Source organism: Schistocerca americana, chromosome 4, assembly GCF_021461395.2.
Source record: "Schistocerca americana isolate TAMUIC-IGC-003095 chromosome 4, iqSchAmer2.1, whole genome shotgun sequence".
Lineage (NCBI taxonomy): Eukaryota > Metazoa > Arthropoda > Insecta > Orthoptera > Acrididae > Schistocerca > Schistocerca americana.
Window position 1 is genome coordinate 331837971 of NC_060122.1, and position 144179 is coordinate 331982149.

General features: G+C 39.6%; 1 protein-coding gene across 1 annotated transcript; it reads right to left on the minus strand.

Annotated features, from left to right (window-relative positions):
- Positions 1-5816: 5816 nt before the first annotated feature.
- On the minus strand, positions 5817-95685 carry LOC124612305 (exosome RNA helicase MTR4). Its single transcript, XM_047140421.1, has 16 exons — positions 95498-95685; positions 91197-91322; positions 77815-78057; positions 58954-59128; positions 57721-58035; positions 57407-57641; positions 54380-54511; positions 54134-54294; positions 51801-52077; positions 39330-39502; positions 28239-28556; positions 27840-28028; positions 23989-24152; positions 19295-19457; positions 15464-15626; positions 5817-6086 (listed from the first exon to the last, which is right to left on the minus strand). The coding sequence occupies exons 1-16, from the start codon at positions 95623-95625 to the stop codon at positions 5929-5931; spliced, it is 3120 nt and encodes a 1039-aa protein (XP_046996377.1). The 5' UTR covers positions 95626-95685; the 3' UTR covers positions 5817-5928.
- Between the last annotated feature and the right edge of the window lie 48494 nt (positions 95686-144179).

The following is a 144179-nucleotide window of genomic DNA, read 5'->3' on the forward strand; positions in this document are numbered from 1 at the left end:
ATACTTTGAGAATAGAGCTGGATTATTGCAAATTTATTGGAGCAGGGATGGCTTGGCCTCCGTATTCACCCAACCTGCCTCCTTATGACTACTTTATGAGGGCACATTGAAATACACCTTCTATCAGAACCACCCCGCCATACTGGAAGAGACTGAATCAGCGATCTGTGTGGCACTGGAATCCATTTTCATTGACACACAACAGGATTCACATTTCATTGTTTGTTTGCATCACCTCTGTACTGTGAGTGGTGGACATTTCACAAAGATTGTGAAGTGAATGCAAAGACTGGTTGCAGAGCACATGTTTAATTATACACACTAATACTGTATGAGCTGCACAGCATACAGCGCCATGTGTTAGCAGCCTTTCAAACAATTTCGAAACCTCTTTATCACCTCTGTGTAAAATAGTTACAGCTTTCACAATAAACATACCTTCTTTTGTGCACTCATCTATAGATCTTAGTTTTCAAGATATTTAATTCTGAAATCAAAGAATCCTTTGCTGGACACCCTGTGACTGGTCACTAAATTTTACAGTTAACATCTGACCATCATAGTCAGAGAAGCCGATGACTAATCGTTTTATAGTTAAATCATGGCAGGTTGTTGGGTCCAAAAATAAACTACCAATAGCTGTAGTCCTGTATGTTTCAATCCTCGTGGGGAAATTCACAGCGAAAAATTATCCAAAGTTGAACATTAACATTACTAGGTGCATCTGTCAGTAATGCCTGACAGAAAATCAATGTTAAAGTTTCCACAAACACTGATTCTCTAGTCAAGTCTGCATAACCTTATTAAAACTGAGTCTACTTGCTTTAGGATGCTTAAGACAGTTCCTGCTGGTGGTCTGGAAACAGTACTATAAGCTTGTGTGTTTCCTGGTCTATTATTGTTGCATAGCATTCAGAGAGCTGTTCAACGGAATATTTATTGACCTGAAGGCCTTGCAACTTAATTTTATTCTATGAATACATATAGCCTGTCCCCCTTTCTCTGTTATTGGTTCTCAAGTAACACAATCAAGAACAACCTATTCAATTTCAGTGATTTTTATGTGACCCATAGCAAGTCTGTCAAAATTCCACCTACCTTTTCATTTTTCTGAATGGAAATGAGAAGTTCACCTTTTTGATTTAAAATGCTTCTTATATCTTGATGGAAGAAAATAAATGCATTTTCTTTAACCTCCTAACGTACCTATTCCTGTCACAAAACTTTCGAAAACTTACCCTTTTTTCTATGTAATTTTACACTTTTTTAAAAAATATATTGCTTTGGCAACTCAATCCTACGTTTACCTTGAAAATCTAAGGAGATATTGTAGGGGGAAATGGATAAAAGGTATTATCCAGAGATATCTTGGACTCATCACAAATCTCTGCAAATAATCGTTACAACACAGAGTTTATTACAAAGATGAAAATTTTTTATTTAGAGATACAAATCAGAATGCAGATAATGTATAAGTATGAGAACCACACCAGAATGGTATTTGAAATCTGTTTTTGTATGGTGTAATGCACAAGGGGACCTGGCACTGGGGACAGTAGTATCGTGTTTCTCTCTGAAAGTGTTTCCCACATGCATCCTGCTTCTTGGAGTAAACTGTAAACACTCATATCAGATCGCTGTTCTTCTCTGTTGGCTCGATGACTCCTGGGAAATGTCTTCCTGTCAACTGAAGAGGGTGGGGTGTTTGTTTTGGTCAGGCTGGCTTAGGAGAAATGACGCTCCCTATGCATTTTCCAATTATTTTTTCTGGGGGAGGGGGGGGGTCAACCTAAACTCCAGGGGGTCCTTTTCCCTCAATATTTTCCATACAAAATAAAAGAATTCCATACAGAAATTTAAAACAAATGGAAGAACGATTTTCTTTTAGGATTTCTTGCCTTGCTTTCTGGGTGTTGGAAATGATGCCATTCTCTGATCAGCTCGATCCACTCTTCCCAGCTGATCCACTCTTCCCATCGTGCTGTCGTAGTCACGCAAAAGCTTTGGATTCATTATTTTCTTTGACTTTCCCTCAGTCTTCACCATATCCACAGTGTGGATTGTTGAAAGAAGTACTATGTCTCTCTTACCTTTCCAACATAATGCTAGAACTTTTTTCCTCGCTTTTCACCTGCAATTTCCCCCTTTTGTAATTTTTTTATTTTGGAGCGCTTGTGGCACCTATTTCCGGGTCATTTTTACTGTTCCGTAACTATCAGTGGACTTCAAAATTAGGAAATCTGCTACTGTGGGCATGTGCCGTTAGACAGTAACCTTGCTTCAGGAGTGGTTTTACGAGTATCAAAACAACTTGTGACGACATTGGAAAATCAATAAAGTTTGCACCCAGTTTTGTCCCGTTTCCCACGTAAATAATCAGGGATCACATATCTGCTAGATGATTCACACGCCATGTAGAATTTTATTCCAAATTTTGCTATTTTCATCGGGATATGACGTGCCCTTGTACTAAAGCAGACTTTCATCCACTGTAATGTCCAGTTCAGAAAAATAAGAAGTTTTTAATTTATTTTCATGGTGCTGGTGAACTGGTCAAGTTTTGTTCAGCTTAGGAATTGTGTGATTTGCAGAATCATTCACTTCGTTATCAGAAAAATGAAGATACTTTTTGATTTCGCAGAACCTCCCGACATTATGTCATTGAAAAATGGAGTTGATACGCTGGCTCGCCCTGTGCGGTACCTCTGCAATTCAGGTTTCTGAACAACACTTTTCAAAATGGTTTGAGAAAGGAAAATTCAAAGTTCTTCACTTGGTGGCAAAACATTACATTCAGTGGTCGAAACACCATTGGCTCTTCCCACATGTATCATTTCCATTAAATCCCTATCAAAAAAGTGTTCAAATATTTCAAGTTCATAACTGGCAAAAGGAACTGTGTAGCTGGGACTAGTAGTAAACGGAAACCTTGATGGAGCACAATCAGTATTTTGATCAAAAACATGCCAGATACTCTCTTGAGACCAATGTATGTCAGTGTCTTCCTAACCTTCTTCCTCACTTGAAGAAAGTTCAAAGAAGTGATAACCAGATTCAGAAACAAGGAGGTCTTCCCACTGCTCTTCATCACTGGAATAATCACTATTCATTTAAGAAGACTGCAAGTACAGGAATAATGCAACAATTGCAACAAAATGCAATGAAACAACATGGTAATGTTGCAACAACTTCACGAGCAAAAGCCAACAGCAATACACTGTAACAAAACGCGAAACTGCAAAAATCACTAACTAGTACAGCACAAGTAACAACAATGATTATAATCTGGATACTGGTGCTAACTAGCAGCAGTGAAAGAAACTAAAACATTCGTAATTGTGATATTTGTGCAGAGATGTGTAAAATTTGAGGCCTCAGTTATCTTGGGATAATATTTCTCAGCAAAACAGTTTAATCTGAGGTACCCTGGGATAATCAGTTCAGAGGTTAATATCCTTGGTTTTATTGGAATTGCCATATTTTGTAGTAATAATAGCAGTTTCAAGTGCAGCTATATTTCTTTTGTGGCCCTGTCTTTCAGATGAGTTTATTCTACAGAAGAATTACTGAATTAGTGAAAAATCACTGGGATACAGTGATACTGGTTTGCCGAGATGGGCAAATGGCTGACATGCAGCTAGTTTTGCAGCAGTGCTGTGGCATACCTGATCAAATTCCAAAGCTTCCTCACTTCGGGAAGGAGTGGCTAAGCAACTTACACAGGTGCAGAACATATGCAGTAAGGATATCTGTCAGATAGCCTACATTACCTGTGCTTGCCTGCAAGCATGATGAGGGCTGGGCACAGGTGCCTTTGCCCGGTGGGGTAGTGTTGGAACAGCTCGTCTAAGGAGATTGCACACAGACGATTCTGTATACAACCATACAGCCCAAATTTGTCGTCATGTGACATCTCTCTCTCTCTCAAATGCACCAAGCAGTCTAAGTGAGCAATATTTTTAGTACTCAAGGCTAGCTGGTATGCCTACAATGCCGTACTACAAAGCTGTTTGAAGGAGACATACTATAGTGTTTTGAAGACCTAGTTGATTCATAGTTTATACAGCTTTCTTGGGACACTTTCTGTAGCCACTAATAACAAATGTAAGGTCAATAAATGTTGCATTGGGTTTCTATCGATATAAAAATAAAGGAAGGTTAAGGTTTAATGTGCAACTGCTGATGAGGTCATTTGTGACAGAGGGCAACATTGGATTGGAGAAAGAGGGGAAGGAAATGCACTTCATAGAAATGTTGTTCTTATTTGCCTTAATGATGTAAGGTAACTTTGGAAAACTTACTCAGGAAGGAGAGGTATGGGTTTGAATCATCCTTTTCCCAAATGTGGGTCTAGTGTGCTAACCACTGCCCCAGCTGCTTCTAACATTTGAAAAAATACTATCTACAAACCAGAATACCTCCACTCTCCAATCAGATAGATGCTGAAGGAAATGTGAGATTTAAAAAAAAAAAAAATAATAAATAAAGCACAATGGTAATTATCTGTAAAATCTTTTATTTTCTCATTCATTGAATGAAATTTTGTTTGTTGAAAAGCAACAAACTAAATTGAAATTGTCATTGTGTTCATTGTATATAATCCAAAAACAAATCAAATATTTAAAAAAGTTTATCATATACATTTAAGTCAAAATAATGATGGGATTGCTCAATTTAAAGACAGATCATTGTATGTCATTAACATTTTCCATTATCAAATAAAATCTGCCATTTAAGTCTAAATATAAAAACCGAACAAAATATTAAATTTACTGTACATGACTGTGGAGAAAAGTCAAGCCAACAGGAAGACAGATAAAAAAATATTCTTCAGTTTCCAGATATATATATTTAATTGCACTTGTATAATGGATAATTGGAGAAATGAGGCAATAATTTTTTTGTAAAACAGGATACTATATATGGCGTAACCCACTCCACGGGAGGTAGTTCTGATCATTACCAGCAGTACCTACGCCACATCATATGAAAACTGAAAACATTATAAATAAAAGGGAGAACATGGACAGAGACTCCAGAGAACACTATCAATCATAACAAGATATGAGAGTGTAGGAGAGCAAGATAATGATGAACAGAGAAGAAACCTGTTTAAGAAACTACATAATTGTATAGAATTAGGCAACAAAGAAGGAAAAAACAGATCCTAAGATGTCATCCATAACATATGTTACTGATGTAACGTAGTTACCTATTACTGATTTCTATATATATCATGCAATGGTAATTCTTTCCTTCTGCATTACGACAGACTTTTTTTTTTCTTTTTGCATCTGACTTTTAATATTCTTTGTTCTGCATTCGATAACCCTCTCACTTTTTGCTAGGTTTGGGTTACCACAACTATCTCTAAGCATTTTTATACTACAAATACTTGTTCTTTGACAAAACATAACCAGTCAGTTTTTAATATTATTATCAACATCTCACAGTCTTGTCACAAATAGCTGACAAAGTTCTGCTCTGAATTATTTGTTATGTTGCCAATAAATAACTTTGTTCTGATCCCTTTCAATTGTGTGCTGAAAAAAAAATTTACTTCCACAGGCTAGAGGTGTGTTTTCCTGTTAGCTTAGTTCATTCCATTTCTCAGCCAGCACAGCCTCCTGGTCTAATCACTTTTGTCAGTTACAGAAAAGAGAATTTTTCTGCTGTAAAGTCACTAAAATTTTTTACACAAAATCACCCAGCTCCAGGAAACATTACTTTCGCTCTTACAAAAGCTAAAATATATAATAAAATGCAAATCACAACATGTCTCCCATAATATTTTCAGCAAATAAGTGAGTCTCTTCAAATATATTTGCATGTATTTCACACATGTTAATTTTCGTATCAACAAAATATACAAAAATATGTTCTTGTCACTGTACACTTCTAAAATATTCACATAGAAGTCATTCCTGGTTACAGATATAAGCTAGCAGCAAATACTATATCTCTTTTCATCAACTTGATACCCTCACTAAACTTGTTTTCTAAATCAGTATTACCGATATTCTTTGCCGCTTGACACAGCTGCCGAAGAATTTCCTCAAGGCGCCTCATGCATCTGATTATACTTCCTGTAGACATTATAAACATATCACTATTATAGCTGTAAGCAATCACACTATCATACTAAAATCTAATTTCAGTCTAAATAATGATGCCAATTCATAAAATCTGTTGAATATATGATACAATTTCAAAGAGATGTAGGGATTTCTAACTTGCTTTAAATGTTCATAAATGTAAATCTGTGCGCTTCACAAAAAAAGATTGGTACCGTGGGACTACAGTATCAAAGAGTCACAGCTGGAATCGGTAAACTTATACTAATACATGGGTGTAACAGTTTGTAGGGGGCATGAAATGGAGTGATCACAAAGGCACAGTCGTGGGTAAAGCAGGTCATATAGGTCGTGCAGAATACAGTGGCCAATCCACAGTGACCAGTTTTCATCCGAACCTTGGGCCGAGCTCATTCTTCTGTTCATAAGGGGAGGCTGACAAGTGTTTTCCATCTTTTGGCTGGATGGCAATAAGAGAATCAACGTGCTTGCCCTGCAATCTTTCTCAAATGATTTTACAGAAACTACTCGGTAAAAAAAAAAATCATTTTTGTTTCACTTGTAGCTTGAATGTCAGGTTCACAATGATGTGCCCATCATTCTATTAATGGTCATAGTTATTGTGATACTTATATGGCAGTAAGAAACTATGCAAAATTCGAAAAAGTTTGCAGTGGAAAATAGTGATCACTACAATTCTCTGCGTTTGGGGCATTTCACATAATATGTTGGTGTGTATGAAACTGACTTAACATATTGAAATTTTCTTTAGATTTGGGTGAAGGTTTCACCGCTCTCGAAAAAATTTATCTATGTAGTGCACTCATTTATGATTGCTCCGCTCCAGCAATAAAGCCAGAGTGAAATACCCACACCATTCCTCATATTTCATGAACAGTTTGAGGTACTGAAATGAGATTTTGGCAAATAATCGCACACAAAGAAGAGAGCATTTTGCTGTATGATTATTATGCAAAACAACATTATCTACCTCATTATTCCACTAACTTCAGATTTCTCCGATGAAAGAAGTAATTTTTAAGGCCTGTCAATAGCTGGTGAAACAAGAAATGCTATGGGTCTTGGAGCAACATAAGTGATGTCATTACATGCTTATTTTGTACCGAGGATGTGCTTTTTCATAAGATACTGACCTTACTTTTCCTTAGTTTCTCACTTAATAAACCACTTTTTCAGAATTCTCTCACAATTGCGTCTCCACAAAATGATAGTAAGGTGAGACTGTGTAAACTCTGCAGCATTTTGGCAAAAGAAGCAAATTTTAACATGGCAACAAGAGGAATGTGTAGGTTCTACTCAAAATTCCCCACTTGTGACACTTCTCTGAAAGTTAAAAATGATAAACAAACCAGGCAAAAATAAAGTGCTGTATTTTCGGTGGTATTCTTTTTCGATACTAACTGAGAGGAGGTAACAGATCTTTCTGAATGGTCACCATGCAAGTGTGGGTGTGAAGTGGCCCCACTTAATATTTACAAAAAATGTAATTGTAGGCTATCAAACCTCCATCTAATTTTTCTGCTGGTTTACTATTTCTCTGACCCTCAGTTGTGTTTATGAATATTAATGTACCTGTCACTGAGGAATTCACTTTTCTCATTCTGTATGTGTTTCATTACATGTTTTCTATTACAGTTGCTTTAACTCGAGACATCTTGTTAACCTTCTACAGAAAAGAAAGCATTTTATTTCTATCTTCATTTCATGCTCCAGACCATTCCTCAAAATATGGAAGGGTCTCTTTCAATTTTCTATAATTCCTTCTCCCTTCATAACATAATTCTCTGCTGTATGGTAATGCAAATTTCTGAAAACAATGTGGCTCTGCAGCTGTTATATTTTCCCATGGACATCCAGCTCTACTGGATGGTTACTTCACTTCGGTATACTATTCTGGAGGTAAAATGGTCCCCATTTGAATCTAACGAAGATGGGGAACAACATATCCCCCCCCCCCCCCCCCTCTTCCACTTACTCAACATCAAGAGTCGGAACATGGAGTTTTAGACCCCTTAATTGGGCATGTTAGAGAACTTGAAAAAAGAAGTGAATACACTGAAATTAGTTATAGCGGAAATTAGTGAACTGCAACATAAAATCAAATAGGCATAATTCAGGAGTAGGTCTAATAACAAATCAGAAAGTAGGACTGCAGGTGAATTGCTATGAACAGCATACAGAGCACAATAGTACAAATAGTAGCACACAAGGGAGCATCAAGGGAGATGCGAATTTGACTGTGAGGGGAGACTGGAATTGATAGTAGGAAAAGAAATACGGAGAAAAATCATAGGCGAACACGAAAGTATGGAAAGGAGAAACTGCCTGGCAAGATACTACAAAGAACACAATTTAATTACAGCAAACACTTGGTTCAAGAATGACGAGAGAAGATCTAGATATACTGGAACATTTCAGGTAGACTACATCAGGTTGTTCCAACCTACAATTGGGCAGGGGTAGTAAAACAGCTGATGTGCACGGTCAGTCAGCTGGTCGTGGCATATGCAGTCTTACTACACTGGCTGAGTGTATGCAGGCAGGGGAGGCCAAATTGCTCATGCATGCAATAGGGCCGCCTGGCGGGTAGGCTACGCTACCTGTGCCAGCCTGCGCATGAGCTAAAGAGTGCCCAAGAGCACCACTGCATTATGGGGCACTATTAAAACAGCTTTGATTATGTAATTGTACAACCGAGACTTCAAACCCAGATTTTAAACTGCAAATTACTAGGGGCAGATAGGAACAGCAGATTAAAAGTGAAGAAACTGTAGAAAGGTGGGGAAATTAAGGGGGTGGGGCCTGGATAAATTGGAAAAACCAGTGGTGGTTGTGAATTTCAAAGGGAGCATTAGGCAACGACCTACCAGAAAAGGAAATGGAATACAACAGAAGACAAAAGGAAATTTTAGAGAGATGAAACAATGAAGCCAGCAGACGATCAAATAGGAAAAGGAAGAAGACCCAGTAAAAATCATTGAGTGCACACAAAATTTTGAATTTAATGATAAAAGAAGAAAATATAAAACTGCAGTGAATCATGTAAGCAAAAGGACATACATTCATCTAAAAATGAGAGTGGCAGGAAGAGAAAAATGAGAAATCAGGCATGGTTGTAAGAGAAATGCAAAGCTGTAGAAGCATGTATAACTAGATGTTGCCTATATCAAGATTAAAGAAACCTTCGGAGACAGAAAAAGCAGCAGTATGAATATCAAGAGCTTACACGGTAAACCAAGGCTATGCAAATAAAGGAAGCCTGAAGATGGAACAGATATATAGAAGAGCTGTACAGAGGAGAGAAACTTTAAACAATTTTATGGAAAGAGAACGAGAAGTAAATGAAAATGAGATAGGAGATGTGATACAGGAAGAAGAATTTGACACAACACTGTATGTTGCCAGGGGCAGATGTAGACTGTCCATTATTTACAAGGTGTACAACTTTACTTCCGCCATTTTTTCCCCAACATTTGAGGCCTTAATGAAACAAATTGGTTACATATGCATCATTCAAAGTATTTTACATAGCTGGCCACTACTATCTCCCATCTTTTGGGCATTGTATGAATTCCACGTCGAAAAAATCATCTTTTGAAGCGATCCATGAATTGATCCAAACTGTGACTTCTTCATGAGAGCGGAAGTGTTGGTCAGCCAGGCCATGCACCATTGATCTAAAGAGGTGATAGTCAGAGGGAGCAATGTCTGGAGAATATGGCGGATGGGGTAGGACTTCCCATTTTAACGTTTTGACCTCTTTTGCAATGTGGGGTCAAGTGTTGTCGTGCACCAAAATCACTTTATCGTGCCTCTTGCTGCATTGCGGCCGTTTGTCTTTTAATGCTCGGCTCACATGCATTAATTGTGTTTGATAATGAGCACCTTTGATTGTTTCACTTGGTTTTAACACCTCATAGCACATGACGCCGAGCTGGTCCCACCAAATGCAGAGCATGATCTTGGAGCCGTGAATATTCAGTTTGGCCGTTGACGTGGAAGCATGGCCGGGATATGATTTTTTGCATTTAGGGTTATCATAATGAACCCATTTTTCGTCCCCGGTCACAATGCAACATAGAAATCCCTTCTGTTTTTGACTCTGAAGCAACTGTTGACAAACACAGAAATGCCTTTCAACATCTCTTGGTTTCAGTTCACGCGGGACCCAAGTTCCTTCTTTCTGAATCATGCCCATAGCCTTGAGACATTCTGAAATGGCTTGCTGTGTCACTCCCATTAATTGTGCCAATTCTTCTTGAGTTTGATGTGAGTCTTTATTCAGCAATGTGTCAATCTTCCACCACTATGCCAGTGTGCAATGTTAAAATCACCATTCTTCAAGTGTTGAAACCACTCATGACACGTTCTTTCACTAATAGCATCCTTACCATATGTACTTGAGAGAATTCGACGAGACTCAGCCACTGTTTTCTTCATATTGAAACAAAACAGTAACACCTCCCACAAATGACAAGAATTAGGCTCATAAACTAACATTTTCTATCAAGAACAACTTTATGATGCAGACACAAATCAACTAATGTTTGAATGAGGTTATGTTGACCGAGGTCCAAGCTAACTGCCTGATGTCTATATGATCCGTTTTTTTTTACCGTTGTCGCCATCTATTGGCAAACGGTGGAAGCACAGTTGTACACCTGTTGTTGGATATGAACTGCAGAGTAAAAGTGAGGAAACTGCAGGAAGCTGGGAAATTAAATAAAGCTCCTGGAGTAGATGACATTCCCCCATAATTCTTGGGATCCCTGGGAGAACCACATAAAAGACAACTATTTTAGCTAGTATTCAAAATTTATGAGGCAGGTGAAATGCCCTCAGACCTCACCAAGAATATAACAATCCCAGTTCTTAACCAAAAGTCATGGCTGCAAAGTACTGACACAAAGAATGGAAAGACCAACAGAAGCCAACCTAGTGGAATACCAGTTTGGGTTTCAGAGAACTGTAGGAACATGTAATACAATATGTCCCTACAACTCATCTTAAAAGATAGACCAAAGGAAGGTAAACCGAAGCATTCGTAAATTTCGAGAAAGCCAAAACACACTCCTCGAAATTCTAAAGATAGCAGGAATAAAGTAGAGGGAGGTAAAGCTTTTCTTCATTTTGTGCAGCACCCTGACTGCAGCTGTATGAGACAAAGGACATGAAAGAAAGTGAGGATGGGCTGCAGGCTATTTGTTCAATGAGCAAGCAGTACAGGATACAAAAAGAAATCGGAAAAATAAACTAAACATCAGGGAGAGGGAACAAAAAATTCTGAGGGTTGTTAATGACATGTCAAAGACCACAAAGGACTTTTAAGAGCAGCTGAATAGAATGGATAGTGTCTTGGAAAGAAGTTTTAAATGAGCATCAACAAAAATAAAATGAGGATAAAACAATTTAGTTATATCAGGTGATGCTGAGGCAATTAAATTAGAAAATAAGACACTGAAAGTGGTAGATGAGCGTTGTAATTTGGAGAGTGAAATAACCTCCGATAGCCAAAGTAGAGGAGATAAATATGCAAACTGCCGATAGTTCCTGAAGAGGACAAATATTTTAACATTTAATATAAATATAAGTGTTACAAAGTGTTTTTTAAAAGTATATGCCAATACAGAAGTGGAAAATAAACAGTGCAGACAAGAAGAGAAAAGAAGCTTTTGAAATGTAATATTATAGAACAATGCTGAAGGTTAGATGGATAGATTGAATAAATAATATCCACAAACTGAATAAAACTGGAGAGAAATGAAATTTCTGGTGCAACTTAACTAAAAGTAGAGGTAGATTGACAGGAGATTTCTTGAACAATCACAGAGTACTTAATTTGATAATGGAAGGTAGTGCGGGGTTAAAATAGAAGGAGACCAAAGCTTGCTACAGTAAACAGGTTCACATGGATGTACATTGCAGTAGTTATGGAGAAATGAAGAGGTTTATGCAGGTTAGAGTAGCAGGGGAAGTTCCATTAAACCAGCCGTTGGGCTGAAGATGATGACGACGACATGTTTTTTGAAACACACTAATGAATAAATCTATTCACAGACAACTTTACTTGCTCCAGATTAGCTTACAACTTATCTTTACAAATGACAGGAAGCATAATTTGTATTTGGAGAGCCAAGGGAAATGAAGAGCAACTTTCTTTTCAACAGCAAGAGACATGAATGCTTCTTTTCTTCTTCTCTCTCCTTCCCCCCCCCCCCCAAGTTCCATTTCAGGATATCAATCAGTCCAATCCTGTCTTTCGTGTATTTTGCTGCCTCCATTAAGATGGCCTGTATAATAGACAAGCATAAACATCACTGCTTCTACTCATAGAGTGCTGAAATTCCATTTGTCACTTATCATCAAAGCAAATGTTGAAAAGATAATTGATGTCTATTCTTTTTCCAACTGAAGGGCATGGCAGAATAAAGAGCTAACCCATGAGAGCATAGTTTTGAGCTTTTGTGTGTCATATGTTTGATTAAATCTGTGAACTGCAAATCACAGTGAACCTAGAACTACATTTTCTAAGAACTGTTACACTATTCATTTAGCTATATAATCTGTTAAATGGTAAAAAATTGTTCATTAGTTCTACAAAATTGTTTACTCGTTGCATTGTCCCAACTATTGTGGGTTACATTTTTACAGTATTGCAGAATATTTTAATAATAATATTATGAAAAAAGATAGTTGCTACTCACCATAATGCAGAGATGCTGAGTCGCATATAGGCACAACAAAAAGACTGTCACAAAATAAGCTTTTGGCCAACAAGGCCTTTGTCAAAAATAGCACACACATACACACACACACACACACACACACACACACACACACACACACACACACACACACACACACACACACGTGATTTTTGACAAAGGCCTTGTTGGCCAAAAGCTTATTTTGTGACTGTCTTTTTGTTTTGTGTGTGTGTGTGTGTGTGTTTTCTATTTTTGACAAAGACCTTGTTGGCCAAAAGCTTATTTTGTGACAGTCTTTTTGTTGTATCTATCTGTGACTCAGTATCTCTGCTATATGGTGAGTAGCAACTATCCTTTTCTTAATATTGTTACATTCCATCCTGGATTTTCAGTTATTAGAATATTTTAATAAGTGTGGTATTTCCAGTCATGAAGTATAAATTTTACAATTACTGTGAGTTAACAATGTCTTCATCAAAATGTATTCTGAAAAGTTTTGGAAACAAATGAATGACTTTTACTACATTACATCAGAGAGTAGAAGTTGCTAAACATAAGAGAGAAAATAATTATTACCATAATAGCCTTACATTTCTGCAAGGTAACAATGTCAGTTTTCTTATAGTGATTAAATTAACGCACAAAGCATTTATGAACTTCTCTGTTCATTTTCTTTTGAATTAGAAAATAGGGTCAAAATTTCCCCCATAAATAAGCTACAACACAATATGTGTAGAAAAGTCATCAAGAAACAATAGGAGTTTCTTTTGTGTAGTCAAAACAATTTTGTATCTTCATTTTCTTTGTTATTCACTTGAAGATTTTCAAAATAAAAGAGTGATATGTTGGTGGTAACCGTTTTTTGTGTACTAGATGTGATCCATTACATTTTTTTGCTAACTCTGGGGTGGCACGGACTGCCCCTCTACCTTTCTAATGAAATATTTGAGAAGTCTGCATTCACTTGATGTTTGACAATCGCTGTCATGAGGCAGACATGTTTGAAGTTAATGTATTGGCCATCTTCACAGTTTCTGTTTGTTGCATTTAGATTCGTTTTCAATTGTTATGATGTAAAGCCAAACAGTGACTTAACAACCTTAAAGGCATTTATGGATACATATTAGATTAGATTTGTATACTACCAACATTAAATGATTCCTCGAAATTTTAAACAAATTCCGTGTGTAAAACTTTGAGGTTAGACCAGTGGTAATATAATGTCAAGTCACACTTAAGGTATCTTCATCATCAAATGATTTGCATCACTGTCATCAATGAACAAATCATTGTCTTCATTAACCTTCTCATCAAGCATCCATCTCTTTACTCACTACAAGATTTTGATGTCAGTACCATATTGATACTGTGGTATGACACTGTTTTCCAGCAGTTGTAATAGAACTATTTATTACAAACATACAGTTTAGATTAAACCAATACTGACAGTATGGTTAGACTAATTCTTACCAACTTGAGGGTTGGCACCTCCTTCCGCCGACCCTATTAATTCGGTGTTATGTATCACGTAAGCCATTATGCTTTCTTCACCTCTGAATATATTTTTCTCTCTTATTAATCTGCATACAACTTCAACTACATTTCCTTTTGGCAGTGAAATGTCTTTCGTTACATAACTTCTCTCACAGATGCTCAAAAAACACCATATCTTATGGACTTAAGAGACATTTTTTTCTTTGAAAAACTGCTTCCAAAATTCAGGTGTGTCTTATACTCAAAATTAAAATAAAAACGTCCAGTGTCTGATTTAAAAATCCCACCAGTCTTAAAAATGCCATAAATTCGATGCCACAGGAAACCTATCTCTACCTGGCAACTTTGGATTCAACAGACAGCAGCAGTGCTCCGATGCAACAAACATGAGTTGTGGAGATTCACAAGCTTGCTAACACTGCCTCCCTCCCGCTCCACTACCACAATGGAACAAATGGATGAAACTCAACAGCAATTCATGCCGAAGGGAGCTTTAAGATGACTTACAATCAAACAACTGTGTCAGTAAATAAAACAGCCATGGTCTAAAGTAAGAGAAGACATTATTGATAAATCTTTCAAGAAGTGTGTCATAAGTAATGCTCTCACTGTCAATGGAAACCATCTTACATATGAAGAGGATGATGATGAAGAAGAAGAAGAAGAAGAAGAAGAAGAAGAAGAAGATTATTATGATGATGATGATGATTCAGATGATTATTTTCAGGGATTTTAAAGCTCAGTTTGGTTTTATACAGTAAGAATTTTTTTAAGTCTGGTGTTGCAATCTAATAATAAAGATTTTTTTAACTGTTTAAAAATTAAGGTGTGTCTTATAGTTCACAGTGTCTTATAGTCCATAAAATATAGTACTTTTATTAGTTGGGTCTAACATTCCTTCCTGCTGCCACTAGCAGTAATTAATCACATTGAGTTTTAATTCTCATGTGAAGTTAATAGTAAACTTTAAGTTGTCCCAAAATGTCAGGCTTGGTTTTAAAGCTGAGACCCATGGACACCAGTGAAGTAGCACAGCATGCACTGAATTTTGCTAATCTATTGTAACGCAACAGAAGTGACACATCTTTGAATATATTGTTTATGTTAGATCAAAGGTATGTTACCTGACCTTCCAATGTACAACTGCAATTAAGTTTTTCAACTTACCTTCAAATATGTCTGTCATTTTACAGAGCTGCAAAAATGTAGCTCCCTTGCACCATGCATACAGAACATCCATAAGGAACGGTTTAAATTGATCTACATAATTATCTTCATTTACATCTAATTTTGCTTCTGCGCTGACTCTTGCTATCCTCCGTGCCAGATCCTATGCGGGAAAAAAAAGAAAGGAGAGAGAAAGAAGCCGGTTGCACAAAACATTAGTTTTGTAAACAGATACTAATGGCAACATTAAACCACTTTACAGAACTTAAAAAGGCCATTTCATAAAGCACATGCATTTCCTCATAATCACGTCTTGCATGTGTTGAAGCTATGTATGTCCTAAGGTAGGTATTACAACAAAGTTACTTACATGGATAAAGGAATGTGGCCAGATGACATCAGAAGTGGTTTCATGGGCCTCAACAAACACTTTACAGAAGTTCAAACAATGGAAAACACAGGATGGAGTAAGGACATATTTGCCATTTATTGGAGTCCAGACTGGCATAACAAAGAGACTGCTAAACAAATAAGCTTCCGGCCAAAAGGTATTCTTCTGGGTTAGACAAACAACATACACACACATTCAATGCAAAAACAAATCATGCATGCTCATACCCACACCCATGCGTGCGCGCACACACTCACTCACTCACACACACACACACACACACACACACACACACACACACACACACACACACTACCAAAGTCTCCGCCTGCCTATGCCAGGCTGCAAGCAACAGTGTACGGTGGGAGAAGCAATCTGGTTGGTGGGGGTAAGGAGGGGGGGCTGGGGCATACCATGCAATTTGAAAGCCTTGCCTCTCCTTAAAACTCTCTGTGATAGATGTGCTCAAATCTTTGATTAGGAAAAAGAACTGATTTCAAAGCTCAGTCATTACTAAAGTGACAGTTCCCGTACATCTAATGCTTCTGACTCTAAAAAAGAGCTGGATAGACTAACATGGAGACATTTTAATGCCTATTACCCTCAGTCAAACCGAGCAAGGCGGCACAGTGTTTAGCACACTGGACTCACATTCAGGATGACAATGGTTCAAATACCTGTCCAAGACATTAAGATTTAGGCTTTGCATAATTTCCCTAAGGGCACTTTCACTTGACAACACACATCTCTCGCATGTCTTTGGTAGTAGGAACTGATGAATTCCCAAGGTATCAGTGCCGTCCTTTACAGCAGATACTGCTACGCCAGTGACTGCCATGTCACATTTGCTTTCAAGACCTGATCCACATCTCATCTAAGTTATTCCTGAATAGAGCAGGAGGCCCTCACTATCATTTGTGCAGTTCAGAAATTTAAGTTATTGTTTTATGGACAGAAGTGTAATGTTTTTGCTGCTCATCATCCATTGCTCACTACCTTTGGCCCTATGCATCACTTTCCACATTTGACTACCCAATCACTTCCAGGGCTGGGCACTGTACTTGTACAACTTCCATTATTCTATCCACTATCGAGCAGCAAGATTACACACTAATTTGTTTGTGCCCCGATTCCCTATGGGAACTGACCCAGACTTAAGCCATAATGAACTGGTGTGTTTCCAGCTTGATTCAGATCTGAATTCAAACAATTCAACCTTTCCTTGGTCACCACAGACAACAACCCGATATTAAGCCACCTCGCTCACTTTGTAAAACAAAAGTTGCTGCACATACCTCCTGGATCCAAATTTCATCCCTAGTAGCCATGATGGCATCAATAACACTTAAACCAAGGGGTTCTGTTGGGGGTCTCAGATGAAGACCACTGCTGCATCCTGATTCCTCCCTTCCTTCAGCCACAAGTGCTTTGCTTCCTACACAACATCCACTGAGGCATGTCCCTAATGAAAACTGTGACCCAACAACACATATTTTGGACAAATTTTGACTCAGAGATTGCCGACCTGGTCCATGAATGTTCCACTTCTCAGGCTCATAATGCTGCACCTTCCCAATGATGCTCTCCCTTCCCAGACACTACGAACCTGTGGGAGCATCTTCACTTAAATTTTGCCATTTTTGGGCTCCATGTGACTTATTGTGATCAATAGCATATCTCACTTCCCTTTAGTGTTTCACATGTCCCAGGTCACTACTGCTGCAATTATTGCAGCATGGAAAAAATCTTTGCTCTTGAAAGCACACAACCCACCTTGGTTTCTAATTAAGGGACAGCATTTACCTCCCATGACCAAGAATTGTTTTAGCATCCATAATGAGATTCAACCCTAGCACTGTGCGTTTTTGCTATGTCTCACACAGCCATATGGACACTTTATCACACCTTCCAAAACCCAGCTCTGCGAGGTAATGATGTCTAACACTGCTGCTAATGCTGTCTGTAGTTTTCTAACACTTAGAGGACCATTTTGATCAAGAGACACAGCTCGGTGGAGTGGCTCCACGACAGACTTTGTCACACCCTCTTGGATATATTGCGCCTACTGTCAGCAAATGTCATTGCCAAGGCCTCTCCCTTATGTGTGGACCCATTTCTCCAGGCTTCACCCACCAGAACACACAGCACAATCTCTGTCTGCCACAGGTCTAAAAAGTATACTTGACTGTCACTGCTTGGCGGACACAGTGACACCACCAATTGCCGCTATGCAAACTGAACTAGTCACTCAACGTTATTACAGGCCAATAGTGATATTACCCTCCTCTGTCACTTTTATTTCGAGTTTCCAACACAAGATACTCCAATCCCATATCTATATCCAACACAAGATACTCTAATCCCATATCTATCACCACAGTGTAGGTTTTTATGTCATTATTTTATGTCCTTTCTAATCACTTTACTGAAAAAGGTGTTTTCCAACAACAACAAAAACCAACCATAGACATGTGAAATTTTACATTCAAGTTCCATTCACTACAAATTTAATCTACTCCACCTGTTATAAATTAGTTATCGCAGTCGATTGCTACAGCAGTATCTCAATATTGTACCACCAGATGTTTATAGCAACTAGCTATGCAGGAATCAATTCATTTGAAGTATCAATTATTTTGCTTGTTTTGAGATTTGTCTCCAAAGAAATTATCGATCGGATCTTATCAGAACCATCCACACTCACTGGAAAATTAATTACTGAAATAAAAGTGTATGATAGAATGTATTCCTAGAGCATTTTTCCTCTCACAAGCCTTCAGAAAATTTACAATGAAATAATTAGAAATCATTAACAGCTGCTTTCTGCCTAACAGCTTGCGTAACAAGGAATCGTGGTGTCTAACAAACTGCTCAAAAGTTTCATAGTGGGGATCTGTACATATTGAAAATTAAAATTTACTTATTATGAATCTCTCTCTCTCTCTCTCTCTCTCTCTCTCTCTCTCTCTCTCTCTCTCTCTCCCCCTTTCTCCCCCCCCCCCCCCCCCCTCCCCTCTCCATTTGTAGCACTCCAATATTTGAAACCAATCAGTGGTGTCACATTTCATTACTGAAACACACTTGTCTGTATCACAACTCGTGGGTTTTCTACTGGAGGTTTATTTAGCACATCAACTCACTGGGTGCAAATGAAACAGTTATCACGGAGAGGTTCATCTGGACAGCACAGTAGTTTATCCAACTCTGATACAGAGGAGTTGGTATGCACTTATCTTCCTTTGGCCCAAGAACTGACTCACTCGGCTTAATACAGAATCCAAAGCCTACAAAAGCTTGAGATTTTTCACAAAGACACAGTATTTACAAAGGTGAAAAGGCAATCATTACAACACAACAACAAGGAGTAAATCTTTCAGTCATCTAACCACATAATTTACTGAGAAGTATACAACAAAATGTTATAGGAATTATATTGATACCTGCATTTGTCTCAAGGGACCAGCTAACTCTTCTGACCTCTTTGGCATTTCCGAACTCTTCTCATCACACACAAAACAACTCAAAAGTGCAACAGACTGCGGTACTGAAAGGTCATTGAACATGCCATTGAATATCATTTCTGTCATAAGCAGTTCATCACCACTGAAAATGTAAAATAGATGGTTTAGAATGCCAATGAAATAGCAAGAACCAAATGATATTGTGTAAAGACTGAATTTCTAACTAAATAAAAAGAGTTAAAAGCAAAAGATGAAAATGTAACTGTCTTATCATAAGTTTTGACAAAGGATGTATTGCCTCTCACTGCAAATAGTAAATTCCAGAGAAGATTTCTTAGCCACTGCTAGACATGTTTCAGTTGTTCATTACAACTTTTTTGAAAATCCTACAATAGTGATACTACGAGGTGTATTCAATAAGTAATGCAAGGCTTTTTTACTCAGCAAATTTTCACTGAAAAATGCAGAATTTGTTGTGGGACATAGTGAAGTTCCGATAGATGGTGGTGCTATATGTTCCCTTAAAATGGCATCTGTAATGGAGGTGCATTCCAAGCAGAGGGCTGTAATTGAGTTTCTTTAGGCAGAAAACCAGAGCATCACAGATATTCATAGGCACTTGCAGGATATCTATGGAGACCTGCCAGTGAACAAAAGCATGGAAAGTCGTTGGGCGCGAGGTGTCTGTTTTCAACGCAACATCGCACAAACCTGTCCGATCTCCTGCCTGCAGGCCGGCCACATACAGTTGTAACTCCTGCAATGCTGGAATATGTGGCCACACTCATTCAAAGTGATAGACAGATCGCAGTCAAACACCTCAGTGCACAGCTGGGCGTTCCTGTTAGCACTGCATACACACTCATCCACCAGTTGGAGTACTCAAAGTGTGTGCCCAATGAGTTCCTCGTCGCCTAACAGAAGACTATAAAGAACAACAGAGGACCATCTATGCGGAATTGCTTGCACATTACAGGGCTGATCATGATAATCTTTTGACAAACATCATCACAGGTGATGAAACATGGGTTCATCGCTTTGAACTGGTAACAAAACGCCAATCCATGGAGCGCCACCACAGAACATCTCCTACAAAGAAAAAGTTCAAGGCTCCACCCTCAGCCAGTAAAGTCATGCCAATGGTCTTCTGGGACTCTTAAGAGTTTGATGTCCTCCATCTAGGTTTAACAAATATCTCTTAAGTGCACTGTGATATCCTCAGGAAATTGAAGAAATGACTTCACACCTTAGAGCTGCTCACAAAACGTCACTGGACTGCTCTTCTTTATCCTCCCCACAGCCCAATCTTGTGCCTTCTGACTTAAGTCTGTTTGGCCCAATGAAGGATGCACTCCACTGGAAGCAGAACATGGATGACAGTGAGGTTATTGATGCAGCAAAACACTGGCTGCGACCAGGGAGTGGTACTATGTAAGGCAGCACAAGCCCATCGCACTGAAGGGAGACCGTGTTGAGAAACAGGGCCGAGTAGCCAAAAAAGTGGGGAATAATATGGTGCATTGAAATCCTGAATAAAACCAACCGCCTTTCAGAAAAAAAAAGTGTTGCATTACTTACTGAAAACCCCTTTTACAAAACTAGTCAAGGAAGTCCATAGCCAAGAGCTCAAAAATGCTTTAGAAGCTCAAAATTTCCAAAAGCTTCATTACTGCGTTATCCTGTGATCCATAAGACTGAAATTGTTGCGGATCCCTACTGGAAGAGTGTTAAGGATTAAAGTCACACTGATAAAAAGGACGTAAGTTCGAATAGGAGATATTTAATGTGTTTCCAAAGGAGCCGGTCCAGCATTTGCTTTAAATCATTTATGGAGACCACAGAAAAGCTAAACCTGAATAACCAGATGGGGATTTAAATCCTCCAGTTTCAAAATTTGAATCCTGTGTCTCACCAATGTGTCACATGGCTCAGTAGAGGAATACCGCAGACTAGGTTCATCGAGAGCAATACATACTTCACAAGTCCTTAAAATCAAGGCTGCTGACCTACATATAAATGTGGTAAGGCGATGATCAGTGATATCCCGTGCACCGAAAGTATCTCTATGTAGCCCATGTTAATCGGTAATGTGAGACTGTTGTCATACGTGAACTGAAGTGCCACAGTTTATAAACATAGTGATAAAATGGGTACTGGTGAATCCTTTTCAGCAATGAAAGGCTTTTTAGTCCCAGATAACTTTTAACCTCATAACGACATGTCATATATTTCAAGTTTGAGACAGTATGTCCATACAGGTTTTAAGCTAACCATGATTTGGTAAAATTACTGGAAGGACTGGACAAAAATGTTGACAGCATTTCATTCTGTAGTAACAGCTTTAGCATGAAGTTCATCTACTCTACATTAAACGTTCAACAAATGTATTGAACAGCATATTCACTAGTAATTGTCCTTCTGGTGCATTTGGATTTAAACTGACTTTACAAAAATAGTGGTCTATGCTTTAAGAAATTATTTGCAAGATGAGGTATTGTCTGTCTGACACAATCTTTTGAAGAGAGACCTGGAACTCCCAACTTCACTCTTAAATGATCCAAACAATAAGTTATAAAAAAGACTTGACTAGGTGTGCAAATGATAGTGATTTGCAACAAAAGAAAATTAATATCAGAAAACTGTAAAATTACAGACACAATGGTTGAGCAATACTTGCCTTCAATAGGTGATATTCCAAGTATTGTTGACAGATACATTTACAAGTAGGAAAAAAAGTAAAAAATAGGTTTATTTTATCTTTATCTTTCCCCCTCTCTTTTTGGTTTCTGCATTTTCCACTTTCCTCCTAGTTCTTTACTGCACCTTCATTCCATCTCTTCTTTCTTCCTCTTATTTCAATCAATCATTACTTCTCTCTCTACCCCATCACCTCTGGACTAATGCTGGAAAAATGCTTACATATGTACTAAGTCTGACCTATTTTCTCCAACGCCTCCCTCTTCAGCTTCATCTTCCCTTGACCTCACAGCATATGGAGCCTCTCTCAAACCTGTGGCTGGACTAAATTGCTCCTCCTTTTCAACTTCCCTCAACTTATCAGTCTTCTCTCTCCTAAGTTTTATCTGCAGTGCATGGAATTTCGTTTAATAATGGAATGTACTGATTAATCATTTTGTCTCCTAGTAATAGGCAGTAATTTCAAACAGAGATGCAGAATTTTAGTGTATTACACATCCACGTAAATGACATTACTAGAATGTTACAACACATATCAAAATACTCCCTTTATCAGAAAAGTTCCAGGACAGTTTTCTTATTTCTGGGTAAGCCATACTAAATAAGAAAAAAAGTTCTTTTATGTTACCTGGTATGTGTGCATCCTTGAAATGACGTTGGCCATGTTTTTGGGCAAACTCACTTGGTGGGATAGCAGTGCTTAGAAACACACTGTTTGGGTTCTTGCCACATTAGTTATGGTGACACAACGGATGCTGACTGCAAGCAAAGAGCAAATAATAAAAGTGTAAAGTTTGGGAAAATCCCTAGTGAAACATGGATAATGGTTAAGCAAGTATTTGGAGGTGAAGCACTTTCAGGAAGTCATGCTTTCGAGTGACTCAAAAGTTTTCCTGAAGGCAGAGATTCAGTGTAAGACAATCCCAGACCTGGTCGCCCATCTACAGCACATACCGGTGCAAATTTAGAGCTTATAAGGCAGTTATTGCAAGAAGACAATCATGTAACTGTACGTGCACTATCAGAAGAACTAAATTTGAATCGAGATGTGTGTAGTAAGATTTTACGCGAAGATTTAGAGAAATGGGAAATTAATGGAAAACTTGTCCCTCGCATACTAACAGATAAACAGAACGAGGAAAGACAAAGAATTTCTGCTGAGCTACTGGATAGAGCCAGACTGATCTGGCATTTCTGTCAAAGGTTATAGCTGGTGTGAAAGTTGGTGCTACCAGTATGACCCTCACACAAAGTGTCAAAATGGTGAATGGTGGAGTCCTGGATCACCAGTCTCAAGAAAAGTCAAATGACACCTTTCGAGACCAAGTTCATTTTGATTGGCTCACCATGAGTATGTTCCTCCAGGTCAAACAGTGAACCAAACTACTTACATCTGTCTTGAAATGTTTGCAATACACTATTTGACATCACCACTCTGATTTGTGGCACTCTCACGGCTAGTTCTTACTGCATGGCAATGCTAGACTCCATACTGCTTTAACTGTTACTGAGTACCTGGTCAGATATTCTGTTTGTTATTACCATCCTACATCCGCCATATTCACCCGACCTCTCACCCTGTGGTTTTTTCTTGTTTCCGTGAGTGAAAAGGCGACAGAGAGAAAAGCTTTAAACATTTAGCAGACATCCAACGGGCATGATAAATGAGCTTCCCTGCATCACAGTTGAAAATTTCCCTGTTTGCTTCCAAGACCTCCAGAAATGCTGGCAACTGTGTGTAAATAGCCAAGAGGATTACTTTGATAGGACCTAGGATTATCACATGTTAAATGCAATCTTCTAATTTTTTTTTTAAATCCTTTCCTGGAACTTTTCTGACAAAGGGAATAGCCTGCCATCACGTCATCTGACAGAGAACTTCATGTGGCTCTGTATGGAGAGACAGCATATCAAACAAAATTGCTAACACCACTCCCAATCTATTGTCCTGGTATTCACTTCTTAGGAATTCTTACCTGCTCAGTTCACATGCAACTCTTCCCTTCATTTCAATTACATCAGCAGCTGTACAATAGCCTAACCTTCTTAAAACTCTTTTCCTACACTTAAGTTCATCCATCTGCAGTAATGATTTTGCTTGCTTCAATTCTTGTTTAACAGCCTTCAGCTCCTCAGCGACCTGGGAATACAAATTACTTTTAGATACAAAGCAATTTCAATTGGTGCACGACAATACTAGCTTTCTCTTTTAAGACAGTTAATTATTTTCCTGATTTCATCATTGCATATACTGCACTGCTTTTTCTTTAGAACTGACTGTATTGAATCTCTCAGTCATATTTAGAAAATGATTATTAAAGGGGTTTGCCGTATGCTTGGTGTCGTGGACAATTTGGTCATTATCTTTAATCCCCGATACGCTTTTCCCCTCTATTCTCCACTCTGATAAGATTTTATTTTTAGAATTACAAATATTTTTCATGACTTGAAAGCTTTTAGATTTTTTTATTCCTCTTCTCACTCAAACAATACCTATAAAATGAAAGAAGTTGTACATCTGTGTTTATCCTTATCTTTTTATAATATTATTAAATAAACAATACCGCATGAATGACTTATGAGATTCTGCAGACTTGCATATCTGACTCAGCACACTTGTTGTTACCGCACATGCATCAAATTTTCAATTCTTTATAGTGAAAATTAAGCTGAAATACTAATTACCATAAGAGGACCAAATTTGGTAGCACTAATATAAAGGACATGGGAAGAGAAATAATGCAGAATCAATTCAACTGAAACAATTTTAATGTGCTGCTATGGTACATCATAGAATTACATGCCTGTACCATTATTGCTACAAAATGGACTGAATATGGTGCTCATCAGTGTCCAGAAGAGCCCAAAAGTGCAGGATTGCATTCTGCACAGCAGAACAAAGCATGTCAGTAGGTATGCTGGCTACCTCTCTCGATAAGCTACGCTTCAGATCAGCACGTGTGAATGTTCCCCTTGCAAACCCTGTCCTTCAGGTAGCCCCACAAGCAGAAATCACAGGGCATGCGACTTAGGTGATCATCCGGTCAAGCATTTGGAAACGGCTGATTGATAATTTGATTGTTTCCAAATGTGTTTTGGAGAAGCAGGTGCACTTCACAAGTGATGTGCGGTTGAGTTCAAAGCATCTCTCTCCTGTAGGGCAGGTATGACATGCTGGCAAAGCATACCGCAGTAAGGCAGGCTAGTCACACTGCAAGTCTTTGGTCCTTAAGTGCCAACCTGTTCAAAAAAAGAATGGGCCAATGATGGACATAGCCATGAAGCCACACCATACAGTGACACATTCACCATACAGAGAAACTTTATGCATAGTGACTGGAGGTGGAGATCCCCACGCTCGGCAATTCTGTGTGGTCACCTCACCCGTCAGAGAAAAATGAGCTTCATCTGTCCATAGGATGGTCCCCTCATCAACTTCAATCCTTGCGAAAAAGTGGAGAGGGAAGTCAACATGTCGTCGTGCATCCTGTGGTGCAAGCTGCTGTACAATATGGATCTTGTACAGATACCATTTGAGAATGGTTCGAAGCACCTTCCGTACAGTGGACCACAGGATGTTAACTGTTATGACACAGCACACGCACTGCCTGATGATCAGGAATTTCACACAGCATTGTCTGCTATAGCAACAGGGATATCATCCACAATGTGCAGTGCAACCGGTCATCGGCCTCTTCCCAGAGCGACGCCCAGTTCTCCAGTTGATTCAAAATTCTTCATCAAGCTTCGCACAGCAGGTGGAGAAAGAGGATCCTTCTGTAATCCTTTCAGCCAGTGATATTCTCAAAGTACACCTGCAGCATTACTGTTGTGATAATAGAGCTCCACCAATAGTGCCCTGCTCCTTTTGTCCAAGCTCATGTTGACACGTCAACAAGTGCACTGAACCGGTCAGGTGTGTGAGCTTATGAAGCACAATGACCGATCACAGCACCCGGTGGCCATGGTTGGAACTGGTCAGTGGCACTGTGTTGCATAGAAATTATGCAACCCATACTCTGGACATTAATGTTACCAAGTTTGGTACTAGTACGGTAACTAGTTTCCATGTTATAATGTGTTAGACAGGGAAAGTTTAATTATAACCACCCAGTAATGTGTGAAAGGAGAGTGCAGAATAGTGAATGAACTTCATTATGCTAAACTTCCTTAAAATGTTAGAAATAAAAATTATGACATTGAAAAACAGATCATATTTAGCTGTATACATATCTAAAATTAACAAAATGTCAACAAATAGTAAGTTACAACCAAGAAAAGATTATTGCAGTAAAATCAAATACATACACTGTGAGATAATTTAAATAATAAGTAACAAAATAAGACCAGAGGGATTCCTTTTTTAATTTTAGAAAGAGGGGGGTGGAGAGAGTTGGGGGTAGGGGCGTGCAGGGGGAGAAAAGAAAATGTGTACATTAGAAAAAAACACAACGTATCTGAGAAACTGTGAGCATCAAAACTTCAAGAAGTACACTAACATCAGAACAGAGAAGAAACAGAGTACTACCAGCATTAACAGATGAAGATCATGACATATCCAACAACCATATGGAAGATCAAGCGACTTCCGCAACATTAATGAAATTGGGGCTCTAAAACCATCATCAAAATTTCTATTTTTTAATTGCACTCGTTCATTCAAAATGGATCTATCATTGTGAGAAAAATGTTAAAAATTTCTCATTCTTATAACAGGTCAAGCCTTATGGGGGTGAAATTTTACCGATGCCTTTCGACTATATTTTAAAATACCTCTGCTACAACATGTAACCTACTAAGTTCGAATAATGTTTGTATTTGTAATTAATTATTACAACAAGTTTAGGTTGTGACTATTTTCCACCTGAAAAGCAGCTTTTATAAACATTGAAACTATGGTCAAGAGGTTTAAATAAACTTTCTACTTTGCAGTTGATTGGCTGCTTATTATTATTATTATTATTATTATTATTATTCACAGAGATTTCATCCTACAGGTGCTGCTCCAGGCACGTACAATATTTATAATCTTAATTTTTTAATAGGTGATAGTTGAAATTTTCTGACTATCCGCTGTAAAGCATTTTAACTACCCTATTTTATACAATCAAGCCAAGACATATACAGAATGTAAATAAGCACAATACATAGAGACTACTTGTGTTTGTCAGGGTATAGTACCACATACTAGTGTGTGTTTCTTCCTACACATCTGTTTCAATGATATCCTGATACATATTATAGTCTAATGACAAGTACTCAACATAAAATAATCAAATAGATGACAGATATTAGGCATACTTGATGGTATCAATAAGAAGTATGTACACAGACCTTCCATATAACAAAACTAGCGAAACTACTTCTAATGCACCAACCCTCATGATTTATATTGTTCACAGTACAGAGTGTCTGAAAATAACATGGTGGGCTGTATTATTACTAAGTGCACTGTGAATTTTCAATTGTTGAAACAGCTACACAGACATTAGGCCTAAAACCAAGAAATAATATTTGGTGCAAAAAAATAACACACACAGAGAGTGAGAGAGAGAGAGAGAGAGAGAGAGAGAGAGAGAGAGAGAGAGAGAGTGTGTGTGTGTGTGTGTGTGTGTGTGCGCGCGCGCGCGCGCGCGGCGCGCGCACTTGCGCGCTCGGGGGGGGGGGGGGGGGGGGGTTAGAATAAGAAGTAAGATAAGCAGCAGAAGCAAATTTAATCTGGATACCACTCTTTTCGAAGTAATCAATGGTCAATTGCCTACAACAGGGAATGACACTTTGACAAGACAGCAATTCTGAATTATACATATCTCATAAATATTATTACCTGGTACTTCTTCTCATACATAGCATACAGTTCATCTAAATCTGGATCTTCATGCAATGGGTGAGCATACAGCCTTTCCTCAAACGCTGTAATCTTTTTAACAACATCTTCAAAAATGTTATCCTTTATGTGCATGTCTGTAATTGGATTCAAAAGTGGTATGCCTTTTGGAAACCGTCTCTTCACTTCCTATGAGGAAATTTGAATATGATAAATTAGTCATTGTGAAAGATGAGAATGAAAAAAATAAACAATTTAAAGTAAAAACTTGCTCTTCATCACTTTTAATTCTTTGATTGGAACTATATTCCTTATACTGAGCTGTAATTTATCATAAAATGGATGCTTTACATAAAAAACCTTTCAAGTTGAATTAAAACACTGACATAAAACATGTACCTGGATTGTTTTCAGAACAGATTTCCTATTATCTGGGGGTCGTAAATCTTTTGGATAATACAAACGGAGAGAACTTATTTTTGATATCAATGTGTGCAGAACTGGAACAACTTCAACCTCTCCAGCCTCTCCTTCTGGGCACGGCTTGGGCTGGCCTGAGGCTGCTCCACCAGTCCCTTCAGCTACATGAAGCAAAACATCCACAACTATGGTGGGTGCATTCATAGGATTGCCCTTCTTCTTTCCTGGAGTTGCCTCACCTTCCTTCTTGAAATTAATAATAATACCCCATTCAAATTCCTCATCTTCGTTTTTTACCTAAAATTAAAATACTGTGTTCAGATGACATTTTATTTTGTAAGAGTATAAAGTATTTGTATCCATTCTCAGGAACATCAATAGTTTATTACTACAAAATGTAAGTTCATTTGATTTACTAACAAAATTTGCAAAATATGATAAAAATCCTAAAGTCAAAGAGAAAACGAAAAACATAATAATCTTGAGATGATTTTTGTTTATGAAGGCTCATATGTTATCCAGAGCTCACCATTTGCAGCATCGTCGACAGGACCGACTGCGCCCCTTTGGTACAGAGCCAAGTGGAGGGTCTGAATCAGAGGCTCAGACAGTTCTGTGACAGTGTAGGCTGCAGATTCCTCGACTTGCACCATAGGGTGGTGGGGTTCCGCTAAATAGGTTAGGTGTCCTTACACACAGGAGGCGGCTACACTGGCAGCTGGGGCCGTGTGGCGTGTAGTGGACAGTTTTTTAGGTTAGACAGTCTTGGGAAAGATAAAAAAGGGCTCCAGTCTCAAAGGGTACAGGGAAAAGAACCGACAAGAATCGACCAAGCAATAGTCTTTATTCTAGTTGTAAATTATCGTAGCTGTGTTGGAAAAGTACCAGAGCTTCAAGTGCTGATAGAAAGCACTGAAGCTGAAATCATTATAGGAACACAAAGCTGGCTGAATCCGGAAATAAATTCTGCCAAAATTTTTAGAGGCGCAAACCATGTTCAGAAAGGATAGATTAAATAAAGTAGGTGGTGGTATGTGTGTCTGTTGGTAGTAGTTTATCTTGTAGTGTAGTTGAAATAGATAGTTCCTGCGAATTACTATGTGTAGAGGTTATACTCAACAGCTGTACCAAAATAATAATTAGCTCCTTCTACGGAACCCCCAACTCAGATGATATAATAGCTGAATGCTTCAAAGAAAACTTGAATCTCATTACAAATAAGTACCCCACTCATACAGTTATAATTGGTGGAGACTTCAATCTACCCTCGATTTGTTGACAAAAATACACATTCAAAGCCAGTGGTAGACAGAAAACATCTTCCGAAATTGTACTAATTGCTTTCTCTGAGAATTTCTTTGAACAATTATTTCATGAGCCACATGAACTGTAAATGGTTGGAAAAAAAAAAAAAAAAAAAAAAAAAAAAAACATGCCCTCTTAGCCACAAATAATCCTGATCTAATAGAGAGCGTCATGACGGATACAGGGATTAGTGAACACAAGGTCATTGTAGCGAGGCACAAAACCATATCAACCAAAACCATTAAAAATAAACGCAAAATATATATATTTAAAACAGAAGATAAAAATTCGCTTGATGCCTTCCGAAGAGAGAGTCTCCTTTCCTTCCAAGGTAATTATGTAAGTGTAGACCAGATACGGCTCAAATTCAAAGATACAGTATTGACAGCAACAGATAGATTCATACCGTATAAGTTAATAAGAGATGGGACTAATCCACCAAGGTACACAAAATACGTCAGAACACTGTTGCAGAAACAACGAAAAAAGCATGCCAAATTTAGAACAACGCAAAATCCCCAAGAGAGCTCGAAATTTAGTGCGGATGTCAATGTGAGATGCTTTTAATAGTTTCCACAATAAAACATTGTCTCAAAATATGGTAGAAACCCCAAAGAGATTCTGGTCGTATGTAATGTACACCAGTGACAAAAAACAGTCAATACCGTCACTGTGTGATAGCGATGGAAATGTTATTGATGATGGTGCCACTAAAGCGGAGTTAATAAATACAGTTTTCCGTAATTCCTTCACGAAAGAAGACGAAGTAAATATCCCAGAATTCGAAACCAGAACAGCTGTTAGCGTGAGTGACATAAAAGTAGGTATCTTAGACGTTGCGAAACAACTCAAATCGCTTAAGAAAGGCAAGTCTTCCGGTCCAGATGGTATACCAATCCGGTTCCTTTGACAGTATGCAGACACAATAGTGCCTTTCTTAGCAATCCTATACAACCGCTCACTTGACAAAAGGTCTATTCCTAAGGACTGGAAAGTAGCACAGGTCACACCAATATTCAAGAAAGGAAATAGGAGTAACCCATTGAATTACAGACCCATATCACTGACCTCAATTTGCAGCAGGATTTTGGAGCATATACTGTACTCGAACATTACAAACCACCATGAAGAAAGTGACTTATTGATACATAACAAACTCGGATTCAGAAAATATCGTTCTTGTGCAACACAGCTAGCCCTTTATTCCCATGAAGTAATGAGTGCTGTCGACAAGGGATCTCAGATCGATTCCATATTCCTAGATTTCCAGAAGGCTTTTCATACTGTTCCTCACAAGTGACTATTAATCAAATTGTACGCATATGGAGTATCGTCTCAGTTGTGTGACTAGATTCGTGATTTCCTCTCAGAGAGGTCACAGTTCGTAGTGATAGATGGTAAATCATCAAGTGGAACAGAAGTGATATCTGGCGTTCCGCAAGTTAGTGTCATAGGTCCTCTGCTGTTCTTGATTTATATAAATGATCTAGGTGCTAATCTGAGCAGCCCCCTCAGATTGGTTGCAGATGATGCTATAATTTACCATCTAGTAAAATCATCAGATGATCATTTCCAATTACAAAATGATCTAGAGAGAATTTCTGTATGGTGCGAAAAGTGGCAAGTAACACTGAACAAAGAAAAGTAAAAGGTCATCCACATGGGTACTAAAAGAAATCTGATAAATTTTGGGTATCGTACAAATCTAAGGGCTGTCAATTCGACTAATTACCTATGAATTACAATTATGAGAAACTTAAATTGAAAAGACCACATAGATAATATTGTGGGGAAAGCAAAACAAAAACTGCACTTTGTTGGCAGAACACTTAGAAGATGCAACAAACCTACTAAAGAGACAGTGTACATTACACTTGTCTGTCCTCTGCCGGAATATTGCTCGCGCAGTATGGTATCCTTACCAGGTAGGATTGATGGACGACATCGAAAAAGTGCATAGAAGGGCAGCCCGTTTCATGTTATTACGCAATAGGGGTGAGAGAGTCACTGATACGATATGCGAGTTGGGGTGGCAGTCACTGAAACAAAGGCGGTTTTCTTTGTGGTGAGATCTATTTATGAAATTTCAATCACCAACTTTCTCTTCCGAATGTGTAAATATTTTGTTGACACCCACCTATGTACGGAGAAATGATCCTCATAATAAAATACGAGAAATCAGAGCTCAAACGGAAGATTTAGGTTTTCCTTTTTCCCACTCGCCATTCGAGAGTGCAATGGTAGAGAAGTAGTATGAAAATGGTTCGATGAACCCTCTGCCAGGCACTTAAGTATGAATTGCAGAGTAACCATGTAGATGTAGATGTCACTTTCTACCTTTTACAGAACAGCTAATAATGTTTCAATGTAGTTTGTCATCTGCAATTCTTTTGTTCGTGGTTACAGACTCCACGTCACAAAAACTCTAGGAACTGTACTTGAAACTTACAGGGTACCTTGTTGTTGTTGTTGTTGTTGTTGTTGTGGCCTTCAGACCAGAGACTGATTTGATGCAGGTCTCCATGCTCCTCTATCCTGTGCAAGCTTCTTCATCTCCCAGTACCTACTGCAACCTACATCCCTCTTATGATTTTTACACTCCACGCTGCCCTCCAATACTAAATTGGTGATCCCTCGATGCCTCAGAAAACTGTCCTACCAACCGATCCCTTCTTCTAGTCAAGGCGTGTCACAAATTTCTCTTCTCCCTGATTCTACTCAATACCTCCTCATTACTTATGTGATCTACCCATCTAATCTTCAGCATTCTTCTGTAGCACCACATTTTGAAAGCTTCTATTCTCTTCTTGTCCTAACTATTTATCATCCACATTTCACTTCCATACATGGCCACACTCCATACAAATACCTTCAGAAATGACTTCCTGACACTTACATCTATACTCGATGTTAACAAATTGCTCTTCAGAAACGCTTTCCTTGCCATTGCCAGTCTACATTTTATATCCTCTCTACTTCGACCATCATCAGTTATTTTGCTCCCCAAATAGCAAAACTCATTTACTATAAGTGTCTCATTTCCTAATCTAATACTCTCAGCATCACCTGATTTAATTCGACTGCATTCCATTATCCTCATTTCGCTTTTGTTGATGTTCATCTTATATCCTCCTTTGAAGACACTGTCTACTCCGTTCAGTTGTCTTCCAGGTCCTTTGTTGTTCTGACAGAATTACAATATTTTTATTTCTTCTCTGTGGATTTTAATTCCTACTCTGAATTTTTCTTTTGTTTCCTTCACTGCTTGCCCAATATACAGACAATAACATCGGGGATAGGCTACAATCCTGTCTCACTCCCTTCCCAACCACTGCTTCCCTTTCATGCCCCTCGACTCTTATAGCTGCCATCTGGTTTCTGTACAAATTGTAAATAGCCTTTCACTCGCTGTATTTTACCCCTGCCACCTTCAGAATTTGAAAGAAAGTATTCCACTCAATGTTGTCAAAAGATTTCTCTAAGTCTACAAATGCTAGATCATCATTTCACGATGTTGCCAACAAAATCCTTCTCCTTGTTTGAATCTCAAAACTTAAAAATACCTGCTGCAATTACAATACAAAATACTGCAGCACATACTAGCATAGATGAACATGGCTTAGCCAAAAAAAAAAAGGTTATCTGAAATGGCTTCCCTCCTTAGTTTGGTTAACTGGGGTTGTGCCATATTTATTACTCTTTTCTGCACAGCTCTCTGCTGCTCAATGCCTCTTCCATTCAGTGAATAGTTATCTATTCTCATAAATCAATTAGGAGTAAAGGAGACCACACACTGAATAGTGATCAATAGGATAGGAACACACACACACACACACACACACACACACACACACACACACTCTGTCCCTCTCCTTCGCGTGCACATGCACACACACATGCATGCGCACGCACAGGCAGGTGGACTGTGGTGAGGGGTTGTGTCAGGAGGGATTTTTTTTTTTTTTTTTTTTTTGGGGGGGGGGGGGGGGAGAAAGAACTGGAAAGCAGAAGGAGAGAGGTTGGGGAGGGGTAGCTGGCAGCTTGGAGGGAGGCAGGATAAGAATGCGAATGGGGGAGACAGCAGATGTACGGGACAGGTAGGTGACACACAGGCCCCTTCCAGTTCCAACTCCACTACACCATTCCTCACTAAGAACTACTAATCCTTGGAGGGAAAGACATTCCAAGAAACCAGTATCACAACCATGGAACACACTTATGCCAGTCTGTTTACAAGCCATCAAGAGGAGATGACAAGAGGGGAGACTGCTGGGGAGATGTGGCTGGGAGGATTACAGGAGCTAAAGATGTATTGCAAGGATAACTACTGTCAGCATAGTTCAGAGAAGCTGGTGTTAAAAATCTAGATGGCACAGCTTGCAAAGCTGCCATTGAACTCGATGATGATGATGGTGACTGGTTTGTGGGGCACTCAACTGCCTGGTTATCAGTGCCCGTACATAGTCCCAATTTTTACACTGTCCAATTGAGCCACTATCACGAATGATGATGTGATGATGATGATGATGATGATGATGATGATGAAATGATGAGGACAACCCAAACACCCAGTCTCCAGGGAGAGAAAATTCCCAACCCTGCCAGGAATTGACCCCAGGACCCTGTGATCCAGAGGCAGCAATGCTAACCAGTAGACCACGAGCTGCGGACACTGAACTCAAGCATATTGCGCTCAGCCATGTGTTCTGCTACTGGGTAGGCAACTCTGTTCGCAGCCTCAGTTTAGTGGTGTCCATTCATTCTAGTGGACAGCTTTTTGGTGCTCATGCCCACACAAAATGCTGTGCAGAAATTGCCGCAGAGCTGGTATGTGACATGGCTGTTTTCAGAAGTGGCCCTGTCACTGTTTGGATAGGATAAGACTGCAAGATGTCTGGAGGAAGATGTACCGAGTGGGTGAGTTAGTCACATCTTGCATCTGGGTGTTCGATAGGGATACGTCTCCTACGTCAAAGAGTTGGGAGAGGAAGTGGAACAGGGCTGGATTGGAATGTTGTGTATGTTGGCTGGGTGCAGAATATCACTTTAGAAGGAGTGAGAAGGATTGTGGATAGTACGTCCCTCATATCCGGGCATTATGATAGGTCATCAAGCCTTGGTGAAGGATATGATTCAGCTGCCCAGTTGCGCCAGGCTGGAGTGATTTGGGTGATGAAGTAGATGTTCGTTTACAATTGGTTCTTGGGGTGGGGTTGAATAATCTATATTTTTGGTGAGTAGGTTTTGGGCAGGAGGGGTAGTGCCTGTATGTAAAGGCCTTTGTGGTTTTTTCAGCATACCGGGCAAGGGCTTTTCATAACTGCAGATTGCTGTCCCTGGGTGGACAGGCTAAATGATAGTATGGGATGACAGCTGTCAAAATGCAGGTGTTGTTAGTGATCAGAAAGTTCGATATGGACAGATGTATGACCAGATGAAGTGGATGGAGAAGGTAGTGTTGAGTTTGTGGAGGAATGAGTGTATGGTATCTTGGCCCCGAGCCCAGGTCATTAAGACATCATCAATGAACCTGACCCAGAAAAGGGCTGCATTTTGACAGCTCTCACCCCCTACACGCCAAATAATCGCTACCATTTAGCCTGTCTAACCAGGGACAGAAATGTGCCCAGTATGCTGAAGGACCCACAAAGGTGTTCACATATAAGCACCTACTCACCAAAAATATGTATTATTCGCCCCCCCCTCCCCCCCCAAGAACCAGTTGTAAAGGAACTTGTCAATCACCCAAATCACTTCAGCCTGGGACAACTGGGCAACTGAATCATGTCCTTCACCAAGGCTTTCATGACCTATCATAATGCCTGGATATGAGGAACATACTACCCACAATCCTTCTCATACACAACATTCCAATCCACCCCTATTGAACTTCCACTCCCAACTCTTTGATGTAGGGGACATATCACTGTGGAATAGCCTGATGCGAGACCTTCCCAATTCACCCACTCAGTACATCTTACTCCAGATCTGTCACAGGCTTATCCTATCCCATCAGAAGGAGGACCACTTGTGAAAGCAGCCAGAACTAAAGAAAACCACACACACACACACACACACACACACACACACACACACACACACAGCTCTGCTGCAATTTCTACACAGCATTTTATGTGAGCATGAGCACCAAAAAGCTGTCCACAAAAATGAATGGACGCCACTAAACTGAGGCTGAGAACAGCGTTGCCTACCCGGTGGCAGAACACAAGGCCGAACATAACACGCTCGACTTCAATGGTAGCTTTGCAACCTGTGCCTTCTACATTTTTAACCCCACCTTCTCTGAACTATGCTGTCAGGTGTTAACCTTGCAATACATCCTTAGCTCCTGTAGGCTTCCTGGCTACATCTTCTCCCTAACAGTCTCCCCTCTTGTCCTCTCACTTCTTCGCAGTTCATTCCTTCACCTCAACATCATTATGCACTGCACAACTCACTAGCTCTTGAGCTCATGTCCTATTCCTATCCGGTACACCTGCTGCTTCCCACTCCTGCATTCCTGTCCCGCACACTGACTGTCTCTCTCTGAGCCAGCAGCTGGTCCTCACCAACCCAACCTCTCCTCCCACTTCTCACCTCTTTCCCTCTACCCAACCCACCAAGCACAATCCCTTACTCCAGTTCACACACCAAACTGTAGTCCTGCCATGTGTGTTCAGCCAACACAATGTAGCTGCACAGAGGTAGGTGTGTAGGTGTGTAGGTGTGTGTGTGTGTGTGTGTGTGTGTGTGTGTGTGTGTGTGGTTTTCTCTAGTTCACTAAAAGATTTATTTTATCCAAAATCCAGCAAGTTTTCATTCTTTTTTGTGTTCCTAAAGATTATTGAAGGCTTCTGCTGTTCACAGGGTGGTCTCCTTTCATCCTAAATTATTTACATTTCTTGCTAACAGCCTTGCCACAGTGGGAACACTGGTTCCTGTCAGATCACCAAAGTTATGTAGTGCCACGCTTGGGTAGTACTTTCATGGGTGACTGTCTGGGTCTGCTGAATGCTGTTGTCAAGCAGGATGCAATCAGCCCTAGTGAGGCCAATTGAGGAGCTACCTGATTGAGAAGTACAGGCTCCGGCCAGGAAAACTGGCAATAGCTGAGAGAGCGGTGTCTTGATCACATGCCCCTCCATATCTGCATCCAGTGAAGCCTATCAGCTGAGGATGACAAAGTGGTCAGTCAGAACTATTGGGCTTTCCAAGGCCTGTTCAAAGAGTACTTCCCTATCATAGTTATCTATTCTCATACATACACTAGTACTCGAACCTAGATTTTCTACCAATTTATTTGGCCTATAAGAGCTGTATTGACAGCAAGTGCAATATTGTAAAACAGCTTACTGCAATGAATAGTAACAAACAGTAACTAAATGATTATAACAGGGATTCATTACCAGAGCATATTGCCACTACTGAAGCATTCATTCACTCTGGGTCTTTTGTGGAAACAAAGAATTTGTTTCAGGAGAAATTTCTAGGATGTTCAGTGCCAGCAAAAAGTACCATACAGGAACTAATTGAAAAATGGTGATGTACAGAATCGGTTAAAAATTCACCCAGGGTGTGGCATGTCTGCACATCTTAAACAAAGAGGCAGGTGCAGGAGATTTTGACAAGAAGTCTTGAGTGAACCAGGAGACTGAGTCAACAGGTTCAAGCAAGTGAGAGAAGTTGCAGATGTGATTTAAATAATGGCACTGAAGTGAAAACCATACCAGACAAGTGTTGTACAAGAACTGATGGAGCCTGGCCTGCAAGAAGGATGTGTATTTGTGTTCATGGCTGCTGATAAATGTTGTCAGTGGTGTTTTGGACCCACTATGGTTCACCATGACTGGCATGATGTGGTTCCACCTGTATGGGTGCATAAATTACCAAAACAGCTGGTATTGGTCAACAGAAAATCCATGCATGATCCACCAGGTAGCCTTGCATGATGTCAAGATTGGTGTTTTCCCCCACAAGCATTATAGGGGCCATATTATTTGGGAATCCTGGAGGAGTTTTATTCAACTTGACAGAAAAGGAGAGTCAGTTATGTTACTTTCAGCAGGATGATGAACATGCCATACATCAGCTGCATCATCGTTCAATGTGCACGAGACATTTACATCACAGAGGACAATCAGCAAAGGCTTGTGGCGTCCTCGGTTACCAGACTGTGTCCACTTACGACTTTTATTTGTGGAGACTGTTAAAGGGAAGAGCATACAAAACACATCCGCACACAACTGAAGACCAGGATCCAGGATGTTATCAATAATATCACAACACAAGAACTGACAAGGGTATACATGAATCTACTCAAGCATGCTCACATGTGTGCTGAATGGGCAGAGGACACTTTCAGCACCTATTGTGACAGTGAGTAATCATAATCAATACATTACACCTCATTTTATGTTCATGTATTGACCATATGGACCAGTTTTACACACCACACCCTGTAGCTATGTAGGTTAGTTTTAAGTTAGTTAACTTGTACCAATTAAATGCAAGTCTATTATAACCAGTTCTTACGAAACAATTAATTTTGCAGAATTTACTAATGTGTGTTCAAAAGAAATATTAATAATGAATATGCAGCTTTCCCACCACATGGAATAGATGTTTCCCAAGTACTTCAGTGCAACAAGGAAATATCTGCACTTTATCCAGTGCACATAAAAATAAAGCTTGCAACTCTACTAATATGAAATTCTTCCAATCCATCTGTGGCATACAGCAAACCAGTGCTTAACAGTATTGGCTAAAAACAGTCTTGGTTGCAATTTTAGTTTTTTAGTTTCCAACTAAGTGTTTCGCCTTATGATCTTAATTTGGTATTTCTTAGACCGATCCTTTGACAGTGTAGCCAAAGGGCATCGTTGAATACATCAGGCCAACATCGCCTTCGTTAAACTCAGTAAAAACTTTTCTAGATAGACGAGAGCGACTCCAAGACCTGCATAACGTGTTCCCGTTCACAAGACCTAGTAACGAATAAGATCTAGGAAAGTTTTTACTGGGTTTAATGAAGATGATGTTGGCCTGATGTATTTGACGATGCCCTTTGGCTATACTGTCTAAAGGATGGGTCTAAGAAATACCAAATTAAGATCAACCTGAAGATGCCTGAATAAGGCAAAACACGTAGTTGAAAAATAGGAAAGTAAAATTGTAACCAAGACTGTTTTTAACCAATACTACTAATATGATGTTATTTCTCATAGAGAATAAATAAATTATTCTGAATATAAATTTTCTGTACCATTTACTGCTTCCATTAAAATGCTCTGTGAGAAGTAATCTGCAAGGAAAAATTTGTACTCAATGCAATATTCCTCTAAGGCTATTATGGTCCAGTCCACGAATGACAGCAGTTCACGCTGGTTGAGACAAGGATGGTGATAGCATTGTTGCTGGTTCCAAGCATACACATGCTTTGCGCTTGATGAAACTGTGTACACTGAAAATTACATCTATTGCTTGGTTGTGTAGGATTTGTAACTCACCACCACAATCAGCCACGACAACTCATAGCAAATGGAATAAAAATTCACTAAATAAATTGCTACAATCGTGTATAACATCCGCATTGCAGACAACACTTGCAGCAGAGCCCAAAGAACATTTTTGAATGCTCACTGGCTATCGGAGAATGCGTGACATAAGTGAGCAGGAGAAGCCACCAACATTCGTGACTCCAACTACAGCAAATAAGGATTTTCCATCTGGAAGTTATATAATATGTATAGTCAACCAAGAACTAACCTTTACCATCCTTCCTGGCTGCAAGAAAGGAATGATATATTCAGGCTTTGTGAGGAATGTATGGAACTGCTTCCCTAACTGTTCCAGTTGTTGCCTGATTCTGTAATATGAAGCTACTTGGGCTTCCTTTGGAACAATAATGGAATCGTGTTCGTTCTGGAGCCTCTGTGCTTCTGTAAAAGAAAAGTGAAGTGACTACAGTTACAGGACATTTAATGTTTTCAGAATAAGAAATTCATTCAATAACAATACCCTGTGCTTTTTTCAGACTGAATACATGCATACTGCAGTTGAATCTAAAACCCCAGTTTTACAACAGTTTGCTTGATTTATTTATTTTAGAAAAAGTTTCTTTTTTTCTACAGAATATTCTATAAAAAGGAATCAGACAGTTGTGACAGCAAGTCTAATGATACAAAGTAAACATAATTAAGCCATTCATACATTCTTTAAAGTGTAACTTTTCACGTACATAGAATACTTTAACACGAGAATGACAAAGTTTCTGACTTTCCTAAAATGGTGAAAAGGGGTCATTTTGACACCACATAAAATATTTTTCATATTGAACTTAAATTTGTACTTCATTTTAGTATAGTTTAATTCCCACAATTTTTAGAGTTACAACAACAACTATTTAACTTCGTGATTAATATAGTACTTATTTACATCAACAACAAAATATCTTATGAATTTATTGTTACTAATGCTAACAAGCTTCCTAAACTGTAGTCTTTCATTTATTAACCATTTGCAGAACAGTCTAGATACAAGTAGTTTATATGGTCCACATTATACTCACATGTGTTCTACATATGGTTTTGTTCTACTTTTTACTCAAGTCATTTGAATCTGTTAGACACATTTAGCAAAGGTGATTTCTGTTTTGTGTGTACACTTTCCATATACAGCTTTGTGGCCCTTCACCCAAATGTCACTGGTTTTGTTGCCTCTGCAGAGGCTGATATGGTATGTCTTCTGCTTTCTAGATGCTTTTGTACCTGTATCCTTTCCCTTTGTCTGTTCCTATTCTTGCTCTTTCATTCCCTTGAGTTCATTCACCAGTTGTAGTATCAACAACTACTTCTCTATTTTCTTGTTCGTTATTGTTTTGTAGATGACCCATGCATTTATTGTCACCATTCCAAGATCATGTAGAAGAAATGTATCAGGCATCTCTTACAAGCAACCTTTGTAGTATAATTTCAGTTCATTTGATGAACCATGTCTACCCCATACTTTGTTGCATTGTAGAATGTTGTAATTTCAGTTTTCTTCTTTATTTATTGATACTCCAGCATGCAATGTACTCAGAAGACTGGCATTTTTATTCTTTTTTTTCCTTTGGATGTAGTCATGGAGCAGTCTGTGTTGCCAGTCTGGTGCAGGATAATGGTGGAATGTATTTCAGCATTTGGCTTCTTTACATCATCAGGGATTGTTGTTTATTGTACCAACTAATGAAGTTTTATTTCCTTTGAGCTTCTTATCAAGCTGAAGAGACATGCACAAGTCATCTGTCATCACAATTCTTCCTTAATTCAGAAATGGTTCCATGAAATGCAAAACGATGTATGCTATGAGAGGTTTCTTATCTCTATTCGTATCCTCTTTTCTGAAGTATGGGAAAGCATTACATACTAGTCTTTTAAAGCCAAACTTTTTAAAAATGTGTATTAATGCTAGAAATGAATTCTGAATATGTAAAATTATCAACAAGAATAGTAGTGTAATTCCTAGTTCCCCAAACAACTCAGCAGATGCCAGCACAAGTTTGTGAAGTCAGTTATCTGTTGATAGCAAAGTGGTGTACCTGGGAGTTACACCACTATTTCAGTTACTTGTTTTTGTTATAGTGTCATGGATGCTATATGCTACTGACGGTATATTCCACATCACCCTGTACGTTCAAAGTTATTTTGTTTTTTAAACGAGTGAAGCAATAAGCTCAGAAAGCAACAGGGATAGTGTTAGCTCATCACATATATTGGCTGACAAAGAATCTGTTGACAAATAAACTGAGATGACAAGTCATGCGATACCTCCTAACATTGTGTCAGACCTCCTTTTGCATGGCATAGTGCAGCAACCCTATGTTGCATGGACTCAACAAGTTGCTGGAAGTTTCCTGCAGAATTACTGAGCCATGCTGCCTCTACAGCCGTCCATAATTTCCAAAGTGTTGCCGGTGCAGGATTTTGTGCACGAACTTACCTCTTGTTTACGTCCCATAAATGTTCAATCGGATTCATTTTGGGCGATCTGGCTGGCCAAATCATTTGCTTGAAACGTATAGAATTATTTTTTAGACGAAAATGTAGAAGAGGAAGAAGAGATGCAGTTTCATCCCGCAGAAGGTCTAGAAATTGTCTAAACAGAATATGAGACAAAACAATTCCAGAAGAAGAACAGAGTAGAAAGCAAGAAAATGAGAAATGCAGGAAAATCTTATAAAACTGAAAAAGAAAATTGGTTAGTGGGAAAAAATTTAAAAATCCTAATTCCAAGGCAAGAATGAATGTTCTGAAAAAATTTCAGAGGATTCACAGAAAAAAATGCTTTTGACTCATTCTGGAAGGCAGGTTCTTTCACTGTCCAAAAACTGCTGTAGAGCAGTAAAGTCCACTACTAAGCAGTATTATGTTATGCAAAGTGACAGAATTATTTCCTAAAAACTTTCCAAATATCTTATTGCTGGATTACTAGGGCCTCTAAGAAAATGAAAGCTGGACAGCCACCAGGCTCACACAACCAGTGAAAGTATGTCCCGGTAAATAAAATACTTCATCGAAAAATCACTTACCAGTCCCATTACACAAGATCCCAGAACACGAAAAGAAAATATTTGTCAGAGGTTCTAAATATCCGCTTATTATTTAACCTCTACAAGGATTACTGTGCTGAACAGGGCAAAGAACCAGTTAAAGAACATATTTATCATAGAAAATTAAATGTGTGGTGGTCTTCATTCTGAAGACTGGTTTGATGTAGCTCTCGATGCTACTTTATCCTGTGCGAGCCTCTTCATCTCCTAATAACCACTGCAGCCTATAGCCTTCTAAATCTGGTTACTATTTTGGTCTATTGGTCTCCCGCTATGATTTTAGCCCCCCCACCCCCCCCCCCCCCCCCACCACACACTTCCCTGATCTCTTGACGTATCAGTAACAGAATGTGTGCTATCAACTGGTCCTCTCTTTTGGTCACAAATGAAACTATAGAATGTGTAGACTACACAAAATTTCTTGGTATGCATGTTGACAGTCAGTTAAAGTGGGAAGAACATATTAAAATACTTAGTAACAGAATCGCTACAGCATGCTATGCTCTGAGAATTCTGACTGCAGTTTGTGATACTACATGTGTCAGATCTGTATATTTTTCTTATATCCACTCTGTTATTACCTATGGAATAATATTTTGGGGAGTCAACAGTAAAAATATTCAAATAGTTTTCAAATTACAAAAAAGAGCAATTCGTATAATAACCAAGAGTGGCAGTAGGGCTCACTGCCTTGAACATTTCCAAAAGCTGGAAATCCTAACTGTCCCCTGTGAATACATTTTTCAAAGTGTTATGTATGTAAAAAAAAATATTGACTGCTATATGAAAAATTCATTAGTACACAGCTATGAAACTAGAAACCAATTCAATCTGCATCTAGAGAGGAAAAATAAAGTTAAAACTCAGCAGAGCTTGTTGTACAATGCTGTTAAATTATACAATAAATTACCCCAAAAAATAAGAGATATTGACACAATCGGACAGTTCAAAACAAAACTAATTTTTTTTTTATTAAATAAAAGTTATTACGCAGTAACGGACTATCTGAATTAAAACATGTAGTGTAATTAAAGTAGCCTGCATTGTAATACATGAGGAAATAATTATGATATGTAATCAAAAATTGTACAGTACTATAAGAAAATTACAAATTACACAAGGATATAAAACTAATTTAAGATACCTCAAAAATGTGTGTAAATACTAATTTTATGTGTATAATTTTAGGTATATTGCATTGTATATGATTTTGCTGACGAAATCCACACAATGTAAATTGTTACATGGATTAATAAAGAAATCAATCAATCAATCAAATTTCTTGTCTCCCAATTCTAATCAGTACATTCTCATTTGTTAGATGATCGACCCATCTGATATTCAACATTCTTCTGTAGCACCACATTTCGAAAGCTTCTATTCTCTTTCTATCTCAACATTTTATTGTCCATGTTTCATTTCCATACATGACTACACTCCAGATAAATACTTTCAGAAAAGACTTACACCTGTATTCAACATTAATAAATTTTGCTTCTTCAGAAATGCTTTACTTACCATTGCCAGTCTATCTTTTATATCATCTCTACTTTGGCTATCATTAGTTATTTTGCTGCCCAAATAGAAAAACCCATCTACCACTTTAAGTGCCTTGTTTCCTCGTCGTATTCCCTCAGCATCACTTGATTTGATTCAACTATGTTCCATTACCCTTGTTTTGCTTTTGTTGATGTTCATCTTACATCCTCCTTTCAAGACACAGTCCAATCCATTCAACCAGTCTTCCAAGTCATGTGCTGTCTCTGAAAGAATTATAGTTTCTTCCCCCTGAACTTCAATTCCTACTCCAAATTTTTCTTTGGCTTCCTTTACTGCTTGTTCAATGTACACATTGAATAACATGGTCGATAGGCTACAACCCTGTCTCATTCCCTTCTCAATCACTGTTTCCTTTACATGCCCCTCAACTCTTATAAATGCCATCTGGTTTCTGGTTTCTGTTCAAGTTGTAAATAGCCTTTCGATACCTGCATTTTACCCCTGCTACCTTCAGAATTTCAAAGAGAGTATTCCAATCAACATCTTCAAAGCTTTCTCAAAGTCTAGAAATGCTATTAATGTAGGTTAGTCTTTCCTCAACCTGTCTTCTACAATAAAACATAGGGTCAGTATAGCCTTGTGTGTTCCTACATTTTTTCAGAATCCAAGCTGATCTTTCCCAAGGTTGGTTTCTACCAGTTTTCCAATTTTTTTGTACAGAATTTACGTTAGTACTTTGCAGCCACGACTTATTAAACTGGTGGTTTGGTAATTTTCACACCTTTCAGCAATTGATTTCTTTGGTCTTGGAATTACTACACTCTTCTTGAATTCTGGAGGTATTTCACCTGTCTCATACATCCTGCACACCAGATAGAAGAGTTTTGTCATGGCTGGCTATCAGCTCTGACAGATTATAGTCAACTCCTGGGGCCTTCTTTCAATTTAGATCTTTCAGAGCTCTGTCAAATTCTTCTCACAGTGTCATATTTCCCAACTCACCTTCAGCTATGTCCACTTTCCTTTCTATAATATTGCCTTAAAGTTCAACTCCCTTGTACAGACCCTCTATACACTCCTTCCACAATTTGGCTTTCCCTTCTTTGCTTAGAACTGGTTTTCCATCTGAGCTCTTGATATTCAAACAGCTGTTTCCCTTTTCCCCAGAGGCCTCTATAATCTTCCTATAGGCGGTATCTACCTTCCCCCAAGTGAAATATTCTTCTAAATCCTTAAATTTGTCTTCTAGCCATTCGTGCTTAGCCATTTTGCACCTCCTGTCAGTCTCATTTTTCAAGCATTTGTACTCCCTTTCACCTGGTTCATTATCTGTGTTTTTAAATTTTCTCCTTTCTTGAATGAAATTCAATATCTCTTGTGTTATCCATGGATTTCTATCAAGCCTTATCTTTTTACCTATTTGATCCTTCACTGTATCATCTCTTAAAGTTATCCATTCATCTTCTACTGTATTCCTTTCTCCTATTTTAGTCAACTTTTGCCTAATCCTCCCTTTGAAACTCTCAATGACATCTGGTTCTTTCAACTTATCTATATCCCATCTCCTTAATTTCCTACCTTTTTGCAATTTCTTCAATTTTAATCTACAGTTCATAACCAATAAATTATGGTCAGAGTCCACATCTGCTCCGGAAACATCTTGCAATTTAAAACCTGGTTCCTAAATCTCTGACTAACCATTACATAATCAATATGAAACCTTCCAGTGTCTCCACATCTCTTCCACGTATACTACCTTTTCTCTTATGGTTCTTACATCATGTATTAGCGATGATTAAATTGTGATCTGTGCAAAATTCTACCAGACAGGTTTCTCTTTCATTCCTTTCCCACCAGTCCATATTCACCCACTATGTTTCTTTCTCTTCCTTTTCCTACTATTGAATACCAGTCTCCCATCACAAATCAATTTTCATCTCCTTTGACTATCTGAATAATTTCCTTTATCTCATCATATATGTCTTATATCCCTTCATCAACTGCAGAGCTAGTTGGCACATAAACTTTCCCTACTGTGGTACGCAGGGGCTTCGTGTTTATCTTGGTTATGATAGTGTGGTCACTGTGCTGTTCATAGTAACTTACCCACATTTCTATCTGCTTATTCATTATTAAACCTACTCAAGCATTACCCCTACCAGACTTTGTATTTATAACCCTGTATTCATCTGACCAGAAGTCCTGTTCCTCCTGCCACATAACTTCACTAATTTCCACTTCATCTAACTTCAACCTATCTATTTCCCTTTCTAAATTTTCTAACCTACCTGCCTGATTAAGGGATGTAACATTCCACACTCCAATCTACAGAATGCCAGTTTTGTTTTTTACAACATCCTCCTGAGTAGTCCCCGCTCTTTGATTTGAATGGGGGACTATTTTACCCCTGGGATATTTTACCCAAGAGGACATATCATCATTTACCCACACAGCAGAGTTGCATGCCCTCAGGAAAAATTATGGCTGTAGTTTCCCCTTGCTTTCAGCTGTAAACAGCACCAGCACAGCAAGGATGTTTTGGTTGATGCTACAAGGCCAGATCAGTCAGTCATCCAGACTGTTGCCCCTGCAACTACTGAAAAGGCTGCTGCGCCTCTTCAGGAACCACATGTTTGTCTGAATTTAATATGGAGTTCAGTCTAAATTTTTATGCTACACATTAATGGCAGATGTGTGAAATGCAATTCCTTTAAAAGTACGATAAACTCCTCAGTAGATGACCAAGACAAGAGAGAACATAAACTTAAACATGAACTTCACTGACAAAAGGCTGAGAAGGTAAGAGATGCTATGAAAGAAGACTCTGAAAAATCGGCTTCTGATAGCTCCTATTACTATTTTTCCATTTGATTTGAAAAAGTCATTACCCCTCCCAAAACTAACATGCCAAAAAGCTTATAATACATGTAATTTATACCTTTATAACTTAAGTTCCAAGAGTTATCAACAGGACTAGGCCACATGTACTGTTGAGATGAAACTGTAGGATCTCGAGGCTCATGCAAAATCATTACATGTTTAGTCAAACAAAAATGTAGAGCACCAACAGCAAAACACATTGTATTATACAGCGATACATGCACAGGACGAAACCGGAACCGGAAGATGGCGTTAAATTTACTGAGGGTAGTTTTGAGTGAAGACACCAATATCAAAGCCATTGATCAATAGTTCATTATCACTGGTCATTCTGGTCTTCTGAATGACTTTGGCTCAACTGAATTGTACAGGAAGTGTCAAGGGATGTTTTGCCCTCCTAACTGGTTTAGAGTTATCACGAAATCAAAGAAAAAGAATCCATTCTCTTGCTGTGATGTCTGGTGAAGAGCTTTTAGTAGTAGAAAATATGGAAAAAACTTGAGACCGATTGATAAAGAAAACCTAGTTTCACGGCTAAAGATGCAATGGATTAGATATCAGAAACTTGATCCAGATACAATCTTTTACAAGGAGAACATGTTTGATGAGCTTCCATTATTCAAGTTGAACATCAAACTATCAGGAAAATGAGGACAGCTGTTATCACTAACAAATGCACCTCTGTCTCAACTCTACAATGGACCGACACATGCAGGGTGCAGGGAGGAGTGCAGTACCTTTTAGCGTACATTTTACATCCCCCGTATACATCACACGTACTACTTAAACCTTCACACTTCTCGCTCTGTTGAAGCAGTGGATCACTGTTTGCTGATGATCCTAGGGATGCTGAGTAGCAGGAACTTGTGGCGGATATCAAAGTAGAGGACACTGATTTCCAGCGTGTCTTTTTACATAATATACTTCCCTTAAATAAACTAAACAGTTATTCTTTTTGTTGATTGTGCAAATTCTTTCCTGAACCATATGCTCTGTCTGTCTAAAGCAAAAGTTGTGTAAGTTACCTAAGTGCTTATAAGTTACTTATAAAGTGGGGATGGGAGTTTCAATGAACTTTCTCCAAATTTCAGATAAAAGAGTGAATTTATTGGTGGCAGACATTCAACTCAGGTTGATTTTTCATCAAACAGAAAAATCCTAGAAGCTCCTGAAATCTAGCCCTTGGTATAATGTAAATGATGAAAGTAAGCCCTCAAGAATGTAACCAGAGATCATTCACAGACATACTTTTTGCACCTGTGACACCTCGAGTACACATGATGGCTCTCAATTTTTCCTGTTCCCCACGTGACATGATCCAACCACCATTTTTTAGTACTTTTCACACATTTGATTCTGCACATTTCTTCATGAGATGTAGCATTGCTTTGTCAAAAATAAAACAGGATATGATGAAAGAGTCATCTGCTCATTTGCAAGTGTAAATAGTAGGACTTCCTCTCTCCTTTAGAATGTTTACAGCCAACTTTCATCCAGAAGATGAAAAATTGGCAACCTTCCATTTGGTTCCATTCCTAGCAATCATCTTTGTAGAGGCACTCACTTGGGCCTGCTGTGATGGATAAGGTGAGGATTTGCATAGATAAGCATCCTCCACTAATCCCTCCTTCATTTGCAATGTCTTCATCTTCACTTGTTTCTGATACAAAATCCTTATTTTTATCAGAGATGTCAATTCTGTTTCAACGTTGGAATTCTCCAAGGGCTATAACAGTTCATCAGAAAGTCCAAGCTGATGATACATGTTCAAAAATGTCTTTCAAAGACAAAGAATATTACCTGAATAATATGATATAAACTGTGGCAGACTGAATTGTGCATGTGCCGAGATGCAACAATGAACAGCAACAACTCTGCATGACTTCTGACTGTTGCCACTTCATTGCTGGATTATTTGCACATACTCAGAAAATGTTGAAGAAAGAAACAAAGCCAAACAGATAATTGCACCATCCAAGAAGAAATCTTGGGAAGACTTTGGAAACAGGTTGGAGACTATGGGTCAAGCTGCTGGAAAACCATTCTGGAGTGTAATTAGCAGTCTTTGAAAGGGAGGTAAGAAGGAAATAACAAGTATTTTGGACAGGTCAGGAAAACTGCTGGTGAATCCTGTGGATGCCTTGGGCAGATGGAGGGAATATTTTGAAGAGTTGCTCAATGTAGGTGAAAATACGATCAGTAATGTTTCAGATTTCGAGGTAGAATGGGATAGGAATGATGATGGAAATAGCATCACATTTGAGGAAGTGGAGAAAATGGTCAATAGATTGCAGTGCAATAAAGCAGCTGGGGTGGATGAAATTAAGTCGGAACTCACCAAATACAGGGGAATGTCAGGTCTTAAATGGCTACACAGGATAATTGAAATGGCGTGGGAGTCGGGACAGGTTCCATCAGACTGGACAAAAGCAGTAATCACACCAATCTTTAAACATGGAAACAGAAAAGATTGTAACAACTACAGAGGTATCTCTTTAATCAGCGTTGTGGGTAAAATCTTCTCAGGTATTGTTGAAAGGAAAGTGCGAGTACTAGTTGAGGACCAATTGGATGAAAATCAGTGTGGGTTTAGGCCTCTTAGAGGTTGTCAGGACCAGATCTTTAGCTTATGGCAAATAATGGAGAAGTGTTATGAGTGGAACAGGGAATTGTATCTATGCTTTATAGATCTAGAAAAGGCATATGACCGGGTTCCTAGGAAGAAGTTATTGTCTGTTCTACGAGATAATGGAATAGGAGACAAACTTTTACCCGGATAGTCAGGCAGCAGTTACGAGTTGACGGTAAATTGAGTTCATGGTTCAGAGTAGTTTCAGGGGTAAGACAAGGCTGCAACCTGTCTCCACTCTTGTTCATATTATTTATGGATCATATGTTGAAAACAATAGACTGGAGGGGTGAGATTAAGATATGCGAACACAAAGTAAGCAGTCTTGCATACGCGGATAACTTAGTTGTGATGGCAGATTCGATTGAAAGTTTGCAAAGTTATATTTCAGAGCTAGATCAGAAATGTAAGGACTATGGTATGAAGATTAGCATCTCCAAAACGAAAGTGATGTCAGTGGAAAAGAAATATAAACGGATTGAGTGTCAAATAGGAGGAACAAAGTTAGAACAGGTGGACTATTTAGGATGCATATTCTCACAGGATGGCAACATAATGAAAGAACTGGAAGTGAGGTGTAGCAAAGCTAATGCAGTGAGCGCTCAGCTACGATCTACTCTCTTCTGCAAGAAGGAAGTCAATACAAAGACTAAGTTATCTGTGCACTGTTCAATCTTTCGACCAACTTTGTTGTATGGGAGCGAAAGCTGGGTGGATTCAGGTTACCTTATCAACAAGGTTGAGGTTACGGATATGAAAGTAGCTAGGATGATTGAAGGTACTAGTAGATGGGAACAATGGCAGGAGGGTGTCCACAATGAGGAAATCAAAGAAAAACTGGGAATGAACTCTATAGATCCAGCAGTCAGGGCGAACAGGCTTAGATGGTGGGGTCATGTTACACGCATGGGAGAAGCAAGGTTACTCAAGAGACTCATGGGTTCAGCAGTAGAGGGTAGGAGGAGTCGGGGCAGACCAAGGAGAAGGTACCTGGATTCGGTCAAGAATGATTTTGAAGTAATAGGTTTAACATCAGAAGAGGCACCAATGTTAGCACTGAATAGGGGATCATGGAGGAATTTTATAAGGGGGCTATGCTCCAGACTGAACACTGAAAGGCATAATCTGTCTTAAATGATGATGATGATGATGATGATTCAGAAAACTAATTACAGGAGTGTCAAATTGATCCCTTCTACCATTCGAGGTTTATCAAATGAAATGTTGAAGAAAATAAATATTTTGTAAATTCTAACACATCATCATAAATAAGAGAAAAAACTGTAAAAGGTCATAATTTCACAAACACGTTAAAAAAATTAGAACTGACACTGAAGAAAAAAGTATTACGAGGGTCATTATATAGTAAGAAGACATTTCACTATCAATCTGAGTCTTAGATAGGTTCTTTTTTTAGCTCAAGAGTTTCTTTCAGGAGATAGTACAACAAGACATGTTTATTAGAATAATTTAAAAATCTATTTCATCTCTTCTTTGTCTAGGATAGTAAAATACTTCAAAAGAAAGTCGACAGTTGAGTGTTGACAAGAAAGATTTATTTACTTGCAGGGTAAATATTGCGTAATTTAAATGGTGAGAAAACATTTTCTTTCTAATGACCTTGGATCAATTATTTTTGATGGATAAAACAAAACAATTTTCCATTTTCATCCAATGAAAAATTTCATGTAATATTTCTTTATTCCGTTTTGCATTACAACGTTTTACTCATTAGGTCTGCAATATTTCACTAGCGTAATCACTTAAGATATGGGCTGCAGCAGTATTCTATTTCAGGTTTGTAAAATTCGCTAACCTCAAAAAGCAAGTGTTTCTCACCTCTAAATGTGAAAAAGGGCTCTAAAAATGTGTTGTACGCTAATGTTCACATTAATTGGTAGTTTACACTCAGTATGTGTGTGATTATTACTGTACTTACTTAAGGAGGGGAAGTGACAGTGGTACAGAAAGTATTCTTTGCCACATATCCTAAGCTAGCTTGCTGTGTGTACACTTAAATGTAAATATTAATTTAGTCATTTATTGCCTTCTTATTTCACTGTCAGTGCTCCTAGTAAGTGAAAATTTTCCTGTAGTGCTGTGCACACACATTAAGTCTCTAATTTTATTTTCTCTTCGTTCAACTTGTCATATTCTAGCTCTCCCTCGACCTATCTATCTTTTCCTCTCACTCTTTTTCCAATAATTAGTCATTCATTAGCATCCATATCTCATTCTCTCTTTCCCACTGAATCTTGGCTATTTGTTCATAACACTTCATTGTAATGTGTGACTCCTGATTTAGGGTTAAGAATATTTCTACCTTGCCTTTAGTGAACCTACATTCATTCTTTAATCCAGTTGTTTATCTGTATCCTTTAAAAAAATAGTTTTGAAAGCCATGAGACTGTAAATATGTACATGTACCTACATGACTTCTAAGCACGCATCTCACACAATACTTCTTTTTTTCATTCCATATGTATGATACATGTCAAGGCAATAAAAGGCAACACACATTACAGTGTAATTAAAAGTATACAGATAAAATAGCAGCAGCACAAAAACTGTACAACAAATATGCACATCCAAAAAAGAGCACACAACAAGTGAAGATAAAGAATTTGTAAGCACTTACTTTCATACAAATGAGGTATAGATGACTGGTTTTGAAACTGGAAGAAACTTCTCTCCAGCATATATTCCGGATTAATTTCTTCCACACGCAAGAGATTGAGTACCATATTATAAGTAAGATGGAAAGCTGAGTTTATGGGATCTGGCAGGCCTTGCACAATGTCACGGCCTACAGCTGGGCTCACTTTTTCATCAATCATAAGGATTACAATTCCTTTTTCATCCAAACCACGTCGACCTGCTCTTCCAGACATCTGAATATATTCTCCTGATGTAAGCTATAAATATAAATGCAATGTCTAGAAATTGTATCAAGAAAGAAACTGCATTTATCACTACTATTAAAGCATGCAACACTACTGAAGGACCTGGATAAAATAAAATTAACATTCGCTTAATTTGGTGTAGAGTCACTTCTGGCATCCCAGACAACACTTATCCTGGGCGTCAAAGCATGTATTCAGAATGAGATTTTCACTCTGCAGCAGAGTGTGTGCTGATATGAAACTTCTGTAAAGTTTGGAAGGTAGGAGACGAGGCACTGGCAGAAGTAAAGCTGTGAGGACGCGGCGTGAGTCGTGCTTGGGTAGCTCAGTTGGTAGAGCACTTGCCCACGAAAGGCAAAGGTACTGAGTTCGAGTCTCGGTCCGGAACTCAGTTTTAATCTGCCAGGAAGTTTCATGCTAACACCTAATTAATGGCGAAAAAAATTTTGATTTTTAAGGTCTCTTCGTGTGTTGCCAACACTTAGATATACATCTTTTAATCACACCATTTAAGGTTCAAATATGTCATTCCTTGCCCGCGAAAGGCAAAGGTCCCGAGTTCGAGTCTCAGTCTGGCACACACAGTTTTAATCTGCCAGGAAGTTTCTTTTCAAAGCATGTATTGTTACTCCTGAAGGCAGTCACTGGGATTTTATGCAATTTCACTCGGATTTTATGCAATGACTCTCATATAAATTGTTTCAACAGTTAGATTCTGGAGGAGAGTAATATACCTTAAATGATTATCTGCTACAGATTACAACAGCTTGACAATGTTCAAATTCAGTAACTGTGGAGTCTAGAATAGGGGTATTATCATGGTGCAGTTTACACACCATGAACAATGCTTCATCTAATGAATGAACATGATGATATCAGTTAGCTTCACATAGCTTACTAGTTCAGGCCACAAGAAATGAGGGTATGACCATCCATATCAGGAATGGGTTGTAGACCTCCCCTGTGATTCTCCAGATGTCAATCAATACTGCAGTAGGCAAAAGACTAAAAGTACACTGTCACACCACACTGCACATTTGCACTGGAAGTACTTAACATTTTGTGCTCCTAGCACAGACATCAGTATTTTTCTACCACAGCTATTGAGTACATGCTATGCCAATCAATCATTTAATGAATTTTGGTTTTAACAATGCAACACTACACATGAATAAGTACATTTAAACCGAACTTTAGGCGCATTTATTCGTGATTTTTTCTTTTATGCTCCTGTTTCTTCAAGTGACTGTGCAAATTTCAATAGTAATTTCCCTGTGATGGTGTAACCACAGACTGATAAACACCATATTCATATTTCTGTTTATGAATTTCCGAAACTTAATTTCAGTTAAAGGTATAAACGTATAGAACACTATCTTTACTGGACAAGAAATGAGAAAGGAACTTCAACTTCATTGTGAATTATGCCAGTTCTCACCACAAATGATGTAGAAAATTAAGTTAGTATGAATCCAAATCAAGTTTCTTTTGTAGGACAATCCAATGCTTTGACTGAGTCTCAGTACTAAGTTTTTCATCAAGAGACAAGGTAGATAGAAAATACAAGGAAAAAAACCTACTCTCAATAAACTACGACCTACACAATGCATTTCAACAGAACTTTTGATCAGTTAAAAAAAAATTATTTATATAATCAAGAAGCTATAAACTTTAGTAAAAGACAGTAATTTTTTGATAATCAAATATTTTTACTTCATGAACTATGATAATGTCAACATTTCCTACATTTTCCACACTGATGTGCAAATCATCCTCTTTGGTAATTTATATACTTTGTTTTAAAATTCTCATGTTTAGTTCTCTAGAACAGTCATTGATATCATTCACTTCAAGAACTATTTTTTCACTAAGGAAACTCCTCCATCATATGACAAACTATTTTCTTTCAAGAATGATCCCTCCTCTTTAAAGCTCTCCCGACAACACACTCCCTACACCAATTCTGTAACAGAGATAAAATTTTGCTAACAGTTCTTACCAACATTTACTCATGTTTATAGCTTCTACTATTTAATTTGCTTACTTAAAATATATATGATATAATTACATAACGAAAATCCTTTCCATCAAATTTTCGAGGGCCAGTAAATAACACCGTTCTGGCAGGCATATTAAGACCCATTGCAAAAGTTTCAGTAGCAAACAAAGCTTTTATTAAACCTTCAGCAAATAGTATTTCTATAGTTTCCTTCAAAATTGGCAATAATCCTGGAAAAAAGTAAAAAAATTTTAGATCACCTAAACACTGTAACATCTCTAAAAACAAACTCCAACCATAGATTTCCCAACAAACCTCCATGGTGAATACCAATCCCTCTTCGAAGAAGTGGTAGAACATTTTCCACCTGAGGAAGCTGACGATCCTCTTTGGATAAAACGTCCATTGCATTATTGAATACTTCATCCACTAACTTCTTTTCTTCAGCTGTAAGATACAGAAAAAAAGTTGTTTCTCACTATTAGTTTACAAACATTTGGTAATGATTCCCACCATTAAATTAAGGATGCAGTTGCACTGCAGAATTCTGTACAAAATGAGACCACTTGATTATTCGTGACAGCTACTGGGAGTGAACTACTGAGTTATTCACTTTATCTGTGATATCACATCAGACTTACAAACAATGAACTACACACAATATCCAAGGAGAAAAATCTCTCCAATTAAAAGTCAAGTGAAGATAGAGGAATAACATGCAGACACATTCTAAAAAATGGCTGGTGGAACCTTGTTCATCCATCTCATTTTTTCTGTCAGAAACACAGAAATGGTTGATGGAACTGAAATTAAACAGGAATTTCCAGATTTGAAATATTGTTCTTGCATCTCAACCAGTCTCTCTTACATATTTTATTGGCTTCTTCCATTTATTACCTGTTGACCATGATTTGAAACTATTTTTGTTTTTGTTTGTTGAAGTTCGTATCTGTTTCATTTATGTAATTTTATTTTCATCTGGTGTTTATTTACATCTGATTTGTAAACTGCCCTTTCTGTCCTCAATTTTCAGATTTTAGCCACTCATTTTCCTCTTATACTGCCTATTGCAACTTGGTTAACATGTGGGCCTGTAGGAATTTCCTAATTAATCTATTAGTTCTAAATGTTTCCTTTCTTTTGCCAGATGAAAGAACTCCGGCTTCTGAATGTTAAGATATATCTTGTGTCAATTTCTGTGCCTGCTTCAAAAAGATATGTAGACTGCTAATGCCAAAATATTGAAGTAATCACACTTTGGAATGGTTTACTTCTGCTGAAAGGACACTACAAGCAAAACAAAAAGAGAAAAGTGAACAACACAGGAACAAACAGAATGTGATACACAAACCAGACTTTGGCATCACGAGATCCAAGAAGTTTTGAAAAAGTGTAGCTAGAAATGGTAAAGAAAGTAACTGACAAGCACAGGATTTAAAAAGTATAGAAAAGAGAAAAGAACACAAACTGGACAAAAACGTAAGTTTCAAAATGTAAAAACAAAAATAAAAAAGGAAAAAAACAAATAAATGAATAATGTTTATGTTGAAAGTGGGAGATGGGTGGTAGGAAGACGCTATGTACTTCAGAAGTGCTGGGGATGGAATAAAAATTACACTAGTGGTACTGCAGGAGTACAAGTTACGGCTATCATTTCACTGAGCAAGCTACCCATGGGGTACTGTGTGTGACACCCATATATTCTGTCTTTATTCATTCCTACAGACAAAATTGCCTTTGTCATATCAAAATAAGCTCTAATTATTACATCTCATCTGTTGTATATCATGACTTGTTTCACAAGTGCACTTTTTTGTTGCTTTTCATAGCAATCAACATTTCCCCATCAGTTAAGATTGCATGAGAAATCCTCTTGTTGCTACTGTGGACGCATTTCGTGCAAAAAGTATGTTAACAGTCAAAGTGCAAGCACTGCTATTAGATGAAGGGTTTGATATGTAAAGAATTATGGAAGTGTGCAACAATGAAATGGATGTTAACAACAGGGAAGGTGACACAGTATCCAGACAATTTGACTGTGAACCTTAGCTGTGAGAACAGGTTTAAATTATACAGGAAGTTTAGTCTCACTGCAGGTCCAAACAGTGAAAACGTTATCAGCATACTGAAACCAAAGGATGAGGATTGATGAAACAACACATTATTTTCATACCTTTTCTAAGAATGCTTCTGCATTCACAGAACTATAGTACTATATTTTGTTCCTCCAAACCAGTTTGTCATTATGGAAATCAAAGGAGATCTGATTTAGACTGGACAAATGTGGATTCAAACCTGCTTGCTCCCACATATATATGACACTCCCCCTCTGCCCCTCCCCTCCCCCTCCCACCACACACCCAAGACCAGTCTATTACAATACAGGAACTCACACTCTACATTTTCATTTTCACATGGACACATTCAATTCTATTAGATACAATTTGTAGAAGTGTATTTATTGTAGCTTGCTATAGAATAATCCCAACATTCATTCTAACCTTTTCTCCTTAATTATAGTACAATCACCCGTGGCAAGACTTCCATGTTGTCTCCAAGCTGTATAGAACCATTTCCCAAGCAGTTAATGCCATCCATCATTCTCATACTAGGTTCTCCTGTGTGCACAGATCAAGTGCATTAGATGCAAGTATTACCCAGTTTGAATGCAAAATTATATATTTGGACTGGTGTGCCATTTCTTTTCCATCACATTATTTTGTAAAGCTATTCATGGTGTGAATACTTCTGTGTGTTAAAACTGTACTGTTCCCTAAGTGAAAATGAATGCGGATTCATCCTTTTAAACACCCAGCGCAAAATGTGCACTCGTATTTTCATTTTTCTAAGTACTGTACCACTGAGAAAAAACTTTCTTTATTTAAGAGGTTGCAAACAATTTTAAGTTAATAACTATGATAATATCAACTAATTTATGTCTTAAAACAATACAATCAACCCTTTATCAAAGGTATTTTCAAAACTTAGAGTTTGTCAGAGTCACAATTAACAGAGAGCAACAGACATTAACTTGAACTGCTAAGGAGCATTACAATAAATGAGGTAGAGAGGTCTTGTGAAATGCTAAGACAACTATCAGGGTTTGTTGCAATTATTCCTAGCAACTCATCTACAAAATTAAATCAAGTGAAAAGTTATGTAGTTGGTGAGTTTGTTGTGGGCTGAAATTTGCAAGAAATGTTTAACTAGCAAGAAAAATAGAGCGAAATAAGAATCATGATGTATTATTAGACTACTGTGTATAACATAATTTTCAAAATATTCCTTTGCACCATATGATGATAATGGCAGAAAGACTCAATGATTACACAAAAGTGTTACCAGTATTGAAATCCAATCTTGCCATCTGCATAGCATAAAGTTCACAGTCCTTTTTGCTGAAACTGAAAATAATGACTGGTGCAAATTGTCTCTCCATGATCATTTTTACAATTTTATAGATGTTCGTTTCGCCTTTCATTCCACCCCGTCGACCCCTCTGGTCACCTTTAGCCGCATCTCCAGCATTCTGCAGAACTGCCATTGCTTTGTTGAAATTGTCCTCCTTGAACTGGCCCTAAAACAAAACAATTTTGCTGGTGAAGAATTACAAGTACAGTTTCTCAAAAAGTTCTACTATTCAATTTTCTACTTACTGCTTCATCCACAACCATGTGAATTCCATCGCCACCAACAGGAAAAATATAGTGCTGTAAAGGCACCGGCCTGTAATCGGTATAGACAACATGGCACGGCTGACGATGTAAATGTGCTACCCATTCAGCAAACTGACGAGCATTTGGGATTGTTGCCGAAAGAAAAACGTAATGTACATTGTCTGGCAACAAAATAAGTGTTTCTTCCCAAACAACACCACGTTCTTTGTCACGCATGTAATGGATTTCATCAAAAACAACCCAGCCTACTTCACGCATTACTTCTGACCCACGATACAGCATATTCCTGAGGATCTAGAAATTGAAAATTTTGAAATAGAGATTATATTACAAAATTAAAAACAGAGAAAGATTATGAAATACAGGCAAAATACTACATCTGAGTACAGTTCAGTTTAAACTGTTTCATATTTCTACCACAAAAGATGCCAGATAATTTCATTGCATAACATCACCTCCGTGTGTCACAACAAACAGATTTCAATGTCACCATTTCACTCACCCAATACAAAGTAAGGAAAGACAACATCCAGGAAACAGTACCTAACTCCGCACTATTATAACACTAACATTTCTGTAGAATTTTGTGTGTTGAATGTGCATTGAAATGCATAATCACTAGACAAAAACTGCAGCAATAATTAAGATTGTGTATAAAATGCAATGGACATATTCAACTGAGAGAAAAAAATGAGATTTTGAATGACAACAAGAATGGACAAAACTGGAAACGTTATTCAAAAACCAGAGAATAATTTTGACTTACCAGTTGACTGGCCAAGAAAAACAAAATCATTCTCCATGCTAATGCACACACATTTATTTCTGAACCACAAAAAAGATGACAAGCATGACATAGTTGCCAAAAGAAAGGCAGGAAGATAAAAGAGTTCTGAAACAAGTATTCACTGAACAACAAACACTTGAAATACATAAACCTGCCTGCACAGATTGTGTGTCCTCTAACACTAACTCTGCCACAATGATCATAGCGATGTAAACAAACAATTACTATTTTGAGGTACAGTCAGTTGCCACTAACCTGGTTTTAGATGGATCGAATAATTTTTATATTTATCCAACACATCTACACCCTGGACGGTGTACTAAGTTTACATCAAAATCACAATCATCCAAAGAGTTCAACAGCAATTCACCTGGCACTATAAGACTAAGAACACCAAAATCTACATATCTGAAGTTGTTACATACCTCTGTTGTCATAATGAGGCAACTAGCCGATGGATTGATGGTAACATCTCCAGTGACGAGCCCAACATCTTTAAATTCTTCATAGAACTCTCTGTACTTCTGATTACTCAAAGCTTTTATAGGAGTTGTGTAAATCACTCTCTGCTTATCACGAAGTGACATGGCAATACTGTACCTGTCAAAAGAACATTTACCTTTAATATAATTTAGGAATTAAAGTTTGAGCATGTACTTTTTTAAGCCAACTGGAAATGAAGCAGATAGATACTAACATCAACATGTAACATGAATTAACAAGACAAGCACAGTCAAACAGTTAAGAAAATAATCTCAATCCAAAGAGCCTAGTACATGTGTACACATTTATATAAATTCAAAATAAAAATTTCTGTCATATCAAAAACATTGTTACTAATTATTAGCTCATTTGGTATTGATGAAGAAAGACGGGCTAGAAGGATGGGACAGAACCAAATCAAGTTAGTAACTGAACAGTTTTACAACTCAATTTTTGTCAACAAGCAAGTTTAAATGTGACATACTGAAAGAAGCACACCAGAATACCAAGATAATTAAAAAGCAACATATTTTCTGATCACAGAAAGTGTGATGTCCCAGCTGACATATGGTTAATAGAACTTTACTGTCTCTGACTAATTGGTATGAAAACAAGCAGATTTATTGAAATATGCCCTTTTGTTCTCTCTTCTTCTAGATGGTATTTTCCACACATACCTTCCATTGCTGACTGTAGAGAAACATCTCACTTCTGATCTCAATTTTCAGCACCTGAAATGCTTCAATTCTTTTCCAGTTTTCCCACAGTCCATGATTCACTTCTAAACAGTGCTGTGTTCCAGACAAACTTTCTCACAAATTTCTTTCTAAAATTAAGGCCTATGTTTCATAACGGTAGAATTCTTTACATGAGGAATGCTTTTTATTACATAGTCCTCAATCGTGATATTACATTCATCAGTAATCTCATCGTCTCTTTCGCCTTTGTTTCGTTTATTCTCAATCCATATTTGGGACCAAGCACACTTTTCATCCCACATAACAGTTCTTGTGCTTCTCTCTCACCTTCAGAGATGATAGCAATGTCATCAGCAAATCTAATCTCTGATATCCTTTCACCTTTAGTTTTAATCTCAATTCTGAATTTTTCTTTCTCTTCCTTTATTGGTTCTTCTACATACAGGTTAAACAGTGGAATGACTTAAACCTAAAAATCTGAAAATTGATCTCTTTGTCTTCCATTCTTGTTGTTCCCTCTTGGTTCTTGCGCGTATTTTATATTACGCATCTTTCCCTACAGCATACAACTTTTTTCTAGGTATCAAATGTTGTCCAATGCTTTTTCTAAATCAACAAATGCTTTGAAGTGGGTCTTGATTTTTCTAACATCTTGTCTCCAGTCCCTTATATTCTACACATTAACTTCAATAATTGTGCAGTTGCCACTTCCTCAACTATTTTAAAAACCCCACAGGAATGTTGAGAGCTAACTATTTTTCTATGTCTTCTTGTTACATATTGTGCAAGGTGTTTTTAGATATGTTCCATTTATTTATTTACTTTAAATAATGCTGCATGCAATAGTACATTCTGCCCTGTCAATTGTTTCTTGTTTAAGTATTTAAAAGTGAATAATTTACACTGAAGTGTATTCCTTTAAAGACAACAAAATAGTTACTTATCCTTACAACAAGAATTTATCAAGAGATTATGGGCCCAGAAACACACAAGTAGAAAATTTGATATATAACTATTCGTCAGCTATTATAAAGGAGCACACAAACAGGTCACTGATGCATTGTATATTAGCAAGTAATAGGAAGTAGCGTTAGGCAGCAAGTTAGTTGCAAGGAATTAAAGTCATTGAATTTTGTTGATAGTCAGTCAAAGTGCAGTCAGAAAAGTCCATTACATGTTCTAAGTTCACATATAGTAAATTTGTCTGTTATCGATGGATTCTATTAAGTCACAATTGGAACTTTTTTGGAGTATCATTATGGAAATCTCAACTACGTCTCTTGGTGATTTAAACTATACATAACATTAAAGTTGAAAAAGTTGTACTCAGTAGCAACTGGGCAGCAAGTTAAACTGATAGGAGGAGAACTGTACTAAATGTAAGTCTTGGGTTGAGAAAGATTATGGGGCACAAATTTTTATAGGTTTGAATGTCAGCAGCAATAAAGCCAAGAAAAAAGCAAATTGTAAGTCTGCTAGTCAAATGTTTAAAAAATTAGAAATGCTATAAGGTAACAAACCAGATTCAATGATCGAAGGTTTGCAGAGAAATTTCTTTAGTTAAGAGAGTATTACATGACGATTCGCCACAAACGGTACTGGTCTAGTGCGTCAGCCATCTAGCAGTAGAACGAATGAAACTACGAAAATTAGCAGACACATTATCTGTGTGCCAGAATAGAGAGTAGCTCTAAACTGCCATCAATCCGTGCATGCGCACTAGGCAGCGATAACTCGTGCATGTGCAGATGGGGCTACCGCAGTGTTTTCTGCTTGTTATTTGCTTACTGCTTGGTGGATATTAGCTCATTTCAGATTTTCGTGTTGGGGTTTTTTTGCGGTCTTTTTCTTCTTTTTTTCCCAGTAAGTAGGTTTTCATAGATGCAGAGTAAAAACTTTTTTTGCCAGCAGACTTTCTTTTATATCAGCTGTTTGTGAAAGCATTATTTCTATTGATTATTCCATATTCTAAAAATGAAATGGAGCAAAGAGGCGTTAAGTGTTTTAATTCAGGCATACAGTGAGGAAGGGTGCATGTGTTACTCGCTGCATCATAATACGATATGTCGGCAATTGTTTCTTTCTGAGTAATAAGCCTATAATGCCACACGGTGATTTTCGATTTGTATCATAATGCCTTAGCTTACGAAAGTTCATTTTTGTTTTGATTGCATCTCTTGTTTATTTCAGCATGCCAGAAAAGAGAAACTGACAGTGATAGGCAACAAAGTCTGTGCAGTTTCGCTCAGTTTGTTAGGCGAGGACTGAAAAACTCTGAGTAGCACTTATAAACCGTATGTTCAAAACTTGGAAAAATATCACAAGCACACCTTTTAAGTATTGCTGCAAACTGCAGTACATACATCCACAACAACTTTTGAAATGGTGGGCTGTGCTATTTTGTGGCTAAAAGCCAAGACTTGTAAAAGATTCCCCATTCGCCAGGAAACGTAATGTTACAACCAGCCTACAACATAACAGGGTGTTTACCAGTATTTTATCAGTGATCTAGGCTGGTATGATCACAAAATGTATAAACATATGATTTAATTCTTACTTTCGAGAAGGTGAGACAGCCTCCCTCATGACTGTGTCACACTTTCTGATTCCATTTTCTATCACAGACAGCAGCTTCTCAAAACAGGTCATGTCCATCCTAACGAAGTTCCAAAATTCTTGTGGATCTTCGGGCCTCAGTTCTTTCATTAATAGTGAATATATTCCCCTGCCTGTGTCCTTTCTTTTCAGTCAGGGTTGAACTCAACAACATCTGACTTTTCGTTTTCGTCACCGTTCTGCCCTAATCCGAAGATTTACAGTCACTGCCAGGGCAATAGTTCCAAAAATGAGTGGGTCCTCCATGTGCAATATGCTGTATAAATGTAAATTTCGCTGTACACATACCTGTGTAACCAAGTGTCACAATATAAAACCGTTGAGTCTCTAATTCAGAACAGTACTAACCTACATAATAGAGAAACAATTACTTAATTAATAATGGTAAAAAATAATTTCTTATTAAATAGCAACCTTGAGTGCATACGATGTTCCAGTATATCATACAGTCCCCCTTGAGTTGCCGGCGGTAGAACGAATGACTTTACAAGACATCAGACAGTTCAATTTTCTTTTCGTGCGTATCATCTGCTGCTGCGTATGCGCACTAGGTACATTCTACGTGGGTGGTGTAATAGGTCGGCAGTGAACTAGTCTGTATTTACAGGTGTGCACGTTAGGGGTGCTGGTGCATAGGTGTAAGGATTAGGCGCATCGTGTAATACGGGATTTACAAATATGATACTAGTAAGTCAGCTGTGCAGAACTGTATGCATATTCAAGAATATGCGGAAGATTTAGTGGCAGAAGGTAAAGCTGTGAAACAGGTGGATTATGTCATGAACTCTCAAAATGTTAGCACCAAAACTTAACCACTTCTGTACCGCATGGGGTAATGTAGCAGCATCCAACAAAACTCTCAACACATTATTTGAAAGTCTTTGTCTGTGAAAAGATAGAACAGTCAAATATGTCCCGAAATGCTTTCAACTCAAAACAAAATAAATATCTTTTCAAAGCAAGTCAGCAGGAAAAGTCTACAGTTAAATGTTTCAAATGTGGCAAAAACAGGCATGTAAGTAAACAGTGCAGGTATATATCATGTGATAATTATTCAGCATATTGTAAACACAATCATTCATGCAACAACTGCAAACAGGAGAGTCACTTTGACAGGAAATGTCCAAATGCAACATTAGGCAGAAATGCACAAGTGAAAAACAGACAGCAAAGAATCAAAAGGTTTCAAAAGAAAAGCATATGTCACTGTTGGATTTCCTGTAGCCAACATAAATGACATAAATCTGCAGTCTGACAGAGAAAACACTTGCTACCAAGATCGTGGAGCCACGCAACACATGACATTTAGAAGGACAGGGTAATAATTTATGCAAAACTAAATCAATGTATGAAAGTGCTGATTGGTGGTGCTGCTGAATTACAATTTTCTATCAATTCAGCAGGCAGTTTCTCCACTCACAGACACCATAAATGTGCTACTTCTACTCTCCCTCTTACTGTTTAAGAATGGAATTTCTTTTGCACTCTTTATCTTAACACCTTTGTTTTTAATTCCTCTGAAAGTTTTTTGTTTTTTCTATACAATGAAGGTGCCTTTCAAACCATCTACTTCGTTTTTGATTTCTTCATATTTTTTTCTGCACCCATTTGTAATGTCGCCTGGTGGAGAAAATTTTCAGCTGCGCAGTGACATATATGTGGAGCAGCCTTCAGATGTGATACTAATAATTTTCAACAATGTTTAAAAATTTCTCCCTCAGCTTTCATTTTATGTAAATGTGCACTTATGTTTTCGAGCTTTTCCCTTGCATTCCACAGTTGGTAACTGTTTGCATGATGAATGGTGGAAAATGAACATGATGAATGAAAAGTCAGATGATTAGACAAGATGGTGGAACCAATAAGAAAATGATGTTCGATAAACGTTTTCCTGATGTGGAGTATACGAAATAACATGGCAGGGAAATGGAATAGATAGTGCAGACTGCTGATTCATACAACAGAACAATCTTTAAAATTTAAAATGGGGTTTTTGAAAACACCCTACAAAATTTTTGAAACAATTATTGGGCTACACTACAGATCAGCTGTCACTACAGCCAGTTTTTCTTCGGTCACATTTGCTGACTTCAACCGCCTCACAACAAAATGTAACATGTCAACCTCACTTCTACCTCGGGCTGTGCTACAGATCAGTCTGTCACCACTAGCAGTTATTTTCCGCTCACATTCATACGCTTTGCCAACTCACAACCAAACTATAACATCGGAGCCATCGGAGTACAAAATGATATCTGAAGAAAATGTTTCATATTACAAAAAACATACAAGAAATACATATGAAAACCAGTAACCAACTTTATAATCCATAATAGCCAGATCTTCTCCCATGAGCCATGGACCTTGTTGGTGGTGGGGAGACTTGTGTGCCTCAGTGATACAGATAGCCATACCGTAGGTGCAACCGCAATGGAGAGGTATCTGCTGAGATGCCAGACAAGTGTATGGTTCCTGAAGAGTGGCAGCAGCCGTTTCAGTAGGTGCAGGGGCAACAGTCTGGATGATTGACTGATCTGGCCTTGTAACATTAACCAAAACGGCCTTGCTGTGCTGGTACTGCCAATGACTGAAAGCAACGGGAAACTACAGCCTTAATTCCTTCCGAGGGCATGCAGTTTTACTGTACAGTTAAATGATGATGGCGTCCTCTTGAGTAAAATATTTCGGAGGAAAAATAGCCCCCATTCAGATCTCCTACTAACGAGGACATCATTATCAGCAGAAACAAAACTGGCGTTCTACAGATCAGAGCGTAGAATGTCAGATACCATAATCGGACAGGTAGGTTAGAAAATTTAAAAAGGGAAATGGATACATTAATATGGTGGGAATTAGTGGAGTTCGGTGGCAGGAGGAGCAAGACTTCGGTCAGGTGAATACAGTGTTATAAATACAAAATCATATTAGGGTAGAGCAAGATTAGGTTTAATAATGAATAAAAAAAATAGGAGTGCAGGTAAGCTACTACAAACGGCATAGTGAACACATTATTGTAGCCAAGATAGACATGAAGCCCATGCCTACCACAGTAGTACAAGTTTATATGCCAAATAGCTCTGCAGATGACGAAGAGATAGAAGAAATGTATGATACAAATAAAGAAATTATTCAGATAGTGACGGGAGACAAAAATTTAGTAGTCATGGGGGGATTGGAATTCGATAGTATGAAAAGGAAGAGAAGAAAAGGTAGTAGGCGAATATGAAATGGCGGCATGGTATGAAAGAAGAAGCCATCTGCTGGAATTTTGCAAAGGGCATTACTTAATCATAGGTAACACTTGGTTTGCGAATCACGAAAGAAGAGGCCTGGAGACACTGGAAGGTTTCAGGTAGATTATGTAATGGTAAGACAGAGATCCAGGAACCAGGTATTAAACTGCAAGACATTTCCAGGGGCAGATGTGGACTACGGCCATGATTGATTGATTGATTATGAACTTTAGATTAAAACTAATGAAACTGCAAAAAGGGGGGAATTTAAGGAGATGGGATCTGGATACACTAACGGAACTAGAGGTTGTAGAGAGTTTCAGAGAGAGCATTAGGGAATGTCTGACAATAATGAGGGAAAGAAATACAGTAGAAGAAGAACAGGGAGCTTTGAAAGATGAAATAGTGAAGGCAGCATAGGATTGAGCATGTAAAAAGACGAGGGCTACTAGAAATCCTTGGGTAATAGAAGAGATATTGAATTTAACTGCCAAAAACAGAAAATATAAAGATGCAGTAAATGAAGCACGCACAAAGGAACACAAAAGCCTCAAAAATGAGATCAACAGGAAGTGCAAAACGGCTAAACAGGAATGGCTAGAGGACAAATGTAAAGATGTAGAGACATATCACTAGGGGTAAGTTAGATACTGCCTACAGAAAATTAAAGAGACCTTTGGAGGAAAGAGAACCGCTTGCATGAATATCAAGAGCTCAGATGAGAAACCAGTTCTAAGCAAATAAGGGAAGGCAGAAAGGTGGATGGAGTATACAGAGGGTCTATACAACGGCGATATACTTGAGGGCAATATTACGGAAATGGAAGAAGATGAAGATGAAATGGGAAAAAAATGGCTCTGAGCACTATGGGACTTCTGAGGTCATCAGTCCCCTAGAACTTAGAACTACTTAAACCTAACTAACCTAAGGACATCACACACATCCATGCCCGGGGCATGTTCCAGACTGTAGCGCCTAGAACCGCTTGGCCACTTGGGACGGCAGATGAAATGGGAGATATGATCTATTTGAAGAGTTTGACAGAGCACTGAAAGATCTAAGTCGAAACAAGGCCCTAGGAGTAGACAACATTCCATTAGAACTACTGATAGCCTTGGGAGAGCCATCCCTGACAAAACTCTACCATCTGGTGAGCAAGATGTATGAGACAGGCGAAATTCCCTCAAACTTCAAGAAGAATATAGTAATTCCAATCCCAAGGAAAGCAGGTGTTGACAGATGTGAAAATTACTGATCTGGCCTTGTAACACTAACCAAAACGGCCTTGCTGTGCTGGTACTGTGAACGGCTGAAAGCAAGGGGGAACTACAGCTGTAATTTTTCCCGAGGACATGCAGCTTTAACCATACAGGTTGAATGATGATGGCGTCCTCTTGGGTAAAATATTCCAGAGGTAAAATAGTCCCCCATTCGGATCTCCGGGCGGGGACTACTCAGGAGGACGCCGTTATCAGGAGAAAGAAAACTGGCGTTCTACGGATCGGAGCGTGGAATGTCAGATCCCTTAATCGGGCAGGTAGATTAGAAAATTTAAAAAGGGAAATGGATAGGTTAAAGTAAGATATAGTGAGAATTAGCAAAGTTCGGTGGCAGGAGGAACAAGACATTTGGTCAGGTGAATACAGGGTTATAAATACAAAATCAAATAGGGGTAATGCAGGAGTAGGTTTAATAATGAATAAAAAAACAGAAGTGCGGGGAAGCTACTACAAACAGCATAGTGAACGCATTATTGTGGCCAAGATAGACACGAAGCCCACGCCCACTACAGTAGTATAAGTTTTTTGCCAACTAGCTCTGCAGATGATGAAGAAACTGATGAAATGCATGATGAGATAAAAGAAATTAGTCAGGTAGTGAAGGGAGACAAAAATTTAATAGTCATGGGTGACTAGAATTCGAGAGTAGGAAAGGGAGGGAAGGAAACATAGTGGGTGAATATGGATTGGGGGTAAGAAATGAAAGAGGAAGCCATCTGGTATAATTTTGCACAGAGCAGAACATAATCATAGCTAACACTTGGTTTAAGAATCATAAAAGACGGTTGTATACATGGAAGAATCCTGGAGATACTAGAAGGTATCAGATAGATTATATAATGGTAAGACAGAGATTTAAATTGTAAGACATTTCCAGGGGCAGATGTGGACTCTGGCCACAATCTATTGGTTGTGAACTGTAAATTAAAACTGAAGAAACTGCAAAAAGGTGGGAATTTAAGGAGATGGGACCTGGATAAATTGACTAAACCAGAGGTTGTACAGAGTTTCTGCGAGAGCATAAGGGAACCATTGGCAGGAATGGGGGAAAGAAATACAGTACAGAAAGAATGGGTAGCTTTGAGGGATGTAGTAGTAACGGCAGCAGAGGATCAAGTAGGTAAAAAGACGAAGGCTAGTAAAAATCCTTGGGTAACAGAAGATATATTGAATTTAATTGATGAAAGGAGAAAATATAAAAATGCAGTAAATGAAGCAGGCAAAAAGGAATACAAACGTCTCAAAAATGAGATTGACAGGAAGTGCAAAATGGCTAAGCAGGGATGGCTAGAGGACAAATGTAAGGATGTAGAGGCTTATCTCACTAGGGATAAGATAGATACTGCCTACAGGAAAATTAAAGAGACCTTTGGAGAAAAGAGAACCACTTGTATGAATATCAAGAGGTCAGATGGAAACCCAGCTCTAAGCAAAGAAGAGAAAGCAGAAAGGTGGAAGGAGTATATAGAGTGTCAGTACAAGGGTGATGTACTTGAGGACAATATTATAGAAATGGAAGAGGATTTAGATGAAGATGAAATGGGAGATACGATACTGCGTGAAGAGTTTGACAGAGCACTGAAAGACCTGAGTCGAAACAAGGCCCCGGGAGTAGACAACATTCCACTAGAACTACTGACGGCCTTGGGAGAGCCAGTCATGACAAAACTCTACCACCTGGTGAGCAAGATGTATGAGATAGGCTACATACCCTCAGACTTCAAGAAGAACATAATAATTCCAATCCCAAAGAAAGCACGTGTTGACAGATGTGAAAATTACCGGACTATCAGTTTAATAACTCACAGCTGCAAAATACTAACACGAATTCTTTACAGACGAATGGAAGAACTGGTAGAAGCTGACCTCAGGGAAGATCAGTTTGAATTCCGTAGAAATGTTGGAACACGTGAGGCAATACTGACCTTATGACATATCTTATAAGAAAGATTAAGGAAAGGCAAACAATGTTTATAGCATTTGTAGACTTAGAGAAAGCTTTTGACAATGTTGACTGGAATACTCTCTTTCAAATTCTAAAGGTGGCAGGGGTAAAATACAGGGAACGAAAGGCTATTTACAATTTGTACAGAAACCAGATGGCAGCTATAAGCGTCGAGGGACATGGAAGGGAAGCAGTGGTTGGGAAGGGAGTGAGACAGGGTTGTAGCCTCTCGCCGATGTTATTCAATTTGCATATTGAGCAAGCAGTGAAGGAAACGAAAGAAAAATTCGGAGTAGGAATTAAAATCCCTGGAGAAGAAATAAAAACTCTGTGGTTTGCTGATGACATTGTAATTCTGTCAGAGACAGCAAAGGACCTGGAAGAGCAGCTGAACGGAATGGACAGTGTCTTCAAAGGAGGATACAAGATGAACATCAACAAAAGCAAAATAAGGATAACGGAATGTAGTCTAATTAAGTCATGAGATGCTGAGGGAATTAGATTAGGAAATGAGACACTTAAAGTAGTAAAGGAGTTTTGCTATTTGGGGAGCAAAATAACTGATGATGTTCGAAGTAGAGGGGATATAAAATGTAGGCTGGCAAAGGCAAGGAAATTGTTTCTGAAGAAGAGAAATTTGTTAACATCGATTATAGATTTAAGTGTCAGGAAGTCGTTTCTGAAAGTATTTGTATGAAGTGTAGCCATGTATGGAAGTGAAACATGGATGATAAATAGTTTGGACAAGAAGAGACTAGAACCTTTCAAAATGTGGTGCTACAGAAGAATGCTGAAGATTAGGTGGGTAGATCACATAAATAATGAGGCGGTATTGAATATAATTGAGGAGAAGAGGAGTTTGTGACACAACTTGACAAGAAGAAGGGACCGGTTGGTGGGACATGTTCTGAGGCATCAAGGGATCACAAAATTAGCATTGGAGGGCAGTGAGGAGAGTAAAAATTGTAGAGGGAGACCAAGAGATGAATACACTAAGCAGATTCAGAAGGATGTAGGTTGCAGTAAGTATTGGGATATGAAGAAGCTTGCACAGGATAGAGTAGCATGGAGAGCTGCATCAAACCAGTCTCAGGACTGAAGACCACAACAACAACAACAAGCCAACATTTATTGCAGAAATCATAGAGGCGTTCTCCTCTCTCATTTCTATTTGTGAGTCTATATTTACTTGTAACCCCACTTTCATTCATTTCCTAGTATGGAGTTCCAGTTTTCCCTGATTACTAGTTAACCTTTCAATTCCCTCGTGTATTCACTCTACCTAATCACCATTTCCTTGGGACATCAGCTTGTGACTGAACTATAGTTGTTGGAGAACAGTACAATCCTGTCACTGAACTGTTCACAGTAACTCCGTTTTTGCCCTACCTACCTTCCTAACCATAACAAATCCCATTCAGACGTCTGAATGTAGTATGGAAGCCATAAAATCTGAAAATGGAAACGATTGGTTGGCTGGTTTAAAAGAGGGGGGGGGGGGGGGGGGAGTGACCAAACTTCTAGGTCACTGGTCCCTCATTCCGATTAAAATAATTCTACAAAGGTGGGAGTAAAATAATCAAGACATACAAAACACAGCTGGAAGAAAAGAGAAAACCACAAGAATGACAGAAGGGCAACAAACATTAAAATAGACAAAATCAGACAAGGAAACCACTGAGATACACAAGAAACACGTAGAAGAGATAACAAGGGAGCAGACTGTCGTGGCTGACTGATCATGAGAGTAAAAAGATGAAGCGAGTCACTCTGTAACACATTAAAACCTCCACCCTGAAAGCACTAGGGTGGAGGACACAGAGGGACAAAGGACATGCGCTAAACCTTAGATCAAATGATAAAACCCACTCTAACAAGTAAAATGTAAAACTAAAGATGCTGTTGAGGCATTGTCGCCCAACACTGAAGGTAGGGTGCTGGGAAAGTTGAAAGTCCGCCGCAGAGTGGCTAAAAGTGGGCAGTCCAGCAAGAGGTGGACGACCATCATTTGTGAGCCACAGCGGCACCGAGATGGGTCCTCGTGACGCAAGAGGTAACAATGCGTTAGCCATGTATGGCCAATGCGGCAGAGGACAACAGATTCCCTGCAGGAGGACCGCATGGGAGACGTCCACACATTCGTAGTCTCCTTAATGACATGCGGTTTGTTGTGTGTACTGTTATGCCATTCTGTCTCCCAAAGCCGAAAAATCCTGCGGTGTAAGACAGAGCACAGGTCACTTTTGCAGATGCCTATCTCCAGAAGCGGTTTCCGCGTAGCCTGTTTGGCCAGCCTGTCGGCAAGTTTGTTGCCTGGGATTCCAAAGTGTCCTGGGATCCACACAAACACCATTGAACAGTGGGACTGTTCCAGGGCATAGATGGACTCCAGAATGGATGCTACCAAAGGACAACGAGGGTAACACTGGTCGATAGCTTGTAGGCTGCTCAAGGAGTCAGTACATAGGAGAAATGACATGCCAGGGCACGAGCAGATGTGCTCAAGATCACAAGATACGGCCGCCAGTTCTGCAGTGAAAACACTGCAGCCTTATGGCCAGGAGAGCTGTTCAATATGTCCTCCGTGAACATATGCAAAGCCTACATGACCATCAGCCATCGAGCTGTCAGTGTAAAGCACTTCATCGCTCCGGTATATGTTGAGAATCGAGAGGAAGTAATAGTGGAGAGCCGCAGGGTTAACGGAGTCCTTAGGACCATGCGAAAGGTCCAGAAGAATCTGTGGCATAGGTATACACCATGGCGGTGTACATGAATGGATCTCCAGGAGAGGTGGTAATGGGAAGGACTCCAGTTCAGACAGAAGGGACCAGATGTGAACCGCAATCTTATGCCTTGACCTGGGCCGCCAGTGGTGCACTAGGTCGAGTGAATGCAACACTGAGGGCATTGCCGAACTGTAAACCAGACTCCTATAGTCACAGTGGGATTGAACAAAGGCTCTGTAGAGCTGCAGCAGCATTGAGTGATCTGCACCCCCATTTGGTGTTGCTCAGGCAGTGGAGGACATTGAGGTGCCGCCAGCACATCGCTTAAGCTGACGAAGGTGTGGTAGACAAGTCAATCGGGTGTTGAAAATCAGTCCTAAGAATCAATATGTCTCCACTACAGTGAATGGATCGTCTTTAAGGTAAAGTTCTGGTTCTGGATGAATGGTGCAACGGCAACAGAAGTGCATGACACATGACTTCACAGCTGAAAACTGGGATCCGTTGGCTAGAGCCCATGACTGTGACTTGTGAATGGCTTCCGGTAGGTGCCACTCAGCAACACCAGTACTGGAGAAGCAGTACAAAATGTAGAAGTCATCCGCATACAGAGAAGGTGAGACTGTCAGCCCTACAGCTGCTGCTAGACCGTTAATAGCCACTAAAAATAGAGACACACTCAATACTGAGCCCTGCAAAATGCCATTCTACTGAATACGGGAAGAACTATGGGAGGCACCGACTTGGACACCGAAAGTACGGAGTGACAGGAATTTTTGGATAAAAATCAGGAGCAGGGTCCGGAGACCCCACTCATACAATGTGGCAAGGATATGGTGTTGCCAGGTCGTGTCGTATGCTTTACGTAAGTCAAAAAAGACAGCACTCAGATGCTGCCATCTGGAAAAGGCTGTTCGAATGGCAGACTCAAGGGACACAAGATTATCAATGGTAGAGTGACCCTGGCAGAATCAGCCAGTAGGCCACATGACTCCAGGACCCAACCCAATTGCCGACACCATTTGTTCCAGCAGCTTACAAAGAAAGTTGGTGAGGCTGATGGGCCAGTAACGATCCACATCAAGCGGGTTTTGACCGGATTTGAGCACCGGAATGATGGTGCCGTCCAGCCATTGCGATGGAAAGGAGGCATCACACCAGATCCGGTTGAAGATGATGATAAGATGTCGCTTGTGGTCAGACAAGAGATGTTTAATCATCTGACTGTTGATCCAATGCGGCCCAGGAGCTGTGTCAGGGCAATGTGCAAGGGCGCTGAGGAGTTCCCACTCTGTAAATGGGACGTTATAGGGTGCACTGTGGTGTGTAGTTAACGAGAGGACTTTCCTTTCCATCCGCCGTTTGAGGGTGCGAAAGCTTGGGCATAGTTCCCCAACACAGAGGTTCGAGCATAACGCTCAGTAAAGTGCTCGGCAATTGCATTTGCATCGTTAGATAACACACCATTGATGTTAATGCCAAGGACACCTGTTGGGGTCTGGTATCCAAAAAGATGTCTGATCTTCGTCCAGACTTGGGAAGGTGATGTATGGCACCCAATGGTCGACACATACCCATCCCAACACTCCTGTTTCTGATGGGAAGGGTGCCACTTATGTCACTTTAGAGCTTGCCGATGCTCTTTAATTGCCTTAGTGACTCCCAGCATCCACCAAGGGACTGTCTTTCGCCAGGGGCACCCTAAAGAATGAGGGATTGTGTTTTCCGCCGCAGGAACAATCAATGTAGTGACCTGCTCAACAACCACATCAATGGCATCATGTGGATGAGATTCAGCTTGTTTCACGCCCATCTGGATAGGTACCCGTGGGCATGATGCCGGGGGAGTGACAGGAAGACGGGGAACTGGTCACTACCACACAGGTCATCATGTGTTCTCCAGTGGATAGATGGGAGAAGGCCAGGACTGCAAACCGAGAGATCAATGGCCGAATATGTGCCATGTGCCACACTGAAATGTGTGGGGGCACCTGTATTTAAGAAGCAGAGGTCGACGTCGAGGTCAAGGTCGAGTTGTGACAGTAAATTTTCGACCTCCCTACCTCGACCAGTAAGCATGGCACCACACCACAAGACATTATGTGCATTAAAATCTCCAAAAAATTTGAAAGATTTAGGGAGTTGATCAATCAGTGCAGCCAATACATTCAGGGGCACTGCACCATCTGGAGTAAAATATACACTGCAGACAGTTATTTCCTGTGTCGTCCTTATCCTGGCAGCCACAGCTTCAAGATGGGTTTGAAGGGGCACAGGTTCACAACGTACTGAGTTCGGGACAAACGCAAACTCCACCTGACACTATTATGGTCGCTACAGTTACAGTAATATCCATTATAGCCACGGAGGGCAGGGGTCCGCATTGCCGGGAACCAGGTTTCCTGGAGGGCAATGCAGAAAGCAGGTGTAAAGCGTAACAACTGCCTTAGCTCCACCAGGTGACGGAAAAAACCGCCGCAATTCCACTGGAGGATTACGTGATCGTGAGACTGGGAAGGCATGGAACACTCATTCAAGTGACCTGCTCAATGACAACATCAATGGCATCATGTGGAAGAGATTCAGCTTGTTTAAAGCCCATCTGGGTAGGTTTCCATGGGCATGACGCTGGGGGAGTGACAGGAAGATGGGGAACTGGTCACTACCTCAGGGTCACCTGCTGCCACCAGATGAGTACCTGTGTGATCGACATACATGGTGTCTAAGGGCCTAGCAATATCTAGGTCCTTAGTGGACACCAGAATCGCCACCTCATCCTCAGACACAGAGCTTGTAGGTAGTGTTGGTGTGGATGCCACCACAGTGCCTTTGTTCTTGGGGGTCTTTTTCTTTTTAGGTTTCTCTCACTGCTCCTTAAGTTTTTCCGGCTGGGAGGGCTTCACTGATTCAGTCTCAGGGACTGAGGAGGACTGTGAAGCCCTATGACCAGCTACCTGTGGTTGCTTCAGCCACTGGCGGGTGTCAGCTTTGCCACTGGTAGGAACCTGGGAAGGGAGTGACCCAAGGTATCCCTTCCTGGCGAATGGAGCCAAAGAAGACCTACGCTTCTCTGGCTGAGAAGTGGGGACTGACGTACCTGATGGTAGGGGGGGTTGCTCTTTAAGTAGGTTGTGCAGGACCAACAGGGATAGAAGTGCCCCCCACATTCAAGAGGGCAGGTGGAGTCTGATGGCTCTGAGAGCCAACTGAACGTGGCAGAACGGAAGATGGTAGAACCGTTGTCGTGGCAGTGGTGTACGTTGCACAGGATGTAGCCTCTCATATTTTCTCTTAGCCTCAGTGTAGGCCAGTTGGTCCAGGGGCTTGTATTCCGTTAGTTTTCTTTCTTTCTGGAGAATCCTGCAGTCTGGTGAGCAAGGCGAATGGTGCTCTCTGCAGTTGACACAGATAGGAGGCGGGGCACATGGAGTATTGGGATGTGGAGGACGTCTACAATACCGACAGGTGACGCTGGAAGTACAGCAGGAAGACATACGGCCGAACTTCCAGCACCTAAAGCACTGCATCGGGGGAGGGATATATGGCTTTACGTCACAGTGGTAGACTATCACCTTGACCTTGTCGGGTAATGTGCCACCCTTAAAGGCCAAGATGAAGGCACTGGTAGCAACCTGATTATCCCTCGGACCCAGGTGGACGTGTCAGACGAAATGGACACCTCACCGCTCTAAATTGGCACGCAGCTCATTTTCAAGACTGCAAAAGAAGGTCCCTCTGAAATACATTACCCTGGACCATATTTAAGATCTTATGGGGCGTGACTGAAACAGAAACATCCCCCAGCTTCACAGGCAAGTAGTGCCCATGACTGGGCAGAGGATGCTGTATTGGGCAAAACCAACCCTGACCGCATTTTGGACAAGACTTCCATCTCCCCACACTTGTCCTCTAAATACTCCACAAAAAACTGAGGTTTCATTGACAACACATTCCCCATCAACTTTCGTACATATGAGGTACCGGGGTGAATGAGCTTCGCTGCCAACCAGGGGACCTCCCCACGGATGCCACCAAGCCACAGCAAAGGCCAATCTGGCACGATGGCCAATGGCCATTGCTGGGAGTCCCAATGCCACAGGGTGACGGGCACCTACCGTATTTACTCGAATCTAAGCCGCACTTTTTTTCGGTTTTTGTAATCCAAAAAACCGGCTGCGGCTTAGAATCGAGTGCAAAGCAACCGGAAGTTCTGAAAAATGTTGGCAGCTGCCGCCACAACTAACTTCTGCTGTCGAATATATGTAGCGCTACACAGGCAAGCTTTGTAGGCACAAAGATAAACGCTGGCACCAAAACCTCTGCGCCAGCAAAAAAAAAAAAAAAAAACCACTGCATTTTCATACATTATCCAACGAAGTAATTACAAATTCCGTATTGTTCATCTTCGAATGTAGTAGAATTTCAATGTACTACGAAAATCCGACTGGCAAAACTGTTTGGGATGTTTGTCAATATGGCCAACTCTACGTTCTCAATTTTTTCCTACCTGTGAGAAGACATGGTTGCTAATAGAAACCCGATGAAATGTGAATCACATGCAGTATTCTCCTCACCATAAAAATATAAACACTTTGCCATGTATTTTTCATATTTGCTGCTATCTCATTTAAATCCTGTCTGCCTAATAAACTACGAAACTAGAGTGAGACAACAGCAAATGCGGAAGAACATACACATCATGTCATGTTTATATCGTATTATTCTTATGCCTAATAGTGATACAATCAGAAATGAAGCACGGCAACTGACTAGATTTTTAAACCTAAGATGACTAATTTCTGTACACAATTTGATGTACTAAAGAAGCGGCCGCAAAGATTTTCAAACGGAGAAAAATTTTCACCTAACTCTCGTTCAGAACGTGTTCTATCGTACGCAGTCTATTATTTGGTTCTTGTTGATCATTATCAAAGAAAGCAGCAGTGTAAGTAACAACAAATAGCAGTCTCTTGCCATTGTTTCGCTGATGAGACGATTCCTTTTTTTTTTGTAAGCGGCGGTAGCGCGCACAAAAGCAAGCAATGCCACGAGCCACGACAGGCCGTAAACACCCACTATCAGAATGCGACGAACAATGCACGACACAGTACAGTAATGCATTTTCAGCTTAAGAGTGACGTAAACACCTATAACAAAGAAAACGGCAATTATCAGATCGAAACAAACTAAGCAATCGATTCAAACCAGACGAAGCACGTGAAAAAGGGAGGGTACCCGAATAAATACGGACGGAGCATCTGCCGCATAGCAATGGCTACCTGGTAAAGCTTAACTGCTATGCTTACGACTTGAACCAAACTACTGTAACTGTATCGTCATTCATTCGACCTAAATTGTGTCTCATATTACAATGGACCAACTTTGTTTCGATTTGGAGGTGCGGCCTAAAACTTTTCTCTCCCCTTGAATTTCGAGTCTAAAATTACAGGTGCGGCTTAGATTCGGGAAATTTTTTTTCCTTTATTTCGTGTCTCATTTTTCAGGTGCGGCTTAGATTCGAGTGCGGCTTAGATTCGAGCAAATACGGTACTCCTTGGCATACGTGGGGAGTTAATGGCGCAGGCATCAGCAGAGCGATCCCTGTGTGGTCAGGTGGCTACAACCAACAGGGTATATGGTGGCCCCACCTTAATGGACTGTCTACCAGGCTGGATGGGGTGCAAAGAAGTCCTTTAGCAATGTCAGTGCAGAAAATGATACTGCACAGTGGATGGAGGAAAACACACCCGGGAGGGTGACATTACCCAACACCTGGAGGAAGGGCGGAAGTGCAGATCAGCATTGACGAAGGATGCGAGAGGTCTCAGCGCATGATGGAAACAATGCACCATGTAAGGTGTCCTTCCCCAATTGGCTCGGTCTTTGGAAAATTTGGAAGAATGGAGGTCAAACCCTACAGGGGACCATAATAAAGGCCAAAATGTGTGACACTCCTTTTAGTCGCCTCTTACGACAGGCAGGGAAACCTTGGGCCTATTCTAATCCCCGGACCTGCAGGGGAAATGGAAAATGAAATAGTGAATCTAGACGTAATCTGGTGTCAGCGAAATTAAACGGAGGGAAGTTAAAAAATCATCTGGTTAGTTAGTATTACAGTTTAATATGGTGGATCTGGGGCATGCTCTTCTGGTACAGAATGTGTGGTTCATCACTATCTATTACGATGTAATCAATTTAACAATTTGAGTTTCAAGAAAGGCATTCCTCCTCCTACTTACATAAATGAATCACAATAACAGTAAAGAAGAAAACATTGACAATATATTACACTTTTAACTTACTCAGCAACAACAGTCTTCCCAGCTGATGTGTGTGCTGAAACTAGTACTGACTGATTATTATCAATACAGAGTATAGCTTCCTTCTGGAAAGGATCCAAAATAAATCTGTACTCCTTTGCCGGTTTTGTTGATATCTGTTTGAGAGGAACATACTCCATATTAGGTGGTACAGCCACTTCATGTGTACACGCTTCTAATGTTTCCACAGTGTGCACCTTTATTCGTGACTGCAGCTCACTGATACTGGAAAGAAAGGGAAAACACTGAACAGAATGTTTCTTACGCAATACTTTCTGTAAGTAAAATGTTCAACTAAATAAAAACACATACAAGCATGACAAAATTGTATTAGCAAGTAGAAGAAACATCTGCACAAAAAGTAGAAAGGTTACAGTATTTTGTAAAATAGACAGCAGGTAACCTGTACATGTAGATCTTTAACAATATTCCTTACTTTTGAATATTTACTGGGCAGTCAGCCGGGTGGCATTGTCTAGAAGATGTGATATTTTGGCAAGTTGAGTTCTTGCCATCTTCAGGCTTTCCTGGTGACTGACTGACTTTCATTGAATATCGACTTTATATAACAATCCCCTGCCCAGCAGTCTCCAGTCGCGGACCTGGCAGAGTGGTGGGCAAAGTGCATGCAGAGGAGGTGCACTGAACACAAATCCCACACAAACATCAAACAGATAACAAAATTCACTGTGGTAGAGCACTGCATCTCCCATGGTCATGTCATAAATTACAATGGCACCTAATTGTTGCAACAGTCCACCACCTTCTGGAACTGTATTCTAAAAGTTTCTGTAGATATCCGACTATGTGACAAATTAATAATAAAGGTGGTGGTTTTCAGTTGAGCATGGCCTGGGATCCAGCCTTGAGCATGGCCGAAGCACAGCAGCAATCTACATGGAAATCCACTCCTGCCTGTCATGGTGGCTGAAGAGGACATGAATGTATTGTCGCTGCACTGGCACAGACAAACGTCTGGTGCTGGTGGTAACATGTTTACCCCATCTCCATACCAGGTCCAGGCTTGGAGGTGGTTGGCTAGAGGCTGCTGTTGGGTGCCTAGTGAAAGATAGTCATCCGGAATGCCTGAAGATGGCCACAAGTCAGCCTGCTGAAACATTGCATATTCTGGACAGCATCACCCAACTGAACATCTGAAAAATATTCAAGGTATTTCCACACCAGGAAAATGCAAAATCATACAATATTACTCACATCACAATACTTCCACTGAAGAAAATGCTATGCCTAATACTGAATCACACAGTAGTACAATGCAGTGTAAATGATCTATAGTACTGGGGTATCAGCGCACACATCACTACTGCTGTTAGCTGATAATGTATTCTTGCTACAAATAGATTAAAATAACTTACTCTACTCACACATATATAGTAATATAAGAAAAGTAAAACCATATTAATTTAAACAAGTAGCTAGCTGCTACTTGTGGCACATCTTCAACAATGTTTATTACTATTCAACCAGTGTGTTGAAGGATTTAATAAGTGGTACATTCCACAATTTTTTGGGTGAGCTCCTGGAACAGTAATATACTGCATTTTTACTCTGCTTGTGAAATGATGATCCAGCTGCAGTCATCTGTATACTATTGAGGAGAGTGGTAAAAATTTGTAAGACAAATTAATACTGGAGAAATGGTATCAAAACAGAAAATGATGGCTGAAACTCAGAGCTTCATATTCCTGAACTGAAAAAACAATAGTTTAAAACACAGTCCTTGCTTTTCACTGGACCTGCAAGATGAGTAAGTACAGAGATCATAGGACCTGTAAGATGAATAAGTACAGAGATCGTCTGAAGAAACTCAACAGAACAGCACATCTAATCTATTAGGTAACCATGATGCACGAAGGTAGGTAGGTTTCAGTGAGCAATGTGACATCCCATTATCAGTAAAAATCACAGGAAAGCTGTGAAGAACTACGGATCTATTATTGCTGACATCAATTTGTTGTAAAATTATGGACAATTTTTATGTCCATATGTGATGACTTTTCTGGAGCCTCAGCAACTTGTCTGTAAGCAAATGAATCAATACTGCAAACTGTAAACATGCAAAACTCATGTTTGTCCTATGTATTTCCAAGAATCAGACTTTTAGAGAGTGACATCCAGACTAACACCGTATTTTTCAATTACTAAAAATGTCCTGTTGACCTTGACTAGGTATGTAGTTGCACTATGGACTTCTTAACTTAAAAGATTGCAGTATATTCTCAGTGAAGAGATGATACAGTCAGAATTTTGGGTGTACCTTAAGAAAGTATGACAGGGCAGCTAGTATACCCGTTACACTTTGGTTTCTACTACAAAAAGAAAAGAATCACAAAAACAGCAATAATGCAGAAGCTAGAGATGAAACCTACACAAAGAGTAGAATAAAACAGAGTGTAAATAAAATGCAGTAATATAATTCTGTGTACAGAATGAATGTTTGAATTTTGGACGAGTTACATGAATGGCTTGGATGTGTCAGTTGGATAGAGCACAAGTAAGATCAACATGGAATGTGATTATCCTCAGCAACAAGACAGAACATACGAGGGTAATCCCACAAGTAACTCTGTTTGTGTGGCAGTTGGTCACACTGTTATGAAGAGTGCTTCACACGCTGTGTGTAAACATGCACACGCCGCACTGAGGTGCTCAGTCTTGGCTTTGCAGCCGCAGAGAATGGAGCTTCCGTTGGATGTTACCGGCAAGTGCGAATTGTGCACAGTTATTTGGTTTTTGAACACAAAGGGCATTGCACCGATTGAAATCCATCGCCAATTGATGGAAGTGTATGATGAGTCATGCATGGATGTAAAAAATGTTCGTAAGTGGTGTAGAGAGTTTGCAGCTGGTCGGACCGAAACTCACAACAAACAAAGGAGCGGGAGACTGTCAATTTCTGAGGAGACAGTGTTGAAGGTTGAGCAGAGCATGCGTGAAGATCGGCAGATCACCCTGAATGATCTCTGCACGTTGGTTCCTGAGGCTTCCCGAAGCGCCGCTCACAGAATTTTAATGGAAACACTGAACTACCAGAAGGTGTGCCAAGATGGGTGCCATGCATGCTGACTGAGGACCACATGCGGCAGTGAGTTGATGCTTCTGACGCGCTTCTTCAATGCAGCCGAACAGGACAACTTTCTGGACTCAATTATCTTAGGTAAAGAAACCTGAGCATACCACTTTACACCTGAGACCAAGCAACAACTTTCTGAACAGCACGATGGTGAGCTGGTATGACATGGGCATACAAAAACTGCCACAGCGTCTACAAAAATGCATTGACAGAATTGGTGATTATGTCGAAAAATGGCTAAATGTTCAAGCTGTAAACTGATGTAAACCATTGTAGAAATAAACAGACCTATGTAATTTAAAAAAAGTAGACCTTACTTTTGGGATTACCCTTGTACAATGATGTAAGCCACTCTGAACACCCAAGTGTTTCAAAACAATTAGTAAGAGTAGTGAGTACCCCAACTCATACACTGAATTGTTTGCTGCTGAAGATATTTGTACACAAGAAGAGCCCTGTTTACTCTAGTGTAGTGGTGCTGCAGGATGAAATAATTAAATTAAGAGGCCAAAAGTCATGGAAGGATTGTCTCATTTCAAGACGTGCAGTGAATGACACCTGCAAGTTGCAATTACATGCTGAAAATCATGCATATATACACTGAGGTGACAAAAGTCATGGTATAGTGATAGGCACATATGCACATGGTAGTAGCAGTATTGCGTACCCAAGCTATTAAAGAGCAGTGCATTGGTGGAGCTGTCACTTGTACTCAAGTCATTCATGTGAAAAGATTTCCGACATGATTATGGCCAAGAGACAGGAATTAATAGACTTTGAAACCAAAGAAGTAGTTGGAGCTAGATGCATTTCAGAAATCATTAGGAAATTCCGTATTCTGAGATCCACATGTCAAGAGTGTGCCAAGAATATCAAATTTCTGGCATTACCTCTCCCCGCAGACAATGCAGTGGTCACTGGCCTTCACTTAACAACCAGGAGCAGCAGCGTAGTTGTCAGCAGCAGCATAGTTGTCAGTGTTAATATACAAGGAATACTGAGTGAAATAACTGCAGAAATTAATGTTGGACATACAAAAAATGTATCCATTAGCACAGTGGGCAAAATTTGCTGTTCATGGCCAATGGCAGAAGACGACCAATGCAAGTGCCTTTGCTAACAGCATGACATTGCTGCAGCACCTCTCCTGGACTAACGACCCAATAGGTTGGACCCTAGATGACTGGAGAACTGTAGCCTGGCCACACGAATCCCAATGTCCGTTGGTAAGAGCAGATGGTATGGTTCGAGTGTGGTGCTGACCCCATGAAGCCATGAACTCAAGTTGTCAACAGGGCACTGTGCAAGCTGTTGGTGGCTCCATAATGATGTGGGCTGTTTTTACATAGAAGGACTGGGTTGTCTGGTCCAACTGAACCGATCATTGACTGGAAATGGTTACGTCAGCTACTTGGAGACTATTTGCAGGCATTCCTGGACTTTGTGTTCCCAAATAATAATGTCATGTCACTGGGACACAACTGTTCGTGATTCGTTTGAAGAACATTCTGGCCAGTTCGAGTGAACGATTTGGCCACCCAGATTATCCAACATTTGTGGGACATTATTTCCTTGTACAACATCCTGCACTGACAACACTTTCGCAATTATGAATGGATATATTGAGCCAGCAAGGCTCAATATTTGTGCATGAGACTTTCAAAAGACTTGATGAGTCCGCACCACATCGAATTGCTGCACTAAGCTGGGCGAAAGGAGGTCTTACATGACGTTAGGAAGTATCTCAAGACTTTTGTCACCTCAGTGTACAATACCCACAAACAGACAAGTATGTAGTAAGTACCAAATTCACAGTCTTTTAATGTAGGATGATAATTGGTGCAGGATATATGGGTCATAGCATTTAGGAGATTACACAGGAAGACAATAGAAAACAGCTAAATGAAATTTTGTGCTTAAAAATTTAATTCATACAGGATTGTACAGACATACTTTCATTTAACTGCTGCACAAGCTCCTATATGGGGAACACAGAAAGCAATAGAGTGTTGAAACAATTAAATTGCTAGGTCCAGACAACATCCCAATTTGGTTTTACACAGGGTATTCTTCAGCACTGGTCCCTTGCTTAGCTTGCATTTGTAACAAAGCTTTCACCCAGTGCAAAGTTCCAACCAACTGGAAAAAAAGCACAGGTTACAGCTATATAAAAGAAGTGTAATGGAATAGACTCCAAAAGTTACAGACCAGTATCCTTAATGTCAGTCTGCTGCACCATTCCTGAACATATGCTAAGTTATAATATATTAAATTTTCTAGTGAGACAAAAGCGTCTAGCCACAAATCAACATGGACTTAGAAAGCATCATTTGTACAAAATTTAGCTTGCTCTTTTCTCACATAATATCCTGTGAACCACAAGTTAAGGGCAATAGGCAGATTCCATATTCCTACATTTCCGGAAAGTGTTTGACACTGATGATAAAAAGAAGATCCAAGTGTATGGAATATGTGAGTGGCTGAAAGACTTTTTAAGTAATGGGACTTGTTCTCCATGTGCATAAATGATCTGATAGACAAAGTGAGCAGCAATCTGTGCGCTTGCTGATAGCATTTTAATGCATGGGGAAGTGTCGTTCTTGAGCGTCTATAGGAGGATACAGGATGACTTGAAGTTGTGCTGATTAATATATAGGCATAACACTGCAAAGTGATATGATAAACGAGCATGTAAGGTCTGCTGCAAGGAAGGTGAACGGCCAATTTCTGTTTACTGAAAGATTTCTGGGAAAGTGTAGCTCATCTATAAAGAAGGTCACATACAGAACGCTCACGCAACCAATTCTTGAGCACTGCTCAAATGTTTGGGATCCCCACCTGGTTGGGTTAGACGAAGACAATGAAGCAATTCAGAGATATGAAACTGCATGACAGATTAAAACTGTGTGCTGGACCGAGACTCATACTCGCGACCTTTGCCTTTCGTGGGCAAGTGCTCTACAAACTGAGCTACCCAAGCACGACTCACGCCTCGTCCTCACAGCTTTACTTCTACCAGTACCTCGTCTCCTACCTTCCAAACTTAACAGAAGCTCTCCTGCGAACCTTGCAGAAGCTGTGAGGACGGGGCGTGAGTCGTACTTGGGTCGCTCAGTTGGTAGAGCACTTGCCCGCGAAAGGTAAAGGTCCCGAGTACTAGTCTCGATCTGACACACAGTTTTAATCTGCCAGGAAGTTTCATATCAGCCCACACTCCGCTGCAGAGTGAAAATCTCATTCTGGAATTCAGAGATATGTTGCTAGATTTGCTATCAGTAAGTTTCAATCAACATCTGAGTTTTACTGAAATGCTCTGCAAATGGAAATTTGGAAGAGATGAAAAAAGAGGTTCTTTTGACAAAACACTATTGAGAAAGTTTAGAGAACTGCCATTAGTGACATGCTGCAGAAGATTCTGCTGCAAGCAATGTACATGTCACATAGGGACTGTGGGGAGAAATCAGGACTCGTATGGAAGCATATATACATTTGTTTTCCCTCAATCCATCGGCAAGTGAAAAAGGAAATGGGATAACTAGCTATGATATAAGGTAACCTCCGCCATGCATCATCTGCCAGCTTGCTGTGACTTGTGTGTCCTTCATCTAGCCCACTAATCCTGCCGGGAGAGAGGGGCCTACTGTTTAATGCGGAACCTGAACCATGGGCCATTCCTGGAAAACCTTCACATCATTGTGAGGTGAAGGCTGGTTTCCGGGTAAGCACTTTAACACTAGATCACCAGGCCTAACTGAGGGTCTACTGTTTGTTACATGACTGTTGATTTGAATGTGGAGTGTCACGACCACATTTCTATCATGACTGTGGAGAGAGAAATGTGCCATGCAAGTTTCGGCACCTGTCGATCAACTCCTGTTACTGTGCCTTTCCATGACTTTTGACCACTAAGTGTATATAGAAAAAAAAATGTCATTTCATCACATCTGAGCTGCATTTAAAAAGCTGCAGCCCTCTGGACCCATCACAAGCTGCCCATTCAAAATCATCCCCTGATACGTTTGATGGATGATGGCAGATTGTGGATTCCCATTCCACCAGCACACATCTGTTCACTAAGTGATGGCAGGAGAAAACACATATAAAGGTATTGAAATCTGTAAGCTTTTGGAGCCAGCTTCTGGCAGAAGAATTGAAACGGAAGGAAGATGGCTTCAGAAAAAGGATCTGTGGGGTTGGGGAGAGTTCAAAAACGTCACCCATAACCCTGGGTCAATCGATACTTACCAGATGTCATGAGAAAGTGAGTCTCCGCTGACCTGAGTTCTGGGTGACTTTTCCGAATTATGTTCATTTCCTAATCCTCATCAGTCCTTTCCCTTCACCCCTCGTGCTTCATCTCCAATTCTTCTGGCAGTATAAGTGGCCGCTGGCTCCAAAAGCTTGCAAATTTCAGTACCTTTATATGTATTTTTTCCTGCTGCCACTTGGTGAGTATATTTTCTATCTACACAATGTTTTCAAAAATTTATATATATTAGCATAGATCTATTGTAACTGTACAAGCCAAATCATGACTTCGCCATGACATGAATGGTCATTCATTATTCAGAGTCCAGCATAACGTGCACATCACTACTGCTGTATACTGGGATATTGACTGTACCTCAGCACAACTAAGGCTAAAGACAACTGCCTTGCCACGAGCCATCTGCCTGTAAATAAATACCAGATGGTCAGTGGATTGTCTTAAGACACCGTGCCACATTGCCAACATTGTCCCAGGCAACAACACAATCACCCAACTATTTTCCTACACTCACCAGGTGCCACCCGGGAACTGATTGAGTAACCTTCCATTTGGCATGCACTTAAGCAAGCACCTGGCACCTAGCCCACCAGTTTCAGCCGAAGATCCAGACCTGAATGTGCAGCTCTTCTGTAAATTCCTTGAGCAACCAAGCCGTCACCGCATGCAGCCATCGTTCATCACTGACCACTGAGTCATTGGACTCTGGATTCATGGACAGTAACTTCTAAGCTGGACAAAGAGTCTGTGAGAAATTTCCTGTTGGTTAGATTCAATGATAACCTTGCAGCTGGACTTTGTAGAGTACTGAAATTTAAGTGAACTTCAGAGACTTTATCAAAACAGTGAACATTTCATCTCTGCTGTTGATCACAGTTCAAGAATTACTTTTTACTCATTGTTAACTGTGTGATTTGGCTCCTACTTAGCTGTTGTTTTGCATTTAGCTGTATGTCAGTGACTTAATAAAAGCATTGCTGTTCACTTAAAACTGGGAATGTCAATTAAAGCATGTTCTCCTTTTGGCACAACAGCTATCAGTCTACCCCTTTAGTGATGAAAAGTGAATGGTGCAGATGTATAACTTCAGTATTCTTCTTTGTGCAGTACTCTACAATAGCTCCATTGATTACGACAAGGGAGACAGTAGGCCTAGTTAGTTTCCATTGAGTGTGTAACAGGAAACATTAGTCACTTGTGGATAGAAATTACTGCGATCTGTCTGCAATGTTCCAATGACTCTACCAATGGTGATCAGAAAGCTTCAGTTTGAGGGTGTTGCTGTCACGTGCATGCAATGTAGCATGACTGATGCAGGTATATAAGCACTACATATAGACAAGTGATTAGTGTGGCATTTGTTTTTTCTGATGTGCATATGGTAAATGTGGAAATGGGAACTGTGGTGATGCATCCAAATGCATCCAGACAGGACCAACATGCAGCTGTTCTTTTCTTGGCTGCTGAAAGATGTACACTAGTAGGCACCCACCAGAGAATAAAGAATGTGTGTAAGGCATACTCTGTCTGTCAAAAACCACCATTGTGGAATGGTGCACCAAGTTTCGTGCTGGTCGCGATTCGACACAAGACACTGGTCATCCGGGTGGCCAGTCTCATCCAAGTGGGAGACATCTGGGCAACTGCCCTATAGTCCTGATCTCTCCCCTTGCAATTACCACTCCTTCGATCGCTTGAAACAGACCTAGAAGGGTTAATAACTCCTGTTGGACAAGAGTGTGCAGCAGGCAGTTACAAATTTCTTCATGTAGCAGGACACGGCGTTTTACCAAGCGGGTATCTTCAACCAGGCACAATGGTGGGATGATTGGCTCAATGCTCATGGTAATTTTGTCTGATTGGCATACTGATTCTGGACTGTGTAGCCTTCAAACAGAAACTTTTTGTTTGGCCCTTAAGCTAGTCACAAACAAGCAAACTCCAGTCATCTGTTCACAAATCTGCTGCACCCACTGCCATCGTCCTCTCAAACATGCCTGTGTCTGACATAAGATGATGCATATCATTGCAATAACACAGATTCGTCAGTGTAGTTTGGTGCAACTTTACTGTGCTAGTAACATACTCACTTTATAATACCAAAGTAATTGTTTTAAGAATTTCCTGTAGTGAATGTAAATGACTAGGCACATTACGTTAGTGTTCCTCTTAGACTCTGCACGGCTGAATAATTATGTGTAAAGTGGTAGTTTTTGCAGAACATTATAGCAAAATGTGGGAAGAATTCCAAATTAGTATCATGTGGCACAAAAAAATTACTGACAGCTGATTCATGATGCAGGCTAATGTTATGTGCATGAATAGCAAAGAAGATAACTGTATATTGTTTGATTAAACATTATGCAATATCCATTTAAGTCAGTTACACTTATAAAATATTTGAATGTTCTTATCTGCAGAGAAGCAAGATGGAATGATACAACAACTCTAGTTGATGACAAAGTAGATGTCAGGATAAGATTACTGGAAGAATTATTAAAATTTGACACTCATTTACAAAGAAGGCTGCTTATAAAATGCCTGTCTGATACATGCTTGAACAACAGTCCTCTGTCTGGAAATGCTAACAGAATCAACATGAGAGAGAGAACAAGGATTAAATGCTTTGTCTTGGTTTTATTTAGTCAGAACATAAGTGTGATTGATCCACTCAATTAAGATTGGGAGGGAGACCCTAAGTGAAGATAGGGAACAAGAAACAAACTGCTCTCTCTCTCTCTCTCTCTCTCTCTCTCACACACACATGCGCGCACGCTTGCGCAAATAAATATATACATCAAATATTATGTACTAATTATTCTGAATGAGCTAGAAAAGTGAAATGAAGAATCTTTGTGTAACTCTGAAGTTTCACAAAGAATGTCAGAAAAAATTGTTATTTTTTCACATCTCTACTTTGGCTCACATCAATATGAGTGGAGACAAATTAAAAAACATCTTATCGCCTTAGAGGAAATCGATGTGAAAAACAAGTGAAATCAATTCTGAAGTTGTTATTTCAGTAGTAAAAAACTTTTTGTTATTCTTATATTTTTCCCACTGAAAACATATTGGTGGCAGAGAACAATGACATCGTAGGTTTAGTGGCTTTGCCACAACAATGTAACTATGCCATGTGAGCACCAATCATGCAAGTCAGCATCAACTTTGAATACAGCAAAATAACCTGCCACAGGGAAGGCAGAAATCAGTTCTCTTCAGGCAACCACCTCAAGCAGATCACCACCAACTACGCTCAACGACTGTCTTCTGTCCATCACTGTCGCTAGACTCTGGGTACGATATCACTTTGATCCATTGAGCTCTGCTGAATTCAGCATCTCAGCCTACTGGACTGCCATTGGACTTTTGTTTCCATTGGCAGCGACAGACTACATGTGATATACTCCAAACATTTCCTCTGGATTTCTGTGTTATCAAGGCCTATGTCATATGAAACCTTCCACAAGTTGCACAATGTTTTTTTGAAACCATGATCCAAATATTTAAATTGTGTTAATGTCTGGTGGCCAAATGACAATGAGGTATTAAGTATCATGTTTGAGAGACAGCCACAAAATGAGTAACCACAACATAACATGTGAAAACCAGTATCTAGACCTACAGTTTGTAAGGTCAAGACACTGCATCAGAAATGCAGGCAGCATTTTTTGAGCTCATCAGACAACAGAAAAAACAACTGGAACTACAGGGAAAATGATACAAACACCAGCAGCAACAGGCGACAGCAACAGGCGCATCTTATGGAGCAGCTACTGTCTCACTCCGAGATGGGCCCCACCATCTCCAGTACAGCCCATACTGGTTCGAATCCCTGTGTTCAACAACAAATGCACGGAATGCAGTTAATACGCAGCATGCTTGTGACAACATCTCGCAGTACGAAATAGATTGCCCCTCAGAGTGAACCTTCTGCCTTTACCCTGGACAAGCTCGTGGAGACACTAGTTCAATACTATACTGTCAGTTACATGTGGTGTCAGAACAACTGTTTTTCTTTCACTGTGCTGCACAAGCATGACAGGCAAACTCCAAGACGTTAAAGAAATAAGATGGATCAACAGAATGAGAAATGAGGAGGTGGTGAGCTGGGTATGAGAGAAGAGGAACTTAACAAGGATAATACAGAAGAGGAAAACACTGTGGATGAGAGACATTATGTAGGAATAGTCCACTACAAGGAAGCATGGAGGGAAAAGTAAAAAGAAAAAAGGTAGAGGAAAAACAAGGTTTGGAATGCTAACATATGTGATGAGAGGAAGAAGATACAAGCAAATGAAGGAGGATGCTCAGGACTGAGAGAGATGGAGGATGTCCACTTCACACCAGTTGGAGGACACATTTACTGAAGGAAGATCTTTTGACCTCATAAATTCACTTGTACAACAGAGAGTTGTGCTAGATCTCAGGCAGACAGTCTCATACATGACAGAATGGTCCAAGATGCACCCAACCATGAAGTCCAAATCCATGTTAATTTACTAGATCCTACCTTGGAAGAAATCCTAGCCACTGCACACAGGCCACTGGTGCCCAATGTCGCAACTGAGAGATGTTGCCTCCACAGCTTCAACCAACAGCCACCTTTGCCACTGACCACTAGCCAGCCCACTTTTATCAGCATTAAAGTAAGGTTCCACACTGCCTACAGAGCTTCTGCCACCACTAATGTTATGCCTGTCCCAGCTGCATAGTTGATTGTGTAATTTGTGGTTGGACAAGCCATATTGCTGCTGTCTGTCACAGCAACCCAAGACAAACTACATGGCTATCACAAGCAAAGGAGGCGAAGATCATCCACACGACGCAAGCTGGGCTACACATCAGGTACCTATGGATACACATCCACATAGCCAGCTACTGGATACAGTTTAATTGGAGTTTGGCACAACAAAAATGAGCTCTGGCCCTCTCCTGCCAGGTACTATGCTTCTGCTTGGGTATGGCCAAACACCAATTAGTTTCAGGCATGTGAATCCTTGGCCACATACAAATTCGTTACCATCTGTCTCCAGTTTGCAATAGCCTGTCATACATACATCCCAAACGTATCTAGAATAGGCTCTTTTAACGCATTATACTTCACAATTATAGCCTCCATTCATGTGAGATGAGAAGTCATGTGCTCCCCCCCCCCCCCCCCTCCCCCGCTGAGTATTCACATGTCAGTTCCTCTTGTTTCATTTACTTTCTCATGGATTTTAAATTTTTTCTGATGCAAGGATCTGATGATTTAAGCTGTATTAAAGTTTGATTGCTTATTGTTGTAGGTTACAGCAATTATTACTTGATACATCTGAACAGTTTTTTCATGTTTAAACATTTTCGCAGCAGGAGCTTCTTAAGTTAAAATCATTTTCATTTTCCACCTTCTTCATTTCCACAACTCTACATATGTAAAATATCCTTGGTTTTCAGGCAAACATGACTCTGAAGCTAGAGCCTTAGAATCTTTGTCTTGCCCCAGACAACAAAAATGTTTGTAACTGTGATTCATTTCCAAAATAGCTCTGGATTTAAGAATATTGACACTTTCACAGACAGAAACACACCAGACACCAAATACTAACTGAAATTGACATCACAGAAACTGATTTTATAGCCCTGTGTACTGAAGCCTTAACTATGAATTCTAAGTACTGGAATGAAAAAAATTAATGTCCATGGACATCTCCTTAGTACACCATGACACCTATAAATCAATGAATAAGGTCTGCACAAAGGTGGCAAGTCAACAGGAAAGCATTTAACACTGTTGCCCTACAATCACACATCACATTATTTTGAAATTATAAATAACATGAAAAACAGTATCAAGGAAAATGCTAAAATGTTAATGCTCTATAATTTTTTTAGTGTGGTTCATTATCAGATCTACACAGGCAACTGTAGGCTTTCTTCGCAATAATGCAAAAGAAAAAATTACGTTAGAGTATGAAAACTATTTACATAATTTATAGCGCAATACGAAAGTAATCTTACTTTATGTCATCAAGGATTGTTTCCCTTTTCAGTTTTTTGTGGTCAGATTCTCCACCTCCAAACTCATCTTCATAATCTCGTTTCACTTGGTCAGAGGCCGGTCTGGTAATACTTATATCTTTAAACCTGAAAGAATAAATTTATGTACATTAGCTCACTGTGGGAAAAGAAAAGATTGAGTTAGGCCTACTTAAAATAGCGGTCAACAGCAAAATATGTATATCTCACAATGGAGTAACTGAACATGGCAAATTATATATTCTATGCAAATAGAGAGTTAATTCCAAATTTCACAGATAACTTGCAAGATTTCTATCAAAATAGCGTGGAAAGTCATTTCACAGGCTTCTAGGTGACTGTTAGAACTTTCAGGGCAGTCTTGCCAATAGATGGCAACAAATCTTTAAAGTGGCACTTCACCAAACCTCTGCAAACAGACTTGGAACTGGGCTGGTAGGCGACTGTTGGCAGCTGATGACTTTAGGGTGGACAATGTCTGCCAATATGATGTACCAGACCCAAGATTATCCAGAAATAGTGACGCCATGGTATCCCACAGGTATCAGCTAATGCATTTCACAATGTTCAATGATTTTATCCTTTTTATTCCTCAGTCCTTTAGGACTGGTAACCATATTACGATCTTGTTAAAGATTAGGTCCAGATCAGTTTGGTTCAAATTATGGCATGAACAGATGACATTTACATAAATTGTTTTCCACTATTGTTGTAAGGCTACACAAAAGTAGAAGATCATAAACAAACAGCAAATTGCTTGACAGAACTACTCACTTTGAATGACACAATTTTAATAGCTACTATAGATAATGTTACATTTAAAATGCTTCTGAAAGCCTGTGTCAGAATTGTCAGATGTACTCATAAGCTGCAACTGTGAACTCAGAAAAGGATGTACCTCCAAATTATCCCAGGTAAAAGACTCTTGAATGACTGACACTTATAGGACTAATTTACCATGGTGGAACAATATTATCTCAATTCATGGTGAAAGCAGCCCAGGAAGTTTTGGCGTGCAAGATGGATAACCATCTAGTCAACCCTTTCTAAGCAGCTGATGAGGATGACACTTAAGTAATTGTTTGGACTGGCATTGTCCTTATCCCAAATGGGTTTAGGAAAGCTGGTATCTACTTCAACGGGAACTTACTCAATGAGCCCAACTTTGTAGAGGAACCCATTGACCAGAAAACATCCAACAACAAAGAAAGTGGTGAACATCCAACAACAAAGAAAGTAGTGATAATGATGAACAGTCAATGACTAGCAAATCTCAACAAGTTTGCTTCCCAGCCGAAGCCCAACTATAACAAACATAAGAGGACCAAAGGTTAGTCAGTGAAATTACTTATGTACACTCCAAACAACAATGGTTTTTGAAAATCTGAATCCCACTATACAAATAAGCCTACCTCCAGGAAACTCAAACTTTTCACAGAAAAGAGAGGTGGTAAGAGATTGAGGAAATATTGCAATGAAAATTCCCCAGTTCTGAATATGATACATAAATTGAGGAGGCATGTAGTGGAAATTAATTCGAGGATAAAGTTGAATTTATCAACTGTCGGAAGCTATGGTCAAAAAGTTTTAATGGTGTCCGGGTCCAGTGCCAAAAACACAAGTTTTGGGCCCATGAAAGGTGTGTTGGAAATCCAAAAAAGCAGTTCAGTTGTGGGAAGTGTATGAGAAAAAAATTCTATGCAAGTCAAAATATTAACTGAAACTCCTCTAACAAGATTTTTTTTTAATTTAAAAAAGTGACAACTGACTACAAAAAATCCCAACTGAATATTGATTTTAAATGTTTACACATTATAATTAATGTTCAATTAGGCCTGCTTGAAAATCTATTAATATAAATCACCTGGTATTAAATTTCCTCATGTATAGTTTCGAGTAATTCATGTTAGGGTCACTAAGTGCCCAATGTTGACCAAGTGCACATTTATAAAACATGGTTTATCACCGTTAACAATACAATTAGTTTGTTTTGTGTTTTGAATATGATATTGGCAAGTAAGTGAGGAACTGTTCTGTCAATTAGCATTATTATATTTCAAACATAAGTGCACTGTATATAAAAGCAAACTGGAACAATGAATGAAAACTTGTATCAAGGCCAGGATACGAACTCAAGTCTCCTGGTCACTAAGTAGATGCGCTAACCACTACACCACCCTCGCATAGTGGCTTTGCACAACTGCACTGACTACCCTAGCGTGCCTTTCTCCTCAATGTGAATTGCCATTCACACCTCAGCCCACTTGGTACTCCCTCTAAAGATGAACAGCTTTGTAGAGGCTCTCAAACTGTATTGGAATAGCACCTCAGCATTGAACAAAATGAGATATCCTTCCAGGAATACAAGCATAGGTGCTTTAATGAAACGAAACTATATGGTTCCAGAGTCTCAAACACCTATGAGTGATGATAATACCAAGTTGGCACCAAGTCTAGGGCCATTCTGCCTTATACAGTGAGCATCTCAACACAATACAGATCAGTATGTCATTACATCTAAGATTTTGTATTCACATTCATGGCTTCACCAATTCACAATAAAGCTGTCACCTTCCAACCAAACATAGACCTCGGACTACACTACAGACTAGTCTGTCACAACAACCAACAATCCAAAAAACTACCAGAAATTACAAAAAATGGAAAAAAGTAGTGTCTGTACCCTGTCTGCATAAAAGTTACGTATTGGATCCCCTTTGCCTTCTTCAATATGGCATGGACATAAACATTAGGCTTCGCTATGGGTCAGTTTATTATAACGCCCACATTTTCTGTTTTCACATTCATTGGCTTCACCAGCTCATAACTAAATAGTTACCTTTCAACCCAACCTAGACCTCGGATTGCACAACAGATCAGACTATCACAACAACCAAGATTTAGGAAAGGTCCAATATGTAAATTTAGCCAAGTATGACATTACATGCCAAATCATAATTATGCTATGGGATGCGGCTGACATCTGACATCGATAGGCTCAGCTGAATGACATATAACCTTGTACCTTTGAGCAATGGCTGTAGCAAGTATGTGCTCTAGCAAAATAGGAAAATAAAATAATTCATCATTCATTCACAAATGCCAGATCCCATAGTCCCAGACAGGTCTATCTCGAGAAGGCCGCACATTTACAATGTCTACACACTATAGTGCTCACAGATCGTCAAAATTCATACCAATATATAGGTACTGCACAATTTTAAAGGATCCCAAAAGACTGATTGGAATAATGAGTAAATCTTAGTGAATGGGCCCAGTATATGTCAACATGAACTAGTGAAGGGTTAAGTGTCACTTCTTTACCCCAGGGATAAAAGTAAGATAGCTATGGAATATTATAAATAAGTTACAAAATAATGCTAATATCAACTACTTTACACGATTTATAGCTTGAACAAAGAGTGGAAATCAACTTATCATCATAACTCTCAGGTAAATAGTGTATCTACTATGGTATGATGATGTAGAATCTGCATCACATGGTTCATGTGACATTGTATTGGAGGATAATTAGGAGCAATTTCAATGGCTTTATTTCACATTACTTGTGCCCAATAACTACCTTCTTATTTCGAATTCTTGTAAACTGAGTAAGAATTTAGTTCCACACACAAAGAAAATATGAAGACTGTCAGAATAGTATCTAGCCCACAATAAACACGAGAAAACCATGATAAATATGATCTTGTAGATATCAAATACACAGTGAATTTAATATGAATATAAAGGCAAAATGTACAGGAAATAGTAGTTACAGTGCAGATATAAGCCAAACAGTTTCTTCAGACAGAATTTGTTTACACAGTTGAACTTAGTTTCATTTTCAGGTGATTACCAATAAATTAAAGAATCATTTAACACAGTACTCTGTACTGATAAATTGTGGTTCTACCAGGAAGTTTTGGAATGGCGTGGATGCTTGAAATCTCAAAACTTTTGCATGAAAACAAATGCAAATACGGAAAGAATAGCTGAAGTAGACGAGGAACAATATCCTATTCTGTATCAGTCAGCTGTATATCATACTTCAAATCGTACTCAGTAACTTCCCAACTTTCAAATTCACGCAGTTTATAAACAAATTTACCTACTTGATTCCTTTGTTGTGGACAAGACACACACGGCAGATTAATCCGGTTTGTTCTGGTAATTTTAAGTGACATGAACATCACTATCTTTCCCAACAAACTTACAGAGCTTGAACAACACACAAACATAACCTCAATTTTCAGTCGTGATACCAGTAAAGTAGTTGTACTTACTCAGCGCTGTCTTGAGAAGTATGGTCATCTCCACGAGAGTCTTCATGTAAAGATATTGTGTGAATGGAATCATCCTGACCCTCATTTTCCTCGAAAACACTGAACAAATCATCGCTAAAATTCGCCATGCTTCCAAAACACAACAAACATTAAACCAACTACCATCAAAATGCGGTGACACTGCAGCCAACTATACAACAACACGAACAGCTGAATAAAAGAGTATGTTACAGTTATCTCTGCATAGCAACGATTATAACATGGTTTTCTGATCGCTCCCGAAAATATTAAGAAATATAGATTAGTTATTAACAGTTTAACTCTAAACCTTGTTGACCAACGTGAAAAACGCCTCGGCAAACCAACTGTCGTCAGATAATACCTGTAAAATATGCTTGTACCACAAAGCTCAATCCTGGGGCTCATACTGTTCCTACCATATATTGATGATATAAACGAGAAGCTTACTTCAGGGCATGCTACACTATTTTCTGATGGCACAAGTATTCTGGTAACAGGAACAGACGAAGCTGACCACGACCGAACGATTAAACCAGTTATGTCATAACTGCTGGAATTCATAATTGACAGCAAACTATCAATGAATGAGCACGCAGTGTATGTGTGCTCCAGGCTCTCCCGTGGAATATACCATCTAAGGAGAAAAAAAAAAAAAGATATATTAATTGATCCATATCTCATAACAGTGTATTTTGAGCTAATTCGTAGCAAAATAAATTATGGGGACACACTGCAGATTTCAAGGGTGTATTAATGATACAAAAGACAGCAAAATATACAAGACCGTGTGTGTCACTCTAAACTAAATAAAAGTACTTTCATAACTGTTGCCATGTATAGGTTCCCACTGGGAAATTTTCAGCTATTTTTGAAAAACTTTGATTCTTTGTTGTGCTCTCTGTGATACAGAGAGAAGCAAATTATTGTGTGTGGTGTTTTTCAATGCAGATTTTCTGAAAGAGTCCGATAGAAAGCTTGAGCTTAAAGTATTACTTGGTTCTTTCAATTTTATGTCAGTTATTGATTTTACTGCTTGGGTGGTCCAGGAAATCGCCACACTGATAGATAATGTTTTTATAAACGAAGATAAATTTAATCAAATAAAAACTTTTTCCGGTGAAGATTGGTCTGTCTGGTCATGATGCATAATTACAGTATATGACATAGCTCCATACAGTAATGCAAAACAGTCCTCCAAAACAGTGCATTCAGTGAACGATTTAACAACTGTAAATTTTAGGGAAAGCTTGCAATGGTGAGACTGGGATGAGGTTTGCAGTGAACATGATGCTAATTCAAAATTTAACCTATTTCATGATACCTTTGTGACTATATCTGAAAACAGTTTCCCTAAGAAAACAATGAAATATGATTGTAAGAAACCACCTAAAAACCCCTAGTTTTACTAAAGGATTAAAAATATCTTGTAAACAGAAAAGGGAAATGTATCTTATAGCTAGAAGGAGTAATGATCCAGAAACAATGGAACATTATAAAAACTGTATTAAGAAAAGTTATTAAAAAGTCCAGAAGCATGTGCATTATGTCTGAGATTAGCAAATTTGATAATAAAATTAAAACAATTTGGAATAGCTCACTGAAACAGGGCATTTCTTCAGATAGACTGAAATACGCCATTGTTAAACCATTGGACAAAAAAGAGGATAGGTCTGATGCTAACAACTACTGCCCAATCTCACTTCTGACAGCTTTATCCAAAATTCTTGAAAAAGTGATGTATTCAAGAGTAGCATCACATATCTGTAACAATGAAATACTGACAAAATGTCATTTTGGTTTCCAGAAAGGCTTTTCAACAGAAAATGCTATGTATGCTTTCACTGATAAAATATTAAATGCTTTGAATTACTGAACATAACACATTGGGATATTTTGTGATCTCTCGAAAGCTTTTAACTGTGTGAATAATGAAATTCTTCTATACAAGCTTCAGTATTGTGGTATGAGTGGGACAGTGCACAAATGGTTCAATTCACATTTAACTGGAAGAACGCAGAAGGTTGAAATTAACAGTACAGATAGTCTGTGAAACTCAGCAGGTTCCTCTAACTGGGGAAGTACGAAGAATAGTGTACCACAGAACTCAGTCTTGGGTCCCTTATTGTTCTCAATATATGTTAATGACTTGCCACTCTATATTAATGAAGATGGAAAGCTAGTTCTTTTTGCTGATGATACAAGGGTAGTAATAACACCCAACAAACAAGATTCAGCAGAGGGAAATTGTAAATAATGTCTTTCAGAAATTTATTAAGTGGTTCTCTGCAAATGGACGCTCACTAAATTTTGAGAAAACGCTCTATACACAATCCTATACAGTAAATGACATAACACCATTTATAAATACAGACTTTGAACAGAAGTCTGTTGTTAATGCAGAATATTCAAACTTTTTGGATATGTGCATTGTTGAAAACTTGAATTGGAAGAAACACATTTATGATCTGCTGAAAATGTTAGGTTCAGCTACCTATGCTATTAGGGTTATTGCAAATTTTGGTGAAAAAACATACCAGTAAATTAGCCCACTATGCCTATTTTCATTCACTGTTTTTATATGGAATCATATTTTGGAATAATTCGTCATTAAGAGAAAAAGTATTTATTGCACAAAAGCATGCAATCAGAATAATAGCTGTTTCCCACCCAAGATCAACTTCAGACATTTATTTTAGGAACTCAGACTATTCACAGTACCTCTGCAATACATACATTCACTTATGAAATTTGTTATCAATAACCCATCCCAATTCAAAAATAATAGAAAAGTACATAGCTACAATACCAGAAGAAAGGATGAGCTTCACTGTTCTGGGTAACTGATTTTGAAACAGAAAGGGGTGACTTATACTGCCACAAAAATCTTTGTTCATTTGCCAAGTAGTATTAAAAGCCTGACATATAGCGAACCAACATTTAGAAACACATTAAAAGAATTTCTGAATGACAACTCCTTCTACTCAAAAGATGAATTTTTAGATGTGAAGTACACCTGTAAATAAATAAAAATTAAAATTATAATATTGTGTAAAGAAAAACTATGTTAAACTGACAGGTTCCACAGTATTATGAAATGCCATGATCTATGGAACAAGTATTAATGTTACATCACAGTCAGAATCATTGCATCAGGCAAAAGACTGGAGCTCTGCAAGCCTACATTCGACCAGTTAAGAATAATGACAATCTTCATCCAGTATGTGTTGTTATGCCTCATCAGTGCAAAAGAAAACCAAGGAGTTTTCAGCATGAGGCAAGATATACATAACCATGATCCCTACAACAAGAGCAACATTGATATACCAAGCTGTTGAATGTACTGAACACGAGATAGTTTTCCAAGGGTTGCTTTAAAAATTTTCAACTAATTCCCCTGCAAAGTGCAAACCCTGCCCCCAGGAATATTCAATAGGAAATCTGAAAGATTACTCATTATACTCCATTGGAGAATTCTTCAATAGTGACCAAAGTGAATGGCCAACATAATATTGCTATATATATATATATATATATATATATATATATATATATATATATATATATATATATATATATGTATATACAAGGGTTGACTCAAAGGTAATGCCTCTGCCTTCGTTAATTGGGTCTGGATGGGAATATTTTAATAAATCAAATACAGAAATAATCCTTAGCATGTGATCTTAAATTACCAATATTCAATTTTCCACATAACCACCAGCCAAATTGATACATTTCTGCCAACAATGAACAAGCTTTCTGAAGAAGTCAACACTCTGTTTCCATTGCCATAGTCTCATAGTTCTCTCAACGTCTTCATCAGAAGCATAATGATGTCCTTTAAAGTTCTTCACTGGAATGCATGATCAATAATCTTGAACAGAGAAAGTCTCTATAAGGAACTTAGCAGCAACCACGAATCAGTAGCCTGTATTTATGAAACTTAGAGTAAGACACTTAGTCAAATAGAATTCGAGGGATACACAACTTGTAGACATGAGAGATATGATGGAAAAGGAGGAGTAGCCATTTAAGGAGAGATACAATTGAGTTTAAAAAATACTACATCAATGTTACAAAGGAATGATCCAACCTGACATTTCCAAGCATGCCCTCAAATTTTTGTATATACAGGAAGAATACATCAAAAGAAAGACCCTGTCAAGATTTTAGCTACTAAGATGTGCTACAAGTATTTAAAAATATATTGAAAATTGCCAAATACATTTCTCACAAGACGTCTGAAAAAATGTGCACCCCTACCAGTGCTTCAGTGAGCTGCACATGTGCGGTACATGATAGGTATATATCCTTGGCTCACGGTGCATCAGTAAACAGGTAACACGACTTGACGTGATAGTAATTTCTATAGCAAATTACAGTTCTCGTTGCTAGTTGCTCTGAAACAGTTATCTGCAACTACTGTTCACTCAAATTTACAACTCATTTAATATCCATAATAATCACCAGTTTGCTTTTACAGTAGCTTCAGCGTTAACAATGGATGTAAAACTGAAATTAATACTCATTGTGTTTGACACTTAATGTTCAGCAGTGTGCAAACCCAGTTTTGCTTCATGAAATTTGACTATGAACTATATAAAGAGAACAAAGACTTACACCAAGTAATAAATATGCGCCAAGTGAAACTTGCAGAATTCTGACAAAACTATCTAATGTTCAGGGTGGCCACAAAGTCCTGCTATCCCCCCCCCCCCCCCCCCAGTCCCCAATTAATAACTCACATAAATCCCTATGCTTGAATAAATATCATGAACAGTAGTTCTTGAAACGAGATTTCTTTAGATATGAACCATGTAAAGCTGCTTGTGGGAGGCAATGCACTTCATTACCGATGGAAATCTACAAGACTGGGCTCTCCAAATTGCAGTTAGGTTAAAACGGCTGTTTTTAAGTCTTCTTCGACCTGGTTAGGTAAATTCAAGAAATCATACATTAAAGGAAGTCACAAAACAACGAATTTTAGTTCAAATAAAGTAATAGAGGATATACCATTAATTCGTAGCTGACATGTAGACAAAGCTTGCTTTTATCCCCCCCCCCCCCCCAAAATGCTGTGTCTAATACTGATCAGTCAGGCTTCATAAAAGAACTGCAAGCAAACTGCGCTTTATGATTTCAAGGTGAAAAAAGATGGAGTCTGTTATGCATTCGATTAAAGTTATAACATATTCATATATAACAACGACTGTGATAAGTATGAGTGGCCTACTGTTTGTGTAGCCTTTATAGCTGCCTTCAGAAACCTCAAGCCATATTAGGACCAAAAATTTTTTTTAAAAAAAGGTGTGTTCGGCTGCAAGAATCTTATAACAGACCTTTCAAATTATGGAAAAATAGGAAAGAATATTATTAACATTTCATTCGAAACTGTTTCTAACCAGTTACAGAAAAAATTAATTCATTGCATTTGTTGAATTCATGGCCTAGACACAGCGATGCCTCTGTCTTTCAGGAGGATGATGAAAAGACTGTTGATATAATTCAGATTCCATCGGGAACAACCAATGTGACTCTCTATACAGAATTTTCTCGACTTTGGATAGAATTTTTAAGGAAATTGTCAGGCAATATAATTTCCAACAGCTTTGTGTCACTTGATGTTTTTCAGCAGGACGGTAGTCTTAAATTTCAGTCATTTGTGCATTATCAGTGTGCATCAGCACATTTTATGAATAGCTTTAAGTATGCTCGATACGCAGCAAAAAAAGCGGAGCAGTGACCAGGACCATTTCTTCCTCCATCTCATTTCTGTATGAACAAAACTGGTAGTTACCGTGACGTGCCTGAGAGCAGTGATTTTTCTTACGTCGGGGTGTGCCTGATGTGAGGAAGATGTTCTTTTTTTTGTCATTCAAATGACATTTCGCTTTACTCAGGCAACTAAGCTGTATAAGCAAGGCACTGTCTTATTGTTACTTAGATATACGTTATTCAAAAAAATATGGTAAGAAATATGCCACTGGAACTGTTAAAAATGATGTATGTGTAAGAAATATTTTAAAGCCACGATTGTTGGAAGTCGTCTGTAATGTCACATCAAACACTGCCTCGATTTAGTTTCCTCTGCTAGTCACCTTTGTTAAGAATTACATATGCAACAATTTATCTGACGATACGAACTGCCTCTCATTCAAAATATTAACGATCTATGACGTTTTCTGTGTGGCTTAGGTGCTTCAAATTTGCCTGTGTCATTCAAGATATTTGCACTCTACGCCGACCGCGCGCTAGGCGGGAAGGGCTGTACAAACCGCTGTCATAAGCGGTTTTACGTGCGACAGAAACGACTAATTTCAACAATTTTAAAAAAAATACTTGCATTGCATCTTAACAGCTATAACTTTGACAGTGTATTTCTTTCATTCTATTCTTCCTGCATAAAAAATTTCAGCGTTAGCTTCGACATGTAGGATTGGACCATTCCCTTGTTAGGACAGCAGTCTGCCAAGCAGTGGCTGCTGTAATTTACTCTCCTAAAGGCGCATTTACATTTGTCACCGTTTATAAGCCTCCTATATGTAAAATACCGTACCTTTCACTGGATCGAATTGTTTTCTAATATCAAGCGCCAGACAAACACACACACACCCATGCCCGAGGGAGGACTCGAACCTCCGCCGGGACCAGCCGCGCAGTCCACGACTGTAGCGCCTTGGGCTAGGCGCAAATTGAGAAGCTTATAGTACGTGTGACGTGGCACGACACTACAGCGCGACACGCACGTGCCGCACAAGACGCGCGGGTGCAGCGCATATTGCGACTCGTACACCATACTTCGCACGCGCCGACTGGCGACGCTCTGCGCTGACAGAACCGAAGCGCGCGCAACGTGTTATTTTTCTCAAACGATTTTACAGAAACTTTTCACTGAAAATATATGATTTTTGCCTTACTTGTAGCGTTATATGTCAGCTTCGTGACGAAGTGGCCATCAACTCGCTAATGACCAATCTTACTGTGGTGTACACATTTTAGTAAGACACTACGCAAAACTCAAAAAGTTTGTAACGAAAATTAGGGGTCGCTATGATTTTGCGTTTGGTTCGTATTACACCATATGTTGCTGCGTATGAAATTTAGCTAACATGCTGAATTTTTGTTTAGATTTCGGAGGACGTCTCTATCTGCCACCGAACTCAAGAAAATGGATCCCATGTAGCGCGCTCACTTCCGATCTCACGCCCTCGAGAAAGAAATACTCGCAACATCTCTCATATCTCCTAAACCGCTCGAGATATCGAAACGAAAGTTTGGCGAATGATAGCACACAAGAAGGAGAGTGTTCTGTCAGTTCTTAAACACACGGAACTTTCTTATCTATGGCGATATATCAGTACTTATACTTCCCTTTTTATTTATTTCACTCCAGTGACTGTAATTTTTTAAGAGATATCGACAGCTAGCGAAACAAGAGCTTCCTAGTATGAAAATAAAAATGAAATTTCTTCATTTATGTTACTGCAAACCGACACTATGAGGTTTTTCGTAAGCTATTGAGCTCTGTGATTGCCAATTACTTGTTTAATGAGGCACTCCGTTTCGGAATTCTGTCTCAATAGCTGCTGTGAGATGAGTTTGGCAAATTACACGGTGACAAAGGAAGTACAATTAAACCATTCACCAAGAGAAATGAGGCCATCACTCACAAACGGTGATGCTTCTTTGAATGAGAAAACGTTAACAACTCTCACAAAATAGATAGCCAGTTCTGTTGGAATTGTGGTGGAATCCCCGTAACCCATCGTATTTTTAACACTGAGCGACTGGAATGGAAACTTACCAAAGGATTTTATTCCTTCTCTTCATCTGAGCAGTATTAAAATAATGACGAGCGTTCCTTCAGGTGGAATGATAGGCACATGCCAGATACTGTTTACTCACCCAGGGCTTGCCAAACTGACAATGTGTGATCACGAATAAAATAGCTGTTACTGAGAAAAATAAACAATTGATCGGTCGCACAGCACAATGGTCAGTGTATTGTCAGCAGCGGAGGATAATGCGCGAGACAGGAATGCACAAACTAGCCATGTGTGCCTTGTGAGATGGAGTTTGAAAAACATTGTCATGAAAGTAGATCTGGCTTTGTCAGCAGTAAATTTCAACAAATTAAATATGTCTAATCATAACATTCTTTTAGGATATTCCTACTTTCGTAATAATACCGACCATTTTCTTCATTTGTGTAGCCTGTTGTATAATTAGTTTATTAATGCTGATAATGTGCATGCAACAATTCAACTGCTTTTTCTCATCACGGTGAACCAATTAAAACATTGTTATTTGCGACTGCTTTTCCACAGTTTCTAGCTTGCAGTGGAAATGTGATGTTCACATGCATGTAGTACAGTGTGTCATATTACATATCACAGTAATCACAATGAGACTTCTATACTTCAGATCTTGGACGTTTATTACCAGGAGCACAAAGGGATCACACCTATGGAGATTATCCCTTTCTAAATTTTTGTAACATATTGTACAGATACGCCAGCATACTAGGCAGTGAGAAGAGAACCTTGTTTTACTTTCCTGCCTTGATTCTTAATCACATGATTTTTAATATTCCTTGCTTCCTTGTTCACTACACTCTGTCCCTTCTTGCGATCTGAAAACATCGCGGAGGCATATGATACAATTCCAGCGGCCAATGGCACATCAGTTACTGAAGTCTGCATTTTTCTTGATGGAAGAAAAACAACAGAAAACTATACAGATATAAATAACAGAAAAGTATAACGTACTAACGAAGAAAGGCAGAGCATTTAAATGGCGAAATACGAAACACTACAGAAAGGCAGTAAAATGTAGTACACAGTAAGGCATGCTGATAAATTTTGCCTATGTACTAAATTTTATTGCCTTTGGGTAGTGTTTAGCTTCTCTCGAGATCGAAGGCAGATAGAGAACTCCTCCCAAGTCTAAACAAAAATTCAACATGTTAGCCAGGCAGATAGAGAACTCCTCCCAAGTCTAAACAAAAAATCAACATGTTAGCTAAATTTCAAATGCAGCAACATATGGTGTAATACGTACCAAACTCAAAATCACAGCAACCCCTAATTTTCGTTGCAAAGTTTTTGAGTTTTTCGTAGAGTCCTACTAAAATGTGTGCATCACATAAAGAATGGTCATTAGGGAGATGATGGGCAGTTCGCCAAGAAGCTGACATACAATGCACCAATAAGGCAAAAATCAAATATTTTCAGTGAATAGTTTCTGTAAAATCGTTTGAGAAAAATTACAGGTTGCGCCTTAAGGCTAGGCGCAAATTGAGACGTGTATAGCGCGTGTGGCGCGACGCAGCGCAGCGCGCGTTTTTGTAACATCACAGATTCAAATGGGACCGCGCAAATTGCGACGCGACGTGACTGGGACGCGACACGCGCCTGCGCCAGGTCGCGCGGCATTGTGGTTGAGGCACAGTTTCTCGCGCCGCGCGTCGCGCTTGCCTTGCTAGCACCGTGGGAAATTTGAGGAGGGGAGCGAAAAAGTAGCCCGGCCATATGTTCACATCGGGACGGAGCGTATGAGCAGTGGTAATATTGCCCATATGATAAATTTTGCCCTACTGTGTACTGAATTTTATTGCCTTTGGGTAGTGTTTCGTTTTTCGCCATTTAAGCGCTCCAGCTTTCTTCGTTAGCACGTTATACTTTTCTGTTATTTATATCTGAATAGTTTTGTTTTGTTTTTCTTCTGTCAAGAAAAATGTATACTTCAATAACTGATGAGCCATTGGCCGCTGGAATTGCACCATATGCCTCCGCAATGTTTTCAGATTGCAAGAAGGGACAGGGAGTAGTTAATAAGGAAGCAAGGAATGTTATAAAATCATGTGATTAAGAATCAAGGCAGGAAAGTAAAGCAAGTTTATCTTCTCACTGCCTAGTAAGCTAGCGTATCTCTACGATCTGTTACAAAAATTTAGAAAGGGATAATCTCCACAGGTGTGATCCCTTTGTGCTTGTGGTAAAAAGCGTCCAAGATCTGAAGTATAGAAGTTTCACTGTGATCCCTCTGATATAATAATGTAATACGACACACTGTACTACATGCATGTGAACAACATATTTCCACTGCAAGCTAGAAACAGTCGAAAAGCAGTCACAAACAACAATCTTTTAATTGGGTCGCCTTGATGAGAAAAAGCATTTCAATTGTTGCATGGACATATCAGCATTAATAAACTAATTATACAACAGGCTACACAAATGAAGAAAATGGTCGGTACTATTACGAAAGTAGGAATATACTAAAAGAGTGTTATGAGTAGACATACTTAATTTGTTGAAATGTGCTCCTGACAAAGCCAGATCTACTTTCATGACAATAATTTTCGAACTGCATCTCACAAGGCACATACGGCTAGCTTGTGCATTCCTGTCACGCGCATTATCCATCGCTGCTGACAATACACTGACCATTGTGTTGTGCGACAGATCAATTGTTTATTTTTCTCAATAACAACTATTTTATTCGCGATCACGCATTGTCAGTTTGGCAAGCCCTAGGTGAGTAAACAGTATCTGGCATGTGCCTATCATTCCGCCTGAAGGAACACTCGTCATTATTTTAATACTGCTCAGATCAAGAGAAGGAATAAAATCCTTTGGTAAGCTTCCATTCCAGTCGCTCAGTGTTAAAAATACGATGGATTATGGGGATTCCACCAAAATTCCAACAGAATTGCCTATCTGGTTTTGTGTGAGTTGTTAACCTTTTCTCATTCAAAGAAGCATCACCATTTATGAGTAAAGGCCACATTTCTCTTGGTCACTTGTTTAATTGTACTTCCTTTGTCACAGTGTAATTTGCCAAACTCATCCCGCAGCAGCTATTGAGACAGAATTCCGAAACGGAGTGCCTCATTAAACAAGTAATTGGCAATCACAGAGCTCAATAGCTTACGAAAAACCTCATAGTATCGGTTTGCAGTAACATAAATGAAGAAATTTCATTTTTATTTTCATGCTAGGAAGCTCTCGTTTCGCTAGCTGTCGATAACTCTTAAAAAATTACAGTCACTGGAGCGAAATAAATAAAAAGGGAAGTATAAGTACTGATATATCGCCATAGATAAGAAAGTTCCGTGTGTTTAAGAACTGACAGAACACTCTACTTCTTGTGTGCTATCATTCGCCAAACTTTCGTTTCGATATCTCGAGCGGTTTAGGAGATATGAGAGATGTTGCGAGTATTTCTTCCTCGCGGGCGTGAGATCGGAAGTGAGCGCGCTACATGAGATCCATTTTCTCGAGATCGGAGGCAGATAGAGATCTCCTCTGAAATCTAAAAAAAAAAAATTCAGCATGTTAGCTAAATTTCATATGCAGCAACATATGGTGTAATTTGCACCAAACGCAAAATCATAGCGACCCCTAATTTTCGTTGCAAACTTTTTGAGTTTTGCGTAGTGTCTTACTAAAATGTGTACATCACAGTAAGAATGGTCATTAGCGAGGTGATGAGCACTTCGTCACGAAGCTGACATATAATGCTACAAGTAAGGCAAAAATCATATATTTTCAGTGAAAAGTTTCTGTAAAATCGTTTGAGAAAGGTAAGAGGTTGCACGTGCTTCGGTTCAGTCAGGGTAGAACGTCGCCAGTTGGCGCGTGCGAAGTATGGTGTACGCGTCGCAATATGCGCTGGACCCGTGTGACCCGTTCGGAACGTGCATGTCGCGCTGTAGTGTTGTGTCACGTCACACGTGCTATATGCTTCTCAATTTGCGCCTAGCCTTTTTAGGCTAGGCGCAAATTGATACCCGTATAGCGCGTGTGGCGCGACGCAGTGCAGCGCGTGTTTTTGTAATATCACAGGTTCAAATGGGGCCGCGCAAATTGCGAATGGGACACGACACGCGCCTGCGCCAGGTCGCGCAGCGTTGTGGTTGAGGCCAACGAGTTAAAATTTCATAGAGTGGCTGAGATACTAGTTACAGCGCTCCTAGCGGCACCCAACGCTAACTCGGCCGCCATGTTCTCCTTAGTCAAAACATTAGGAAAGCGTTACTGTTGTTTGTGTTGGGAGTGTGTCAGCTGTTGTGATATTACTGCAATATTTAACTTTTCTAGTTGACTTTTTTGTTACAAAATATAAAGTCAACATGCCTGCAGTGTGTTCAGCGTTCAACTGCACAAATTGCAGCGATAAAACAACAAATATTTCATATTATAAGTAAGTATATTAGTACCGAAATACGACACACGTTTTTTAATGTTTATTAAAGAGTCATTTGCATTGAAACTGTAATTATCCTCAAGACAAATGCAGCAAAGTAATTTATTTATCGTTGATTACAGATTTCCTTTAAAAGATAAGGAAATTACAAAAAGATGGATTATAAATATGAAGCGAGAAAACTGGTTTCCTACTACAGCCAGTTACCTCTGTTCAGCTCATTTTGAAGAGAAATATATGTACCACACAAATGTCCAGAGGCGCCTTTTGTCAAAAGCAGTACCTACTATCTTTAACTTTCCATCACATTTACAAAAGCAATATAAAGTATTACGACCACAACCCAGAAAGCAATCTTTCGACAATTTGCAAGATAGTGCTGTTACAGTGACATCATTAGCACAAAGTAAGTCAATAATTTAATTTTACTCGGTGTCCTTATTACTTTGAATTACATACTTTATTATAATCTTATGGTGTAACTCTGTTTTAAACTTATGATGTAACTGCATTCTTTCAGTGCCTGTCGGACCCTCATCTGTTTCTGCTGACCACAATTACTGTCTACCAAGCCCTAAGAAGTTGAAAACACAATATAACTGAGTACAAGTAGAGAATGTGCGACTAAAGAAGCGGATAAAGCAAATGAAGCAACTTAGTGTATGACACAAAAGAAGAATAGTGCAGTTACAGACTTTAGTTGCTGGTTTGAGAAGAAGGCTATGTAGTTCAGTTTCTGATATGTTAAACAGTGAACATGTAGTTGGTTTGTTGAAGGAGCTATTGGAACTTCAGTGCATTGCTAAAGTATGCCATTATTCTCAGCAAATAAGGAAATTTGCCCTGACCCTACACTTTTATTCTGCCAAGGCATACAGCTACTTACGAAAATTTGTGAAATTACCCCACCCAAGAACGCTTCGCCGTTGGGCAATGTCAGTGGGTGGCCATCCAGGTTTTACTGAGGAGGACTTCGCTAAAATTGCCTCTGAAGTTGAGAACAGCACAACCCAAATTTTTGCAACATTGATGTTTGATGAGATGGCTATTAAGAAGGACCTTGTTTGGGATGGGGAAAAAATAAGAGGCTGTGTATAATGAGACAGGTGTCAAACAAAATTAACTGTGCTGACTGCTTAGAAGGTATTTTTGCTTGTATTGAGGCTAAAAGAACTGGATTGATTGCAGTGAAAGATGTGAAAACCAGTTTAATCAATCCAGCTAATGATGTTGTTAAACTTTGTAATGTTGCTGAGGTTTTCAGAAAAACGTTTTGTTGAGGTTCCAGACAGAAGTGTTGCAATTGGTGAGAGGCTACTTATTTATAAACAATGAACATCTTTTTACAGAAACCGAATTTGGTGAAGAAACCCATTATGTTAAACTGATGAAACTGCTGCTCAAACATTTTTTTGTATGTCGAATAAATCACTTATGCAGGTCAAAATCATCTGAGCAGAGAGGTAAAGTTGTGAGACAACTATACACGAAGCTTATTTTATTTAAAGGTCAGTGAAAAGACCGAAAAAATACGAATGTCAGTTAAAACATTGTAAAAATTAAATGTAAATAAATTATTTTACCTTTCTTGTAGATTACTATTATTATTGAATTACTATGCTTGTGTTGACTACTTGTAACACATATTTCAAATAATATTCTCGTTCACAGTGTACTGGTTTTTGAGGCTTTGACTGTTTACTTTGAAATAGCGACAAAAATATAGCATTTCTGCGCCCGTTACTGTTTCTAATAGTTAACCACAGCGTGTTTAGGAGTTTCACCGTAATATTCTGGTGGTACCTGCTCTAATTGCATTGATTTATGGGCAACAAGTAACGTTATAGTGGATGGACAGACTTATTTGAGTTGTCTTGTAGTGTCATCTACATCGAAAAGTTTAGCCATATTTCGACAAAAACATCCCTTTTTGCTGTCAGTGTACACTGAAATCACTGCTGTCTATTGCTTGTTTTAGGAAAAAATAAAGCTAGTAGGGGCTATTTCAAGTAAGTCACACGCAGTTACAAGGGGGCGGGACACAGCAGACGAATGCCTTGACTAAAGAAAACATGGCGGACAGAACTACAATTTGCTTCAAACATGGCGCACCTATAGCCACTCTATGAAATTTTAACTCGTTGGTTGAGGCACAGTTTCTCGCGCCGCCCGTGCCTCACTGGCACCATGGGAAATTTGAGGCGGGGAGCGGAAAAGTAGCCCAGCCATATGCTCACATCGGAACGGCGCATATCAGCAGTGGTAGTATTGTACGGGTAGTGTTTCGGTTTTCGTCATTTAAGCACTCCAGATTTCTTCTTTTGTTTTTCTTCTCTCAAGAAAAATGCATACTTCAGTTACTGGTGAGCCATTGGCCACTGGAATTCTATCATATGCATCCGCAAATGTTTTCAGATCGCAAGAAGGGACAGTGGTTGTGAATAAGGAAGCAAGGATTATTATAAAATCATGTGATTAAGAAGGAAGGCAGAAAAGTAAAACAAGGTTATCTTCTCGCAGCCTAGTATGCTGGCGTATATATACGATCTGTTACAAAAATTTAGAAAGGGATAATCTCCACAGGTGTGATCCCTTTGTGCTCCTGGTAAAAGCGTACAAGATGTGAAGTATAGAAGTCTCACTGTGATTACTTGGATATGGACGTAATATAGTAATACGACACACTGTACTATTTGCAGGTGAACATTACATTTTCACTGCAAGCTAGAAACAGTTGAAAATCAGTCACAAATAACAATGTTTTAATTGGTTCACCGTGATGAGAAAAAGCATTTCAATTGTTGGATGCCCATTATCAGCGTTAATAAACTAATTGTACAACAGACTACACAAATGAAGAAACTTGACGGTATTATTGCTTAAGTAGGAATACCCTAAAAATTGTCACGATTAGATATATTTAATTTGTTGAAATGTACTGCTGACAAAGGCAGATCTACTTTCATGACAATGTTTTTCGAACTCCATCTCATAAGGCACACATGGCCAGCTTGTGCATTCTTGTCACGCGCGTTATCCTCCGCTGCTGACAATACACTGACCATTGTGTTGTGCGACAGATCAATTGTTTATTTTTCTCAGTAACAACTATTTTATTCACGATCACACATTGTCAGTTTAGCAAGCCGTAGGTGAGTAACCAGTATCTGGCATGTGCCTATCATTCCACCTGAAGGAACGCTCGTCATTATTTTAATACTGCTCAGATGAAGAGAAGGAATAAAATCCTTTGGTAAGTTGCCATTCCAGTCGCTCAGTGTTAAAAATACGATGGGTTACGGGGATTCCATCAAAATTCCAACAGAATTGCCAATCTGTTTTTGTGTGAGTTGTTAACTTTTTCTCATTCGAAGAAGCATCACCATTTATGAGTAAAGGCCACATTTCCTTTGGTGACTGGTTTAATTGTACTTCCTTTGTCACAATGTAATTTGCCAAACTCATCTCACAGCAGCTATTGAGACAGAATTCCGAAACGGAGTGCCTCATTAAACAAGTAATTGGCAATAACAGATCTAAATAGCTTACGAAAAACCTCATAGTGTAGATTTGCAGTAACATAAAAGAAGAAATTTCATGTACATTTTCATACTAGGAAGCTCTTGTTTCACTAGCTGTCGATAACTCTTAAAAAATTACAGTCACTGAAGTGAAATAAATAATGGGTCAAATGGCTCTGAGCACTGTGGGACTTAACATCTGAGGTCATTAGTCCCATAGAACGTAGAACTACTTAAACCTAACTAACCTAAAGGCATCACACACAGCCATGCCCGAGGCAGGATTCGAACCCGTGACGTAGTGGTCGCGCGGTTCCAGACTGAAGCGCCAAGAACCGCTCGGCCATGAAATAAATAAAAAAGGAAGTATAAGTAGTGAAATATCGCCATAGATAAGAAAGTTCCGTGTGTTTAATAATTGGCAAAACATGCTCCTCCTTGTGCGCGATCATTCGCCAAACTTACGTTTCGATGTTTCGAGCGGTTTATAAGATATGAGAGATGTTGCGAGTGTTTGATACTCGCGGGCGTGAGATCGGAAGTGAGCGCGCTACATGGGATCTATTTTCTCGAGATCAGAGGCAGATAGAGATCTCCTCCCAAGTCTAAACAAAAGTTCAGTATGTTAGCTAAATTTCATACCCAGCAACATATGGTGTAATACGCACAAAACGCAAAATCACAGCGACCCCTAATTTATGTTGCAAACTTTTTGAGTTTGGCGTCGTGTGTTCCTAAAATGTGTACATCACAATAAGAATGGTCATTAGCGAGGTGATGGGCACTTCGCCACGAAGCTGACATATAACGCTACAAGTAATACAAGTAAGGTAAAAATCCTATATTTTCAGAGAACAGTTTCTGTAAAATCGTTTGAGAAAGATAACAGGTTGCGCGCACTTCGGTACTGGCAGCGCAGAGCGTCACCAGTCGGCGCGTGCGAGGAATGGTGTACGAGTCGCAATATGCCTGGACCCACGCGACCCGTTCGGAACGTGCATGTCGCACTGTAGTGTTGTGTCACGTCACACGACACTACAGCGCGACAACCACGTGCCACACGAGTCGCGCGGGTGCAGCGCATATTGCGACGTGTACACCATACTTCGCACGCGCCCACTGGCGACGCTCTGCGCGACTGAACCGAAGCGCGCGCAACCTGTTATCTTTCTCAAACGATTTTACAGAAACTATTCTCTGAAAATATATGATTTTTGTCGTACTTGTAGCGTTATATGTCATCTTCGTGACGAAGTGCCGATCACCTCGCTAATGACCATTCTTACTGTGATGTACACATTTTAGTAAGACACGACGCAAAACTCATAAAGTTTGCAACGAAAATTAGGGGTCGCTATGATTTTGCGTTGGTTGCGTATTACACCATATATTGCTGCGTATGAAATTTAGCTAACATGCTGAATTTTTGTTTAGAGTTGGGAGGATATATCTATCTGCCTCCGATCTCCAGAAAATCGATCCCATGTAGCGCGCTCACTTCCGATCTCACGCCAGCGAGAACGAAATACTGGCAACATCTCTCGTATCTCCTAAACCGCTCGAGACATGGAAACGAAAGTTTGGCGAATGATAGCACACAAGGAGGACAGTGTTTTTCCAATTATTAAACACACGGAACTTTCTTATCTATGGCGATATATCACTACTTATATTTCTTTTTTTATTTACTTCACTCCAGTGACAGTAATTTTTTAAGAGTTATCGACAGCTAGCGAAACAAGAGCTTCCTAGTATGAAAATAAACAAGAAATTTCTTCTTTTATGTTACTGCAAACCGATACAATTAAACCAGTCACCAAGAGAAATGTGGCCTTCACTCATAAATGGTGATGCTTCTTTGAATGAGAAAAGGTTAACAACTCACACAAAAACAGATTGGTAATTCTGTTGGAATTTTGGTGGAATCCCTGTAACCCATCGCATTTTTAACACTGAGCGACTGGAATGGAAATTTACCAAAGGATTTTATTCCTTCTCTTGATCTGAGAAGTATTAAAATAATGACGAGCGTTCCTTCAGGCAGAATGATAGGCACATGCCAGATACTGTTTACTCACCTAGGGCTTGCCACACTGACAATGCGTGATCGCGAATAAAATAGCTGTTATTGACAAAAATCAATCGATCTGTCGCACAACACAATGGTCAGTGTATTGTCAGCAGCGAAGGATAATGCGCGCGGCAGGAATGCACACGCTAGCCCTGTGTGCCTTGTGAGATGCAGTTCGAAAAAACATTGTCATGAAAGTAGATCTGGCTTTGTCAGCAGCACATTTCAACAAATTAAATATATCTAATCATAACACTCTTTTAGGATATTCCTACTTTCGTGATAATACCGACTATTTTCTTCATTTGTGTAGCCTGTTGTTGTATAATTAGTTTATTAATGCTGATATTGTCCATGCAACAATTGAAATGCTTTTTCTCATCAAGGCGACCCAATTAAAAGATTGTTGTTTGTGACTGCTTTTCGACTGTTTCTAGCTTGCAGTGGAAATATGTTGTTCACATGCATGTAGTACAGTGTGTCGTATTACGTTATTACATCCATATCAGAGTAATCACAGTGAAACCTCTATACTTCAGATTTTGGACGCTTTTTACCACAAGCACAAAGGGATCACAGCTGTGGAGAATATCCCTTTCTAAATTCTTGTAACAGATCGTACAGATACGCTAGCTTACTAGGCAGTGAGAAGATAACCTTGCTTTACTTTCCTGCCTTGATTCTTAATCACATGATTTGATAATATTCCTTGCTTCCTTATTCACTACCCTCTGTCCCTTCTTGCGATCTGAAAACATCGCGGAGGCAATATGGTGCAATTCCAGTGGCCAATGGCTCATCAGTTACTCAAGTATACATTTTTCTTGACAGAAGAAAAACAAAACAAAACTATGCACATATAAGCAACAGAAAAGTATAACGTGCTAACGAAGAAAGCTGGAGCGTTTAAATGGCGAAAAACGAAATACTACCCAAAGGCAATAAAATTCAGTACACAGTAAGGCAAAATTTATCGTATGGGCAATATTACTACTGCTCATATGCGCCGTTCCGATGTGAGCATATGGCCGTGCTACTTTTCCGCTCCCCGCCTCAAATTTCCCACGGTGGTAGCGAGGCAAGCGCGACGCGCGGCGCGAGAAACTGTGCCTCAACCACAACGCCGCGCGACCTGGCGCAGGCGCTTGTCGCGTCCCAGTCGCGTCGCGTCGCAATTTGCGCGTTCCCATTTGAACCTGTGATGTTACAAAAACACGCGCTGTGCTGCGTCGCGCCACACGCGCTATACACGTCTCAATTTGCGCCTAGCCTTAGACTGCTCGGGGAGCAGCACTACGAGCTCTCAGAGACAATAAGGAGATATTCGTTCTTTCTGCCGACAAAGGAAATGCCAATGTCATCCTTGAGAGACGCGACTACAAACAGAAGATGCTGCAATTGCTAGACGATCCAGCATATCGGAAAATCAACACAGACCCGACCAGGAAGATACAACAAAGCACCACCACCTTGTTGAAGAATGGCGCGCTCGAGGACAAGGACATCAAAAGACTTCGACAACATTCGGCGGTAGTTCCGAGGATATATGGTCTCCCAAAAACGCACAAAGAAGGATGCGACCCATAGTCAGCAATATAAGGGCACCGACGTATCTTTTGGCGCAGCACTTGGCGGGCATGCTAAGACCTTACGTGGGGAAATGTGCGCACCATATCCGGAACTCGACGGACTTCATTGGCAGCCTGAAGGAGATGACAGCACAAGAATCCGACATCATGGTCAGCTTCGATGTCGTCTCATTATTCACACGTGTCCCGCTGGAAGTTTCTCTCCACTTAATCAGTGAGAAATTCGGGCCTGAACTGGCACAACTGTTCAGGTGCGTGTTAACATCTACGTACTTTCTCTTCAATGGTCAATACTACGAGCAGACCGACGGAGTAGCCATGGGGAGCCCGCTCTCCCCAGTGGTGGCCAACCTGTTCATGGAGAGTTTCGAAGAGGAAGCACTGGAAGCCGCCGAACTGAAACTGTATGCTTCTTTCGCTAGGTGGACGACACGTTCGTCATTTGGCCACATGGACAGGAACAGCTACGGATTTTTCTACAACATCTAAATTCGGTCCACAGTAACATTCGGTTCACCATGGAGACTGAGAAAGATGGAAAACTACCCTTTCTTGATGTCCTAGTGGAATGTAAGTCTGATGGCTCACTGGGTTGCAGTGTGTACCGCAAGCCTACACACACTGACCTGTACCTACATGCCTCCAGCTGCCACCATCCGGCGCAGCTTAATGGAATGCTCAACACCTAGGTACATAGAGCTCACTCGATCTCTGATGAACAGAACTTGCCAACGGAACTCAAACACCTGGAGACCGTGTTCCGCAAGAATGGGTATGGCAACCGCCAAATCCAAAGGGCCTTCCGATAACAGAAGTGCAGCAAGAACCGAGATGATGAACAACCCGAAGAAGAGAAACAATCTCGGGCCTTTCTGCCGTTTGCTGGCAACGTGTCGTCAAAAATAGAGAGACTGTTACGGCGACACAAGATTGACACAGTCTTCCGACCGCCAGCAAAGATTCGTGACCTACTAGGAACGGCAAAAGATGACGTAGGCCTTAAGAAAGCGGGCGTGTACAAAGTCCCGTGCGGCTGTGCACATCTTACATCGGCCAAACAGTTCGCACAGTCGAGGACCGCTGCAAGGAACACGAACGTCACACCCGCTTACGCCAACCCAGCCATTCGGCCCTAGCAGAACACAGCATTGAAACTGCGCACAGCGAAATTCGAAGAGACAAAAATGCTGACGGCCACAAGTGCCTACTGGGACAGCATCTACAAGGAGGCCATAGAAATTCGCGTAACAGGTACCCTCATCAAAAAGGGCACCGGGTTTCAACTTAGCAAGGCCTGGAAACCATTATTAAACACCATCAAAGAGCAATGGCGCGAGCGGACGCGAGATCCTTACGCCACGGCGGACGGAAATGGACTGCGCCTACCACCGGCCGTGGCTGCAGCTACCCCCCCCCCCCCCCCCCACCACCACCACCACGCGGCCTTCCACGCGGTTATTCGCCGAAATATCGTGGAACTTAGACGATCGGATCCGGCTGGACACCCGAGAACCTTGGATACAAGTTTTTATCACTTTGGTACGGTGCTCAGTTGTCATCTGCTCCAGGACGAAAATAAAGATCAAACAAAAATGCTCACCACACGAAAGCTATCAGGCTTCTAATGGGAAAGATCGCAGGTAATAAACATGAAAAAACCATGGGTGCTAACCGTCGTATAACAAAATGGCGCAAAATTCAAATTCGTCCTTTCTTCCCGTACACCCGTTAGTTCTACTGATCTGTCTTAGAAACTTGTGCTCCTTACCTCTTATGACACACGTTACTGCACACTCCACCTCTGCATATGTATTCATTACATCTAATTTTAACAAGAATACCTTTAGGTTGACTTTGGGTTCTCCCTTGCGTTTAATGGCTGCTTACCACCTCATCATTTACCGTTATACCCATTACCAAAACTCTGCTGCTAAAACCTTACATTTCCTTTATTTCCCTGTGGTTGATGACACAGTCTCTGTAAATTTCCCATCCGTGCACACCTGTAACACTTCATGTTCGCAGAAAATATCCCACGTCTACTGTGTACCGCTTACCCAATAGCAGAATGCAGATGCTTTGGTGCATCTGCTGCAACAAAACGTTTGCTACATCACTGTGCCCCAACCTTGCGTCTCTGACTCTGCCATTGCTACACTCTTACTGTCCGTTACACACAATAATACACAAGAAATCACAAATCCATAAGATCATCACAGACTCTCTAGACTGCCTCGTAATATGACCATATCGATGACAAGTATAACAGGTTAGAGGCACTGACTCTAAGCATGGTGCAGTATGCCCGAGCAATTTACACTGCGTGCACCTTACAGACATCAAACACTGCTCTGTACAATTACCCTTAAAGTCGGGTAAGTCAGTTGACTGCTCCGGCATAAACAAGATAACCTTCAAGTTACAGTGGTAGTCATGCCTTGCTTGTCACACAGCTAGAGTTGCGCTCTAGAAAAACTACGGTTCGGTAGTTTAGGTTAAGTACATAAATGACGTACTTAAGGGTGGTATTGCTAGCACTGGTAGGAAATAAACATGACTGAACGTGTGGGAAAGAAACTGGAAGCCGACGACTTCTCTTTGCTTTCTTGTTTGTTTGTTTTGAACATAGTTAGAACCGCACGCCGTTCAGCGTTAGCTCATTGTATATTTTATGTCCTTACAGAACATACGTTGCATTTACAAGCAAAAAAAAAAAATAATTTGATAACTTAATTTCTGCGCTTTTGTATGACTAAAGTTGTTCTTTTGATGCAAGTTAGCTTACAGGCATAAACACAAAGAACTATGTAATTATTCTTGTTATTTTCTAAGCAATACAACATTCTTCATCATGATCAAAGGCAAGAGTTTGCTGTTATTATTGACAATTGCGAAAGTTATTTAGCAAAAACAGAAACATATTTTATAGAAGCTCGACGAATTATTGAAGTAATGTTTGATATGTTTCTGTTTTGCGTTTCTTTTTTATTTTACAATTGTTTGAGGAAATTGCGTTTTCAAGCGCTGTTTGATAAACCTGTACCTTTTCATTCAAAATTTTTTGCTACAACATTCCTCTGTATCACCTTACAAATCTACAGTTTTCGAATAATACCTGAGTTTAAACATTGACAATTTCAGATTTGCCATAAACACTGTTTATTTTTAAATAACAGACAGGAAGATAACCATTTAGAGCAAAAATGTTCCGTTGGTCGTGCGGTACTTTATATAGCCTCGCTCAATTTCCAGGTGGTTCAAAAATGGTTCAAATGGCTCTGAGCACTATGGGACTTAACTACTGAGGTCATCAGTCCCCTAGAACTTAGAACTACTTAAACCTAACTAACCTAAGGACATCAAACACATCCATGCCTGAGGCAGGATTCGAACCTGCGACCGTAGCGGTCGTGCGGTTCCAGACTGTAGCGCCTAGAACCGCTCGGCCACTTAGGCCGGCGCTCTAGGTGGTTCATATTTCAGGTTATTAGCGGAGTCTAGTCAGACACCGATTGTTTACCCAAACAAAGTGATCAAAATAAGGTAACGCCCAATAGATACGCAACACGCCTGATGTACAGGCGACGCGGTTGCGACCTTAACTGAACCAAGTTACTTGTAAAACTACCGCAGTCTACGTTTACTTACGGTGGTTTTACAATTATATATGTAGCACACTGTGTTGACATCGTAGGTCGGGGTCCAGACCATCTGACACCAAACTGTAGCAACCCCATTGCAGGGAGTGGTGGCTATGAGCTATGATGATGCGGGTGGCTGACAGAGGCAAAGTGGGAGCCCAGCGGGTCCCAGAGAAAGGCGGCTGTAAGGGTAACACGTTCATTACTGAAGCATATGTGCTGCGTAGTACACGGGTCAGTGGCCGGCCGGCTGATTGTTACGCTGGGCTGGCTGCTTGCACGCCCCATGATGCTGGCGGTTTCGTTATGTAAGCTGACTGCGAGACTCCCCACCCCCCCTCAACGGCGTATACCAATATTTGACGACGCCGTATCTGCGGCAGCCCCAGGTGGCTTCAAGGCCCTTCATGAGGCGCTCGTTCTGCGATGGCGGAAGATGGCTGGCATCCCCACTGCACCCTGGGAAGGAGTCGGACGTGCTGCTGGAGCAGACATGGGATGGCCCGTTGTCCCGTGGCACTAAGCCTGGGAGGGACTCAGCACATAGAGCACCACTGTGGCCTTGAACAGGTGACTTCTACCAGCAGTTACATGTGGTGGCCTCACCAAGCACAGCTCCATTGTCCTGGGAGAGTTGTGGGACTGAGAAAAATTTCATTATGTAATGTCCTGAAAGGAGAATATAAGATGAACATCAACAAAAACAAAACGAGGATAATGGAATGTAGTGGAATTAAATCAGGTGATGCTGAAGGAATTAAATTAGGAAATGGGACATTAAAGTAGTAGATGAGTTTTGCTATTTGAGTAGCCAAATAATTGGCGATGGTCGAAGCAGAGAGGATATAAAATGTAGACTGTTTATGGCAAGAAAAGCGTTTCTGGACAAGAGAAGTTTGTTAACATCTGCTATTGATGTAAAAGTCAAGAAGTGTTTGTATAAAGAGTAGAGATGTATGGAAGTGAAACATGGATGATGAACAATTTAAATAAGAATAGAATAGAAGCTTTTGAAATGCTGTGTCACAGTAGAATGCTGAAGATTAGATGGGGAGATCATGTAGCTAATGACGAGGTACTGAACAGAATTGGGGAGAAAAGAAATTTATGGCACAACCTGACTAGAAGAATGGATGAGTTAATAGGACACATTCAGAGACTTCAAACCATTGCGAGTGCAGTATAGGAGGGAAGTGTGAAGGTCAGAAACTGGAGAGGGAGAAAGAGAGATAAATACAGTAAGCAGATAGCAGATTCAGAAGGATGTAGGTTGCAGTTGTTACTCGGAGGTGAAGAGGCTTACACAGGATAGAGTAGCATGAAGAGCTGCATCAAAGGAGTCTTCAGACTGAAGAGCACAACAACAATGTCCTATACTCACAGTTGACTGTGGCGCACTCATTGTGCATCGGCACCAGTACCAGTCACATATGCTAAAACACCACTCTCAGTATGGAAATATACCTTGCCCCTTGCCCCATGAGTGTATGCAGCTCCACTGAGTTCGCTGTTTCAGCAAGCTACATCAGCCTTGTTCAGTTTTTACAATGACAACATCCTGCATTTACCTGCTGCCAGTATGGCTGCAATACACCGAGCAGCCTCACACTATTATGCCCAAATGTGGTAGGTGCGCTACACTTCTCTTGAAATGACAAACTCATTGCAGTATAAATGTTTGCCATATACATTCTGAAGCTTCATCACTCGTGGATTCCTAGCAACATTTCATCAATTCCGGCTGTTTCTCATAAGTAGTAAGACGTTTCTAATCATATAATTGAATACAGGTGATTATTACATAACCGCGCTGTTGCTATGGTCGCAGGTTCGAATCCTGCCTTGGGCATGGATGTGTGTGATGTCCTTAGGTTAGTTAGGTTTAAGTAGTTCTAAGTGTAGGGGACTGATGACCTCAGATGTTGGGTCCCATAGTGCTCAGAGCCATTTGAACCATTATTACATCTTCAGGATTTGGTTTCATTCTGTGATTTGTGGTGCTATACTTCCATGGTGCTAGAGGGAGCTGTAGAGGGTTAAAAGCTAACATTAACTAAAATTGCGTCACGTACAATTTGTGGCTAAAAATTGGAGAAAGTTGAGAAAAATTCAGGTATGCTGTTTTTAAAAGAAAATCGTACAGGTAATGCAAAAATATGCGTTAACACCTAAAATAAAGGAAAGGAAATCACTCACCTGTAGCTGAATGATGTGTGGCACATAGACGCACACATCAGAAAACAATATATTCGGTAGCTTTTGAGCTCATTCTCTCTCTCTTGTAGAAGTACACACATTCACCCACAACCACACAGTCACCCAAACGAACTGAACTGGGTCCGTGGCGAGAGTGACTGTTGATTATCGATAGAAGCTGCCTGGGCTGACAGAGGTGAGGAGGGTGCAGCAAAGGATGTTCATGGCGAGGAGGGAATAGTGGGATACTGTGAGGCAGGTAATTCGACAGAAAGTGACTGCACAACAAGACAAAAGGTGTTCAGAGGGTAGAGCATATAAGAGGCAGTGAGAGGAATGAGGACAGGAGGTAAAAGGAAGAGGAGGAAATAAATATAAAGTGGAGATGAGGAAGGAGAAAATGGGGGGAACAGAGAAAGGGAAAGTGGTTAAAAAGGGGCAGAAACGGTAGGGGAGAGAGAGAGAGAGAGAGAGAGAGAGAGAGAGAGAGAGAGAGAGAGAGAGAGAGAGAGTTGGGGTGAGAATGTCATCATGGAAGGGAGGAAGAGTGGTGGGAGAAGGCAGTACATGATCTGGACGGGGAAGGAGTGATGTGGACAGAAGAGAGTAGGGCAAAGATAAGGCGAGACAGTTGGAAACACGTTAGCAGAGGTTTAGGCCAGGGGGATTGCGAGAGCTCAGGATATGCTGGAGAGACAATTTCCACCTGGCTAATTTAGAGAAACTAGAGCTGGAAGAGAGTAGCCAAATAGTTCGAATAGAGAAGCAGTTGTTGAAGTCATTTGTGTTGTGGTGTGCAGCAAGTTCAACAACTGGACGGTGAAATTTGTGGTTCGCTGTTGCTTGGAGGCCGTCTATGTGAGTAGACAATTAGTTACTTGTCATGCCCACATAGAACGCTGCACAGTAATTGCAGCTTAGCTGATACATACATGGTTGCTTTCACAAGTGGCATTTCCTTTTATAGAATAGGAAATACCTCATACCTCTGACTGGACTGCAATAGGCAGTAGGGTGCATGGGGAAGGTCTTGTACCTACAATAGTGGAATAACCCATGGGGTGCTGGATCAGGATAAGAGTAAGGTTGGACAAGGATATTCTGTAGGTTGGATGGGCGGCAGAACACAAATATGGGTGATGGGGTAGGACTCTGTGTATGATATACCACATTTCAGGGCACAACGAATTGCTGTCATATACCTGGTGACGGTTGTGGTTGAGCTTCTCAAGCCCAGGGTAATAATGGGTGACCAGAAGAGTGGAGGTTGCTGAATAGTTATCAGATTCCAAGTGTCAGAGGAGGATATGGCACAGGAGACCCGTTTATTGATGAGCTGGATTGGATGTAGCTGTCAGTTAAGGGCTCTGGTAATATTACCGGTATATTTCCAATGCAGATGTTGCGTCCACAGATGTTGAGACTGTAAGGAGGGGACATTTTGTCATGAAATAGGTGTCAGCTGTCAAAGTGAAGGTTCGGTGCTCTAGGTATGAACAGATGTATATATGAAGCCATATGAGAAGTGAAGTTCGACATCTAGAAAGGTGGATCGTTGAGCAGAGAAGAGCTAGGTGAAATGGATTTGAAAGTAGGTGTTGAGATTATGGAGATAAGAGCTAAAGTTGTCCCTGTCATGAGTCCTAATCATAAAAATATCATCAATGAATCTAAACCAGACAAAGGATCTTAGATATTGACTAGACAGTAAGGATTCGTCCAGATGGCCCATAAATAAGTTGATGTAGGACGATGCCATGCAAGCATCCCTGGCAATACCACACATTTGGTTATAGATTTGGCCTTTAAAAGTGAAATGATTGAGGGGACGGATGTGGTTGGCTAGGAGGATTAGGAAAGAGACAGTGATTTTTATATCAGGAAGAAGTTGGTACAGGTAGTGTCACACGATCTCAAGACCACGGGAAAGGGAAATATTGGTGTGTAAGGATATCTCATCCAGAATTACCAACAGGAAATCTAGTAGTAATGGGTCAGGAACAGTGGAAAGACGGCGAAAGAAGTGAGTGATCTCTTAAATGTAAGATGGGTGGTTATGGACAGTAGTTTGCAGGTGTTGGTTCACAAAGGCAGAGGTTCGTTTGGTGGGAGCATTGTACACAGCCACAATGGTACGACTAGTAGGGAGACGAGTGGGGTTACGATTGGGGAGTTTGGGGAGTACGTAACATTTAGAAATGTGAGGGGCAGCTAGTATGAGGACCAGTCCAACCCCGAATTTCTCCCTACCGCCCTCCCCATTGTTGAATATTCTATTATTTATTTAGATATATCAGTATTTCTTACAGCTGTAGTCAGAAGAAGTTGAGAGCTTCCAGCAGGATAAAATTACTTGTCTCCTAGTCTTGCAGGGCACTCATACACTTTATTCTTCCAAACATAGGCGTACTGATGTTACTCAAATTTCGTACAGTAAGTAACTGAGGACTTTCATACAACAGATTTATTGCCCTATTTAGTTACACAGAACATTTCAAGTCCAAGGATTTCGTATGACTAACTTTCTCTCCTAGCCAAAAAAAAAAAAAAATCCTTTCTCTTGTAGACCATTATTAACATTTTTCCAAGGAAACCTGTAGTTGAAGTATTCCTTGGAACGATGTACGGCATTGAGGTCACTCTTCTGTACTTGTGCTGATGTCAGAGACTCTTTCACGTCGTCCGCAACACGGCTCGAAGCTCAACAAATACTTCAAAGAGAAATCACGGCACACAAGCAGAAACTTAATCTAGTACGTGCTACATAAATAAGTCATGGACTGTCAAAATTGAAGTCTTATTTAATAGTTATTCATGTTACTCCAAACTTACATCCTATAACGTTTATTCATTCATATCCAATGCCAAGAGTATAGAAATTTTAAATCAAAGACAATATTCATTGGAATCTTCTGAAACTAAAACTTTGAATTTTCTGTACCCTTACAAAGTGACAGCTGTTTTTCAATGGACTCCAGTTATCGCTCAAAATCCCCACACACAGAAACTAAAAATGTGCTTGGTTTCTGCGCTTTTGTTATTACACACAAGAAGAATAATTTCTGTACTTAGTGAAGAAACCCTTTTTAAAATCCCTGTACTTTCTAGAAAATGATGTTTACTGAGACGGTTGATTACTATTTGCTAGTTAACTGTTTATCTGTTGACACATCATTTTCCAATGATATTGGACATATCTGCTTAATACAACAATAAAACACTATTAAAAGTTAGTATACTTATGAGCTTATAATTGCTAACAGGTCTAGTTAACTCCAAAGTCAATGTTATACTATTTATTCACATCTTGTCAGGAGTTCTTGCACATAGTGCAGTCACTCAAATCTTACACACACATCCTTTGGTTTACATCAGGAATATGATTAACACTTGCCTTTCTTTTACACTCTTTTTGTATTCCCACTTGTCGATATGAAACATTGAATCAGTTGACCCCAGGAAGATGGAAGAAGTGTAACATTTTCCATCAAAAATCTAGTGTATACAGTTTTCCAGTAAAATGCACTATACTCCTGGAAGTATAGTTTGAAATGACAAAGATGTTTTCTTTTCAAATTATACCACTTGCAATATTTTAACAACCCTTACTTCATATTATTTAAGTAAGCCTTTACTGTATAGCATACACAATTTGAGAAGTGTACTGCCACTTTAAAGATTCTGGTGTTAACACCTGGTAAGAAATTTTGTTTTTAGTTCTTTTTTAAATTTTCTTAGTATTGTAGGTTAACTCTGAGTCTCACTCCATGATCATAGCTGTTAGTGTGAAATTACTTAACTTCTTCTAAATATAACAAACAGATATATAGTCATAAGGTGCTGTTAGAGTTGTCAATTCTTCACTATCAGTCCATTTACTGTTATAGTTACCCTTTTCTGAACTTTTGGTGTAGTGCACTTGCTGCCAAAAAAATGACTCCATAGCTGAGGACTGAGTGTTTTAGGAATACTATGTAATTATGAGGCAGTTGATATTACATATTGACAACAGGATTCTGAGGGCAAGTGATTGCATTCTCTTTGCTGGTATCATATGTGTGCATTTCATTTCAACGGACAGTCAATAATCATCCATAAAATCATTGTCATGAATGTTACAGTGTTATTTTCCCTTTTTAAACGGAAATTTATGCTGTTTTACTTAAGCTCAGCTTATTGGCCAGCTGTAAATATCCTTGGAGGTTCATTTGCTTTCACTAACAGTAGCTCTGGTGTTTTGTCTGTAATTAAAATGTTCCTGTCATCCATGCAGAGAATTTTTTTCTTGTAGCCTAATACCATCTGGAATGTCTTTGATGTAACTTAAGAAAATGATTCTCTTGAGATGCTATGTTTCAGAAGACCTGGTTTAGTTTAGCTTAAATTTTTGCATATTCTGTTGATCATATTTGTGACAACCCATTTTGATGTGAAAAGTGTATGTAGGTTTATACATAAGTTAAATTTTTTCTGTGAAAATATCGCTTCATGCTTGCAATTTATATTTTTACTGTGCAAGAAGCTCTGATAAATGTAACCCAAAAACATTTAGACACAATCGATTCAGAAAGGAGTTGTCAATTGCAAATTATTTCTGTATGTTTTTAAAATTTGTTTTCCAGCGCCTATTCCTGAAGGAGGTGCTCAAATACTTTTGTGGAGGTATACTTCGTTATTTCTGTGTAAAACAAACATAGCATGATGCTGTCACTGCTATACATTTTTTTAACAGTTGCCTACATGAAATTTGAGGAAGGTGACTACATGTTATCCTGACAACTTGTTTCAGCGCAAGGAATCCTGTGGTCTAAAAGATATCCCAAAGTGTGGAATTGATCCAGAAAATTATTCCATATTATATCAATGAATGGAATTCTTTCATGTATAAAATTGGCATTTACGCACAGGGCAAATGTTGCTAAATTCAAGTATTTGAGAAGGTTTGTAATATGTGATTTCCAATTCATTTTCTGATCAATATGCAATGTCAGAAATTTTCCAGAACGAGTTTTATATATTTCCATTGTGTCTGTACTGTATCGTTATTGAATATCGTGTATCTTGTCTTGTATAGAACTGAATGAACTCTGGGTTTGTAAGTTATGTGTTAGACCATCTACTAAAACCAATCAATAACACTTTTGACTCTTTCGTCTACTGCTCATTCTGTTGTTGCAGATCTGTTGGGTTTGATTATGCTTACATCATCATCAAAGGCCACTATTTCTAGTTTATCAGTGTAAGATTTATGGTCACTTGCATAGAGCAAGAACAGTACTGGATCCAGAATTGAGCCCAAAGGAATACCAGTAGAAATTTGTCCTCACTCAGAATAAGATTCATAATAAGAGCTGTGTGAGCTATCTGTCATGACCCTTCATTTCTATTAGTTGAATATGAAGTGAACCAGTTACTCATTGTACATCAAGTCCCATAAACTCTTAAATCTCTCCTTGGCAAATTCAAATGTTTTACACATATTACAAAAAAGTCCAGTAAGTGAAATCTTGTCATGCAGATATTTTAATGCATGGTTAATGCAGTGGTAGTTGGCATGTACATAGGGGAGGCCTTTCTGGAATCCATACTGCTACTGACTTTGCTGGTAATTAATGTTCTAAAAATGCCTTTTGAACACCTGCAGTTTGATGAGCTTTTCCAAATCAACTGTTACTCTCATTAGTTCAATGTTGTTAAGCTCATTGCCAAAGTATGACACTCGTCTCTGATCCCTGTCAAGGCGTTTTAACGACCACTATTCTTATGCCTTGTTACACAGCTACTTTCCTTGTATACACATTACATAGTCCTTCTTGATACACATTGGGCAATTTCTTTCATGACACGGTCAGGGGCACAGCCAAATACGATATATCCTTTCTACCATTATATCATGTCACCATGTAGAGTTTACTTACTGTGTTGATTCCATACCATCAGCTGGTACATAAACACTACTTCACTGTAACGACTCAGGTTAGTAGTGAATGGTCACACGACCACCTGGTACTAGTTTTACACCACCTACAGCTCTACAAAGCATCCAATGTGCTTTTTTAAGGGGATAACTAACTACTTGTTCAGTTACTAAAGTTATGCAAGGGATCGCTGCAATCAATCTAGGTATAGCCTAAAATTGAGCACCTTCCAAAAATAAAAGCAATTGTAATGTGTATTGCTTCTACACCGCAGCTGGCGGACTTACACTTTTTATTCAAAAATCATTGTAAACGTCAAACTCAGACGGAAAATTTTATAACAATAAAAGTAATTAATATAAATCAGCTATTCAAGCTGGGTAAGTAAATCCAATTCACATCACTACACTTTCACAGTGGCGCTGAAAAATTGTTCGCTGCAACTTCAAGTCCTTCTGTGATTATGAACGGGATTTCTACCTGCACTCTCATCATCTATGCAGATGTTCTGACTTGCCTCTCCTCAGCTGTGCACGAAGCAGACAATGTAATGGTAGAGGCGCACAGTAGCATCAGTGTGTAATGGAGAGCTTCCTGACTTTTCTGAGACCGCTACCCATGTGCGCAATCAGATATTAGCTAGTATGCCCGGTTTCCCTGTGCACCTTCCCCCACCATCACCACCCCATCAGCAACATTAGCGCCTAATTAACTTTAAAGCGAGAACGACTTTTCTTTGAACACTTCTATTTTTAAAATGACAAAGATAAAATATTATGGAAGCACTTATTCGGCTTGGCATTGACTGAGAGAGTTGTTGGATGTTCTGCTGATGGATAACCCGCCAAATTCTGCGCATTAATAATACTACTAATAAATAATACTGCGTGCAGCGCTATATTAGCCATCATGTAGCTACTGTTGTGCTTTGCTATCCAATAGTGCCTTTATCTGTTTCAAGGCGAGAAATGAAGCAATTTATGATCCACTGTAGGAGGTACCTACAACTTGGAGAAGAAATTTTCGTGAGATATGTAGCATTACTATGTGTCTCACTTTTGTTGCCATACATGCACGGTACAGAGAACGAAGTAGTTGTGTTTGGAGTGGATATACGAAGAAAATGTTGTTGATACATTCGCCTCGCTAGCTGTAACCTAGCATTGCGTCACATGTTAATAAAAGTATTTCGAAAACAAGTAATTACTGGTGTTATGTAATCAATATTAACCTTACAATATTTATGATAATAATAATGATCTTGTAATAATAATGATCTACTGAAAATTGTTTCATGTCTGAGCGACTATCGAAACTTTCTTGATTTCTACCCTTCAAAAATTTACATTTATCCCACGGGGGCAGTTAATCCCAGGCTGCGAACAATTGGTGTAACGTTTACGAAGGTGTAAAAGTATCGCAAATGTCAGGTTTCCAGGATACAGACTGTTTGTTTGTTCAGTAGTGATGCTGGGGAGGTAGTGAGAAACAGCTGTGATGCTAAAGTGATTCGGTTCAAGTCCGTGGAGTTAAGTGTGAACGAATAACGTTGTTGGTGTGTGATATCTGCCAGAACAGTTGGAATGCCACTGGGAAGTATATGTACTGCACGATGTTCGGCTCCTTGTCTTGAATCCTGACGAACAGGGGAGTGAGTATTCGGCAGGTGCGGAGCCTGCTTGATACGTAGACACTCATTTTCTGCCATCGACATTCACATATTGACAGGAGTGAGAGAAATTGTTAGTTTCCTAGGAGACTATAATACCTTCCGGGCTTGTGTACATGAAACTGCAGTATTCGCTGATTTTATACTGTACAGCTCAGTAAATGCGAGCGATATAAAAGAAGAAAGAAAAGCAGACTGACATTTCTCATTTCTGCTGATAGTTTATGGGTTTATGGTTAGGAGGCAGCGCCAAGATACTAGCTTGGATTCAGAACTATCACTGATGTCCCAAAAGTGATACTACAGGAAGTCGTCCTTACATTGTATGTACACAGCATATCTGGTTGCATCCTTGATGCTTTTCGGAAGGCATAAACTAGAGCCTGACATCTATTTTTTACTTCCATCTATTTTTGGGCCATCAGTTCTTTTACTTGTTTGATACGACCGGACACAACACCTGCTCCTGTTGCTATCCTCCTTATCCAAGAGTAGCAGTTACAACACATTCCCTCAATGATGTGTTGGATGTATTCTAATCTTCCCCTACGGTTTAAGCCTTCTATCGTTTTTTTTTTCTCTTACCGCGGAAGCTATTCTCAAACGTGTTAACACATGTCCTCTCAATCTGTTCCTATTTGTAGTCAGTGTTTGTCCCAAATGTTCCTTTACTCGACGATTCTGTGGCGGACTTCTCCATTTTCAAATCTTGTAAGTCCACTTAATTTTCAGCATTCTTCTGGAACATCATATCTCAGATGTTTCTACCTATTTTCCAGTTTCCCCACAGTCCATGATTTACCTCCATACAACGCTGTGCTCCAGACGTACATTATCAGTAATTTCTCTTGAAAGTTTCTTTAAAAATTATTTATTATTATTGACAAGTTTCTATTTATAGATTTTGCATTGAGAGTTGGTTTGCTTGCGTTTTCTGGAAGATTGTTTAAGAAATTGAGTTACTGCAAACAATGAATTGAAACGTAAATTCGTCTGAGTGTGTGATTTCCGAGAAAGTGTACGGAGACGCCTAATAAAGAAAATCAGATTCTACCTAAATTTCCTTCAAAAATCGTAACACTCTGTTTCATACTTCTTTACTTCTCTGACATGAAATCTGGCAGAATCTTAACTCATCCCTGGTTGAATGAAAGGAAGTCTCTTGAAATTTGAAATGTAATTTTTTCTTTTTCTGTTTTTGGCTTACCTATGGCAATCAATAACGCTTGGGCAACTGCTTTGAAAATGCTGCTACTGCTGCTATTGAAAACTAACTAAAAAGACACGTTTCGTTCTGTTGAGCGGCAAACTAACTACATATTAAATCTGCGTGCAATGATTCCACGTAGTGCGTTTTCATTTTAAGTTGCGGTTGTGAAACTTTATCTCGTGAATGACAAGGATTAGAAAATGGATGATGACATGGTAAATTACGTTAATGCTGATTCATTTAAAAGGTGTATTAGAAAATTTAGTAAAGTCACTTTAAAAAAGTGTTCTTCATTGTAATCAAGATTTGCAAAGAAGTTCTATTACAAAATATATATCTTCATCATAGATTACAAAAAGTTGCGCTAGTTGAGTTAATCTCACTGAATTGTCGCTAACGTTACCTAATTAAGAAAAGGGGAAAGTTCTGTGTTGGACACCAAATTGTTATAATGATGATCAGCCAGCAGCTTGCGCGCAATTAAAGCAAAGAAAATTAACTATGACCTTATTATGAGGTCTTCATCAAATAAATCAAAAAATCTTCCTCTCGCGAAAAAGGTATCAACAATCATATTAATAGACGAATTTCCTCAATAATTGTGGATTTTTATCATTCTTTCCATGCCGCTTTTTCGGCTGTGGCTCACTTCACCATTACCGAATGCGGACTAACTGTCTGCCACCAGCATACGGGTGGAGCGGCCGAGACAGAGTCGAGAAACAAAGTGAGAGCGACTGCTGTCTGTCTATCCAAGTTATAAGGGAAACTGATAGTGAACAAATACCAACACCCCTTTCACAGCCTCCTGACCTCTCCGACCAAAATTTGGCCTAGTAAGTTTAGTGAATGACAAGGCTTAGTCTGCCAAATTCGCTAATGAAGTTAGGAAAAAATAAACCTCTATTGCGAATGACAAGTGAGATTAAACAAGTGTTTAAATAAAGTTATAGAGTGGTATAAAAATTGTATCAAATTACAAATAATCTTGAAAGATACATAATGAATAAAGATGTAGCAATGGAAGTATGTGCTTCAGAAGTTGTAACATGTTGAAGATATTTAGGTTTGTAGCATTTAATACTGAAGTATGTGGTATGTTATTTTTTGTTTTCTCATGAATTACAAAAATTGTAATTATCACTGTTCACAACTTAACTTTGTGTTCTGCCTTACGGCAGGTCTTGGCATGGGGGAAGCCTCGTCAGAGAGGTCTACCTAATGAGAGTCTAGGGAAGTGATTCCAGCTGTGGTTTCCCATTGCCTTACACTGATGATGATGAAATGATAATGAGGACAACACAACACTCAGTCCCTGAGAGGAGAAAATCTCCGACCCAGCCGAGAATCGAACGCCGTCGCTCTGACCTCTCAGCTATCGGGGCGGACAGTGTTTATAAGCATGTATACAAATACAAATGATACCATTAAATTGAGTGGGATGGCATTGTTTAAGTGGATAGGGGATACACACAGCACATTGTTTATTTTCATGAAATGTTCTGTTCACAACGTGGAAGTTCGTAGCACAACACAAAAGGGCGTAGCATGTTATCAGCGTAGTAACCTTCAGCGAAGATTCAGTGCGGGATTGAGTTCCAGGAGTGTCCCAATGACACCAGCAACTAAGCGTATGTAAACTTGGTCCATGGATGAGTAGGCTAAGAGAAGGCTCAGAGGATGTAAAAATATTCAATTCATGCGTGCATCCCTTGATATGAGAAGTTCGTACTGGCCACAAATTGAAGGGGAGAATCTCACTAAGGAGGACATCTCGAAGAAAGTTTACTTAAATTTACAACATCAGACTCAATTACGGAAAGCGAAATTCGATAAAAATGTGAAGAAGGCAATAACCTATGCTGTTGGAGAAGAAATATTGTTGAGAAACCATCCAAAGCCCTAGATAAAAAAAAGTTAAATAAGAAATGACAGTATTTATATACTGGACCATACAGAATAATACAAATTTCCCATGAAAGAAGTTATATACCTGCTGACTGTGATTCTGATGTGATGAAAGGTTTATTCCACCACACACATATAAAGAAATGTTATCAATGAGAAAATATGGACCATTTATGAAGAGAAAATGAAGGAAAAGAGAATGAGAAGGGTATTTACCAACAGGACACCGATATTAGACTTGAGCCACAGGATGAGCTGCAAGGTGTATTATTTCGTTCATTATTTTTTATATAGTTAAGAGTATTATTTTATTCAGTTATTATTAAATATAATGTATGTGTTATGACAAACAAACCACAATAAGATAATTTAAGAAGATTAAATTGAAAAAGTTCACAGAAAAGATAATTTCTGGAAAGAGAAAAAAAACAGTTAATAGACTGAAGAACAAGAGAAAGCAACATTAACTGACTTTAAGATGATTAGTTAAGTTTAAAAGAATGCTATCCTAGAGGCATAAGTATTTGATGTTCATGAACTGTTGAAGGAATTATATATGTATTAATGGTAGGAAGTATATTTCATGTGTGTGTAATGGGCATGATCAAAGCTAGAGGAAATATGAGAAAGGAATAAAAAAACCATGTGTTGAAGACAATGAAACTATGATCCAAAACATACGGAAATAATTATTTGAATTTCATGATGAACCGATAACCATTATGGTAAGAAAGATGAATACAAATCTCATGAAGGTACAGTGGTAGCAAGATGAAAGGATTACTGTCTAATATAAACTGAGGACAATTATGTGACAGAACAAATTTCAATATTGGATGACAATGTATACGACAAAAAATGCACCAAAACAAATACTGATGAACCATACTCAGTATTTATAATGACGACGCAAATTTGCACAATAAGGGAAAAGCACACAAGCAAATCTGTAGCACGCTTTTTATAACAATAAACCAGCACTCCCCCCATGAACCATGGACCTTGCCGTTGGTGGGGAGGCTTGCGTGCCTCAGCGATACAGATGGCCGTACCGTAGGTGCAACCACAACGGAGGGGTATCTGTTGAGAGGCCAGACAAACATGTGGTTCCTGAAGAGGGGCAGCAGCCTTTTCAGTACTTGCAGGGGCAACAGTCTGGATGATTGACTGATCTGGCCTTGTAACATTGACCAAAACGGCCTTGCTGTGCTGGTACTGCGAACGGCTGAAAGCAAGGGGAAACTACAGCCGTAATTTTTCCCGAGGACATGCAGCTTTACTGTATGAATTCACTAAGCAGATTCAGAAGGATGTAGGTTGCAGTAGGTACTGGGAGATGAAGAAGCCTGCACAGGATAGAGTAGCATGGAGAGCTGCATCAAACCAGTCTCAGGACTGAAGACCACAACAACAACAAACCAGCACTTGACAGTTGGCAAGTGAAAAATGGTTCAAATGGCTCTGAGCACTATGGGACTCAATTGCTGAGGTCATTAGTCCCTTAGAACTAGTTAAACCTAACTAAACTAAGGACATCACAAACATCCATGCCCGAGGCAGGATTCGAACCTGCGACCGTAGCGGTCTTGCGGTTCCAGACTGCAGCGCCTTTAACCGCACGGCCACTTCGGCCGGCTTGGCAAGTGAAACCTTTTAAATTGCCAACCTGCAGTAAGCAACTTCAAGCCGTGAAACAGACAACAACTTTTGTAACCCAAATTTCAGAGAAATAATCTTTATTAAACAAATTATGAAACACATTCGCCAAAGAACTGGAAGAATTTAGCATTCACTTCGATTTGCTCCAGCGACAATCGCAAGACACACTGTGAGATGATGCTACCAGCTATATGTCATTCAACGCGACACTGTACGCTGCTCGTTTGAAAAGCAAGAAAGAAGAAGCTGGCCGAGCCGACTATAGCTGCGTATGGAGCTCGGTGGAGGTAGTATCCATTTTCTATCGGGACTGGCTGCAATCCCTGCCCTGTGCAGCCAGTTGAAAGGGCTTCTCACCAGATAGTGAAGTGTTGTGTGTGTTGTGTAGTGAGTGTGAAGTGCATCGTGTTAGAAAGTGAAATTCAAACAAATTCATTGACCTTTGGAGATTCATTTAGACGGACAATTTCTGTTAGGCCTCCATTTACAATCACTCATGTAAAATTTGATTTAAAGTGTATGTTACAACTCATGGTATGAATCTTGGAATGCCTGAACTAAGCTATAACAGCACAGTACACCACCCTAGCACGCGCCAGTGAATCCTGTAACGTCTTAGATCCTATCGCGACATTATAAATTGGGGGACAGTTTAGCGATGCAAGGGGTCTCAAATTTGTCGTAAAAGTCAGTATATTACTCAAAGGACAATATTTTTCAGTACAGGTATTTCGTTCATTCCAACTAAGGGTCGATTCGTGTCGTCATCGTCCAGACACGAGTTGACTGTAATCTGAATCCGTTTTAGCAATCCAATAATTTATCTCGGGCGATAAATGTTATTGATTATGAAATATAAGTTCTTGAAGTTTATTCAGAGTAGGAAACGTTTAATTAGTAATTGTATGTCATAATTTATCGGTCAAATATAAAGGTATTTTGATTTTTTATGCATGAAAAAAGTGTGAATTTATGTGCGGCTTTTACTCTGAGACGAGTTATCACTTAGAGTGCAAAAGTGCATGTGCACAGTTCGTTGACGTGTGCGGTGAATTTTATCTCTTTGATTTTGACTCGGATGGACACAAATTCAGTTCCAGTTAGACTTTACGTGAGATCATGTTATTACAAATGACTCGTTTAGCCCATTAGGGAGAACTGGAACTTGCGCGCTCGGTTTAAAATACGTTACACGCCAGTGCGTAATCGAGCTGTCCTGTAAATCGCATGCAATATTTGCCAATGAGCTTGGACTTAACGCACCAAGTTGGAAGTTAATTTTGAAACAAGTACTGATTTTGACAAAAATGAACCGAAAGTTTGTTTAAAATATCGAGGTTCAGTTCTAATTGAGACACGTAACACCGTGTTGATTACTTTGCCTAGCAACACTTTCATGCAGCTTATGTAATTTATCAGAACGATTTCAGACGCATTAAGTCACATTAAACACTCAAAAGTTACACGCAAGTTGTTGACTGCATGAGAGTATGAGAGTGTTTTTCTTTCCATAAATGCCAATAATCGGCAGTTTCAAAAGTTAAATCACCAACTGTTGCGTAACTTCACTGTATCACTACGGAATTTATTATATAGTGTGTCTTCATCAAGAGATCTCAAAAGCTGGAACAAACAAGAAGACGATTAAAAGAAGAGGCATCGGTATACCGTGACAGTACAATCTATATAATTTATCTAATTCCTTCATTGTACGTTCTGCGGGATTTCATTGCACATGATACCGGTTTATTTTTATACTTTTCAAAGTGCGAAATCAAAACTGCATTGAATTTGTAGTCCATTGTCAGAAATAATTTGTCTATACGACCTACTTCTCGTAAGAAATTTTTTACAAAGGCTGTAGATATTGTTTTGTCTCTTGCTTTTCGTAAAGGTTTGAAAGAAACAAATTTTGAAGTTAACTCTACAGCAACGAGTACATGAGAAAATCTTTGTTTTGTTGTTGGGACTCACCCGTAGAGATCAGTTGTGGCTAGATGTAATTTGCTTGTAATGCTAGAAAATATATGAGCAAAGTGCGAAACTGTGGGTGGCTTACCTTTCTGACAAAGTTTTCATTTAGCAAGAACACGACGAATACGTTTTTCCATGTCGAAGAAATAAGAAGTCAGACTTGGCATGCGAAAACAATTTCTTGCTCTACAATGAGCATAAATGAGATGAATATACCACACAAGTGTCTTTATAAGGTCTTCAGGAATGCATACAAGACAAATAGAACTGTTTGGGTTCTATCGTTTGAAAAGAATATTCTTCCTCATTAAGTGGTAGTTTTCACAGTCGAATTGTTCTTGTCATACCATCGTTGTTTGATGTCTTTTCAAATCGTTCTTTTCAAATCGGATCTTGTTCTTTTTAAATGTAGCTCAGACCGGATGAGACGAAATTTTCAAAAGCTAGCTGCTGTAGGTAGAAAACGCTAAAGTTGTTTTGAAAAAATCCTTCTGCTGTATCATATTGTGTTCCTCAGTGGACCGGAAAGAGTGTAATGATCAGTGTGCCAGGAATGTGTACGACAGTCAACCGAAATTCTTGCTGGTACAGCTCCCAACGAGCGAAACGTCTGGTGGGAGAGTTTTGTTGTCATTAAAAACTTCAGTGCACGGTGATCAGTATCAACTACAGTGTATTTTCCAAATAAGTTGCATAGAAATATTGTAAAAGCCCCAACGACTGCTAATGCTTCTAGTTCTGTGGGTGAATAATAGTGTTCTGAAAGAAGTAAAACACGGCTAACGAAAACAATACTCTTTTGAACTATAACATTGTTCTCTTCAATTTTCTGAAATAAGAGTGCATCAAGTGCAGTCTTAAAAGACTCTGGGGCAATGCAGAAATCACAAGAAAGGTCAGGATTTAAAGTAATGGCGCGTTAATTAATGTTTTAAACTACCAAATTCTGTTTGAGCTTCTTTATCCCAATTTCAAACTGTGCTCTTACCTGTTAATTGGCGTAACCTTGTAGTGTCAAGAATTTTGCAGTCAATAAAGTGTCGCAAAAAATTTATCAGACCAAGGAAGCTTCTAACTTGAGGTTTTGCTGAAGGAGTTTGAATGTCACGAAGTGCCTGTAATTTCTCTAGATCTGGTAGAATGCTTTTTCCCAAAATGGTACGTCCTATAAATTTAATGCGGGATTTTTCGAATTCATATTTGCCAAGATTTGAAGTGGTTTCTGACAACAGTTTCAGAGCGGAATTAAGGTCGTACCAAGTTTTCTCCGAAGCGAGAATCTCATCGACGTAAGATGTGATTCTGTCTTTAAAGTTGTTTGGAAGAATGATATTCAAACCTCTAATAAATTCAGCTGAAGAAATAGGCGTCCTTAAACCGAAAGGTAATTTGCAAAACTGGTAGAAATTTCCAACAAGTAAAAATGCTATGTATTCAAAACAGTTTGGGAGCAACTCAATCTGCCAAAAACTCAACTTGAGATCAAGGGTGGATAATACGATGATACCACGAAATTTTTGTAGTAATATGTCCAGTGTTACAAAGTGCTATAATTTCTCTGGATGTGGTAGAATGCCTGTGCCTGAGTGGTGTGTCCTATAAATTTAATGTGAGATTTTTCAAGTTTAGATTTGTATCTGTTTGTCTGGAATCCACTACTAGTCTGATAGAACCACCTCTCTTCTCAACAATATGAAGCGTTCTGTTATACGAGCTGACTGCAGGTTTGATCATAACTAATTTTAGCCTAATCTCAGTCTTCTGTTGGACTCTTTTTTTGTACACAAGTGAGTTATTATATAGTGGAACTGTAAATTCGTGATGAGGTTTTTATCTGAAATTCATACACAAATCCTGGAATGTCATGAAAAACGTGAGAGTGAGACTTTAATACGGGGTATAATTGTTGCTCTTCATTATCTGTCGCTGTCTCAACTTCGTCTTGTTTGTTCTGCCTTACCTGAAAATGATCTATGTCGGATTCGTTGTCTTCGTTGATGTGGAAGATTTCTACGTTAGTATAATGGAATGAATACCAATTCATATTCCTGGGTGAATTCAAAAAGTGAAGTCTGTTAAGATCTTGTTCTTCTTTCGTCATGCAAAGATCGAAATATAATGTAACCGTAGTGTCGTTATTTCGTAGAGAAATATAAGAATTACTGGAATCAAGTGTAACTTCATGTCTACTCAATAAATCCATGTCAAACAGAACTTCGGTTGTAAGCAGCGAAACGATGAAACGATTAAGAAGTTAGCAAAAAATGTGTGACGCTGTGGAGTGAATTCTAAATATATTTGCGTTTTAACACCTACTCCTTTTCCAAAAAACAGCATCTATTACTTTCGTACTCTGTAAAGATATTGTTCTGCAAGTTCCATCTCCGGTACATCAGTTGATACCAGTGTCACTGATGACTGAGATTGGAGAGCCCGAATCCAAAACTGCAAATAAAGCATGTTTTCATGTGTGTATGTTAATAACAGGGTGAGTAATGTTTTCTTTAGTTTCTTGTTTATCCTGGAGTAACGTGTTCCTGATGTCTTCCGGATTGATCAAGTTTGTAATGATACTGTTGGAATGAGTAGTATTCTGTGTTCACAGTGCGAGCGCATCTTGCGGAGGCTTTATTTCTAGTCACTGTTGTTCCACGCTGTCACGCCTCTTGTGTTACCATGCCGGGCATCCGGTGGACGAACCTCAGCAATTTGAACTGAGCGCTGCGGTGGCTAATCTTCTAAGTTGCCCTGTCTTGGATGAAATCTCCTATCAGAATTGTTTAAAAAAATGTTGTTCATTCAAATAATTGGGCCTGTTCCAGTTGTCCTATCTTGTGTTCCTGTTCCTGTCGTGATGATGATGTTTGGCTTGTGGGGCGCTCAACTGCGCTGTCATCTGCGCCCGTATTCCTGTCGTGATCTCTGTGTTCGCTATATAGTCTGTAATTGGAATGATTCAGATACTCTGACTGCTGTCGTTACCTGTGCGGATAGTTATTCCTCCGTACGTAATTGTTCCCTGTGTGGTGTCAGTGAAAGTATGTTTGCTGACGTGATTGTCAATTTACATCATTATTCGTTTTTCTATCTGACAAGGGGAGGCCGCCAATTGTGAAATTCAGATTCGATTCATACTGCGCATAATAAAAGCTCATGGCCAGAGGTGTAATGTGGCAAAGCACCAAGATGCACTTCTCAGCCGTTGTCGAGAAAATCGACAGTTAAAAGTAACCGTTGCGGTGAAATACTCTCTACGATTAATAATTTTCTATAGCGTCGTGGCGCAGCGGTAAGCGCTCGGGTTCGTAATCCGAAGGTCGCCGGATCGAATATCGCGCCATGCAACCTTTTTTTTTGTATTTGTTTTTTGTAATTCAAATATATATATATATATATAATTCCCGGCAACCAGTTGCAACAATTACGCATATAATAAGTTGTTGAAAGTCGTTTGTTGTGGAAAAACTGGCGACTTCGAACATCATTATGTTTTCCGCAAACAAAGTTGTATTTCACAAATGTTATTAATTATCTTCATAATGTTATCCACGTATAGTTAACGGAAGACGTAGAAACGATATTCCGAAACGAATACGTATAGCGTAAGTCAAACGTTCGAATTAGAATAGAGACACCACGAACACAAATTTGCTGTGGCAGGTATGAAATATAAACTCCGTTACTCGCTCGTTACACTTGGACAGATGTTGAATGGGCCGAAACGAGCCGCCGCATAACAGTGTAGTTGCGTGCTAACTTCGAAAGAAGGTAGATGCGGTCCCTAGCGCAACTTATAACATCGTCGAAAATCAGTGCGGACGGGAGAGCTCTGGTACACCCTGTTAAAAAAGAAAGGGAAAAATGGAGGCGGTACAATTGGAGAGCGATCCGCCTTCACCAACATGCATGAGCAATTCATTAATAATATATATATATATATATATATATATATATATATATATATATATATATATATATATATATATAATAAAAAAAAGTTGCATGGCGTGATATTCGATCCGGCGACCTTCGGATTACGAACCCGAGCGCTTACCGCTGCGCCATGACGCTGTAGAAAATCATTAATCGTAGACAGTATTTCACCGCAACGGTTTCTCTTAACTGTAGATTTTCTCGACAACGGCTGAGAAGTGCATCTTGGTGCTTTGCCACATTACACCTTTGGCCATGAGCTTTTATTATGCGCAGTATGAATCGAATCTGAATTTCACAATTGGCGGCTTCCCCTTGTGAGTTAAACAATGGCCGGGGTAAATCGTGACTGGTTATGTCGTTGGTAATTTGATTCGGGTTGAAAATGGTTGTCGTTCCGATACGCTCCTTGATTGAAATGTTGTGTCTGCCCTCCTGTGTATTGTTTGTCATCGTAATTACGTCCTTTGCATGACGAGTGTCTCTTTATGAATGGTTTACATTGTCTAATTCCATTAATTGTAATACATCACAGAAAGCATTGACGTTGACTTTCTGATGTCCTGTTAGCAATTATAATCATAGCGACTTGAGTAATTTCGAAATGCAAAGCTGTATTAAGGCAGAAGGTCTGTGTGATTCTGTCAGATGTTGATTTTGTTTCTTTGTTTTACACGTCTAGTCCCGCAAGACCAAATTGAGAGCAAATCTCTAAGGTCATGGAATGTATCAGTACATGAAATTGCAACATAAAAGTAATAACAGATAAAAATGAAATGCTTATAAACCCAAAAAACCGATACGCCATAAGTTTAAGTAAACGCAGTTAACAATATAACACACGAATCAGCTTCATTTTTCAAGGAACTCCTCGACAGTATAGGAGTGACGGAGTGACACATGAGAAAAGTCTTCATATTAGATTTCAAAGCGCGTGGATTAGTGCTAAGGTTTTCGAATTCTTATCGGAAATGGATGCAGCAGTATACTGCACGCCTTTCTGCACAAGAGTCAAGGAAGCGCGATCCAAATGCAGATTGGATTTCTGACTAGTATTAACTGAATGAAACTTGCTAATTCTTGTGACTAGCTGCCATTATTAATGAGAAACGAAGTTAAAGGACATATATATTGAGAGGCCAGCGGCAGAATACCCAGACTGATGAACGATGTACTATGTGTTCAAAAATTGAATCAATGTTGCAAAGTGAGAATTTTAAAAATTGGGTAGTAGATTAGATTGTCTTTTACTCCGCTTTGTGTCGTTTATGACGAATTTGTGACGAGAAACGTGCTTTGAGATTCTTTTAGTAACACTGTCTACCGACGGTAGGTTGATCTTCTGAAAAACTGCAAACGGATTCAAGTTTGTGTGTGACCGACCAGCAGGTAGAGAGAAGTTAAATTGCTGAACCCGGTCTAATGGATGCAAGTCATTCGTACCGTTCCTGAAAACTTTGAATAGAGAGGAAGTGTATGTAATCAAAACTTTCGTGTTTTTATGTGAACAAATATGAATATACCTTTCACTGGGTGTTTCTGGGTCCTTCTCAACTGCTCTTAGCGAGGAACGCCCTATTTGCCTGTGCTTGTCAACTTGCTTCGTCCACCGTGCCGTACTTTGCTTCCGAGGCAGCGGATTTACTTCACTTTGTCTCTTCCGTGGTCCCCTGTTTTGATGTTAAATTTATGATAATCTCATTACTTTCGTCTTTCTTTGGTTTATTATCAGTCGATATTCCTTGCTCATTTAAAGTATTCATTTCATTCAGCAGGTCCTGTAGTATTTCTTCACTTTCGCTGAGGGTAGCAATGTCCTTAGCAAACCTTATTATTTATGTCGTTCCATCCTGAATTTTAATGCCTCTCCTAAATATTTATTTTATTGAAGTCTTTCGTCCTTAATCTACAGATCGAACGTTAGGAATAAAAGGCTGCATTGTAGCCTTACAACCATCTTAATCTGGACAATTCTCGCTTCGTCTACCATTCTTACTGTGCACACGTGGTTCTTGTATGTATTGCACTTCATTGTACCTATATCTTCACACAATTTATCTGAGATTTTCAAACATCGTGCACCATTTCACGTTACAGAATGCTTTTCTGTTTCTACAAATCGTTTCAAGGTGCCTTGATTTTTATGAGGTCTTGCCTCCATTACCAAGCCTAATGTCATAACTGCCTCTCTGGCGCCTTTATCTTTCCTGAAGTCAAACTTAACGTTATCTGTCATTTCCAACCAACCCTCATCACAGCCATGTACTGTGAGAATTTTCAGGAAAGGCACTTCAGTCACATCTTTCGGTCGAAAACTGCCAGTGGCATGTACGTCAGAGTATCTCTCTATATACACTCCTGGAAATGCAAAAAAGAACACATTGACACCGGTGTGTCAGACCCACCATACTTGCTCCGGACACTGCGAGAGGGCTGTACAAGCAATGATCACACGCACGGCACAGCGGACACACCAGGAACCGCGGTGTTGGCCGTCGAATGGCGCTAGCTGCGCAGCATTTGTGCACCGCCGCCGTCAGTGTCAGCCAGTTTGCCGTGGCATACGGAACTCCATCGCAGTCTTTTAACACTGGTAGCATGCCGCGACAGCGTGGACGTGAACCGTATGTGCAGTTGACGGACTTTGAGCGAGGGCGTATAGTGGGCATGCGGGAGGCCGGGTGGACGTACCGCCGAATTGCTCAACACGTGGGGCGTGAGGTCTCCACAGTACATCGATGTTGTCGCCAGTGGTCGGCGGAAGGTGCACGTGCCCGTCGACCTGGGACCGGACCGCAGCGACGCACGGATGCACGCCAAGACCGTAGGATCCTACGCAGTGCCGTAGGGGACCGCACTGCCACTTCCCAGCAAATTAGGGACACTCTTGCTCCTGGGGTATCGGCGAGGACCATTCGCAACCGTCTCCATGAAGCTGGGCTACGGTCCCGCACACCGTTAGTCCGTCTTCCGCTCACGCCCCAACATCGTGCAGCCCGCCTCCAGTGGTGTCGCGACAGGCGTGAATGGAGGGACGAATGGAGACGTGTCGTCTTCAGCGATGAGAGTCGCTTCTGCCTTGGTGCCAATGATGGTGAGCGCCACAATCAGGACTGCATACGACCGAGGCACACAGGGCCAACACCCGGCATCATGGTGTGGGGAGCGATCTGCTACACTGGCCGTACACCACTGGTGATCGCCGAGGGGACACTGAATAGTGCACGGTACATCCAAACCGTCATCGAACCCATCGTTCTACCATTCCTAGACCGGCAAGGGAACTTGCTGTTCCAACAGGACAATGCACGTCCGCATGTATCCCGTGCCACCCAACGTGCTCTAGAAGGTGTAAGTCAACTACCCTGGCCAGCAAGATCTCCGGATCTGTCCCCCATTGAGCATGTTTGGGACTGGATGAAGCGTCGTCTCACGCGGTCTGCACGTCCAGCACGAACGCTGGTCCAACTGAGGCGCCAGGTGGAAATGGCATGGCAAGCCGTTCCACAGGACTACATCCAGCATCTCTACGATCGTCTCCATGGGAGAATAGCAGCCTGCATTGCTGCGAAAGGTGGATATACACTGTACTAGTGCCGACATTGTGCATGCTCTGTTGCCTGTGTCTATGTGCCTGTGGTTCTGTCAGTGTGATCATGTGATGTATCTGACCCCAGGAATGTGTCAATAAAGTTTCCCCTTCCTGGGACAATGAATTCACGGTGTTCTTATTTCATTTTCCAGGAGTGTAGATGTTTGAACAGAGAGATAATAAGCGCCATGAAAATTATAGTGGCTTCTTGAGTTAGTCTTGTTGTTAGTCAGTCGCGAAAGACATATCTAGTGTGCGTTTATTTCGGATGAAAAATGAAGTGCGTCCAAGTACTGCTGACTGAAGGGCGTTGATTGTTCTCTTGATCTGACAAAGACAATGTCAGCAAGGATTTAAAACAACTATGTCTATGTGGTGCACCATTTTCATTGCAGTGGACAGCTTTTAATGGTCACTTCTCTGGCGTTTCCAACCGGCCATGAGGCTGCAAATGCATGCAGGCACAACACTAATAATGTATCGTCACTGTTATAGTAAAATCGGGAATAACATAAATATGGACTAAAACCCTGTATAATTAAAATATACTCAGACGTCGCTCATGAGCGTACAAGAAAAAGTGTAAAAAGATTAATACCAATGTGAAAAGACGTTTTGCTGCTGCAAAGAGAGGGAACGTTATATAGATAATGGCTACTATTTTAAAAGACAATAAAAATTAACTTTGGTGTTTTTCATTTATTTTTCACTAAGATTCTTTGGCATTGTTCATAACTGATCGATGGACGTTATGTAAAAAGGTCTGTAGATGGAATAATTTAAATAACATGTGTTAAAGTTTGCATTTGTTATTATTTCAGTACTACCGTAGAAATCCTCCATGTCAAATGTTTAAGCAAGTTCAAATAAAAAAGATTAATTTTGGCCCTTTTTAACTAAGATGACTGAAGCGTGTGATGAAATTACAAACAATACGTCGCCAGCATGTGCACATCTTATCAGAACCCTAGCAAGCGGAAAATGTTAGTTTGTCGGATAATCTGTGGGGATGAGCTGTAATCTGTTGTTGCGGCATCGACTCGAGTGGGCCACAAGTGGAACACAAATTACGAAAATCCTGTGGCTGACACTGTTATGCTGCCACCTTAGCGTCCCGCACTACGCAAGCTTCCTTGCGTCAGGCCCGGGCCACGTCGAACGCGCTTTGCCTTCTCCCAGGCGGCCGGCTTTTCCACGGCAGTCCCTGCTGACACCAACTACTCTGCGTGGCTGATCCAGCCAGCAGCCGCCGACAATGCCGATGTCACATTTCGTCGGCTCAGCGGTCCACGACAACGGGCCCTGTCTGACTTCGTTGTATAGGACGAGTTGCCGATAGATTTGCTTATCGTCTGACAAGGAACTTCTTGAGTGTGAGGTTGCAAAAGGCCAGTGATGTTTACGGCATATCACGCGCCCAGGACTGGAGTTGCCCAGTGGTGAGAACAAATTTGGAAATTTGTGGTAAGGGCTTATGGGACCAAATTGCTGAAGTCATCGGTCCCTAAGCCTACACACTACTTAATCTAACTTAAACTAACTTACGCTATGGACAACACACACACCCGTG

Excerpts from the sequence above, each read along its gene's own strand:
- LOC124612305 (XM_047140421.1), bottom strand. The coding sequence starts at position 95,625 with ATGGCGAATTTTAGCGATGATTTGTTCAGTGTTTTCGAGGAAAATGAG. Across the intron at positions 57,642-57,720 it reads ACATGGTTGTGGATGAAGCA|GGCCAGTTCAAGGAGGACAA; the intron begins GTAAGTAGAAAA and ends GTTTTGTTTTAG. Across the intron at positions 52,078-54,133 it reads ATGGAAAGGATTTTCGTTAT|CTTACATCAGGAGAATATAT; the intron begins GTAATTATATCA and ends TTATATTTATAG.